Source organism: Phalangium opilio, unplaced genomic scaffold, assembly GCF_054372755.1.
Source record: "Phalangium opilio isolate 3A_F unplaced genomic scaffold, DU_Popi_V2 ptg000009l_1, whole genome shotgun sequence".
Classification (NCBI taxonomy): Eukaryota; Metazoa; Arthropoda; class Arachnida; order Opiliones; family Phalangiidae; genus Phalangium; species Phalangium opilio.
The window spans coordinates 8,847,152-8,991,330 of NW_028324146.1; the positions used below are offsets into that span (position 1 = coordinate 8,847,152).

Genomic DNA, 144,179 nt, shown 5'->3' on the forward strand with positions numbered 1-144,179 from the left:
AAGACCAGAAAGTTCTCGACATCCGAGAAATGTGTCATGGAACTGGACCATTATATGGGACGTTATTCCCCAGTAAATCAGGTTTAACCTTAGCAAAGTCTTCATGGAATAAACTTATGGAAGTGTACGATGAGCTTTCTGTCTACCTAAATGAGGTTAAACGCGTTCATAGTCTTATTAGTGAAAATGTGTTGGATCAAATTCATGCCTATATAAAGAAACAATGTTACGGATGTGAAATAGATCATCCATCCCAGGTGAAGCATGATTGTTTAATGTTAGAATGGGATCAGAGGGTTCAGTTACACCTGTTGGAAGCCATAAATAATTTGAACTACCCTGTAATTAAGGTTATATATTCAGGTAAATCGTTTTTAGAGGAAAGGTTCTGTGAACTTATTTTAAGTAAATTTTAAGTAAAAGTGTTTGTACCGTAAAGAAAATGTTATTAAAAATGTATTTCAAATAAAAATTAGTCAATCTTTCTTCAATATCTGTTTATTTATTTTGAATTGCCAATCTTTATTCAATTTCATCTATCCGACAATTTCCATATGACAGGGTAGTAATACCATCGGACAGAATGTATCTTTTACTATCACAAGGGTTAAGAGATATCTTATTTTGTGATATTGTAAACAGTTCATGTTTATCACTCATGATACGTTTCATTGAATTTGTTGAAACTGTCATGTCAAATAAACATGTGCGGTAATCAGAATGTTGTATATGTTTTTTTACTACACGTTTAGATATTCCTTTCAAGGTTTTCTTTTCACCCTTTTTACCTCTCCGAGTGACGTATGTCACGGAGAGGTTCTAATTTCGACGTGTGTGTGTGTGTGTGTGTGTGTCTGTCTGTGTGTCTGTGTGTCTGTTGTTACACCCACGTGACCGCGTTCGCAGTTTCCAAATCGGAGCAAACGTGTTCGCCATTTCCGAACTGCTTTCACAGTCACGGAAATGGCTCCTCTACTTGAGTTCTCACACCACCATCTTCTGGTTTTTGTCCATCCCACACGGAGACCAATCTGTACTTACTGGCTTCTAATCACCACCATCTTTTGGTCTTCGTCCATCCCGCATGGAGACCAATCTGTACTTACTGGCTTCTAATCACCACCATCTTTTGGTCTTCGTCCATCCCACATGGACACCAGTCTGTACATACTGGCTTCTAATCACCACCATCTTTTGGTCTTCGTCCATCCCACACGGACACCAGTCTGTACATTCTGGCTTCTAATCACCACCATCTTCTGGTCTTCGTCCATTCCACTTGGACACCAGTCTGTACACCTGGCTTCTACTCCATCGTCATCGTTGGGTTTAAGACATTCGCGGCGATCAGCTAGGGTTACGAGAAACGTCTAGCCTCCCTAAGGTGGGATCGCCACCAAAGGTTTTCGCAATTGCGGTTGTTCTTGCTATTAGCTGTAGTTCGACACCCTTATATACTACCTATTTGAGTAAGGTAATGCAACCGGCGTATGCTTCATTTCAAACGCCAATATTAGTCAAGTCTCTCAAGAATGTCTAATTGTTCTTTATAAACGCGATGTAACGCTCAATAAGGCGAACAACTAACGAAGAAAATATTTAATATTAATTATATTTATTTTAATATTTAAGATAATCTTGTTTCTAAACTCAAAATTAAAACGGAAAGAGTTAAAAAGCAGTCTATTTTTTTGTCTGTGTGTGTCTGTCCGTTGTCACACTAGTGCGCCGAGTTAGCAGTTCGCTTTGTTTTGATGTGTTAAGAAATCCTACAGAACCTTAATATTCACTTTTTCATAATATAAAGTGAATATGTGGAAATCGTTTTCGTAATTACGATGCATTTAGTACTTTTGTAGCTTTAAAGCTCTGTTTCATTTTGATATTCCAAGAATGTTTTTTAATATTGTTATTTGAAATGGATGTTTATATATTACTTAAGCTATACTACATCTGTTTATAGCATAATCCTTTCTATAGTGATTTCAAAACGAACGCAACGATATTGGTCAAATGTACTTTTATTTGTCAATAGGCCTAGTGAACCAAAAAGTAAACGCTTGGGTTTGGTTTTCGTTTCTGTAATGCAGAGACATTAACGGTTCAGAGTGAACCGAAAGTTAAATACACTGTTAAATAATTAGGCCTAGATTTTATAATCATGGTGGATATCTGGGCCGCGTTCAGCAGAGCTCAGCGCTGTTAGCAGTGTCGTACAGGACGGGATTTTGCTTTTGAATTTGACGTCACGGTGCTCAGCGCTGAGCCAGCGCGGTCTTCAAAGAAAATAGTCGGGTTTTGGGAAAACGTGACGTAAAACGCGTAGTTCTCAGCTTGGCGAAAAAACATGGAGGAATTAATACAAATAGCTCTTGCTGATTCTGATGGGACTATAGCTATTTAATTGGCGTGAAACCATTTGATGACGCGAGAATTTTAAGAGACATGTTACTTTCTAATTTTAATTATAAAAGACGTTGTTATCAATCTCTTTAAATATGTTATCTTACAATTTTTGTTAAGCCTTGGTACCTTGCACGCTTTATTGCGCTAGCGTCATTTTTAAAACACCGATGACCGGAAAAAAGCTATGACGACAGATCTCACCGGTAACCGTTTTCCAAAATCCGCTGTCATTTTGGGGAGCTCTGCTGGACGCAGCCCAGACCAGTGAAAGGTCTGATCGTAATCGGATTATAGCTTCGTGTTTTCATGCTATTTATGGTGCGCATTTACTTCCAGTGTGTGTAGCCACAAATAAGCTTTGGTGTTATGTAACGTTAACAGTCATGTTGACAAACTAAGAAAATCGTTGAGGTGAAACGAGAGGATAGTGTTTACATGGCAACCCTGTTGTGAATATGGCTTTGAACATAGAGGGTATACAGTTGAGGAGTAGAAAATTCGGCCTTTACAAAAACGTAAAGGTAATATCCCTCCAAAGGTTTAGCTCTTCATTTCCCGTTTTTCCCCCATCGGATGATTTTAATGTGTACAAGTATATCCTTATTGGATGTAAAATGTCGTCTGATTTACAGTATATTTGCTATGCTTTGTATACTGCTTTAATATTTAAATAAATTTTAACTTTAGTATTTGTTCTTAAAAAAAGAAACATTTCCATATCTGGGTAAGTAAGTTTGTAAGTAGTCCTCCTCGGAGAGGTAATATTTTGGTTTTCCCAACTTGTTAGATAGTATACTATAAACCTTTGGTCTTAAACCTACAAACTCACTGATTGGTGTTCCATCTAACTCGTCTTTCATTTTTCCTAACACCTTTTTATTCCTCTCACTGTATAGAAAATGATTTGATGGATATCCCGAAAAATCGAAAAGCTCCAAATCTCTCTCAAAATCTTTATAAATATCAACTGTTTCAATATCATACGTGAGTGAATCCGTGTCGGTAAAAAGGAGACGTGCACGGTCCCCATATTTTTTCCTAATGTAATCATAGTGAAACTCATACATTGTTAATTTGGAGTGTTCTAGAATTGTAAAACCCGTGTATATGGGTCAATTCAAAAGTAGAGATTTTTTCAACTGTTCAACTCCTACAAGTTCGTTATGGAAAATGGTGAATTTTTTAAACGTAGGGGAGGACGCCTTCTTCACTACCATTTCCGGAGTGTTAACTAAATGAAAATTTATTTGATTGCTGATATTTTCAAGGGTTTTCCCGAAAACAGAATTGTTGAATAGCTTATATAGAGATTTAGAAAATTCGTCGGTGGCTGCTTTACGTTTTTCTGTATTAAAGTCGATGTAAGATTTGAGCCATGCTTTTTGTTTAAACGTTAATATACGATTTACGGAAACGAGTTTCATACCTTGTGAAATATGAAATTTCAGGTTTCTATAATGAACTACATAATTCTCTCTATCGTATAAATTAGGGGTTAGTTTTGGTAGGGTATCTTTAATCGGAATATCCAGTTTTTCCATCATTTGGTTGTAATATTCGGAAAACATATGTTCCCCAATTTTAATAGATTCGGGGGCTAGAGGGTAATCATTATGTGAATCGTGGAGCTCTTCTGGATATTCCAAATCAACTTATAAAATAAAACCGTTTAGATAATCGTCTGGACAATTCAAAATAAATTGTTTGGTGTACTCTAAAAGGTTAGGATGTGAAACCCAATTGAATTCGGAAACTGGTAAGGGTAATGACATGGCTAAACCATAAAGATTATTCACATCTAAATACATTATGTAATTATTTGGTTTTGATGAATCATATGATTCCGATATGTACGGGTTATTCGCGAGAGCGTATCTATGTGTTATCATACTAACACCACCACGAACACCCTTCTCGATAAACAGACACATATCAGGGTCTAAAAATAAATCCATTTTAACTTTCGATATGTATAAAGCTGCTTGCCACGAAAATCCCGGGCTCGTAAACGCGTGGGCCGGGTCTAAACCGTAGTCAGTGATACAAGTCTCCCTAAAGTTTTCGAAAACATCGGCTAGTTGGAGGGAATCAATTGTCACGTAAAGATCGTGGAATTCTCCTATTGGAGATAAGATTGATCAAATAAATTTAGTTTCTCATAACACTTTTAGTTTTTGTTTTGTTATTTAACATACCGAGTGATTTAATATTGCAGCTCCTCCAAACGTCTACTGCGTTGGTATATCTTTCATCGGAAATGTCTTCCTCGGTTAGCGAACTGTAGAAAGCTTCTTTCGGGGGTAGTTGCGTTTCATCAAACCTCTCGAAACTGTCCATGTACTCGTAAGGGTATGCTTGCTTACGTAGTAAAAGTGAGACTTTTTCTGGCGGGTAAAATTTGTTTAAAACCCTGAAATTTTCAGAACCCTTTTTAGCGACATTGGATACTAATGTTTCAAGGCTGTCCGGTAGAAACCTGCATATAAACCACAGAAAAATTAAGCTTTATTAGAGATACGAAGTACTTCAACCCATAGACCATTACCTGAATGAATCCTAAAATCTCAATGCCCCAAAAGAGAAGCTAATGTAGTTTTCTGTGTTTGAAGGTATACACACTGTAAAAAATTGTGGTGTCTAAATAGTGCCATAATGGTTTTAAAACAATGTGCACTATTTGCGCACCTGGACAAGGTGCGGAAATAGTACGAAAATGGTTCGATATTTTAAAAACACCATTAGCTTAAACGAATGGTGTAGAAATGGGTTTATAAAGCATAATTCTTTAAAAGGTGTGCAAATGATACCTTAATTATATAAAATAACCCCATTGAATACCCCATTAAATGGTGCTCAAATGGCATAGAATTAGTGCGATATTTTTTAAACACCATTCGCTTAAATAAACGGTGTGAATAAGGGTTGAAAAAGCCTCATTCATTAAAAGGCGCACAAATGATACCCAAACGATATAAAATAACACCTTCGCAAGGCCCATATAAAAGGTGTTCAAATAATGTGAAAATAGAGTTATGTTTTGAACACCATTGGCTTAATAAGGGCGGAAAAAACCTCATCCTCGGAAAGGTGCGCAATTGATATAAAATAACACCTTCGCAGACCCTTAAAAAGATGTTGAAATAATGTGAAAATGGAGTTCTCTTTTAAACACCTTTCGCTTAAATAGAAGGCGTAAGAAACGACTGAAGAAACCTCATCCTCGAAAAGGTGAGCAAGACTCATATGAAAGATGGTGAAATAACGTGAAAATGGAGTTATGCAATCTAAATTAAGATACCTAAAAAGTGTTGTAGTGGTGTAAAATTTATTCCGCAGTATTTGTACACCTTGACAATGTGTTGAAATTGTATGAAAATAGTGCGATATTTTACAAACACCATTAGCGAAAATGAATGGTGCAAAAATCGGACTCATAAAACATCTTTCGATAAAAGTTGTTCAAATTATACATAAATGGATTAAAATAACACCTTCGATTATACCATTAAATGGTGTTAAAATAATACGAAAATACACCTTTGCAAACCCCTATTTACCCCATTTTAAGTCCTTAATTAGCCCATTCCAAGTCTATATTTACCCCATTTACACCATTGCAAACCCCTATTCACCTCATTTCAAGTCCATATTTACACCATTTCAAGTCTATATTTACCCCCATTTCAAGTCCATATTTACACCATTTCAAGTCTATATTAACCCCCATTTCAAGCCCTATTTACACCATTGCAAAATCCCTATTTACACCATTGCAAAACCCTTATTTACCCCATTTAAAGTCCCTATTTACCCCTTTTCCAGCCTTATTTACACCATTGCGAAACTCCTATTTACCCAATTTCAAATCTATATTTATCCCATTTAAAGTCCCTATTCACCCCATTTCAACTCCATATCTACCCCATTTCAAGCCTATATTTACCACATTTCAAGTCTATATTTACCCCATTTCTTCACTTTTGCAAAACCCCTATTTACCTCATTTCAATTCCTTATATTTACCCCATTTTAAATCTATTTACGACATTGAAAACTCCTATTTACCTCATTTCAAGTCCTTATTTATCCCATTTCAAATCTATATTTACCCCATTTCAAGTCTAAATGTAACCCATTTCAAGTCTAAATTTAGCCCATTTCAAGTGTATATTTACCTTATTTCAAGCCCTATTTACACCATTGCAAAACCCCTATTCACCTCTTTTCAAGTCTTTATTTACCCCATTTCTAGTCACTATTTGCCCATTTCAAACCCCTATTCACCCCATTTACTGGGATCATTATTGTCGTGTTCGGTCACAGTATTAGAGTTGGCAGTGGTTCGGTGGGACTTCACTACCTTTCCTATTGTGTATATACACGTTGAAGGCTTTTCTATTATATCATGAGTGAATAATATGTTAGCTCCCTAACATAATATTAACTCATGATTATATTATATCAAGCTCGAATTAACACGACTATAAGTTAATGCCGTTAAAATTATCCAAATGATCTCTCTTGGGTAACAACTAATGGAGTTAGATCGGTATTCTATGAGAGCGGTAGCTCTCTTAGATAAGACTTCATACTGACTTTAATGTATAAGGATGGTTATTTGATTGGATATAACTTTTTTTTGTATTGTATTAACTGTTTTGAAAAAATTCCACAGAACTACAATTCGGACCCTGAATATGTGGTTAAATTTTCAAAAAGATTCATTTAATAGTTTATTTTATAAAAAATAAAGTTTCTAAGGGTGGTTTTCAATTCCTTAAAAATTTTACGACATTTTGATGAAAACCTCGAAATTTTTCCATAGAAATAACATGGGAAAATATTTTGCAAATAACCATTTTGTGGCAGCCGTAATGCAATAACTATTCGTTTGTTTGACTTGAAATCGGTTTTAAACGAAAGCCTGGTATATAGATTTTCCGCTTTCCAATTTTCATTAAATAGATTTAAGTTTAAGTATGTTTAATTTCATATTTTCAAAACCATTCCAATCTGCGATATTTTAGCATGGATAATAGTCAGTTTATGATGTTAGCACGGTTAAGGCTATTTGGTCCAATTTTGGTAGTGGTAAAAAACAAGAGAACCTTAGCTTGTGTTAGCTAACAAGTTAAGTTGGAAAAGGACCCCACACATATATATTAAGTTAACAAGATTACCTAAGACTGGTAATTAAGCTAGAATACCTACGACTGGTAATTAAGCTAGAATACCTACGACTGGTAATTAAGCTAGATTACCGACGACTGGTAATTAAGCTAGATTACCGACGACTGGAAATTAAGCTAGATTACCGAGGACTGGTAATTAAGCTAGATTACCGATGACTGGTAATTAAGCTAGATTAGCGACGACAGGTAATTAAGCTAGATTAGCGACGACAGGTAATTAAGCTAGATTAGCGACGACAGGTAATTAAGCTAGATCAGCGACGACTGGTAATTAAGCTAGATTACCGACGACTGGCAATTAAGCTAGATTACCGACGACTGGTAATTAAGCTAGATTAACGACGACTGGTAATTAAGCTAGATTACCGACGACTGGAAATTAAGCTAGATTACCGAGGACTGGTAATTAAGCTAGATTACCGATGACTGGTAATTAAGCTAGAATACCTACGACTGGTAATTAAGCTAGAATACCTACGACTGGTAATTAAGCTAGATTACCGACGACTGGTAATTAAGCTAGATTACCGACGACTGGAAATTAAGCTAGATTACCGAGGACTGGTAATTAAGCTAGATTACCGATGACTGGTAATTAAGCTAGATTAGCGACGACAGGTAATTAAGCTAGATTAGCGACGACAGGTAATTAAGCTAGATTAGCGACGACAGGTAATTAAGCTAGATCAGCGACGACTGGTAATTAAGCTAGATTACCGACGACTGGCAATTAAGCTAGATTACCGACGACTGGTAATTAAGCTAGATTAACGACGACTGGTAATTAAGCTAGATTACCGACGACTGGTAATTAAGCTAGATTACCGACGACTGGTAATTAAGCTAGAATACCGACGACTGGTAATTAAGCTAGAATACCGACGACTGGTAATTAAGCTAGATTACCGACGACTGGTAATTAAGCTAGATTACCGACGACTGGTAATTAAGCTAGATTACCAACGACTGGTAATTAAGCTAGATTACCGAGGACTGGTAATTAAGCTAGATTACCGACGACTGGTAATTAAGCTAGATTAGCGACGACTGGTAATTAAGCTAGATTAGCGACGACAGGTAATTAAGCTAGATTACCGAGGACTGGTAATTAAGCTAGATTACCGAGGACTGGTAATTAAGCTAGATTACCGAGGACTGGTAATTAAGCTAGATTACCGAGGACTGGTAATTAAGCTAGATTAGCGACGTCAGGTAATTAAACTAGATTACCGACGACTGGTAATTAAGCTAGATTACCGACGACTGGTAATTAAGCTAGATTAGCGACGACTGGTAATTAAGCTAGATTAACGACGACTGGTAATTAAGCTAGATTACCGACGACTGGTAATTAAGCTAGAATACCTACGACTGGTAATTAAGCTAGAATACCTACGACTGGTAATTAAGCTAGATTACCGACGACTGGAAATTAAGCTAGATTACCGAGGACTGGTAATTAAGCTAGATTACCGATGACTGGTAATTAAGCTAGATTAGCGACGACAGGTAATTAAGCTAGATTAGCGACGACAGGTAATTAAGCTAGATTAGCGACGACAGGTAATTAAGCTAGATCAGCGACGACTGGTAATTAAGCTAGATTACCGACGACTGGCAATTAACCTAGATTACCGACGACTGGTAATTAAGCTAGATTAACGACGACTGGTAACTACGACTGAATTTCCAGTTTGGCGGTAGATATTTTTGGGTCACGTGACAGATTTGAGTTGTTTCCTCAACATCTATTTCACACTCTTTGTCCCCTTGTCGCTTGGATCGTACTAGAAGGGATATTTTCTAGCTTCCTCAGTATAATTTTCCTTATTAACATCTTATCTCTTTTTACTTCCGTTAATTTTATTGTTCTTTCTTGGTGGTATGCTTCCGATAAGCCTTGGTCAACCACAAAAAATGGCGGCTATCAATCGATCTCGCGTGTGCGTGCGCTCTTGAAATTTATGACGTTGTCAGTGGGATAATTTCATTGGCTGAGACACCGGCGTAACGCCGAACACGACCGAAAAAATAGAACACAACTTACGCCAGACCGAACGGAAATTCCGTCGGTCGAACCCCTTTCTGCCGGGTTTCCGTCGTCTTTTCCGTGGAGTGGGAATCTAGCTTCATAAAAGCGGGCCTATTCGAAAAAATGCTCCATTTCTTTAGGTCCTTGAACAATAACGCTATATTTATTAAGGATTTTGAAGAATAAGCATCTTCCTTTTCCAAAATATTGCTTGTTTTATAGATCAGATTAGGGTTAGGAAAGGCATAGGTTAGTTTTGCTTAGGCGTCTTTGAGACCTACGGTTCCTAAATTAAGCATTTGACCTCGTGATAATAAGCGTATGCATATATTCATATCCTATAAATGCTAAAAATTGAAAAACCATTTCAATGATAATAAACATTTTATCGGTGACAGCGTTTAAAAATGAAATGTTTTTTTAGAGGAACTATGTTACGTTAGATAATAGATTTTGGGTACTCATTCTATGTTCAAACTTCATTACAGTGTTACATAATGCATATGACTTAAATATAACAATTTGCTAATCCCTTTATCAAGGTACATTTCGTCGATTTGAAAATATTTCGTTCTTCTAAACTCTAAATTTTGCTTAATATTTAAAAAAATACATTGAATTATTGCTCATTTTACCTAACCACTCAATCTTCATTAGATAATCAGATTATCTCGAGTATAGAGTCTTCGTGTTCCCGAGAATTACTGTATTTCCATCGGGAACTTTTAATCATAATATACCGAATCCAAAATCCGCCAAATTGCGGGGTTTTTCAGCCGAATGGAAGACAATCTGTTAATTGCCGTAGTAAAATCAACTTGGAATGGGGTGAACAGGGGCTTGAAATTGTTAAAAGGGGACTTGAAATGGAGTAAATAGGGGTTTGAAACGGTGAAAATAGGGGTTTGAAACGGTGTAAATAGGGGTTTGAAACGGTGAAAATAGGGGTTTGAAACGGTGTAAATATGGGTTTGAAATGGTGTAAATAGGGGTTTGAAACGGTGAAAATAGGGGTTTGAAACGGTGAAAATTAGGGTTTGAAACGTTGTAAATATGGGTTTGAAATGGTGTAAATATGGATTTGAAAGGGAGTAAATTGGGGTTTGCAATGGAGTAAATTGAGGTGTGAAATGGATTAAATATGGCTTTTAAATGGAGTAAATAGGACATTGAAAAGGAGTAAATAGGGCATTGAAATGGAGTAAATAGGGCATTGAAATGGAGTAAATAGGGGTTTGAAATGGAGTAAATAGGGGTTTGAAATGGAGTAAATAGGGGTTTGAAATGGAGTAAATAGGGGTTTGAAATGGAGTAAATAGGGCTTTGAAATGGAGTAAATAGGGCTTTTAAATGGAGTAAATAGGGCTTTGAAATGGAGTAAATAGGGCTTTGAAATGGAGTAAATAGGGCTTTGAAATGGAGTAAATAGTCGCTTTGAAATGGAGTAAATAGGGCTCTGAAATGGAGTAAATAGGGCTTTGAAATGGAGTGAACAGAGACTTGAAATGGTGTATTAATGGCTTTGTTTTACACCTTAAACGTGGTGCTAAATATAGAAAAAATATTTAACACCTTCACTTCATTTGGTATAGTAATGTGATATACGTGGCGTAACTTTGCCTACATTTAACACCATTAAACTAAGTAGTAATATTAGAGTTCAAAAGATTTCCTGAAAAAGATGTTAAAAAGCACTATAAATGGTGCATAAATGCCTAATATTTCGTTCATACTTGCAAATAATATTTGTAAAAGGCGTGAATTTATCATAAAAATGGTGTAGAAGTACACCTTAAATGGTGTCAATTTTGGCACCGAAAAAAACAGCATATATGGTGTAAGAATGCACCATTATTTTTTACAGTGCAGGAAAGCTTTCTTTCTTTTTGGAGACCGATGCGTTGCATTATCAAATGCGCGTCGTATCTATAAAATAAAAGTTAAATTTAGATCATTTCTGATGTATGGTTTTAAATAGAAACAAACTAACCTTGACAGGTTATGCATTATTACGGGGATAAATTTCACAACTTTGAGTTTTAAGTTACAATCGTTGTGCGCCATACCACGAAATTGGCCTAAAATTTATATCAAAATTAATGTACATTTATAATCAAACCTAATCTATTACACACCGGAATTCTACAGGGCCGGTAGGCCCTTGTAGATATGATAGCCCTTGTAGATATGACTTGATACCGTTTTATAACGTTAAAGTAATATTCACCCGCTTTTGCTAATTTCCTATGGAGATTAACATGGGTTTTTCGTGATTTTTCCCCACCGATAACTTAAAAACTACAGCGAAGATACTTTTCGGAATTATCTTAAATTAACAATTAAGTATTCGGGGTGTGCTATCAGCCAGTTTGATCAAAACAATTAAGTCTAAGTATGTTAATTTTAGTTAATTACAGAAGTACGGCTTTGACCATCGTGATTGAACGTAATAATTAGCTAGATCTCTTGGAAAAGTTGATGTTATTACGTATCTGTAGTGTGGTGGTTATCACGTCCGCTTCACACGCGGCAGGTCCCAGGTTCGAGCCCTGGTAGATACATGTATTGACCATCGTGATTGGGCGCTTGAATTAGCTAGATCTCTTGGAAAACTCAGTATTACCACGTATCTATGGTGTAGTGGTTATCACGTCCGCTTCACACACGGAAAGTCCCAGGTTCGAGCCCAGGTAGATACATGTTTTAACCATCGTGATTGGACATAATAATTAGTCAGATCTCTTGGAAAACTTAGACTTACCACGTGTCTGTGGTGTAGTGGTTATAATAAATATTTAACAATTATTTCACTTCACTTGGTTTAATAATGTGACATAGGTAGCATACTTTTTCCCTACTTTTAAAACCATTAAACTAAGTAATATTAGAAGTTCAACAGATTGTCAAAAAAAAAGATGTTAAAAGCCACTGTAAATGGTGCTTAAATGCCTAATATTTCCTTAATACTTCCAAATAATATTACTAAATGGCGTGAATTGATCATAGAAATGGGGTTAAAGTACACCCTAAATGATGTCTTTTTTGGCACTGGAAAATACAGCATATATGGTGTTTGAATGCACCATTATATTTCAGAGTGCAAATGTATGACGGTAAAGCAAACATAATTATTCAAAATTTAATTACATTAAGACTGAAGTGACAGATATTATATAAAAACGTCTTGGTTTGAACCAAGGCCGAAAAAACAAACGATATGTGTGAGGTTTATCAATTGACTGAAGCTTCAGATATTGAAATTTTTTTCTAGTTATTTTTATCCACTCAATCCTTAATCAATATTTAATTCAATCAACTGATTTTACTGTTAATCGATCTAGTCCCTCTAAATTAAATGAAAAAATTACATATCTACGCTTTTTCAAGAACAATTAATTTCATGATAAAATGTTTTCGGAAAATGTAATTGTTCTTGAAAAAGCGTAGATATGTAATTTTTTTATTTAATTTAGAGGGACTAGATCGATTAACAGTAAAATCAGTTGATTGAATTAAATATTGATTAAGGATTGAGTGGATAAAAATAACTAGAAAAAAATTTCAATATCTGAAGCTTCAGTCGATTGATAAACTTCACACATATCGTTTGTTTTTTCGGCCTTGGTCCAAACCAAGACGTTTTTATATAATACAGGGTGTTTCTGAAAAGTCCATCACAAATTAAGGGGCGTGTTTATGGGACCAAACTGAGCGGAAAGTACCAAAGAACATGGGGTGTACAACATTTTGTTACGGAGATATGGCCTTCCAAACATTCGCCCCTAAAACAAGGAAATATCCAAAAATGAGGAGTAACACTTAAGACCGACTAACCAGCTTGTTTAAAATTACTAGACAATTTCAATAGCCTTTAATCGAACAATTGATTTCTACCTTTACTAATCAGAAGCGTATAAATGAGTAGAAGTATGCCTACGGTGGTAATGTAAAATTAATCCCAAGTGACATGATGTTTCAAGATCTTCCCAGCACCAAGTAAAATGGTTCTGATTGAAGGGACTTTTATTAGCACAGCGTAAACAACGTTATTTTCAGGAATTAGTCCAAATGTCCACGGGCGGCATTACAAAAACGAGGCAGTCTTTCGAATGATACTTGGACATGTTGGAAGATCCCTGGCTTGTTCCTGTTATCTCAAACCGTAAAAAGCTACGCAAATCTTCATCATCACGGACAACACTCTTGTACGTTAGGTATGACCTTGAGAAAACCTAAAAGGACATCTCGAATGTATTTGAAAAACCCATCTCCAATTAAGGGGCGTGTTGTTTGTTTCCAACAGAGTAAACTCGCCCAGAGAACAATTACAATGCAGAGCCACGTTTCGGCGTTAATGGCCCACAAAGGTGGTCCCAAACAAAAGAACAAACTTTAATTTGTTTCGTTCAGTAAGTGTTTCATGTGTCAGGCATTTTTCAACGTGTAAGGGAATCATTTGTAAGACGTGCTAATGTGTGCCTTAACGCGGGTGGTGAACACTTTGAACAATTTTTGTAACTAGTTGCAATTAAATGTTAAAACTTGTCAATAAATTCATTTTCTTCGTGCATTAATCATGGCGTTTTATCTATGACACATGAAACACTTACTGAACGAAACAAATTAAAGTTTGTTCTTGTTTTTGGGACCACCTTTGTGGGCCATTAACGCCGAAACGTGGCTCTGCATTGTAATTGTTCTCTGGGCGAGTTTACTCTGTTGGAAACAAACAACACGCCCCTTAATTGGAGATGGGTTTTTCAAATACATTCGAGATGTCCTTTTAGGTTTTCTCAAGGTCATACCTAACGTACAAGAGTGTTGTCCGTGATGATGAAGATTTGCGTAGCTTTTTACGGTTTGAGATAACAGGAACAAGCCAGGGATCTTCCAACATGTCCAAGTATCATTCGAAAGACTGCCTCGTTTTTGTAATGCCGCCCGTGGACATTTGGACTAATTCCTGAAAATAACGTTGTTTACGCTGTGCTAATAAAAGTCCCTTCAATCAGAACCATTTTACTTGGTGCTGGGAAGATCTTGAAACATCATGTCACTTGGGATTAATTTTACATTACCACCGTAGGCATACTTCTACTCATTTATACGCTTCTGATTAGTAAAGGTAGAAATCAATTGTTCGATTAAAGGCTATTGAAATTGTCTAGTAATTTTAAACAAGCTGGTTAGTCGGTCTTAAGTGTTACTCCTCATTTTTGGATATTTCCTTGTTTTAGGGGCGAATGTTTGGAAGGCCATATCTCCGTAACAAAATGTTTTACACCCCATGTTCTTTGGTACTTTCCGCTCAGTTTGGTCCCATAAACACGCCCCTTAATTTGTGATGGACTTTTCAGAAACACCCTGTATAATGGCAATGATCTCGAACAGGAACGTCTTCGTCTTTAAAATCTTCGTCACAAATATGACATTTCACACAAGTTCGAGTTTCTTCTAAGTCCTCCGGAGAAAGATTCATAGGGGTATTTCGTTTTAACTCAGTTTTAATATACTCTTCATCCAATTTCAAACTTTCTAGGAAAACGTCGACTGCATCTGAACCTCGATAACAAACGGGAGCGTTTGGTCCTATAAATAAATAAACAAATAAATACATATAGATAAATATAAAAAATAATAATAAAAGTAAACGAAAGACTACAATCAAAATTAAGATATTTACCGTTAGGTCTGACAACAACATAGCTAAACCCACAGGCGACGTGTTCCTGTAATTTAGTTGTAGATGACAGTTTTGAATCTGGTAAACTAGTCTCTATTCTATTCAGAATAGATTCAAAATCGGCGTAGATGACGAATGGAACCCTTTGTTTCCATTCGATTTTCTTGAATTTAAGAACTGGTTCTTTAAATGGTAATTTTATCCTTTGGGGATCATGTACACTACACTCGGTTTCATGGTTTTCATGGTTAAACTTTGCGTTAACACCGGAAAATCGATGTAAACAATAATGGCAGTAGAACGATTGACTATGATGATTAACAAAATTTGATAACAGTCTACTCAAACCTTTAATCAGACAAAAATGTTGGTTCTTCTCGTTCATGATAAATAAAAGATTAATCCTACGTTCTTCTGGTACTTTAAAGTCACTTATGTGACGTGGGAAAACACCATCTTCATACGCGAAAATATTTATGGATAAAGTGTTTTTCTTTTCAAACGCCTTCAATTTAGATGGGTTGAAAACAAATGGAAATGTGATGTCGGAACAGTCTATAATGTTTTCATACCGTTTATAATTAGTTACACGTGTCGGATTGTCTTTAGCCGTATATAGGTGTGCTAAAACGCACCATAAAAAACATTTACCGTCGGTGGACTTTATATTAAGTGCTCCTTGAGTTTTTCTCATTTCATCCGGGAGTTCGATGTAAGTACCACCAGATAACGGGTGATATTTAGTAATATCGACTTGAAAAATTCAATATTCTGGATTTTAAATCCGATCCCCATACCTTCAAATTCTTCCATTGCTTTCGCGATCTGCTTCTCACCCTCATCAATTTGATTAGTTAACTCCTCAGGTGATATTGATGTAACAACTCTACTACGAAAATATGGATGTACTTCAACGGTTTGTCCGTCTCCCATATCACGTGTAAAGCGGGCGCGGATGACCAAGTACCATTTAATCCCATATTTTAACCGTAAACGACGCTCCAAATATTCAATAAGACAATCCTTGATGTTATGGATGAGCTTGTGTGGATCTATAATCGTTTCGGGTGGGGTGTATCGGGAACTGACGACGGCACCACCCAAAGCTTCTGCCACTTCATCATCTAAAGATACACTCTCAATTTCATTGAAATCGAGTTCCTCAAAATTTATGAAATCGTCACCACGGTTCGTTGGAGGGGTGGATAAGGGTGGGGGAGAAGTTGGGAGTATGGTGGGTTTAGGTGTTACACATGAGGGATGGATGCAAGGTGGTGTAGGTTGGATGGGGGTAGTGTGACAAATTTCAGTGGATGTTGAAGGGTGTGACAGATCATTAACTCTAGAAGATTGTGACGTGTTGGGATTAATTGACACATTTTCGTTTGTCTTTCGGTGAGTAATTGAATGACGTTTAAGACTATCTCTCCTTGTGTATGATTTGGAACAAATCTCACAACTTATGGATGTTGAAGGGTTTGATAGACTCACAGTTGCAGAACTTGATGACGTGTTGAGACTACTTGACACATTTTCGTTAGTCTTTCGATGAATAAGTGAATGACGTTTAAGATTCTCTCTCCTTGTGAATGATTTCCCACAAATTTCACAACATCAATTCATTTACATGTTTTTCCCTCACATGACGTTTTAACACATCTAACTGACTAAACTCTTTAAAACATATGGTGCAAGAAACCATTTCCCAGCGAGAGCTATGGTAATGTGGAGCTTAATAAAACTGAATGGGTTAGTGAATTTTGTGTTGGCATTTATATACAACCATTGCCTCAAGTACTTTGATAAAGATAAGAAAAATAAATACTTCATTTTCTTTTTTTATTTTTATTAATTTTTTTTTTGGCTTTGTTTTTACAAATTTTTGGCAATCACCGAATTTTCCAATTCATTATTTGTATATTGGTTTCTAGGTTTTTTAGGGTTTTTTTGGTGGTCATCCGGACGTCTTTTTTCCCGTCGCGGTGCCGTTGCACTTGATGAGGGTGACAGGTTTAGCGCGGATATTGTTGGCAATGTGGGTTCTGGGGTGGGATCCTCCATGGTGATGTTGGGATCGACTGCCACATCAACGTCTCCCTTGAAAAGGGTGAAAATGGCTTCCACCTGTTCCTCTTCCTCCTCACTCACACCAGGTGTTTGTGCATCAATCTATAAAATAATGTAGAATGGAATTTCTTAGGAAAATAAAAAAAATGTGAGGTGTAGTATAAAAGGACCTACCTTAATATAATTTCGAGACTCCGATCCCATTCGTTCAAAAATTCGGTTGATTGCGACGTGGGTGGCTAAATGGACGTCAATATACTCTTTACCATGGTTGACATCAATTTTCCGTAGAAACCAATTTTTATATTTTAAAATAATTATTTCTAACATGCGGAAAGAGATTTTCTCGTCCCGAACGCAGAATCTCAACACTTGCTTAGTCTCACTCATGTCAACTTTTTCCATGACTACGCTATTTTTTTCTTTAACTTAATCAATCAAAGAGAGAGCGGGAATGGATAACTATAGTGGAGATTCGGAGCTTTTTATATGTAAAACTCAAAACACTTGAGAAAATTGGTAAAATTTTATTTGGAGATTTATTAATTTAATAATGTTGAAAAGTGTTGACATTGTGGAGGTTGTGGATTTTTGATAAAAATGAGATTATTGGCAAAATTTTATTTGGAGATTTATTAATTTAATAATGCCGAAAGTGGTGAAATTGTGGAGGTTGTGGATTTGTGATAAAAATGAGATTATTGGCAAAATTTTATTTGGAGATTTATTAATTTAATAATGCCGAAAGTGGTGAAATTGTGGAGGTTGTGGATTTGTGATAAACTTGAGATTATTGGGAAACTTTTATTTGGAGAGTTATTGAACTTAGAGGAATTAAACCAATTTATTTATTTTATTAAAAAAGTTGATAATTGTTTTGTCTTATACAGGGCACAACAATTACTGTTTTTAGAATGATATTTACAAATAAATTCTTCGTTGTATTTATTGAGAGCACTGTACTTGGGACAGTTTTTGTCCTCCAAATTTACAACATTTCGTTCTAACAGTTTGGAGAAAATAAGACTTTTCTCCAAACCTTTTGTGTAAAAACTCGTTGACTTGGTTGAAATGAGTGACATTATATTTGATAAGTCATCAAATTCAAGTTCTCCCTCATCCCAATGTACGTTACAAATATTGCGACTGATCCACGCATTGGTTCGCTTATCCCGAATATTCAGGTTCTGGTACGGGAACGGTGCTTTGAAAAGAAAAACTTCGTTTTCCCCCGTTTCAGCTATGAGATACGCTAACTCTTTTATTATGTATTGTCCGTTTGCGCGGAGGAAATTTCCCTCAATTATACAGGACATCTTCTAAAGTAAAATTATTTTGGTATGAATAAACTCATTAAAGGGGGGATGAAGATGGAACTAAAGTAATTTTTTATCGATTTCTTTACAAAAATAGGATCAGTTTACGTAGTAAATTTGGGAAACGTATCTGAATCATTTTAAAAATCACTTCATTTTCTTCTTCACCCTCCCTTTAACCCTATCGAAGACGTTTACTTACGATATACTTACGATAATTTTAACAAGTTGATGGATGGTGTTTTTCTTCCCAGAAGTGCGTGTGTGTGTGTGTGTGTGTGTGTGATGTGGGTGCTTTTATATACTTATAATTTTCTTATCTCTTATCTTTCATTAAACTAACATTACCACTTCTCTGTATTTGTACCACTTCTCTGCATTTGTACCACTTCTCTGCATTTGTACCACTTCTCTGCATTTGTACCACTTCTCTGTATTTGTACCACTTCTCTGTATTTGTACCACTTCTCTGTATTTGTACCACTTCTCTGTATTTGTACCACTTCTCTGTATTTATCAATGCTTTTCAACGCCATTTTGTCCCAACCTCCACAAAACCTACACAACCTCCACAACCTCCACAACCTCCCAACCTCCACAACCTCCACAACCTCCGCGCAATGATCTCGGACGCCCATTGTACCTCTACTCCCCTGTGTGATCCGATTGGGTCAAGATGGCCCCGAGCCCCGTAGGACTGGCATCCACATAAATGGTGGTGGTTTTGGAATGATCGTAATAGGACAAGATCATGTAATTTTCCAAGTGACCCCTTAAGATGCTTAACGCGTGTGTATGTGCATCGGTCCAGTTCCACTCCACCCCCTTTTTGGTGAGCTGACGCAGAGGTAGCGTGACTTCAGAAAAGCGGGGAACAAAACGGGAGCAATAAGTAGCCAGACCTAACAGACTGCGTATCTCGTCCGGAGAGGAGGGAGTCGCAAGGGCGCGAACCGAGCGAACCTTCGTCGGGTGGAGGGAGATACCAGCCCTGCCGAAAACGTGGCCATAAAACGCGAGTGCGGGCTGGCGAAATTCACATTTGGCCGAATTAAGAGTGATATTATGGGCGGTGAGGCGATAAGACTTTGGCTAGCGCAATATCATGATCTTCATATCCGAATCCATAGACGAGCAGGTCGTCCGAAACGTTGAGAGATTGCGCAATGTCTTGGATAATGAAGTAGATAGCATGATGGAATATCTCCGTGGCGGAACAGATTCCGAAACTCAATCGTTTGTATCTGTAGAGCACGCGATGCGTGCTGAACGTGGTAATGTCACGCGAAGACTCATGCAATACGAGCTGATGATAGCCCTTATTAAGGTCTAATTTTGAGAAGACGGTGGCTCCGTTTAGCTTCTGTAGGACATTTTCGATGGTGGGCATGACGTGTCTGACGCGATCGATCGCAGTATTGGGAATCCGCATGTCGACGCAAAGGCGAATGCGTTTAATGGTGTCTTTCTTGTGTGTGGGTACCTGTGATGGTGTGGTGTGCTTAACGACAAGTACAGCCGGTGAAACCCACGTACTCTGTCCAGTGACAGGTTCAATGATGTCATCCTTTAGGAGCTGTGATAGTTCGTCTTCAAGGGCTGCTCGAAGGTGAAAAGGTATTCTGCGATGTGGTTGAGCGACTGGTTTCATAGATTCATCTATGGCAAGCTTAATCTCGACATCCTTAATCTTGCCTAGGCCGCTAAAGAGACTCGGGTACTTATTCGTAATGTCCTGTGTACTAAGGAAGTGAACAGTGTGTTGACGTTGCTCAGGTGGGTTGACTAACTTTAGTTCCTTCAGACTTGGATAACCCAATATGAACGGCGAAGTAGGACTATAGTCGGTGGTTACGTGAAAATAGCCATGGGTTAGTGCGTTTGTAGTCTTGATGGTGGTGCCGAATTTTCCTAGCAGTCGTAGAGGCGTGTCCGACCCATATGGGTATATTTTTACCGCTGATGGTTGCAGTGGCGGTGGATCGTGAAGTGTTTCATAGGTTTGTTGTGTCATCAGGTTGACACTAGCACCAGTATCCATGAGGAAAGTGACAACTGTCTCGCCAGTGGTGACAACGACAAGTGGTAACGAGGCGGTTACCTCGTCTCTTCCATGTATAGTGAACAAAAATTCATCTTCATCGTCATCCTGTGGTGAAACGGCGTAATCGCCATTTGTGGCGCCAGCCAGTGCATTTACCCTAGAAGGCTGATTACGTGTTGGGGCGTGTGACTGGCTGTGGTTTCTCGGCGGAGCCGATCGCGAGCGTGGTATGTTGGATGCAGAACGACACACCCTACTGAAGTGATTCAGACGGCCGCATATGTTACACGTTTTACCCGTTGCCGGACAAGGTGACTTGGTATGGGGATAACCACCTCCACATAACCCACATGTTCTGGGTGACGATGGTTGATTGTGTAGCGTTAAAATTAAAAATAAACCATATAGCTAGTTGAAAATAGTACAATATATATAAAATAATTAAAAAGGTAAAGCAAATAATAAAATTCTATACAATCAAAGTGGTTCTGCGTCGGCTTAAGACGGCGACGGACTTCTTGGGGCCTCCGGCTGGGTGTTCTTTGGCCAGGGAATTCTCAGCACTGGACCTCCTTTTATTTATCAACCCTTTTACCAAACCTATACAATAGCACGACGCACATCTTAGTCCTACCTTAAATTCTATCTTTAAAATATAACACTCCTATGCTAAAACCGTTTACCTGGGTGCCAATACTATAGTAATGTATAAAAGTAAAAGGGGGTCAAAGGGTAAAAATAATTGAACTATGGCGACAGTGAGTCGGATTTAAAGAAAAGAGAAGAAAGGTGCGCGATGTTGGCGACAGTGAGTCGGACCAAAATATAAAAGAGTAAGAAGAAAGGTGCGCGACTTTATGGCGCGAGGAAACAAGGCATTGGCAGTGGTCGAAGGGTTCAAGAAGATCGGTGGACTGATAAGAAAATCAGTAGATGACCATGACCGTGGGATACACTAGTGGTACCCTGGTTATAGTAAAACTGGGGGGAACGTAAAATTTTGAAAGAAGAAGAAAAAGGTAAAGAGAAAAGGAGAGTTGGTCCTGAGACTTCAAAAGAAGCAGTCACCTTCTAGCTGACTCCAAAAACGAAATAGAAGAAATGAAGACTGAAGTCGAAAAGGCCCACGAGGACAAAATCTAGAAGTTCTCCTAGTGAACGATAACCGACCGTCGGAGAACAAGATAGTGTGAAAGAACTATTCCGACCAGGAAAAACGTTAAGTACTTTTAACATTAGTAATAATGAATGGAAGTCGCACTGTAAATAATTTGACCCTAAAATGTAAATAATTACCCTTCAATAATTAAACTTAAAAAGGTCTGGCAACCAAAACGCGTAAAATGAGAAGCAATATTGATAAATATCAATAAATAAATTAAATTTAATAATAATCTAATTAAAATCCCCTAGACAATAAACGAGCCATTAATAGTAAATAAATAAATACATTAACCCTAAAAGATATAGATGTGTGTCTCGCTACCCCCACCCATTTCACAGGTACGCGAGGAGTCCCGGGCCAAACAGGCGTTTTATAGGGCTGGAGGCACTAAAGGTAGGTCGCCCGTCGCTATAAAAATGGGGGTCCGTCCTGGATCACTTTGATTGACAATTTAAGAACGCGAATTATGTACTAAATTTGGTACTTTAAACTGTTAGGAAGACAAATGAGATAGGAGTAGTAGTAACGAATATCCGAACCAATTACGTGAATGAAACAAATACAAACGTTCATATTGTGCGTTGCTAAAAATGATTTACAGGTTGCTTTCATGTGATTGATTTATCACCCTCATTTGAAAACAAATACTAGGCGCAAGTTTACTAATAGGAGGGCAGAGTTCTTGAGTTCAATTGCCTTATAGTCGATTGAAATACAAAAAAAAAGTACTTTATGAACCCCTATAGTAGGTTTGATTCTGCGCTATTAATTGCTCAAAAGGTGTTAAGACAGGACCGGTATATAAACCGTTCCCAAAAAAACGCAAAACCCAACTCAACGTCTTCCGCAGGTTTAAAAATTTCCAACAATATGGCACAAAATACCAGTAACCCAAATTCCACCCCAAATTCGAGAAGTACTTCCCCAATTAGAATTGGTAATAGTGGAATAGGTTCGACTGGTGTGGCCCAAGGCGGCATCACTCAAAGTAATATATCACAGCCTAATCAAAATACTCAAAATGTTCAAAGTGGGCAGAATAGCCAAAGCGGTAATACCACACTTAGTAATGTACCCGCGACTAACACAGCTGTTAACATGACCCAAATCCCCACTGATGTTTTAACGAATCTCATGAAACGCCTAGATGACACGGCGAAAACACAACAACAACAACAATTACTAATTCAAACCTTATTAGCTAATCAAGCTTCGAACGTAAATCCGAACAGTGCTAATGCACCTCCACCTCAAATGAATGCGGCCCCGATAGTTAATAGTAACGCGGTAGCTCCAAATTTTAATTCAAACTTAAATCAAACTAGTGGTGTTCAAAATCAAATAAATAATGTACCCCAATCGGGTTACAATCCTCAGAATTCTTTGAATACCCCAATATCTGCTGCCGCCCAACCTCCTTCGATAGGGCCAATTCAAACTAATCAAATACCTCCCATGACCTCAGGATCTAGTGTGAGTAATTTACCTGCATCAAATCAAACCTTTGTGAATGGTCCCTCATTCTTGTGGCAAACCCCCTTACCAACACCAACTTATCTAGGGAAACCATCAGACCCTGGCCCAAAACAATTTCTGCGTAGAGCAAAACAAATGCTCATGACTAATAATGTACAAGAGCGAGAATTTATTCATAGTTGGATACCTTCTATGCTCCAAGGGCCAGCTCAAGATTGGTTTTATTTAGAACAACCCTTCAGGGACTGGGATCATTTTGAGTTAAAGATTAGCGAAGCCTTTGACAGACCGTCTAATGACGATTTCATACAAGACAAAATCGCGGAAAGAATGCAAAAACCACGCGAAACTGTGTGCGAATTTTTAGACGTAATGCAAAAATTATTCGGCCAATTAAATACTCCTCCAACTCTTAGCGAACAAATTCGTAAAATAAGACGGAACATGAGGCCTGAGATTAGAATGCATTTAGAAAGGCACAGTTATACTTCGCTACGCGATTTTACAGACCATGCCGAAACCACTGAAAGAATTGAAAGGGCTAAGCAAAAGCAAGAGAGTATTGAACCCCCTGTGGCGGTCAACCCAGCCCCTCAAAAATCAAACGTCAATAAACCTGTCACTAACGCGCCAGGTAGACCAAAAGATCGGCCAAGTAACCCTCCTCGACCGTCGTGTTCGCACTGCAGATGACAAGGTCATGTTCGGAATGATTGCTGGTTTAGAAATAGCGAACCTCCGAGAAACAGGCGAAATTTTGCTAATGCGGAACCATACAATCCCCGTCTAACGGTAATTGTAACCAAATCGGGCATAGATCGGACTCTTGCCCCGAAAAAGACGAACAAAGAACGTCGGGAAACGGAGGAGCGGGCAACTCGCAAGGGGTCGGGATGCCGCCCGCATCTCAGCACTAAAACATAAAAGCCCCGCGAACACGGATAAAACATTAAAAAAAGAGAGTCCCAATTTTACTAATATTTTAAAGGGTGGCCAAGATTTTCTTGACATTTACTTAGATAAAATTCCGTGTGTCGCGTTTGTGGACTCAGGTTCAACACATACAATAATAAATAGTCAATTAAAACCCCTACTACAAAAATTAGGATATAAAACTAATAAAAACATAATAGCATTAAAACAAACCGACGGTAGTCTATTAGCCACCGAAGGTTCAGTAAAATTACCCTTTTGTTTACCACGGAAACAAATAGAATTCGAAGCAATTTATTCTTCTGATACAGTGTATCCATGCATCCTTGGAAAGGATTTATTAAAAGCAACTGGCATGATCATAAACCATGGTCTTGGCCATTTAAAGTGGCATGATGACTTCAATGAATCGGAAAACATCCCGGTCATTAAGTTTAAATCTAGTCACGAAACAGAGCCCACAACGGGAGTTAGTAATTCATTAGCCTATTCAAAACAATATACAGATTATGACGGCATTAAAACTGCATTGGATGCCGTGGATGCACTGGATAACGAACAAAAACAAGGTTTAGAAACTTTAGTAAACCAATATAAATCTATATTCTCAACTATCCCCGGTAGAACTTCTCGCGTAGAACATTATATCGATGTGGGCGATCATCTGCCCATATCTTGTCCACCGTACCGGTATTCACCGGCAAAAAGGGAAATAATAGACGAACTTATTGATGACAGGATCAGCAAAGGTATCGTAGAGCCCTGCAAAAGCCCGTGGGCAAGCCCCGTGCTTCTAGTTAGGCAGAAAGAAAACAAAAACCGGTTATGCATCGATTATAGAAAAATTAACTCAATCACGCGAAAAGACGCCTATCCCCTACCGAGAATAGACGACATTTTAGATTCAATTCATAAACCAAAATTTATAACTACCCTGGACATGCGCTCAGCGTATCATCAAGTTCCATTACATAGACATCACCGGGATGTGGCTGCTTTCGTATCCCACCGCGGATTATTTAGACCCACGGTAATGATGTTTGGGTTAACCGGAGCACCAGCCACATTCCAAAGGATGGTAAATAATATATTTTTAGACTTATCAGAACATGGGGTATGCGCGTACTTAGATGATCTTATCATAGCATCGAGTGACTTTAAAACACACCTTATACCCTCTTCACACGAGGCATAAAAAGCAGGTTTAATAAGCTAAAGTTTGTTTCATAAACTATGGTTAGTGTTTCACACGGAAAAGATTTTTAAACCGAGTTTAGCTAAACTGAAGTTAGGCTTGTTTAATAAACCAGCGAAGTCTAGCGGTTAACCTTTTCTTTCCGGGTTTGGGTCAATTTTTTTCGCGTAGTCTGCTTACCTTTCTCCAAACATTAGGCCTAACGACGGCCAATTTGAAAAGTCAAGGCGTACTACTACTCGCGTTGTTTTTAAGAACTAAATATGAGTGAAAAGACATTATCAACTAGACAATCGTGGACCGAACCGGAAACTCGGTGTGTATTAGATATCTGGCAGGATTATTTGCCAAAGCTGAGAGCTGCAAGAAGAAAAGCCAAATGTTTTGACATAATGGCGAAAGAGCTACAGAAGCGCAGAGTAATACGAACTGGGGCTCAAATAAAGACTAAAATAGACAATCTTACCAAGAAATACAGGTAATTTCGTCCACCTTGATTACATAATGTTTTTGTAAAAAAATCATATATATTAAATGATAAAGGGAAATTAAACAAACTCTCAAAACTGGATCAAGTCCCCCACGTTGGCAGTATTACTCTTCAGTTCACAAAATTCTTGGTCGCCTCCCAGCAAATAATCCAGATTTGATTGACGAGTCGCTTGAGGAACCAATGGATGTGGAAAAAGTCCCTAAAACAACTGATAACCCATCCCATTACAATGCTCATGACGTCATGGTTGATAATAACGGAAATGAATTTTTAATTGAGGAATCAAATCTGGACAGTAACATTCCATCACTTTTGTCGCAAGACATTCAAATACATGAATTTCCAAAGGATTTGGTAGACGAAGGAGTCTCTTCTTCCGCACTCTCTGAGGCTGGCCCAAGCCAAACCCAAGAAGTTGAACCTCAGAGTGATAAAAGTTCAATGGCCTCAAAGAATAAGAAACGAGGACCCAAAAAATCAAGAAGTAACTCATTCCAAGAAATGATCGCCATTCAAAAGGATCTATTTTCTAAATTTGAAGAAAGTCGACGAGACGAAAATGAATTTTCAAAACAGCAACTGTCCCTTCAAGAAAGGTCTTTGGAACTCCAACAAAGAATGGTTGCGGCAATGGAAAAAATGTTTACCAAGACTAGCACAGAGCCGTAGCGTTCGGTTTTTTTTTAATTCTTCACACGTTTCTAGATTTATTGAAATATATTTCATCTCATCACTAAATGCTGCCTTTCGAATGAACAGTTTTAAGCAAACATATCCGAAAAAGTAAAAAAAAATTCGAGTTTTTGAACAATTGCCAAAATCAAATTCTATGAAAATGAGGGCGTGTGGCTGTTCGTAGATATACCATGATAATTTTTTGGTTTTGATTCTGCTGATGTCTGACATAATGCAGCCCGCTCTTTCTTCAATCCAAAAAAACACGGAAGATTGATTTTCCTATTAATTATATTTATTTAATATTTCCTATTAAAAGGATTGACGATTCATAACCCGGGGGTCGTAGCCTAAATTTGGCTTCTCTGATTAGGCTTCGCCCCGGGTAATGAATCCCTTAAATATTTTTTAACCATTTCTTGTGTTGCAAATGAAGTGTTTTGGATTGAAGTATATTATACAAAGCGGCAAAGCTAAAGTTTAAACATACCTATTCTGTATGAATGGCAAATATTGAGAAATTTTCCCTTTTTTTTTTGTATTTATCGCAAAATTCATTCAGACTTCTCAAAGATAGTTTTCAGACATCGAGGACTCGCACTAAACATACCAGGAGGCCTGGCCTCCTTTTGTAAATCATATGAATCCTCCACATCTGAAGACACTCGCTGCCATTTCGTACATGAATATTTCTCAAACGTGTTTGTTAGTTTTTAAAATAGTTTTCTATATTTATTAAATACTTTGAATAATTCATAAGTTACAAAGGAATATTTGTACTGAGACTAGACAGTAATATTCAAAATATATTTATATTTGTTTGACTTTTTGCGCAGTCACTATAATAAAACTCTACGAGGAACATTAGCCCAAAAATATTTTTTTAAAACTTCTCTTACGTCGTCACCATTTTCAGTAGACCACAGGTTTTCATCACCAGGTTGATCTTCCATCTCTCTATCATCTAAAATGTCAACCATCCAATTCTGATTGAATGAATCGTGTAGATCTTCACATAAGTTTTTCAAGATGCAGCATGTTATAATTATGCTATTTACGTTCGCAATATCCAAATCTATTCGTTTGTTAACAATACGGAATCTTGCTTTTAGGCGGCCAAAACTATTTTCCACAATTCTTCTAGCACTGCTGAGACAATAGTTGAAGTGTGATTCTTGAGGTGGTAGATCAGCACCATCGGGATAAGGTTTTATTAGATGTTTTGTTAAAGGGAAAGCGGAATCTGCTAGAATGAACGTTGAGAGTTCTGTGCCTCCAACATTTCTCTTGTATTCATCCATCTTTCCATTTGCTATTAGTTTTCCAAGAGATGAACTTCTATATATATAGCCATCGTTACATTTCCCGGGTGATCCAACATTTATGTATAAAAACTTGTAGTTATGATCCGCAACAGCAAACAAAACCACGCTGTTCCAGCCTTTATAATTATGATAATCTATCGCGTGTTCAACAGGAGCAGATACTGGTATATGACAACCATCGATTGCGCCAATAGCCATTGGGACGTGCAAAGCTGCTTCAAATTTGGTAGCCGCATCTTTTAGCTCTTCGTAATTTTGAGGAAAATGAATGTGTTTTTTCCATAATATATCCACAACAGCGTCGCAAAATTCCGTGACCAATCGGCACACTGTAGAAATCCCAATGCCAAACAGTTCGGAAACAATTCGGTATTCGCAACATGATGCTAACTTAAAAATTGCCGCTGCTACCCGCATTGGAACGGGAATTGATTTTCTCATCGTCGTGTCTTCCTTGATTAATCTAAACACAAATCATGTTTAGAAACTTTTGTGGTGTGAACATTAAAATTCTATTACCTGTCATTGAGAGATTCGCAAATATAGTCAAATGTGCTTCTTTTTATATGAAAGTGGAGCTTGAAATGATTGTCTGGAAGATTTGGCAACACATCCTCCCACCAAGAGGGCAAATTTAACCTGAGTGACCAAGGCCTACTTTCCCGTTTCAGCTGCATTCTCATAGCGAAAGTGGAGCTATTAGTCATTACGAGTTGCTGAATTTGACATTTCCTTTTTCGCACTCGTCGTAAATTAGACCTACACTGTTCTAATTTTAAATTCACACTTTCAAATTCGATGCTTAAAGCTATAAAGCACACCCATTCGTTTAATCCTCGCCGATCAGCCATTTATTCGAGAAGAAAAGTCGTAGGTACCTAGGTGGAGGCACACTCTGCGAATTTTCATCACTTTGGCGGGAAATTTAAATTTCGTGTGAAATCGTTCGTTTTAAGCCTTTTAAACCGACTAAAAACTTTGGCTTAATTTAAACCAATGATGGCTTAAAATAAACAAACTATGGCTTATTTTGAGTACGTGTGAAGAGGGTATTACAACCTTGGAAGAAGTTTTCAATAGACTAATGAAAGAAGGATTAACCGTAAGCGCGGCTAAAACTCAATTTTGTAAGAAACAGTGCCAAATATTGGGGCATATTGTTTCTGAAGACGGTGTTTAAGTAGATCCGGACAAAACGTCATCAATGTCAGAGTTCCCCGCCCCTGAAAATCTCCGACAGTTGCGGCGGTTTTTAGGAATGGCGAGTTACTATCGAAGGTTCATCGAGAACTTTTCAAAGATAGCCAGCCCGTTAAATAGCCTATTGAAAAACGATACACCTTGGAGATGACAGACGAACAGGAGACAGCTTTTAATCTCCTTAAAGAAAAGCTCTCGACCGCTCCTATTCTGAGTTCGCCCGATTATTGTTACCCCTTCCAAATTCATTCGGACGCGTCCCGATGTGGACTAGGCGCGGTCCTTTCACAAAAGATTGACGGTAAGAAGCGTGTAATCCAATACGCGAGTCGATCTCTAAGTGCTGCTGAACAAAAATACTCAACAACTGTGAGGGAATGTCTAGCTGTAGTTTGGGCGGTCGAAAAGTTTAGACCATACATTGAGGGTACAACTTTCGAAGTTTTCACCGATCATAGCGCCATCAGATGGTTACATTCAGCGCCCGATCCAACCGGCAAGTTTGCCCGTTGGAACGCGCGACTACAAGCTTTCGATTTTAATATCACCCATGTTCCCGGTAAAGACAACATAGTGGCAGACGCCCTATCCCGCATTCCAGAAACCGAGGGTGCAGTAGCAGTGCTTAGAGGTGACCCGGTGATATCTGAACCCGTGATTGTTAAATTCGATCACGAAGAAATAATTACCGCTCAAAGAAACGACAATCTTTTAGGTCCATTAATTTGCTATTTAGAGGAAGATAACCTTCCCGATGAAAAATCAACAAGGGACTTTGTGCAACGCAATGCCCCGCTATGTGAAATTAGAGATGAAATACTCTTTAAAGACGTGGGAAAAGTTATAGCAAACGATAACATGAAAATTTTAGTTCCTAAATCGTTAAAGGCTCGTGTCTTGTACCTCTGTCACGATATACCTTCAGCCGGGCATTTAGGAATAAAGAAAACACTAAAACGAGTTCAATCCCAATTCACCTGGGCTGGACTCACCCACGATGTAACAAAATATGTCAAATCATGTGACAAGTGCCAAGCGCACAAAATCCCACCAATAGCCCCAGCTGGACTGATGAAGCCCAGCGATATCAAAGATCCCTGGGAAGTTATTTCCATAGATTTAAAAGGTCCCTTCCCAAGGAGTAAGAGAGGCTATAAATATATTCTAGTTATCACCGATTATCTTACTAAATGGGTGGAAATATTCCCTTTAAGAACGGCGTCAGCCAAACCTATTGTTAATCACCTTGTCGATGACGTGTTTTCACGCTTTGGCCTACCTTCCTGCGTTGTAAGCGATAATGGCTCATCCTTTTGCAACAAACTGTTTAAAAAGGTTTTCGAGAAGCTTCAGGTGAAACAAAGATTCACCTCATTATACGCGCCGCAGAGTAATGGGTTAGTGGAAAGGTACAACCGTACAATAGGTACAATGATAGCCACATTCATAAATGAGGATGACCATAGAGACTGGGATAGATATCTACAACAGTTTGCTATGGCCATTCGCACTTGTCCACAAGAATCGACGGGACACACCCCAGCCGATCTTATGTTTGGGAGAAATATTAGGACCGCGACAAGTTTAATAACTGAGAAAAATCCGGATCACTACGCGGACCCAGAAGTTGAAAACATTTATAGTTTGAGGGTTATCTCCCGACTGAAAGAAGCCTTGGAGAGCGCGCGAAACGCGATTAGAAAATCCCAAACTAGGCAAAAATCGTACTACGATAAACGCCATCGCGATTTTGAATTTAATGAAGGTGACTTAGTGGTTAGAAACACCCATCACCAATCTAAGCCGTAGATTCCTACGCGACTAAGCTAACTGAAAAGTTTGACGGTCCATTCCGTATAGAGGAGAAACTATCGCCACACACGTATAGGCTAAAAACGCTCCAAAACAAACCCCTAAAGGGAATGTACAAGGTGTCGAATCTAAAGCCATACATTGAGCGAAATGACTTAAACCTGCGAGATGACGATCTTGACAGTTCCGCAAATGAAGTTAGCATAGATGATAACCCACCCGAGGCCGAAGACGACCCCGTACAAAAGGTTAAAAGAAAATTAAGACCTCGAGACCCTGCCACGGGCCGAGTTTAGCGCAATTGAGCTCAAGAAATAAATGTTAAATAAAATAAAATAAAATAAAATAATAATAATAATACAAATGATAATAGTAAAAAGAAAACTAATAATAAATAAACCACACGCATATTTTATTTTTATTTTTTTGTTTCTAGCTAGGCCTACTTCAACTTAATCGATAATAAATCGTAATTTGGTGCACCTGTAAATAGTTTGATGTTGCGTAACATGTTTGATGAACGTTTTGATTTCATTCACTTTTTGGTATTGAAAGATTTTTAAATTTGTCTCTTTTTTTTGGAATTGTTTTTGTTTGTGGGTATCAATTGGGTTAATTCGTAAGGGTCTCACGGGACGTATCGACTTAAAACGGGGGAGAGATAAAGCGTTAAAATTAAAAATAAACCATATAGCTAGTTGAAAATAGTACAATATATATAAAATAGTTAAAAAGGTAAAGCAAATAATAAAATTCTATACAATCAAAGTGGTTCTGCGTCGGCTTAAGACGGCGACGGACTTCTTGGGGCCTCCGGCTGGGTGTTCTTTGGCCAGGGAATTCTCAGTACTGGACCTCCTTTTATTTATCAACCCTTTTACCAAACCTATACAATAGCACGACGCACATCTTAGTCCTACCTTAAATTCTATCTTTAAAATATAACACTCCTATGCTAAAACCGTTTACCTGGTTGCCAATACTGTAGTAATGTATAAAAGTAAAAGGGGGTCAAAGGGTAAAAATAATTGAACTATGGCGACAGTGAGTCGGATTTAAAGAAAAGAGAAGAAAGGTGCGCGATGTTGGCGACAGTGAGTCGGACCAAAATATAAAAGAGTAAGAAGAAAGGTGCGCGACTTTATGGCGCGAGGAAACAAGGCATTGGCAGTGGTCGAAGGGTTCAAGAAGATCGGTGGACTGATAAGAAAATCAGTAGAGGAGAAGGCTGACCACGACCGTGGGATACACTAGTGGTACCCTGGTTATAGTAAAACTGGGGGGAACGTAAAATTTTGAAAGAAGAAGAAAAAGGTAAAGAGAAAAGGAGAGTTGGTCCTGAGACTTCAAAAGAAGCAGTCACCTTCTAGCTGACTCCAAAAACGAAATAGAAGAAATGAAGACTGAAGTCGAAAAGGCCCACGAGGACAAAATCTAGAAGTTCTCCTAGTGAACGATAACCGACCGTCGGAGAACAAGATAGTGTGAAAGAACTATTCCGACCAGGAAAAACGTTAAGTACTTTTAACATTAGTAATAATGAATGGAAGTCGCACTGTAAATAATTTGACCCTAAAATGTAAATAATTACCCTTCAATAATTAAACCTAAAAAGGTCTGGCAACCAAAACGCGTAAAATGAGAAACAATATTGATAAATATCATTAAATAAATTAAACTTAACAATAATCTAATTAAAATCCCCTAGACAATAAACGAGCCATTAATAGTAAATAAATAAATACATTAACCCTAAAAGATATAGATGTGTGTCTCGCTACCCCCACCCATTTCACAGGTACGCGAGGAGTCCCGGGCCAAACAGGCGTTTTATAGGGCTGGAGGCACTAAAGGTAGGTCGCCCGTCGCTATAAAAATGGGGGTCCGTCCTGGATCACTTTGATTGACAATTTAAGAACGCGAATTATGTACTAAATTTGGTACTTTAAACTGTTAGGAAGACAAATGAGATAGGAGTAGTAGTAACGAATATCCGAACCAATTACGTGAATGAAACAAATACAAACGTTCATATTGTGCGTTGCTAAAAATGATTTACAGGTTGCTTTCATGTGATTGATTTATCACCTTAATTTGAAAACAAATACTAGGCGCAAGTTTACTAATAGGAGGGCAGAGTTCTTGAGTTCAATTGCCTTATAGTCGATTGAAATACAAAAAAAAAGTACTTTATGAACCCCTATAGTAGGTTTGATTCTGCGCTATTAATTGCTCAAAAGGTGTTAAGACAGGACCGGTATATAAACCGTTCCCAAAAAAACGCAATACCCAACTCAACGTCTTCCGCAGGTTTAATAATTTCCAACAATATGGCACAAAATACCAGTAACCCAAATTCCACCCCAAATTCGAAAAGTACTTCCCCAATTAGAATTGGTAATAGTGGAATAGGTTCGACTGGTGTGGCCCAAGGCGGCATCACTCAAAGTAATATATCACAGCCTAATCAAAATACTCAAAATGTTCAAAGTGGGCAGAATAGCCAAAGCGGTAATACCACACTTAGTAATGTACCCGCGACTAACACAGCTGTTAACATGACCCAAATCCCCACTGATGTTTTAACGAATCTCATGAAACGCCTAGATGACACGGCGAAAACACAACAACAACAACAATTACTAATTCAAACCTTATTAGCTAATCAAGCTTCGAACGTAAATCCGAACAGTGCTAATGCACCTCCACCTCAAATGAATGCGGCCCCGATAGTTAATAGTAACGCGGTAGCTCCAAATTTTAATTGATATGTCGCTTTAATTCTACTTCAATGTCAGTAAAGGCGCAGTAGATAGAGAGTGATCTTAACCGAACGTGATAATCATCTATGGATTCATCCTCACGTTGACGTGACTCTCGAAACTTGAAAATCTCAAAGTCCACATTTTGTTTTGGTGCAAAATGAGTGGTCAATAGTGCTTTGGCTTCTTCATAGGTTGTGGCAGATTTGTTGCCTGGTAGAGCATAATAGATGTCTTGCACTGGGTCGCCAATACAGTGTAGCAAGAGAGCTCTTTGTCGGTGGTCATCTCGAATACCGGATTCTACAAGATAATTGTCAAATTGTGATGTCATCAATCCATTGGGCATTGCCCGCGTGGGTTCGAATCCCATCTCCGTCGCCAATGTAATGTTCGTATTAAATCGCAATCATTCAAATAACAGTGCTTTACTGTTTACTAATAGAACATTATGAATCTCTGGTTTTATCACCCTACTCTGACTGATCTTTTCTTAACTGTACATTTCTTATCCGCCTTAGATGGCGTTACTATACACTAATAAATCCTTACAAATCAATACTTGGTTTGGCGAATAATTTGAATTGGGGATTCGGTGGACATGACAGCTACCACTACTTATTGGGGGGGAAAGCGAGAAAACGAGACAGCTGTTATGCGAGGTATCGAAATAAACAAGACTTCTCAACAAATTATTGAACATTTTGACTCTGGTATTGTTTTAACTATATTATCCTATTATCACTTATCACATTTGCGTAAACTTTAATCTAGGTACATGAATTTAGGCCCTACGTAATGGTAGCTCCTTTCCTAGTTCCTATTTTATTCCTCCCATTTGGTTATCATTGTTGTGCACATTTGGGTCCAGTGTTCAGTCACTACCTCCTTCAGTACTTAGGGTCAGGGTGTTTACATTTACCAGCGATTGTTCACATTTAGGGTCCTCTAAGGGAATTGGGAAATAGGATATTGTGCAAAATTTATGAGAGTTAAAAAGCTAAAAACAGCGAATTGTGTCTAAAGAATCATATTTCATATCCTGAAAGTTTCTGGTGTCTAACGTTAGCTCCACGGAAGTTATTCAAAGATTTGCTAAAAGTGTTCTTAATTACCAGTACCAAGCTTATAGTAAGTTCCTCAATCGGTTAGTTTTAAACTTATCTTGGTTTAAGTTTTTAATAGGAAAGGATTGAGTATAGTCTAGTTCATATGAAGGCAATTTTAGTTTTGATTTTAATTTAAATAAACAACAAATTGAGAAACCAAAATAAATCTCATTGGGTCGAGACGAAGGTTTTAGCCAGATAATTCATTAAGAAGGTTAGAGTGTCTACTCCTCTACTGTTTATCCGCTTTTCATATTAAGGAGGTATTGTTCAAATGTATATTTAACTTTTGGCTCACTCTAAACCGTTTAGGAATAAGAAAAAGCGCAATTGCGTGAACTTTTGGTGGAAGCCCTGCCATTGGGAGGCTAAACGTATCTCGTGACCTTAGCCTATCTTAACACTAAAGATGATGATGCAGTAGAAGCCAATGTTGCAGATCTATGAAAGAACGTTTTCATCATTCTGGGTAAAATCAAAATGTTATGTTCTGTGGGTAGAGGAATGGCTCAGGTATATTTTTGTATATAAAAACCTTTGATATAACGTCACAGGTTTCGGTGTTGTTACGTTTCTATAGTAATTAAAACAAAACTTCACAATGTGTTAATTACCTTTTTTAATGTCAATTTGCGAGTAAGATTATAATGTTCATGTTTACATTTGCTAATGTATGACGTTTATGATGCAATCTTAACGAATTATTTTCACGAAAACAACTTAATGTGCACAATAAATTTGATTTGTATTTCGAGTTATATTTCGAAGTAAACAAAAATTCTAAAACTAAATATTTATGTTTTAAAACCAATGCTATTACAAATTCAGTCGTTCTTATAAAATTTAAGGAAGTTCTGTTTTGTATAACATTGTTATCTAACAAGCTGCAGATCAGATGGGAGCGGTTTGTATCATTAGGTTTATTACTATTATATAAGTCAGTTGCTTTTTGGCCTATATACATTTTAATTAGGGGTGAGCGAATACTACGTTTTGGGTATCGAATACTAAAACATTTTCCTTATCAAATAACTTATCGAATAGTTAGCCCTAATACTTCGCAATTAATCGGGTGGTAACCCTAACACTTCCGAATAGTTAATACAAAGCAAGGAGAAAAATATTTATTTCAAAATACCTCTCCTCATTGGTGGCTTAGTATTTCTTAAAATTTTCCTTGGCGCTTGCTGGTAGTTTTTGATGGGAGAAAAATAAAATCGGGATGATATTTTTAAAATAAGATGGGTCTCTCTAAATGCCAAGGACCTAAATTTATGGTAGTCGAACTTTAACCGAAGAGTCAGTTCGGTATTCTATATTCGTATCGAATAGTGAAAATGGCCTTATCGAATACCGATTCGATTGAAACGGTTTACCGCACACCTCTAATTTTGATCCAAATATAATCGAAATATATGAAACTCAACGTCTACTGTTTTTGACACTATTAATAGAATATTAAAAACACCATTTAAAAGTGAGTAGGTGATTATGTTTAACGGCGCTGTAGTTAAGAACCATTGTTTCATTGTCGAGATGTTGTGCCCATTTCTATCGATTCCTATTGTATCCAAATGGAGCCATTAGCGTCGTTATAAATGGCGTTTAAATTACTATTGTAAATCCTAATGTTCGAAAGCAAATCTAACTCTCGTGATAAAACGCTATTATTGCGAAGAAACACCTCCATTTCGAAAGGTGAATTATATTAATATTGTAAGGACTCCAGTTCCCGGTATCTAGATTTTGTTCTATTTCGTTTAGTTGTTGTTTATTTTGTTTATTAAAAAAACACGAAGAACGGACTTCGCTACGACTCAAATATGTCCATGAAAATTGTCATCGATAGAGTGAGTATTATTACCAGGGTTCCAATTAAAGAACCGAGCCCAACAAACCCATGGGTTTTATTGCCACATAAAACCCGCTTAATAAACCCCATCACTAAGAACTTCAATTTTGATGAATTTGAATACTATTTTCATTTTAAAGATAGTTTTAGAACGTTTTCCGACTTTTGTATTAAGCAGTTATAGTCTGTCAAACGAAAGAAGAGCCCTGAGAAATTTGTCCAAATTGGTGTCGCCACCATCGACCCCATAGTACTTTATCAACTTGTTTTGTTTTGTCAATAGTCGTCTGTAATATAGTCTGCTATAAACAGATAGGCTTAATCGCAATAGAACCAATAAATTTTGCTATATATATTTAATATGTTTATGTTTCATGATTTTTTACGATCATCGAGTATTAAAGAATAAAAAACAAAATTAATGACAAGACACCAGTTTTATCTTTGTTGAACTAGCATTGCAATATATTTTAATGACATAACTTAAAGTACTTGTCCATAAGTAGTTCAGCATCAAAGCGTCTTCAGTCCACGTTTTCATCAGAGTCTTCGCTGTCTTCTTCCATATTAATTTTAAGAGGTTCAATTGTGGTTTCGATGATGGGATCTTTTTCCCAATACTCATGCATTATATTCTCGACGTGCTTTATTGCCTTACGCCAATTCTCTGGTGTCACACGTTCAATGGCCCTCAATGTTGCATCTTTGACCGTCGAGAGTTTGAAACCAGAATTCTGCTTCGCAACGTCGTTCTTCACTTGTGCCCATATTAGTTCAATCGGATTAAACTGGCAATGGTACGGTGGAATCCTCACTACCGTGTGACCTCTACTTTTAGCTACCTCGTCAATTTCGTACTTCAGGGTTCTGGACTTGTGACGCTTTATTATTTCATAAAATTCACGTCGAGAATATAATGCTTGAGTATTGGGAAAAAGATCCCATCATCGAAACCACAATTCAACCTCTTAAAATTAATATGCAAGAAGACAGCGAAGACTCTGATGAAGACGTGGACTGAAGACGCTTTGATGCTGAACTACTTATGGACAAGTACTTAATTTTATGTCCTTAAAATATATTGCAAGTTCAACAAAGATTATATAAAAACGTCTTGGTTTGGACCAAGGCCGAAAAAACAAACGATATGTGTGAGGTTTATCAATTGACTGAAGTTTCAGATATTGAAATTTTTTCTAGTTATTTTTATCCACTCAGTCCTTAATCAATATTTAATTCAATCAACTGATTTTACTGTTAATCGATCTAGTCCCTCTAAATTAAATGAAAAAATTACATATCTACGCTTTTTCAAGAACAATTACATTTTCCGAAAACATTTTATCATAAAATTAATTGTTCTTGAAAAAGCGTAGATATGTAATTTTTTCATTTAATTTAGAGGGACTAGATCGATTAACAGTAAAATCAGTTGATTGAATTAAATATTGATTAAGGATTGAGTGGATAAAAATAACTAGAAAAAAATTTCAATATCTGAAACTTCAGTCAATTGATAAACCTCACACATATCGTTTGTTTTTTCGGCCTTGGTCCAAACCAAGACGTTTTTATATAATATCTGTTACTTCAGTCTTAATGTAATTAAATTTTGAATAATTATGTTTGCTTTACCGTCATACATTTGCACTCTAAAATATAGTGGTGCATTCAAACACCATATATGCTGTTTTTTCCAGTGCCAAAAAAGACATCATTTAGGGTGTACTTTAACCCCATTTCTATGATCAATTCACGCCATTTACTAATATTATTTGGAAGTATTAAGGACATATTAGGCATTTAAGCACCATTTACAGTGGCTTTTAACATCTTTTTTGACAATCTGTTGAACTTCTAATATTACTTAGTTTAATGGTTTTAAAAGTAGGGAAAACGTATGCTACCTATGTCACATTATTAAACCAAGTGAAGTGAAATAATTGTTAAATATTTATTTTAACCACTACACCACAGACACGTGGTAAGTCTAGATTTTCCAAGAGATCTGACTAATTATTATGTCCAATCACGATGGTTAAAACACGTATCTACCTGGGCTCGAACCTGGGACTTTCCGTGTGTGAAGCGGACGTGATAACCACTACACCATAGATACGTGGTAATACTGAGTTTTCCAGGAGATCTATCTAATTCAAGCGCCCAATCACGATGGTCAAAACATGTATCTACCAGAGTTTGAACCTGGGACCTTTCGCGTGTGAAGCGGACGTGATAACCACTGCACTACAGATACGTAATAACACTGAGCTTTCCAAGAGATCTAGCTAATTCTTATGTCCAATCACGATGGTCAATACATGTATCTACCAGGGCTCGAACCTGGGACCTTCCGCGTGAGAAGCGGACGTGATAACCACCACACTACAGATACGTAATAACACTGAGTTTTCCAAGAGATCTAGCTGATTATTATGTCCAATCACGATGGTCAAAGCCGTACTTCTGTAATTAACTAAAATTAACATACTTGGACTTAATTGTTTTGATCAAACTGGCCGATAGCACACCCTGAATACTTAATTGTTAATTTAAGATAATTCCGAAAAGTATCTTCGCTGTAGTTTTTAAGTTACCGGTGGGGAAAAATCACGAAAAACCCATGTTAATCTCCATAGGAAATTAGCAAAAGCGGGTGAATATTACTTTAACGTTACAAAACGGTATCAAGTCATATCTACAAGGGCCTACCGGCCCTGTAGAATAAAACTGGTGTCTTGTCGTTATAATTTGGTTTTTAATTTTTAATACTCGATGATCGTAAAAAATCATGAAACATAAACATATTAAATATATAAAGCAAAATTTATTGGTTCTATTGCGATTAAGCCTATCTGTTTATAGCAGACTATATTACAGACGACTATTGACAAAACAAAACAAGTTGATAAAGTACTATGGGGTCGATGGTGGCGACACCAATTTGGACAAATTTCTCAGGGGGCTCTTCTTTCGTTTGACAGACTATAAGCTTTTCCTGAAGGCTTTGAACCGTTTAATTTAATTATTTAAACTATTAGTGATGATCAATTGGCCAATATCGTAAATTAACCGATGCCAATACCAATTTATTTAAAATCAATGAAACGAAAATATCAATATCAAACAATTATCCACTGGAAAAGATATCAAGCGATTCTTTAATTTAAATTTCTCAGGTTAAGTTTCAAAAGAAGATGAATTTTATTATTTTCTGACACCAAAATTGGCAGCTTCTTTGCATAATTCCCGAAGTTTTTCTGTTACAAAATAGAATTGTTAACGTTTTGTGATAATAAAGGAGAAATATAAATATAATTTTCGTTTCTTTTGAACTAGTTTATATAAAGGAACTTTAATCAAATGGCCATTTGTATGAGTACACTTGCCGATAATGGATTTTACTAATCTAGACAATTACTTCGTCTTTTAATTAATATTTTATAAATACTACCTGAATATTTTTTTAAATATGAAAGATTATATTTTTATTTCAGATTAATGAGTTTTGTATCCGTGCTTCAGTTAAGCTTTGATATTGACATCGGTTAATTTACGATATCGGCTAACGATCCTAGTCTGTTTATAACATTAAATCGGAACTCCAAGTGTCACTAGACAGTATATAACTTCAAAGTCGAGAGTTAGGAACTTTAAAACAATCTCAACAGGATATCCGTGGTTAAACTTATAATTATATGTGATAATGTAATAAGATAATGTGATGAAGCGGCTCAGTGAATGGCAATGGCCTCAGAGTTTTGCTTGCAATGGTCAAGCTAAAATTCCTCACTTGACGCTATCTTCTAAGGAGCTATTAGTAAAATAATATATTACGAACAAAAATAGTCTCACTTAGACCACAAAAATTATACTTAGCTTGAAAAATTAATATTTAAATCAAAGTAGAAAATTCAGTTAAGCAAAGGCTTAGAGCATTGACGTCGGCAATATTACGAACAAAAATGGTCTCACTTAGACCACAAAAATTATACTTAAATGTCCTAAAATTTTAATGAGAGGTGTGTTACAAACTATTTTATTATATTAAAAAGAATTCAAACTTTAAGAGTGGATAATTATTTTAATAAAAATTAATTTTCAATGTCATAATTGTAAAGTGCTTTTGATAGAAACACAAGGGTTCTTCTGAACTTTCCCAAAATAGGTGTGTTTTAGGCTTTAGGGACTATAATTTTGTTTAATTATAAGATTTTTAGCGTGATGATTAAGCAATACGTTTAATCTTGAAAGGGAGTGAAAGTACTAAAATATTTTTTTTATAAAACTAATAGACCATTCCATTATTGACATGGCTGAAGAGAACTTAACAGGGTCTAGAGGTGTTTTGAGAAGCACCGCTAGAGGCAGAGAGACTTGCCTAGCCTCCCGCGTTTAGTGAACTGTGGCTCCATCTGGCGTTGCCTCTTAGCGAGTCGGAAGACACCTCTCCGCCCCTGCACGTTTGTTTCTCTACAAGTACTTACAGGAATGGTCTATTAATTATGAACATTTTTAACCATTTTTGGATATAATCGATTGTAACACACTTGTCATTAAATTTTCAGGGCTTATACTTAGCTTGAAAAATTGATATTTAAATCTAAGTAGGAGATTCAGTTAGGATTTGATATTCGGCTCTAAAGCTTTAATAACAATTTTTAGTAAATAAATCATTATTAATGATTTATTTACTAATGTTACATTAATTACAATGTTTAGAGCCCTCTATTATCCAAGTTATTTTATCTTCATCCATACTCGAAAATTATCCACATAACTCACATGCTAAATCGTATTATAATCCACAACTTTGTTTATAAATAATCGGTTATCCACCAATTTGTGGATAATGGATAGATAATGCCTAGCTCTAAACATTAATCACAATGTTTAGTAAATAATACAATTAATCGTAGTGTTTACAAAAATTATATTTAGCTTGAAAAATTGATATTTAAATCTAAGTAGGAAATTCAGTTCAGATTTGATAATTTTCGTTTTATTTGAACTAATTTCTATATAGGAACTTAAATCAATTGGCCATTTGTATACACTTACCGACAATTGATTTTACTAATCGGGAATCTGTTTATAACTTCAAGTGTCACAAGACAGTAGATCACAAAAATTATACTTAGCTTGATAAATTAATATTTAAATCAAAGTAGAAAATTCAGTTAAGCAAAGGCTTAGAGCATTGTCGTCGTCAGTCCGCAAGGTTCCCGCGTACGTAATAAATGACTCCCGGTCTACCGTAAAATCTGGCGCGTTTAGACCAGAGATCTCTCCTTCGTTTATTCTCAGCATCATCTTAAGCTAAAAATACGAGGTTCCCTACGTACATAATTTACGATACCCCTGATAACGCGCGCGGTCTCTAGAGCCGCGCCAATCTCCCCTTAGTTTATTCTCAGTATCATCTTAAGCTTAAAATACGAGGTTACCTACGTACATAATATCGAATCGCCGTGATAGCGAGGCGCCTAGGCGAACATCGCGAGCCCCGAACATCGCTCGAAAAGCGAGCAACGTCTTCCGAGGGATCAGTCACTGGCGTATTCTCCCGGTATTACCTCTTTGGAGGTTTTAATGCCGTAAATTCGGGAGATATGCCTTTGATCCGTTCTAATATTGAAATAGAAACTATAAAAAGTAATCCCAGGTGTATTTCCGCGTTAAACGGCGTAATACGCTTCCCCAATATTTTGCTTCAGCACAGCCTGAAGCAAAATATTGGGGAGTCATAGACGACAGGCATCTTGTTCAAAAGAGGGCGTGATATGATTTTTTAAAAAACCGAGGTTACCTCGTGTGTGTCACGCGTTTTAGATTTTAGTATGACTGATGAAGGCTCTCGAGCCGAAAGCTCTCATCTCAAGTGTATTTTTATTAGGCAATTTACACCTAATAAAGTACTTGTATTTTATTGCCATAAGTCCTCTCTTCTTTTTAACAAAATTTAATTATAAATAACTGTCTAAAGGCTCTTTCAGACGATCCAACTTTTTGACTCAGCTCGATGGGTCAAAAGGTTGTATCAACTTGACCAACTTTTGAAGGGAAAAGTGTAGTAAATCCTTCCTTTTCACAAGACTAAACTTTTACCGCCAAATGGAACTTTTTAAGCGCCCTCTACCTTGGCACTTACGAAATAACCCGCGAAAAAGGCTTTTTTTTGTAATTCATTTTGATTGGCTGGAGAAATGAACTTAAAAAGTTGAGTCAGCAAAAAATTGGATCACTGATCCAATTTTTCCTAGCCAACTTTTTTGGTGACTCAACTCATCCAACGTCTATTCACACGATCCAACTAGTTGACCCATCAAGCTGAGTCAAAAAGTTGGATCGTCTGAAAGAGCCTTAACGGATTTTTTGAAGGCATTTACTTTATAGAAACAATTCTAGACATTTTTAAGGATTGCTCTAGAGTTTTCTGTGGTAAGAGAGGATGAGGCGAAACTTTCATTACTCTTCCGATAAAGACTTATCCCTAGAAATTTTACCCGCTAAAATCATATTCCCTCTCTCTCTCTCTGTAACCGTATTTTCGGGTTTACCCTTTTTGAATTTCCCTCTCAAAGGATCACGTGGCGTCTTACTCCTCGGCTGTGCGCGAGGTAGGTGCGCGTAAGAGCCATGGTGCCCGGCCGTTATAAAGTACCTTCCCCCTTCTATCTTTGACTCTCCTTTGGATTTGTGCTCCCTGGCTGGGGTCATCTTATAATGAATATAGTAATACTAATTCTTGTCACTAGAGGGCAGTAAAAAGTGTAATATGACTGGGTCATCTTGTTTTAATGAATACCGTAATTTCATGTCTCTATATTCAAGCCAATACTAAGAGTTGCGGAAGATTTGAGTTTGGCTTTGCATTGTGCTGGATTTAATAATTGCATGGAAAACAATGGTGGTAATCGATCTCATTAGGCCTATTTTAATTAGAGAGTTGAGATAAACAAACTATTATATAAAACGTTTTGGTATGCATGATACGCACCTAAATGACTCTAGACAATGTGTATTACCTCTCCGAGTGGCGATAATGTTACGGAGAAGTATTACACTGGACATTCGCAGTTGTCAAATTGCAGCTAACAATTTCGCAATTTCCGGACTGGAATTTGTAATTCATTAGGTTAATCATTAGCAAACACTTCATCGGCTAGGTTATAGCTCGATTCTCCCATCTATTAGATATCGTTATAAGAAAAAAATATATATTTTCTTATGATATCGTCCATCTTGCCTAGAACACCAATCTGTACTAATTCGCTTCCAATATCCCAACCATGCACTAGTCCATTACAAATAGAAGTGGTTGTTTATCAATAAATAGCAGTAGTTGCTTATGGATAAATATCATAGTTGCATATTCAAGTAATAAAGTGGGTAGATTGTACATTAGTCCTCATCTAGTCTCTGAGAAGTAAAATTTTGGTTTCCCAACTTGTTTTAATAATTATGAGGAAATCCAAGGCGGTGGTTGAAAACTCATTTGGTATATTGTAACGAGAAAGTACAGAAAACAAATTGGGATATTGAACATTTTGACATATACTACCTTAAGAAAATAATACGTAGCTCCCTATAAGTATGAAACTCTCCATTCAAGCCATGTAAACCGCATTTCCTTCCATTGAAATTTGTAAAAAGTTTCTAATGCCACCTATTAAGAATAAAAATATTCTAATTTTACATTAAAATTATATCGTTAAAGGTCATGAAGTTATTATTATGATAATTGTAAGTGATTAAGTGCATGTCAAAATTGTCATAATAAACCAATAGATGGCGCGAAAACTAGCTTTTAGTTTTTGATGACCAAGGCTAACCCTCACACCAGGAGTTCATGGGTTATAGACTTCTGCCTACACTAGTACGAGCACGGACCTTCTATTAATGGTTCATGGTACGAGGAACGAAGTTTCTAGTGTCTCTACCGGCGCGGCCATTTTTCTCCGGCCCGTCGTGCTTTTCGTGGACCCCTTATGCGACGGTTTCGTCTCCGTTTCATTTTTAGTACCAAAACTTATACAGGTAGCTATATATTATTATCTTATGATACTAGTTAATTATAGAGACCTAAAATAAAGGTGGTGGGTGAAAACTCATTTGAAATTTTGCACGCTCTACACTCGGATAAACAAAGAGTTCCGATAAACAGCATTCGAATACGGAAATAAATTTTGACCTAAAATACATTTGACATTTTTCAATCTAATGAGAACCGTCAACGAGTGAGGAAGCCAAAAGCTACAAAACGTAAATCATTATGGTTTTGCCGAATAGGCGGAAAAATGGGATAAGAGATTTTAGCCAAGTTACGGCAAAGGTTTCTTCTAAAAAGTTTAATGTTGCCAGTATTTTTAAAGGGTTGTGTGGTATCGCGCTCTTGTTCTGTTGCGCTTATCACATTTTCGAGTTCATGTCAGATTACTTTCGACATCCGACTTTGCAGAGCGTGGCTATAGATAGATCTGGAAAGGTGGAATTCCCGGCAGTTACTTTATGCAATAATAACAAGTATGTCTAATTAGCAATATGTCAATGAGCACGAGAACTATTTTAAGACTTTCCGTTTCAAAACTAAATATTAGTGTTTTATTCAACTATTGTCCCATTGCATTTTGCACCGAGTCACGAGTCCACCACATTGCCGTTCTTGTTATAAAAATGGATGTGTATGGAGAAAGATTGTGTCAAAGAGATACTCTTTAGTTCGTTAGTTCTAAAAAGAGACAGAATTGCGGTAGTAAGGTTAAGTAAGCATTGAAATGAAGTGCAGTAGCAAGGTTACGTATTGAATTGAAGTGTGGTAGTAAGGTTAAGTATTGAATTGAAGCGTGGTAGTAAGGTTAAGTATTGAATTGAAGCGTGGTAGTAAGGTTAAGTATTGAATTGAAGCCTTGTTGTAGAAGTTTTGGGGGAGAGGGGGACTCGCGTCCTAGCACTGATGCCTAGAAGAGACCCGTGGCCGCGGCGTAACGTATAATTCGTTCCACCGTTATGGAAGAGACCCGCGAGGGCTCCACAGTATGTGAATTAAAGTGTTCTAGTCAGAGTAAGGCGAAGTAATCGCACTCGCACAGAGAGAGGGAGTTTCATCTGTCTCCCGACACGACCGGCAGAGAGGGTGGTCAGCAAGGCCCATCAGATGGAGGAGTCTATTTAGCCGACAGTGCCCGGTCAAAAGAAGCTTAATATCCCATCCGCTGAGCGCAATAAGTTCCCTAGCCCCGAGACCTGCAGAGGCCATTGACAAACTGTTTCGTCAGTCTTTGGCCCTCCATATTATACCAGAGCTGATTTTGAATGTCAGTCAAACTGTCATGCAGGCTTCCTCTAGCTTACCCGTCGGGGATGGGGACGACCGGCGCTGGTCCCAAGAACTTGGCCCCCGCCCTCCTTTAAGCAAACCTATCGGCTTGCTCATTGCCATGATGTCCGCTATGCCCCGGCACCCAGTACAACTGGATCCTGTTGCGGGACGCCAGTCGCACAAGCAGATCAAGGCAGCTGCGCACCAGTTGAGAAGTTATCAGCGCTTTCAAAGCGGCCTGACTGTCAGAGCAAATTCTCACAGTCCGTCCGGTATACCCTTTCTTGATGCAGTATTGCGCGAAATAAGTGATCGCGGCAATTTCCGCCTGGAACACACTTGCGTAGCTGCCCAGACTCTCTGAGAAACCCACCCTTGTGGCTTGGCAGTAGTAGCCGAAACTAGCGCCGGAATCAGCCTTAGAACCATCGGTGAACCAAATAGTTTCACTCCCGGTACCAAGAGGCATCAGGTTAGTCCACTCGGCCCGACTGGGAAAGTGGATGCTGAATGGCTTTGTAAAATCAAAACTGGTAACGGTTTTGTCAGAGAACATCGTCAGCGATGGCTCAAGTGCAGCATACTCCCGGAAGAGCTTAGTATGGCTGTGATCCCAAAGTCAAGGTACCCAACAGCCATTATTGTAGAGCCTGAAGGCCACCATGGCAGCCTCCTCCTCAACGAAGAGATGAAGAGGAAGCGTGTCAAGGAGTATCTCCAGGGAAGCAGTCGGGGTCGATCTCATGGCCCCCGTGATACCAATGCAGGCCAACCTTTGAAGCTTGCGCAGGTCAGCCTGCACCGTTTTGAGCCGGACCCTCGTCCACGAGAGGAGTGCTCCGTAGCATATTATGGGTCTAATGATCCCAGTGTAAAGCCAGTCTACAGCCTTGGGGTTGAGGCCCCAAGTCTTGACGACAGAGCTCCTGGTTCTCCAGAAAAGCATTTTGGCCTTCTTGATGCACCGATCAAGGTGCGGCTTCCATATAAGTCTGCAATCGAAAGTCACCCCTGGGTATTTCACCTCGGAGGACTTTGTCAGGATCTGACCAAAAAAGGAGATATCATTGAACAGGTCTTTAGTATTCTTCCTCGTAAAAGGAACAAGGGCAGTTTTTCCAGGATTAACAGTGAGGTTAACCACCCGGCACCATTGTTCCACGTTAGAGAAAGCAGAGCTCATAAGCGTGGCGTTAGTAGCCGAGAAATCCCCGGTAATTATTATTGCCACATCGCCCGAATACCCGAAGCACCGGTAGCCCCCTACACCCTTGAGCACCCCCAGGAGCTCCCCCCACCAACCCCAAGAGCTCGTCTACCTCTAGGCTCCACAACAGGGGGAGAGAACTCCACCCTGAGGGCAGCCCATGCTGTTCGTCACCCCCAGAGAGTCCCCAAGGAGGGACGCCATCACCTCGCGGTCGGTAAGCATGGACTTCATCCAACGGCCAAGAGTGTCGCTGATACCAAGTCTCTTAACAGTTTCTGTAATAACCGAGCTGAACCTTATTAAAGGCCCCCTTAATATCGAGGAAGACGGCCAGTGAAATTTCCTGAAACTCGAATGCCCTATCCAGGCAATTCGTGAGGCCGTGAAGGGCCGTCTCAGTGGATTTGCCTTTTTGATAGACCGAGAGTCTATAGATCTTGCTTAACGGAGAGATGATGTAGTCTAAGCCGGCCTGCAAAAGCAGGGGGAAGACCCCATCGGGTCCCGGAGACTTGTAGGGCTCAAAGCAATTGACAGCAAAACGAAGCCTAGGAATCGTAACAACCTGCCTGGCTACAAGCCAGTCCTCCCTCTTCGCCCTGTGTGGATCAGGGAAGAAAGAGTCAGGTCTTGTTGGTTTGATTAAAGTAGAGTCAAGAAAATGGACCCCCAGCATATGCTTCAGAGTCTCAGTCCCCGACTTAGTGTACACACCCTCTTGCAACTTAATAGTATCAATTTGATGTGTATTATCATGCGCGAGAATCTTCATGGCCTTTGCAGTAGCCGGAACACTAGAGACTTGCTCGCAGAAGGTCGTTCAAGAGTCCCTCTTGGCAACTCTAATGGCCCTGTTGTAGGTATTAAGAGACTGCATATAGCTAGCCCAGTCTCCCGTATGTATGGCTTTATTACGAAACCGGCTAAGATCCGCATTCCACCAAGGAACAAGCCTCGAGCGGTTTACGGTTTTAAGTGGACAGTTTCGGTGATAGGACTCAATGATAGAGCACTGTAGGACACCAGCCGCCCTCTCAAGATCCTTAGGTGATGTTAGCTTAGGGGTATGACCATCCCCGTAGCGCAGAAGTAAGTCTTTCCTATAGCCGGCCCAATTGGTCCGTTTGGATTGCGTATCTCCTTCCCCACCGGGACAAAAGTACACTCTAAGAAATTGGAGTGTGATTTAACACCTTTATAAGTACTTTATATGGGTCCAAATTTGACACTGTTACAGGTGTACATTTACACCCCTGAAGGGATTTAATCACACTTACACTCTAAGAAAACGGGGTGTGCTTTAACACCTTTAAAAGTAGTTTATATGGGTCCAAATTTGACACCGTTACAGGGGTTCATTTACACCCCTTATAACACTTATTTGAGCAATTGGTGGCAAAGATAAGTATAAAATTGTGCATCAGAGGTGCAGTTTAACACCTTTTTATCTCTTATATCGCACGGAAAATGAATTTTTACTCTCGTATTAGTGTTGTGCAACTCCTTAAAGGGTGCGGCATAGCACCTTTCAGAGTGTCGCTTCACACCTTTAAGAGTGTCGCGTAACACCTTTAAAAGTGGGAGATTTTTTGGTAGGATAGTAGGAGAAATTCTAGTACTTTTCCTAGACTTAAGAGCAAAACCGATGACGTAAAAAAACACTATAGTAGCTACATTTTGACCACTCATGAGGCATAACTCAAATATCGAGTATGGTTTTCCTGTTTAATTAAATTTTGATTATCCGCCATTCCGCAGTATTATTAGCAATTAATGCTATATTCATAGCAGGGTTCCATCTTGAGAGAACTTCATCACCTATAGGGAGGAAAATTCTCACATGCAGAACTATACCTTTTTAAGCGAGGGTTGTTGCGTATAAAGTCATTTTTACGGGTTTATAAACTTCTGAAAAAGGCAGAAAGTTTTCAATTCGTACAAAAGCATAGAGTATTAAATTAGTTTTGGAGGCTATAATATTCAAGCAGTAGATATAGACGTTCTTGTTAAATTTAATAATCTCTTTTCACTAAGAGTTTTTCGAGCACCAGAAACGCGTTTAATCTAATTTGCACTACAGATTTTACAAAAAAAAATTCATTTAGTACTCTAATTTTTCTAAAAATATTGATAAAACATGTCACAAAAGCAAGTCACCCACTTTGGCTTCTCAAGCTGGCCCTACTGTGAGGCCAGTATCTAACCTAGTCTCGGTTTTTAAGAGTATCGCTTAACACCTGTAAGAGTGTCGCCTAACACGTTTAGCATAGTTTTATGAAGGTACAACACCGCCAGATTACCAATTTCTTTGTTAATTTTATTTAAAGGATAAAACTGTTTTCTTTCATGAATATCATCTTTAAAAAAGGTTTAACAAGTACGTTTTTCAATAATATTTTACTGTTTGTATTGACTTTAATATTAAAACATTAATGAAAAATAAATGAAAGATCTTATTTAAGAAACCAGCAGTATTATAATTTTTCATGTTTAATTTCGAACGGTGTTTTAATAGTGTTATTTTACACCGAATTTACACTTTAAATTGGCCTCTAAAAACTCAAGCTAATAAAACACTCTTTTGGGTGTTTTTACGGTGTTTACACCGTTTTAACACCTTTTTAACACTTCCATTTCTTAGAGTGTAGTCGCGGCAGTAAAGAAAATATGCCTATGATCCGACAGAGACGGCTCATTAGATACTTGCCAATTAGACACCGAAGACGCAAGGTTTTCCGTGGCTAACGTAAGGTCAATGACCTCGCTTCTGTTAGAAGTAACAAAAGTAGGTTCATTGTTTTGATTAAGAAAATAAGAGTTTAGAACCAACTGGATTTTCCAGTAGATGATCATCTCTCCTGTTGCAGTCAGAGAACTGCCCCACGTGACGTGATGAGCAGCCAATGAAAAGTTTATTCCCTCTCTTCTAACATTGATCGACCAAATTGGTCACCTCTAATGTCGGAAGAGAGTCCGCATCGTGGGCTAAGTAAGCAGAGGCAGCCGTGAACGTCATCTCGGCCCGTCCAGAGCTAGTACCAATTTCAAGGCCGCCGTATCCTGAGCACCGTATAGCGGTAGAGAGATACAGCAGAGATCTTTCCGGACCAGAATACACGCCCTAGGTCTAACAGCAGTACGGTCATAGAAGAGCCGCCCCGCTGTGTCGAGACCGAGGATTTTGCCATAGCAAATCCACGGTTCTTGTATGAGGGCTACATCAAGACAATCTATTACGAATCTCCTACAGAGTAATGCGGAGGCCGCCTTACTATGGTGCAGATTGATTTGAATCGCACGTAGCGTCCCCATGTTCCTTAAGAGAGGGGTTTAAAAGGGACCTGGCAACACCTCATCAGTCCCGAGAGAGCCAGTAGCACCTCTCTCCCTGACAGGCAAGCTCCCAGTCCCAATATCCCGTCAGAATCACTAGAACACTCATCGTCTGGACCCCGAAGGGTCGCATCCGATTCTTCCAGTAGGGTGGACTCATCCATTGAAGATAATGCTTCGGAGTGAGCCCCTCCCTCTCCCTCTGTGTCTAAAGCGACACCGTGGACTAAGCAATACTGAAGGACCGATAGCAGCCCATAGAGCCCTACACTAAGCGACTAAACAACCAACGTTAAGCGGGGGATTATAAAAAATACTGAGTCAAATACCGGAAAAAGCTAGCGCCATCTAGACAAAGTAAGACGTTAGCTGCTTTCCTCTTTAGATCGTTGATTCCCCCATATGCCCCCCACTATCTGGTTTAATACTATCTGCCGCTAGAAGGCGAATTAACAAGTATTTTTCAACTATCTCCCCCTGCCATCCGTCCTTCAGTATTGCTTAGTCCATGGCGACACCAGCGAGCTCTGCAGTATATAAGAGCCCCCAGCTCGCTGGTCCCGTCCACTGCCGCAGACTCAGCTGCAGCGGTTGGAGTGGTTTCCGTGGGCTGTAGGAGCTTGAAAGTACTCTTATCCACTCCAGTAAAGCCCACAAGCCTGGTAGTAAGGTTATGTATTGAATTGAAGCGTGGTAGTAAAGTTATGTATTGAATTGAAGCCTGGTAGTGAGGTTTAATTTTGAAGTGAAGCCTGGTAGTGAAGTTTAATTTTGAATTGATTTGTGGTAGTAAGGTTAAGTATTGAATTGAAGCGTGGTAGTAAAGTTATGTATTGAATTGAAGCCTGGTAGTAAGGATTAATATTGAATTGAAGCATGGTAGTAAAGCTTAATATTGAATTGAAGCGTGATCGTAAGGCTAAATATTCAATTGAAGCGTAGTAGTAAGGCTAATTATTGAATTGAAGCGTGGTAGTAAGGCTAAATATTGAATTGAAGCTATAATAAGGTGTATAAGCCTTTACCTGCCTTTTTCATTTGTTGTTTATGGGGGTGGGGTGAGGTGTTCGACGTCTTACTAGAGGGGTGAAGATGAAAGACAAACACCTACCTCTTTTCACTTATGATTCAACCTCGCTAACGCTAGACAAGATGTTAGAATTCAGTCAGTTGTGGAGAGTTAAGGCCTTTTAACGGGAACGAGGGGTTCATAAAATTTCGAATCGAAAGTGACCGCGTTTGATGGTATGTGTCAATTGAGAGTCAAAATAGATTCTAATCCAATTTTTAATATTCAACATAATATTCAATCTTGTTCATAAATTTTCACGAACTTTTAGAGGGGTAAAAATAAAAAATTAAACCAAAAAAATCAAACTTATAACCTCTATGGAATGTCTCCTTTAAGTTTCAAATTTAAATTTTAGGGGTGTTTAGGTTAAAATTGTGCAGTTATGCACTAAAATAATAATGTTCAAAAATAGAAATTAAGATTTTTTAAAATTGAATCAATCCGTCAACCATAATCTAAGATCTTTAACCATAGTTTCAAGCCAGTCTATCAAATAGTTTTTAATTTCTTACGACAAGTTGCTCCTCTTCCATATTCTTCTTAAGGGTTCTTTCTCCTTCTTCTCGATTCAAGGGTTAATTATTTTCTTATTTTTTTTAATATTTTGCGCACTCGTGCTCCTTCTCTTCTTCAACTTAGGGGTTAAAAAAAATGTCTCTCGAGTTTCTCCGAAAAATTAAGGATTCAAATTGATTAAAAATAAAGGTATCAAAATGAATAAAATAAAATCTCCGATTCTCTTCCGAAAAATTCAGGATTCAAATTGATGAAAAATAAAGGTATCAAAATGAATAAAATAAAATCTCCGACTATCTTCCGAAAAATTAAGGATTCAAATGAATAAAATAAAAGTATCGAATAAAAATAAAGGTTTCGATTTGAAATAAAATCTCCGTACTTCTAAGGATTTCTTAAGGATGAGCCGACAGGATTTCGTTAATAAGTTCAGGTATCGACTGAGGGTGGGACAGGAGGGACTTCTAATATATAACTTCTAGTTTCTCGCAAGGATTTCTGGGACAATTGACGTTTGTTGATTGACTTTGGTTTGGCGAATAGTGGACCATATTTATGACGTAGCCGGGCGGATACATGGTAACAGCGAATAGGCAAAACTTTTTGTTTTGGGACCAAATACGGATTGGTCAGTTTAAGGGTTAAAAAAATGTTCTAGAAGTTTCTCGGGCCAGGTACCAGGATAGTGACTCCAGGTCTTGTTGCTTGGGGTCTAAATAAGCGAGACATTTCTCTGGGTTCTTGGAAAATATTTTCGTTGCTAGGTATTTCATTTTGCACTGTGGATAAAGGGGTATAGGATAGTTCTTGAAAGTTCTGTGTCAACATTGATGGGCTAGTTCCTCATCTTTTGTACGAAAGAATTTCTTCGGTTTATTTTAAAGGGATAGGTTTAAGTTTAAAGGGCTAGAATTATCTTTATAATGTTAATTTAAGGTATTTTGTTATTAATTTAAAGATTAATCGAAACATTTTATTTGATTTTTGAGTTAAGATGGTTAAAGGTGAAGTATTGAAATGAAGCTATAATAAGGTGACGTATTTAATTGAAGCCTGGTAGTAAGGTTATGTATTTAATTGAAGCGTGGCAGTAAGATGATGTATTTAATTAAAGCGTGGTAGTAAGGCTAAATATTGAAATGAAGCTTTGTAGTAAAGTTATGCATTGAATTGAAGCGTGGTAGTAAGGCTAAATATTTAATTGAAATGTGGTAGTAAGGCTAAATATTCAATTGAAGCGTGGTAGTAAGGCTAGATATTGAATTAAAGCGTGGTATATGAGACAAACACTTTAGTTGAATTTGTACTTAGGAGGACATGTTCCAGAATTTTCCCTCTTAGATTGATCTCTGTTGTGTTGTAGCTATTTTAGAAGCCTTTTAATCTTCGGGATTATTTTTATATGACCTTTTAAAAGGAAGAGAGATATGTCTTTCATGGGAAATTGAAATTACCTTATAATTTTTCTATAGTTATATTTGTGATTGTTTTCGACTTGATCTGTATGTTATTGAAATAAGCATCACCATTTAAGTGAATATTTCAAATATCTATCCCTACGTGGACGGATCAATAAATTTCTCACACGAAGGGAATGTAACACTTTAGAGTAAAGCTTTATTGTCAAAAAACGTGTTCAAGGCGTACCTTGAAATAACTAACATTGTTGAATCAGGTACACCCATCTCTAAAATGGTAATTAAAGCCGGTTTGTTCTCAATGAACTTGAATGAGGTATTTGAAAAAATAAACTTGAAGGAGGAATGCTGGAAAAACTGAGATGTTTTTAAGTTAGTATGAGGTCTCGTATTTAACTTAAAGCACAATGCATCCGCAACGTAGCTTCAGTCGCATTGCGCCGAATCCCAATCAACCGAACCCAATCCCATTCGGCCGAAAAACCCGTACTTTGGCAGATTAAGATTCGGTCCAATGGGATAATCCCATTGCACCGAAAAACCCGCACTTTAATATACTTCCAAAGAGGAAGAGACGTCTTCTTGCCAAACCTAACCTAACAGATTTATTTTGGAAAATGCATATTATTTGAGAAGTCAATGAAGAAAAACATCAATATTTTGGAATAGGCGAAACATGCTAAGTGATTTATAAAATATAACTAACCTAACTTAACCGAAGTGTGGCGTTTCCAAGGCAGTAAAAATGTATTTAAAACGCTTTCATTGAAAAACGACATTATTAGAAATTAAACTACATAGCATTTTTGGGGTCGCTTATTTCGACAAATTGCGTCGTTTGAATTGTAAATACCAAACCCGCCGTTGACATAAATTCATTAAAACATTGACGGGATTCGGTCTAATGGAACTCTGTGCAATGGGAAGATACCCGCAACGTCTGGGAAATAGAAAGTGTTCTGGTTTTTTAAATTTCCATGGAATCTCCATCCCTTTTTCAAGGCACAGTTTATGTTTAGTTTTCGAGTCCCTAATGAGAGAATTAGCCAGTAGTAGCTGATGCGCGTAATTCAAACCAAACTTAATTACACGCCCCTGTAGGTTTAATTATTTTGCGTAAAATTCTGTATAATTCGGCAGATTATTCCTTCAAACAATAATAGGAGTGGAGTATTAACCGAATATTTGATGAAAAACTAATTTGATGTTCCTCTTGCTATCGTTATTAGTTCGCATGCCCCCGTTTAATTTAAAGCTTGAAATTGAGAATTGTTGTTAATTGGTATATCCTCATTGTCCAAAAATCCTTAAAAGATGAACTATTAAGCTGTTTAATGGTGCTGCTCATTTTATGACGAATACGGATTGGAACCGATATTACTAAATATTTTTCAAGAACTTTTACAGGTTACGAGAATTTCAAAATATGAATATCTTAAAATATTTCAGGTTAAAGTTTTCGGTGATTTGTTTCCTTAAGAAATCGAAATATTGGGAAGATCTTCTGAATATATCGTTAAAACAATGCGCTCCATTTGGCCCAGGATTTGACCTCACGGATAAAAATTACGACCACATGGACATGGCTTTCTCGGTACATAAGTAAAAAATACACATTTAGTTAAATATCTTTATTTATGCCTAAAGAAATTCCTGAAAATGAGACCCTATCAAGTTAAAAGTTTTTTTATTGCATGTACCTAAATAAAGCTCAATTCACTTTTTAAAAATCACTAAGAATTAATTATCTTATAAAAAATAAGGCGTTCCGCTTGGGGGTCTTTCGAGGTCAGAACCTTGTGATTGAGACAGAACATAGAGAATAGAAGTTTTAAACTCACCACTCAGATTTCACCTGGGCGCTTAGTTTCGCCTACTGGTGTATCGTATATTTAGTCAGCAACTTTAGTCCACGTTGGGAGTCCAAATTACGTAGTATTTACGCATATTCAATGTTGGGAGTCCAAATTACGTAGTATTTACGCATATTCAATCTATAACAAGTCGTTGAAACATTGAGTTTTCAAACTACACTTATGTAGGCCTATATTTGAGAAAACGGTTTGTTTGTATGATTGATCAAAGTCAAAATTTGTTACCGGATTTGACCAAACTGGACGGTTGATGTCAATTAAACTAGAAGAAGGTTTTGGAAATGATTTGGTTGAGCTCCTCAAAGTTATGTTCAAAAACCGCTAAACATTAAGTCTGTTGAGGACGTCAGAATCTACACCGGTATTATTTTTATGAATAACCCCTAATCAAGCATTGTTTTATTGAATTAAATTCCTGTAAAAACTTTGATCATGAAAATATTTCATACGGGTGGCAAATAAGTGTCTATTGGCTTCAAAGGCAAGAAACTGATCCCTTAATAAACCAAGGGCAACGCGGGGTAGCTGAGTTAATAAATAATAGTAGAAACTAACGAAAAGCATTTGAAACTGACGAGTTGATATAGAACTCCGCTATCTAGTAATAGCAATGCATACCTTACCACCCTGTGTTCGAAACCATTTCAAAATTTTACAACGTTAACTTTCCGCCCCCCTCTCCTCTATATCCCAATCCGTTATTGTAATTAAATTGTAATTACCCATAATCCTCTTGGAACCAATTCAAATTGTTAAGTATTCTAATATTGAAGGTCGCGTAATGTTGAGAGGTAGTAATTATACAACGGTATCCGGAAAGTAAATTTTACGTTAGATTAACATTAGACTTTTACGTTTACTCCAGATAGACATTTTATTGGTGACGTTTACGTTAAGATCAGATCAGAAGGGTTAGGTTAGATTAATTTTGTGCTGTTTCAAAAATATTGTATATTAAAATCCTTTTTCTCTTTTTTGCAAAAATATTATCCAACAGAAAAATTCAGTTGTTCTAGGGATTGATGTAATTTTAGAAGCAAGAATGAAGAACGGTTAGTATTTACTTCAGTTCGACTCACAGCCCAGTATAGAGCCCCTCCGTCCAACACGTAACAAATATTTTAAATTATCGTGTTGGCTCACTTATACGTTTTGATGACGTTTCTGACGGGGACGTGAAAAATTACGTTATTCCATTTTACCTCTGTCTCTATGACCCGCCTCTTCTTTCAGACCCCCCTCCCCAGTCCCGGGACTTTGAAGAGCGCACAGATTACTCTGTTCTCAATTTCTGCTTCTAAAATTACTTCTATCCCTCATTGTTCCCATCTATTTTGTGGGATTTGAACACGAATATCGACTTGTTTCCCATTTAGAAAAGCGCGGTATACTCAATGAGATAGATAGAGTTCCAATTCAAATCGGCTTACCGCGATACACATTGTTTTTATCAAGCAAGTTTATCAAAACATGACAGCGCCACCTGTGAGCCTCTAGCGGAACTAATTACAACTTTTACTCGCTTATTTTCAATCAGAAACATCGTTATGATTTTTATTTCATCTATTTATTAGATTGAAAAGGACTAGAGTTTTTATTATTTAACTTGCTTATTTTATTTAACACGTTTAAAAAACTATTTTGACAGCAGACGGTAATGAAAAAGTTCTTCAAGTGATTAATAGGTGGCGCCACCAGTATTTGATAAAGATTCATGCTCAACAAAAAGTGTATCGCGAATCGTAGATCTCGAGATCCCACGTTGTGACTCTACGTTTATATATATATTCTATCTCATTGGGTATACTGCTCTTCTGGTTGTGTCTAGTAATATTTTTAGTTTCAGTTTGATGCCCAAAGTACATATGCGAAAAATAGAACAATATTCAAAACTATTCGCCTAGTAAAAACTAAGTAGAAGTTAGGAATGTCACTGTACATGTTGCTCTTGACAACAACAAAATGTGGTAAAGCCGTGTTGAGTTTTAATCCAAAACGGCTCTGGGAGAGACTTAACTGTCCAGATAGGAGCGGACTGAAACACTCCTATCTCTTATTTTGTTTTATTTAAAAAACACTTGACCCGATACGTGGGGTTACGTAGTTAAAGTTAGTGTAAATGAATACGACTTATTTTAATAAACACAGAATTATCCTTTATTTACTCTTACTTGTATTCCTTTTAATTAGCTAATACCCTGGTTGCAACAGGGACTAAATTTCTCTGACTGTATTACCCTAGTTTCTATAGGGGCTAAAATTTCTAACGGGACCTTTACTGCTTGGCATCAAGTGCTCAACTGCTTATTTTCTTTGTAAAACTTTCTCTTTCTGATTTTATTTTTCTACTACATTGTTTGTCCCTTTTTGGGGTAAACATGTTTTTTACTTTTTCTGTTTGCTATTTATTTTCCATGACGTAGTATCTGTTTTTTCTAGTTTCTGGGGGATTTTCTGGACCGTCATGATATTTTTGAGCTAAGGGGCGTGGGCCACTTTCGCGTTTTCTATTTTAATCTTACCAAAACATCTTATTTTTTTCTTCAAATTTACAATAACAAAAAAAGGGAATGATAAAGTGGGAAAAAATACTCTAAAATGGTAAACATTGAAAAATAACAAAATATGCGCGCATTGAATATTATACAAAATTTACATAATTAAAATTTAAATAATTAAAAGAGTATGCTTAAATTTAATGTTCATTAATGTTCAAATGGAGTTTTAACAACCTCCCGCGCGTTGAACCTCGAGGTTCAACACTTATAGTTCGAGATGGTATAAAAATTGAATGGGGCGCCTTAAACGCGTTCCATCGGAAAGGCGTAACATGCAGGATCTTACGATACCGTCTCTGCCTTTCATTGTTTCTTCTATCACGGCAATTTTCCACATTATACGCGGTTTTCTGTTTTCTTCAATTAGCACAACATCATTAGCTTTGAGCTCCTTGGACTGAGCCCAACTGGGTCGGTGATGCGCGGAACGTAGTTCTAACAAATAGTCATTCTTCCACCGTAACCAGAATTTGTCTAGTAATGACTGTCTATACTTCAATCGCTTGGTTAACTTGACGCGTTGTGTAGAAGACATCTGTTCATTATCCGAATACACTCGCGACGGTAGTGCGGTCAAACGTTGACCCACCAAAAAATGGGCTGGAGTCAGCGGAGCTGGTTCTCCGGCTTCTTGTGACACAAAACTTAATGGTCGGGAATTAACCGTGGCTTCTACCTCTATCAAGAGGGTTTCTAATTCTTCATAAGTGAGACGGGCTTGGCCTAGGGTTTTCTTCAGAGCTGCTTTCACGGATCTAACCATCCGCTCCCAAAACCCGCCCCACCATGCTGCTCGGTCCGCGATATATTTCCACGAAATTTTTAAGGAGCAACAAAATTTCGCGACTTCTGGGTGACGCAAGTTGTTTAACAACGTATTTAAGTCTAATTCTGCTCTTTTGAAAGTTTTTGCATTGTCACTGTAGATTATTTTCACAATTCCGCGACGCGCTATGAACCGACGGAAAGATAATAAAAATTTATCAGTTGATAAATCCGAGACCAGTTCTAGGTGGACCGCTCTGGTCACGGCACACGTGTATAGCGCTATGTAACACTTTCCCCCTAGCTTCGTGTACAGGGGTCCCGCGAAATCTATTCCGCAGACAGGGAAAGGCGGGGAAGGATTTATCCTTGCATCGGGCAAGGGGGCCATCGGGGCCCATGAAGCTCGCGCACTAAAAATTTTACACCTTGGGCACCTATGGATTATTTTCTTCAATTGTGGTCGCACCTTTGTTATCCAATACTGTTCGCGAAGCTCCGTGAGCGTTTCGTTAACTCCCGCGTGTTTTAGTCTTACATGATTTGATTCTATAAAGAGCTCTGTCAATCTGTGTTTTGCTGCCAATATCCAGGGATGCCGTACCCTGTAGCTAAGGTTAGCCGCATCTATTCTTCCGCCAACACACATAAGACCATTTTCATCCAACAGGGGCTTAGTGAAATTAAGCTTGATTGCTTGGGAAATTCTTCCCTTGTTCCTAAACAATGAACTTCTTCTGGGTAGCTTTCTCTTTGGGCTATTTTAACCCAATATTTTTCGGCATTTATAATTTCTTCTGTCGATAGTGGACCTTTTAATTTGTTCTTTGATCTCAAATTGGTTACGAATCTCTGTGCCCACGCGGTGATTCTCCAAACCAAGCCCGTGGAACTATATTTTTCTAAGTTTAACAAGGGTTCTACAGGGGTTTTGCCCGTGGCCATAACCAAAATCGCATATTCATTTTTGGAGCGCAATTCCTTCTCAATTTCCCATTTATCTACTTCTAATTCTTTTAAATTAATTTGTTCTGGGATCGTGGGGGTTCTAAGCCAAGGAGGCCCGTGCCACCAAATTTCACTATTTTTTAATTCTAAAAGTGTCTTACCTCTAGTTGGCAAGTCTGCCGGGTTCTCTTTCCCAGAAATGTGTTGCCAAGAAGCTTGATTTACTAATTTTTGAATATCTCTTACTCTATTGGAAACAAAGGGTTTCCATTTTGCAGCCGATCCACGTAACCAGTGTAAAACTATGGTGGAGTCCGTCCACAAGTGGACTGATTCTATTGTATATCCAAACGTTTCTCTCAAACTCGTTATGAGTCTGGCTCCCAACAATGCACCCATTAATTCTAAGCGGGGTAGGGAAAATTCCCCCAAAGGGTCTACCTTTGTTTTTGATGCTACTAGTGTCGTGGTCACTATTCCGTTAGGGTACTCGCTTCTTAGGTAAACTACTGCTGCATACGCACGCTTACTCGCATCTGTGAAGCCATGTAATTCTATTTTAGGTTCTTGATTTTGAGGTTCATTGTCAAAATAATACCTTGGTATTTCGATTTCTTGTAAGTGAGAGAGTTCCTCGCATCATTGTTTAAACCTTGACAATAAACAGGCCTCATCATCGTCTATTAATTCCCCATCCCAGGGGAGTTTTCTTTCCTACAACTCTTGCAGTAACATTTTTGCCCTTATGGTGAATGGTGAAACTAAGCCTAACGGGTCAAATATTCTAGCTACAGACTTTAAGGCCCAACGCTTGGTATTTTTCTTGTTAACTAGAAATTGTAGGAGGTCTGTTACATCAAAGGTAAATATGTCTCTAACTTTATCCCATGTTAAACCTAGTACTTTTAGGGGTACTGCACTTGGGATCGCAACATTTTCTTTCTCAGCTGTTTTAGGTTCGCTCCACCTATCTCTTACTTCACCAGAATTACTTCTCCACTTTCTTAAATTCATGCTAGCTTGACTTAATATTTTAACAGAATCCTCGATGATCTTATTAGCTTCCTCTTCACTTTTAGCTCCTCCCAACAAATCATCTACAAAACCTATGCCTCCGCTTTCCCCCGCAGTGTATCTCAGCTCAGTAGTCTTTCCCCGGGGAGAAGGGCCGAAAGCCCGAAACCGTCGAAACGCGCCTACACTCGCATGATCATAAAGTAGAAAAGCCAGAGAGAATTTAGAGCAACAAAAATTCGGTTTGGGATAAATTCAGAAATTAGTGATGCCACGAATATTCGGTTACTATTCGGTATTCGGCCTATTCGGCCATTTTTTTCGTATTCGGTATTCGGCCGAATATTTCGTAATATTCGGCCGAATACCGAATCTCCAATCATGAAGGAAAAAACGGAAAAATTACTCAAAAATTATTTATTTCAATAACAATTTTTACTTTAATATTTATAATCTACCAGTGGTAAGTTTTGATGAATAAAAAAAAGCATATAGTGACACGATCTACTCGCAAGTGAACCTATAGACGGGTCCTATAGTGTTAAAGAGAGCGCGTTGAAAAATCGTAACTTCCCCCTTTTCATTCCCTCCTTCCCGAGTTTATCACCAACGTTGAAAGCTTCCGCGCAGGCGCGCTGTAGCAGAGGCGGTAGAGAGCGGATCTAAACCATGGAATAACCACGCGAGATGGAACAACGACGAAGATAGCGGAGCCTCTACCAGAAATGAAGCGAGTGACGTAGGAGAGCTCTCCGAGATAGTGGGAACAGAAAGTTCGGTCTGCGCAATACTCGCGCGCCTCTGACTTGTTATTGGTTACAGCTGTTTTAACGTTGAGGTTTAAAGCCGAGGCAGCGCCGAACCGTCCATCTCTCGAAACTTGGCGAGAGTAGCGTAAGCCTTGTTCACTAAAATTTGAAGTTGAACTGGCGCGCGCCAACCGACGCGCGCAGCCTTTCCACGTACCCACCTTTAGGAAGGGAGGAGGAATCTAAAGGGGGTATTCAAGTTTTTGGACGACAGGTTTTTCAACACTAGGGGGCTGTTCCATCTCGCGTTAGTTCTTCCATGTCTAAACCATGGAAGAACTCGCGTAGTTCTTCCATGTCTAAACAGTGTATCCCTCTCTCTGCTTGCGCGCCAATATTGCGCAGAGCAGTAATCGCGTTACAGCTAGTGCCGAGAGGAGAGGAGAGTTTTCCCACGTGACCCTACATCGCGTAGCCGTCTGCCTATTCACCTCACCATTCCATACCCCCACGACGAGACCTGTCCCATTGCGGTCCGTGCGGGGGATGTACGTATTTCGCGGAACGGGTTACAGCTCATAACCGGTTTCGCGCGAGTTGCACATATCTCACGCCCGAATATTCGGTGCTTCGGCCGAGAGCATGGCCGAATATTCGGTATTCGGTATTCGGCAAAATCAATATTCGCGGCATCACTAATCTACATACAAATTTTCTCCTAATTCTTTTAGTGCTTCTGGGTATTCTAATCCAAATTTCTTCACGTGGTTCTTAATTGTAGCCGCTAACAAATAGGGGCTGGTGGTGCAACCAAACGGTACCCTAGCAAATCTATAAGTCACTAAATTTTCGAGCTCGGGACTTGAACCTTTCTCTACCCATAAAAACCTGAGGGAATCACGGTCTTCATCTTTTATTCCTATTTGATGGAACGCCTTTTCTACGTCACCCGTAAATGCCACTCGATTTTTTCTAAAACGGACTAAAATCTTAAACAATTCAGGCATCAGATTTGGACCTGGCTCAAGGCAGTCATTTAAGGATGGCGTATTTGGCTCGTGTGAGGACGCATCATTAACTATTCTCAACTTTGTGGTTAAACGATCCTCTTTTAAAATCCCATGATGGGGAATGTAATACACGGTCCTATTTTTGTTGCTATCTACTGTTTCTGTTTCTACTCTCTCTATAATACCGCTCTTTAACTGTTCTTGAATAGTATCATCATAGGCCTTAAATTCTTCTGGTTTTTCTTTTAATTTTCCTAATAAGCTTTGTAATCTTCTCTTTGACTGGTTAAAATTATTGCCTAAAAATTCTCGGTTAGCCTTCCACGGAAGAGCTACCTCATACCTCCCATTGTTAAAGTTAATGCTGTTCTCAAATGACTTTAAACATTCATCCCTTTCTTGTGCTTTTGTATTTACATTGTCTTCTATACCCATTGATTCTAAATTCCAAAACTTTTTAACTTGAGCTGACAACATATCTTCTTGGGGGCATATAGCTACGTGCATTACCGCTACCATGTTTACTCTTACTGGGCTTCCTGACGTGTCTGACTTTTCACAGGTACCCATAACAGTCCAACCCAACTTTGTATTTAGGGCCATTAAACGATCTCCTAATCTTTCCATTTCCCCTGTGGCTACCATCCAAAAATAATTTGCTCCAATCAAAATATCTAGCTGGGTGGCGTTGGCGCCTTTCTGATACTCTGCTCTATCGGCTAATTCTAAATTTCTCAGGTCCATTTCCTTCCTAACTTCTTCCCCTGGTACAGAAAATCTAGCTCCGCAAATCTCAGGGGTCTCAAGCGCTATTACCTCTACCTTCTCGCCAGTCTTAACATTGTTTAAAACCAGTCTCACTTTCTTTCTTTCTACGTGAATAGGCTGCGTATGACTAAAGGGGAAAACATCAATTCCTTCGGGTCCAAGAACCTCCAGATTTAATTCTCGCGACAATTTTTCTTTAATAAAACTTCTATGGCTAGCGCCATCTAACACACATCTAACCCTTGTTTTGCTCCCTAATTCGTCTGATAGGTCCGCGGGGACCGTTTGCAAAAGAACTACGCCTCCTTCTGAATCATGCGCCACTGTGGCTACAGTCACGGCTGTCGCGTTACCCTGATTTTGGTTATTTTGGTTGGGGGTAGTATTATTACGGGGGGCTTCGCCTTGGTTTGAAGAGCTACTTTGTATGGTCTAACCCTTCTATCATTTTGAGATCTATCTGAACATAGAATTTGATGATGTCTTCCATTACAATTGCGACAATTTTGTATTCTGCCATAACAGACATTGGTTCTGTGTCCTGGCTTCAGGCACAAGAAACATAAACGCCCCTGTGTAGCTATCTCTCTTTTCTCTTCGGTCGGCAATTCACATTGATAAAATGGGTGGTTCTGGCTCTTGCAAAACTGGCAAGTTCTTGGGTTCTGATTATTAAACTGGATGCCCGTGTTTAGCGCGGCGGCCGACGGATATGTGGGTCTTTGAGATGTGGTCTTATTGTTTGGAACAGTTTTGAAGCCTGCTGTTTTATCCTGATATCTAGCGCTACTCTGATGTTTGATTTGTTGCTCTCTACCTGTTCTGTGTACGACTAACGCTCTTTCTCTACTCCGTATTTCATTGTTCAGAAATGTCATTAATTCGTCAATTTTGTAAAGCTCATCTTCTGTTTTGTTTTTACCGAACTCATGTAATTCTAACGGGATTAATCCTGCCATTACGTGAGCTAACATTTCTCCGTAATTTTCAATGGGGTATCCTAACGAGTCTAAACTTCTCATTTCCATTTGGCACGTGTCATGTAAATTTCTCAGGGCAATTATATCAGAAGCCTTTTCTACGGGGCTCATATTAAAACAATTATTTAAATGCTCGCCGATCAATAGATCTTTTCTACCAAAGCGGTTCTTGATTACTCTAATGGCTTCGTCATAATTTGCGTCGTTATTCGACAGATTTTTTATGGACTGAGCGGCTAATCCGGTTAAATAGGATTTTAAATATTGGAACTTAGCTGTTTTTTCCATGTCTTGATTGTGTATTGCTCCTTCAAACTGACCCCAGAAGTTGATCCATTCTGATATGGTGCCGTCGTATTTCTTAATTTCCAGCTTAGGTAGCCGTATCGTCCTTGCGGCGTTGACCGTTCCAACGGCCGAGTCGCTTTGTTGGATCTCCGTAGAGTTGACGCTAGCTGTGCTTCCACTTGCTGCCGACGCGTAAAGCGTGCCATTCTTCTGATTCTCTATCCATCGCGTAGCTCGAGACCTCCATTTTATTAACTTTTCGTTGTACTCTTCAATTACGATTAGTTCATCGTCCTGCTCCTGTTCGGTCGTTAGCAACTTCAGAATTTGGTTATCCAACTGTTCGAGCTTTACTTCCTTGGCGTTAAGTTGCGCGATATAATCACCAAGAGTTTCCCCGCACACTATTGTAGCTTGTGTTAATTCCGTTTCTATGTTATTAGTTAGTCGCGTTACTGCACCTCTCGCGGATGCCTGCTGTCTTTTGAGAGTTTTTAACGCGTCTGCCATGGGTTTCGGACTATTTTACCGCATTATCTCGCGTTTATTTTATTATTAAAGTTCAACTTACACTAGTTAACTACGTCCCGGGTCTTCAGCACCAAAATTATGTTGAGTTTTAATCCAAAACGGCTCTGGGAGAGACTTAACTGTCCAGATAGGAGCGGACTGAAACACTCCTATCTCTTATTTTGTTTTATTTAAAAAACACTTGACCCGATACGTGGGGTTACGTAGTTAAAGTTAGTGTAAATGAATACGACTTATTTTAATAAACACAGAATTATCCTTTATTTACTCTTTCTTGTATTCCTTTTAATTAGCTAATACCCTGGTTGCAACAGGGACTAAATTTCTCTGACTGTATTACCCTAGTTTCTATAGGGGCTAAAATTTCTAACGGGACCTTTACTGCTTGGCATCAAGTGCTCAACTGCTTATTTTCTTTGTAAAACTTTCTCTCTCTGATTTTATTTTTCTACTACCTTGTTTGTCCCTTTTTGGGGTAAACATGTTTTTTACTTTTTCTGTTTGCTATTTATTTTCCATGACGTAGTATCTGTTTTTTCTAGTTTCTGGGGGATTTTCTGGACCGTCATGATATTTTTGAGCTAAGGGGCGTGGGCCACTTTCGCCTTTTCTTTTTTAATCTTACCAAAACATATTATTTTTTTCTTCAAATTTACAATAACAAAAAAAAGGGAATGATAAAGTGGGAAAAAATACTCTAAAATGGTAAACATTGAAAAATAACAATATATGCGCGCATTGAATATTATACAAAATTTACATAATTAAAATTTAAATAATTAAAAGAGTATGCTTAAATTTAATGTTCATTAATGTTCAAATGGAGTTTTAACAAGCCGCGTAAGAAGTATATGAGAAAAGACTTCTTTAAATGCAGGTTCTTAATGTGTTCGATTGCGATCAAAATCCTCACCGGATGGAGTTAAGCGAACAGGAAAGGGAATATTCTACTTATTACCAGGCAGTTGCCAACATAAATAAAACTCAACGTATTTTCGCTGGAGAGAGCAAAAGGAGACTCATCGTTTCCTGCTCTTAAGGGGGGTTTTCAAAGGCGCGTGTTGAGGGTATTTTTTAGCGAGAAGCGGACCGCGCGATTTTTTTTTCTCGCCAAGAAATTTTCTTTTTCTCGCTATCGCTTGCGCTAGCGATACTTTTTTGCCAACCGTTTTCATGTGCGCGATAAACGTGCACAGAGAGATCGTTAAGCCTAATTTTTCAGTAAATGTTTTACATTCGTTTTCTAAATAATAAACATTTTAGCTGAAGAAAAACACCTATATCACAAAAAAAAAACGTACTATTCATCTCCATTTTCGTCGCTACATCCATCCATTTATTCTCTTTAAATCTGTGTGTCCATAAGCTCCATATAATGTCTCTTTTTTCTAACTAAATCTATCAATTTTTCTTAATTTTCATCTTAAACTCCTTTATTCTCAGCTCGAATTAGTCATATAATTAATTGCTTACCCATTTTTATATTCACTTTTAAAACTCGGAATAATTAGGCTTAAAACGTAGACTTTTAAGTCTCGCGCTGCACTTAAAACACGCGCCAAAGTTTTCGACGCTCCTATTGGCTACCAAAAAAATGAAATCACAAACATTAAGCGAGAAGGAAAAACGCTTAGCGAGAATATCTAATTGAATCTGATCGGAGCGGGTAGCGATTTTTTCCCCGCTCGCGGTTTTTACTCGCACCCGCAAAAAATATAGCTTTAATGAAAACGGTTGCTCGCGGAGCGGGTGCGAGAATTTTTAATTTTTTCTCGCACCCGCTCGATTTTTACCCTCAACACGCGCCTTTGAAAACGCACCTTTACGCTTTTCGCGAGTGCAATAAAAGGTACATAACAATCATAATTTCATGTTTTTGAACAATTAAATAACAAACGAATTGTTTCAGTTTAATTATTGAGCTGAATAGTCTAGAGCTAGGAAACTGTTTTAAATGGATCCCGAACAAGAAACAAAACCCTTCAGTCGGAATTAATTCAGGTTTTATTAAGGCTTTTATACAGGGTGTACCTGAAATGGACGTAGGAGCGGAAGTATTTGGGTTCCTGGGGCCAATATAAGGCGAAACTGTTCTATGATATTTTGTCGTACGCCAACCCATTTGGAAGTTACTAGAGAGTTAGGACGCCTGTATACCGAGCAAAGCTCGGTATACCGGCGTCAGTTGTGTGAGGGGGGTTTCATTACTTCTCCCTTTTTTGTCCCTCTCAACCTATTCCCCCTTTTTTATTGACAACAAAGGATGATTGTGTAGGCTTATAAAAGTTTTGTAGGCTTAAGACCATTATATGAAGTAGCTGTATGAGTAGGTTTATAAGTTAAGACCATGATATAAAGTGCAAAGATATTTATTTTCTTTAAAAGTATAGGTTTTAATATTAAAGATACATTTTCAATTTTCATTTTAAAATGTATTTGATTTATTCTAAAATAATTTCTTCTATCTTCGTAAGGAAGAAGATAAATTTTAATTATTTTTAAATCTTACGCAAGGCATTAAGTTGTTCTTTGATATACAAAGCGTTAAGTTGTTTTCTAACGTAGAGTTCTAGGACTAGTCTTTCGAGATCTTTAGTTTTAACTTTAAAGGTATGATAAAGTTCTTCGGTGTTTTCCATGGGTTTTTCTGGTGTTTCTTCCTCGGTTTTAATGTCGTTATTTATATTTTTAGCCATATCGTAGTATACGATAGGCTCTTAGTTTGACCCGAGCCGTCCGTAGTAGTAGTAGTAGTAGTAGTAGTAGTAGTGGCCGGGGTTGTCGCTTCGTTATCGTCAGATTTTAGCTTAAAAGGAACTTTATATTACCACAACCCACCCATTGGGGTAACTGGGCTCGGTTAGAGATTTAATTTTAATTAAAATTTTTTCAGGTCAGATCCGGGAATCGAACCCGGGACGCTGGCGCAACAGGCAGAGATTCTACCAACTGAACCATAGAGACTTGATAGAAACTCCGAGTTTTTTATTATTTATTCTTATCTCTAAAATGTCGGGGTGATGTGGGGTGGGGTACCTCTTAATCTGTGGGGTCGGAAACTTTTGAATTTTTATCTGTGGAGTCGGATACTTATGAATTTATATGTTTGGGGTTTTTATATTTATTTTCTTTTTATGTATGTGCTAATTAAATAGATAACGATTTTCCCCTTTTTTCGTTCTCGTTCGGTAGCTATCGTCATCTATGTTATGTTTGACTGGAACGTTTTGGCGGTTAATTCAAATGTGGGTTTAGATAGAGCTAACATAGTGTTAAGTGAGCGTTATGCGTTTGATCGTTTTAGCATTGCTAAAGGTAATTCGAGGGGATAATCACTAAAATGCGTAATCACTAAAACTAAACTTTCTCTTTCAAAGGTTTCTGGGCAAAAGTCCTTGTTAGAAATTTATAAGATGCGATAAGTGTGCATCGGCATAAGTCTATGTTGTAAACTCATCGAGGGGATTATCACTAAAAAACTATCTGTTCTTCGATTCGCCGGAATATTAGAATTACAGCATAAGTAAATTTATACGGTTATAATTTAATCAATGTTTAGAGTAGGGAATCGAGGGGCTATTCACTCTGATTTTATGCACGGTAATCATTTAAGCATTGAAAAAGATAGCGCTATTCACTCATTAGGGTAACGTATAGAGGGATTATCCACTCATTAGGGTAGGGTATAGAGGGGCTATTCACTCGTACGATATGGCTACTATTACGAGCCCTTGGGCCGTCTTGTTGGTGTATGTTTCTGCTTCATCAAAACTGAAGGGTATATTTTTTGTTTGCCCACCTCTAATAAAGTTGCATTTGGGGAAATGTTTTAAATGTTCTTCGTAGGGATTATCATCGGGTCTCCATGCTAATAATATTCCATCGCATTCGAAGCACTGTACTAGATCGTCGGTATGTAGGGAATAAAATCCCGCTCTGCTTAAAGTTTTTATATAGTTTCCGTCTTGAGGCCAGGAGTAAAAAGTACGATATCTCTGCAGCTCCGAGTTCATGATGAGGAATGAAAATGATTATGGGAATATCCGATTTATAAATCTGCCAAACATTCCCCCCCCTTTTTACATCCCCTCTCACATTCCTACCCCCCCCATTCCTTAATATATGAAATAAAAGAAAACAGTATTAAAAAGGTGACACATTTATATTTTAAAGATACAAAAGAAATTACAAAGAGTATTTTTTAACAAAAGGATTAAGTTTTTCATTACGGGCTCGTTTCAACATGTTTGTAACAATGATGTCATTTTTCAAATAATCTCGACCAAAACGCTTCATGAATGATTCGTGGCTCTTTCTTTTTGTTCTTTGTATTATATAGGCAATACAGTATAGTCCACATGTCGAACTTGACAAGTTTTGAAGTCTTCTATCTACGCCTAACAGTTTCGGCGGCGTATTTTGGGACCAATGGGTACTTGGACAGAATTTAGTTTTTGTTTACCCTGATGGCGTACAAAGGTTGCGGCCACTGTAAAGGCGGGGAGACGGGTTTTTACGTTCTCTCTACACTTTTTATAGATAACAAAGGATGATTTTGTAGGTTTGTACGTTTATAGCGAAGACCATAATATAAAGTAAAAAATTATAAGTGGCAAATTTTATTCTTATTGAAATAAAACTAATTATAATTAACATATTAAAAATTTTAATGGCAAAAATCTATACAAAAATATATAATTTTACACACTAAAATATATTTCATACGTACGTAATGCGCGTGATTAGGTATTTGCGGGACTAGTGGGCGCTTGTACTGAGTTTATTTCTGGTTTGCCCTGATTGTTTACACCTAACAGTTTTTTTCATGGAATTAAAATTAACCTGATTTTCGGTAGATGAATTAAGTAAAAGCCATTTGATTAAGTGTTTGATTTATTCTATAATAATTTCTTCAATCTCCGTAATGAAGATAAAAATCTGAATATTATTTTTTAAATTTTACTTACGGCATTAAGTTTTGCAAGTAATTAAATTTGCTAGTTATACTTACGGCAGGTGTGAAAGGACGGAGTTCAATACTTTTTCCTTTCGTAAAAAGGAAGGTAACCCCTTTCGTATTCTTTACAATGGTATGTAAGTTTGCTGTAATACATTCGGTGTACGTAGGATTAGAGATAAATATCATAATATAAAGTAAATAATACAAGAATGAAGACTATGTTTTGGTCTGTTCTATTGTAATAGGGTAAGTTAGCGAAGTATTTGGAAGCCAGAGGCTACTTGCATATAGTGCATTTCTGGTTCTTATTGCTTATTATAGATTTTTTTACATACAATTCAAATTTATATGATTCTCAGTTGACGAATTTAAGTAGAAAGCAAAAACTTCCGTAATATTTCCCATTCATCTGTCACTTCCTCCTTTCATATCTCTAGGGCTAGGCCCTAATTTAAAGTAAAAGAGCTTTTCATGAATAAAGATTATAATATAAAATAAATTTACTCCTCTTTTTTATTTTGCTATAAAAGCAAAAGATCTAATTTTAAAATGAAATTGATATAATTTAAACTAATTTCTCCAATCTGCGTAAATACGGTATAAATTTACATACTATTAACAAGTAACAATGCAAGTCAGTTTCACTAAAGAATATCTGAGCCTAGATTGTCACATCTATGTCATAGTGGAGGGGAGGAGGGAGAAGTTCGTATGCTCTCGTCACGACTGTATTATCTATGCAGTTAGAGTTAACTTCTTAATACAAAGGTAATTAAATTTGCGTTGTATAAAATTTATTTTGGAGTATAGGCCATAGTTTTTTCCATTCTTTATGACTCTCATAATAAGTATTACTTGATTTATTCTAAATTAACAGCTTCTATCTTCAAAAGAAAGTTGATATTAACTATCATTAAATTTAGTGTAAGGCAATAAGCTATTTTTTAATTTAAAATGACAAGTCAAATATTTTTGAGATGTTTGGTTTTGAAATTAAAAGCAATTACCAATTCAATTGATCATTTTCCTATAGCTCTTTGTTTTTTCTGCGTTGACATCGAAAGGTTTGTTTGCTGGTTCAGCGTATTTTCCATGGACATCAATGCTGAATTGTTTGTTTTTCGTTCGGCAAGCGGCTCTTATAGAGTTTCCCATGCTGGAAACCTTCCTTTATATGATAGACCTTACACATTGTCAGGTAGAGAATAAAACCTTGCATTACTTAAAGATCTTAGATCAGTGGCCTCTCTCTCGCTCGCAGTCCATGGTACTGAGAAAGGTACTGAAGCTATTATAGTATCTACCCGTTATACGAAGGTATTTACTACCCCTTCCCTCCCCCGCAAACCAATTTTTTGAGATGTTTACCCCCAATTAAACCCCCCCCATCTGTGACGTATGCAATATCTTTGAAAATATTCTTGTTTTAATTAAAGAGCACCATTATAAAAAATGTACATTATACAAACTAACAATTACGAAAACCGTTCTCCTTTATGATCTATTATTATGTATGCCATAATGTGGGTGGGGTGGCGTAGCGGTTAGCGCTTTCGCCTCGCAGCAAGAGGATCCCGGGTTCGATCCCGGACTGTGGCACCGGGTGAAAATCTGGGAACAAATCCTTCTGCGTAGAGTTTGCAAGTTCTCTCCCCGCTTGTCAAAGGAGTTTTCCTCCGCGGTCTAACCCGGTTTCTCCTTTCCATCAAAACTTGCAGAGGTTAACGGTAATAGTTAGTATAGGGCGCTGTCGGTTAGCTGTGGCATAGGGGCTAGCCACCATCCCTCTATGCATTGTAAAGGGACCCACCTGTAAACAAGCCCAAGGCTTAGTGTGGAAATCCCTTCATAGGCAAAGCTTAGATTATTATTATTATTATTATTATTATTATTAAGAAATCCATATTTAAATGCAATAAACTTAACTTTAATTTTTAAAATTTTACACTATTAACATAAAATTTATACTGTCCTCGTTCTGGTATACGAAATCAGCGTATAAAAGGCTCTTTTCCAATGCGCACGGACGATGACGGGCTAACGTGTTTCTTTGGTGGTCATAGAGAACGTTGACACGTGTCTCACCTTCTATATCCATGGCCTTTGGACAATCCACGTCATTCAAATTTATGACTTCTTTATTTAAAATATTAAAAAGAAAGAAACATTTTTGATTACCCTTGCAATATATACGGTCTGCGAACCGGGTACCTAACATGAGACAGCGACGAAGATTATGATAAGGCGTTTCTCCACGTCCAAATGAGATTCCGTGTAAATTTCTGGTGATGTAGTTATTGAGTCGTTGTGTAGACGAAGGAAGCGTAGATTGACTATAAGGCGGTAAAAATATCCATGACACTATTCCTGGAATTTTAGTAACAGTAGCACAACTTAGTTCTTTAACTATCAGATCGCCTGCGAGGTTGCATTTTTCGTCCTTCCCGTGTAGATACTCAAAGTCAACTACTACAGATTTCGTGTTACCAAGAAGATAGTTTCCTAAATGATGATTCTCCAAATGGTTGGGGTGCGGTTTATATACTTTTCAAAGCCCTTTCACTCAGTATATTAGCTATAGAATATAAATCACATGACGGAGTGTGGTGGCATGCTGAAATACGTATGATAATAGCTCTTAAGAGGTCCAATCGTTGCCCTCAAATTAACAGTCGGTATACTGTGTTTTCGACAGAAGATTAAAAATGCAGAGACAGCAATCTCCTTTTAATGTCAGGCGGTCAAACATTCTCCACAGAAGGTATATTGACAGTTGTCTTAAAAGGGGATGTAAAGGTAAATAATGAGCCCATGGCTAAACTTATTAGACAGATAATTATAGTTTTGTTGAACCTATGTGCCCTTAAAGCATTAACGTCTAAAGTACCAAGAATGCGTACGAGATCTTAGATAAATCTTCAAACTTTTCTTCGTGATATTGTGTATACTAGTTTTTAGCTAACGTTTCAAAAACTTTAACATAAGAATACGCCTACAGTCAAACCATTCAGCAATGAGAAAAAATAGGCATTTCAACGATTCTTATTGTATTGTGTATTTTATTACAATTGTGTATACTAGATTTAGCTAAGGTGTCAAAAACTGACATAAAAATACGCCTACTATCAAACCATACAATAGTGAAAAAATAGATGCTTCAAAGTATGTCGGAAAATGTGTAAAAGAGATTAAGCGGTTAGACGAGATCTTTATGATTTTTCATAATTATCCGACAAGTTTTATCTTGTTTTTAAATTTTTACAATTTGTTTCTATACTTTTTTCATTTCTCTTTGGAGTTTTTTATCCAGGTAAATTCCAATAGCTCAATTGAAACTGAAAACCACGAAAGCTATGTCTATAATTACAATGTCTATATTTGTGAGTAGACTAGCATATACTTCCACAGGAAATAACCTAATGGCTAAGTACCCCAGTAGGAACTATGTCACGGTCGCGACCCTGATACATGGAAAAACTAAAAGCGTTAAAAAATCATATGTTTTTATTTAAATTCCTCTTTATATGGGTTTTTTAGAACATTTAAATGCTGTTTGGTTTAAATAACCATGATGGCCATATAATTTTATTCTGTTCGAGTCTCCATTTGCCTGTTTAACCAATCAGAGTTTGGTTGAATTATTTAATTTCGCTTATTGTGTATCATATGGTACAGATGACAAAACTAAAAATCCAAAGACATTGTGAAGTATAACAACGCGAATGCGAAACACTATGTAGTAACAATCATAAACATGAATGTTAAAATTCAAATTTGGTTGTTTTTTTTTCACTTTATGCTAAATTTCTCAATAGTAACGAATATGTTTTTCAAAACCCCGATTAACCGTAGGTACATACGTTATTATAGCAAAATAATTAGATTGTTTATCTCATATTTAACGTAAGAAATAAAATTCTCAGTAGAAAAGGCAAAACCAACGTTCATGCTAAATAGTCTGCCAATTGAATTAACGCCCCAATTCCTACTAAGCCACAGAGAATGTTAAAAATATATTTAAGTTATAAAACTAAGCGAACTTTGCAAATTACTATACTGAAGATCAAGTACAAAAAACCCCTCTTTAACTATCTTTTCTTATTTTTAGGGAGGTACTGGTTAAAAATGTTTAGGTATCTAGGATACCCCTGACAATTTATTCATATGATAGCAAAACTATTCTTAATGCACGTGGTAAAACAAAGAATAGATAGAAAATTAATAAAAGCGATGTTAGAATTGCGCTTCCCCCCCTCTCCCACAAATAGTAGATATACTACGCCTGGTTTTATTAACCTCTGTGAGTGCTAGAGTACATCAAATTTAAAGGAAATAGTTCACTATTCCTATACATCAATGGTTATATAAAATGGATAATTTCTAGGTCTGATTAATCAGTTGGATTTAATGATAGTTTTTTAGTTTGATAGTAGGCGTATTTTTATGTCAGTTTTTGACACCTTAGCTAAATCTAGTATACACAATTGTAATAAAATACACAATACAATAAGAATCGTTGAAATGCCTATTTTTTCTCATTGCTGAATGGTTTGACTGTAGGCGTATTCTTATGTTAAAGTTTTTGAAACGTTAGCTAAAAACTAGTATACACAATATCACGAAGAAAAGTTTGAAGATTTATCTAAGATCTCGTACGCATTCTTGGTACTTTAGACGTTAATGCTTTAAGGGCACATAGGTTCAACAAAACTATAATTATCTGTCTAATAAGTTTAGCCATGGGCTCATTATTTACCTTTACATCCCCTTTTAAGACAACTGTCAATATACCTTTTGTGGAGAATGTTTGACCGCCTGACATTAAAAGGAGATTGCTGTCTCTGCATTTTTATTCTTCTGTCGAAAACACAGTATACCGACTGTTAATTTGAGGGCAACGATTGGACCTCTTAAGAGCTATTATCATACGTATTTCAGCATGCCACCACACTCCGTCATGTGATTTATATTCTATAGCTAATATACTGAGTGAAAGGGCTTTGAAAAGTATATAAACCGCACCCCAACCATTTGGAGAATCATCATTTAGGAAACTATCTTCTTGGTAACACGAAATCTGTAGTAGTTGACTTTGAGTATCTACACGGGAAGGACGAAAAATGCAACCTCGCAGGCGATCTGATAGTTAAAGAACTAAGTTGTGCTACTGTTACTAAAATTCCAGGAATAGTGTCATGGATATTTTTACCGCCTTATAGTCAATCTACGCTTCCTTCGTCTACACAACGACTCAATAACTACATCACCAGAAATTTACACGGAATCTCATTTGGACGAGGAGAAACGCCTTATCATAATCTTCGTCGCTGTCTCATGTTAGGTACCCGGTTCGCAGACCGTATATATTGCAAGGGTAATCAAAAATGTTTCTTTCTTTTTAATATTTTAAATAAAGAAGTCATAAATTTGAATGACGTGGATTGTCCAAAGGCCATGGATATAGAAGGTGAGACACGTGTCAACGTTCTCTATGACCACCAAAGAAACACGTTGGCCCGTCATCGTCCGTGCGCATTGGAAAAGAGCCTTTTATACGCTGATTTCGTATACCAGAACGAGGACAGTATAAATTTTATGTTAATAGTGTAAAATTTTAAAAATTAAAGTTAAGTTTATTGCATTTAAATATGGATTTCTTATTGGCATACATAATAATAGATCATAAAGGAGAACGGTTTTCGTAATTGTTAGTTTGTATAATGTACATTTTTTATAATGGTGCTCTTTAATTAAAACAAGAATATTTTCAAAGATATTGCATACGTCACAGATGGTGGGGGGGGGGTTTAATTGGGGGTAAACATCTCAAAAAATTGGTTTGCGGGGGAGGGAAGGGGTAGTAAATACCTTCGTATAACGGGTAGATACTATAATAGCTTCAGTACCTTTCTCAGTACCATGGACTGCGAGCGAGAGAGAGGCCACTGATCTAAGATCTTTAAGTAATGCAAGGTTTTATTCTCTACCTGACAATGTGTAAGGTCTATCATATAAAGGAAGGTTTCCAGCATGGGAAACTCTATAAGAGCCGCTTGCCGAACGAAAAACATACAATTCAGCATTGATGTCCATGGAAAATACGCTGAACCAGCAAACAAACCTTTCGATGTCAACGCAGAAAAAACAAAGAGCTATAGGAAAATGATCAATTGAATTGGTAATTGCTTTTAATTTCAAAACCAAACATCTCAAAAATATTTGACTTGTCATTTTAAATTAAAAAATAGCTTATTGCCTTACACTAAATTTAATGATAGTTAATATCAACTTTCTTTTGAAGATTGAAGCTGTTAATTTAGAATAAATCAAGTAATACTTATTATGAGAGTCATAAAGAATGGAAAAAACTATGGCCTATACTCCAAAATAAATTTTATACAACGCAAATTTAATTACCTTTGTATTAAGAAGTTAACTCTAACTGCATAGATAATACAGTCGTGACGAGAGCATACGAACTTCTCCCTCCTCCCCTCCACTATGACATAGATGTGACAATCTAGGCTCAGATATTCTTTAGTGAAACTGACTTGCATTGTTACTTGTTAATAGTATATAAATTTATACCGTATTTACGCAGATTGGAGAAATTAGTTTAAATTATATCAATTTCATTTTAAAATTAGATCTTTTGCTTTTATAGCAAAATAAAAAAGAGGAGTAAATTTATTTTATATTATAATCTTTATTCATGAAAAGCTCTTTTACTTTAAATTAGGGCCTAGCCCTAGAGATATGAAAGGAGGAAGTGACAGATGAATGGGAAATATTACGGAAGTTTTTGCTTTCTACTTAAATTCGTCAACTGAGAATCATATAAATTTGAATTGTATGTAAAAAAATCTATAATAAGCAATAAGAACCAGAAATGCACTATATGCAAGTAGCCTCTGGCTTCCAAATACTTCGCTAACTTACCCTATTACAATAGAACAGACCAAAACATAGTCTTCATTCTTGTATTATTTACTTTATATTATGATATTTATCTCTAATCCTACGTACACCGAATGTATTACAGCAAACTTACATACCATTGTAAAGAATACGAAAGGGGTTACCTTCCTTTTTACGAAAGGAAAAAGTATTGAACTCCGTCCTTTCACACCTGCCGTAAGTATAACTAGCAAATTTAATTACTTGCAAAACTTAATGCCGTAAGTAAAATTTAAAAAATAATATTCAGATTTTTATCTTCATTACGGAGATTGAAGAAATTATTATAGAATAAATCAAACACTTAATCAAATGGCTTTTACTTAATTCATCTACCGAAAATCAGGTTAATTTTAATTCCATGAAAAAAACTGTTAGGTGTAAACAATCAGGGCAAACCAGAAATAAACTCAGTACAAGCGCCCACTAGTCCCGCAAATACCTAATCACGCGCATTACGTACGTATGAAATATATTTTAGTGTGTAAAATTATATATTTTTGTATAGATTTTTGCCATTAAAATTTTTAATATGTTAATTATAATTAGTTTTATTTCAATAAGAATAAAATTTGCCACTTATAATTTTTTACTTTATATTATGGTCTTCGCTATAAACGTACAAACCTACAAAATCATCCTTTGTTATCTATAAAAAGTGTAGAGAGAACGTAAAAACCCGTCTCCCCGCCTTTACAGTGGCCGCAACCTTTGTACGCCATAAGGGTAAACAAAAACTAAATTCTGTCCAAGTACCCATTGGTCCCAAAATACGCCGCCGAAACTGTTAGGCGTAGATAGAAGACTTCAAAACTTGTCAAGTTCGACATGTGGACTATACTGTATTGCCTATATAATACAAAGAACAAAAAGAAAGAGCCACGAATCATTCATGAAGCGTTTTGGTCGAGATTATTTGAAAAATGACATCATTGTTACAAACATGTTGAAACGAGCCCGTAATGAAAAACTTAATCCTTTTGTTAAAAAATACTCTTTGTAATTTCTTTTGAATCTTTAAAATATAAATGTGTCACCTTTTTAATACTGTTTTCTTTTATTTCATATATTAAGGAATGGGGGGGGGTAGGAATGTGAGAGGGGATGTAAAAAGGGGGGGAATGTTTGGCAGATGTATAAATCGGATATTCCCATAATCATTTTCATTCCTCATCATGAACTCGGAGCTGCAGAGATATCGTACTTTTTACTCCTGGCCTCAAGACGGAAACTATATAAAAACTTTAAGCAGAGCGGGATTTTATTCCCTACATACCGACGATCTAGTACAGTGCTTCGAATGCGATGGAATATTATTAACATGGAGACCCGATGATAATCCCTACGAAGAACATTTAAAACATTTCCCCAAATGCAACTTTATTAGAGGTGGGCAAACAAAAAATATACCCTTCAGTTTTGATGAAGCAGAAACATACACCAAAAATATAAATAACGACATTAAAACCGAGGAAGAAACACCAGAAAAACCCATGGAAAACACCGAAGAACTTTATCATACCTTTAAAGTTAAAACTAAAGATCTCGAAAGACTAGTCCTAGAACTCTACGTTAGAAAACAACTTAACGCTTTGTATATCAAAGAACAACTTAATGCCTTGCGTAAGATTTAAAAATAATTAAAATTTATCTTCTTCCTTACGAAGATAGAAGAAATTATTTTAGAATAAATCAAATACATTTTAAAATGAAAATTGAAAATGTATCTTTAATATTAAAACCTATACTTTTAAAGAAAATAAATAACTTTGCACTTCATATCATGGTCTTAACTTATAAACCTACTCATACAGCTACTTCATATAATGGTCTTAAGCCTACAAAACTATTATAAGACTACACAATCATCCTTTGTTGTCAATAAAAAAGGGGGAATAGGTTGAGAGGGACAAAAAAGGGGGAAGTAATGAAACCCCCCTCACACAACTGACGCCGGTATACCGAGCTTTGCTCGGTATACAGGCGTCCTAACTCTCTGTTACTTGAACCTAACACTTGCTAGTTTGCATAAATCACAGCATGTTGACTTCGTCTAAAACAGTAGGAATTAAGATCAAGATAGGAAGATTATTGCAAATTAGTGGTTGCTAGCTAAAAGAAAAAAAGCCTCATAGCCATAGAGTTTATAGTAAATTTTTAAGGAGTAGAAAATTGTACAGTTGGTGACTCATAAAGAACATCAATGTAAAACAGCATGTTACGATTTAGTGTGTTGAAACAACTGACCGATACTAACGGTAAACTGACAGCGATAAGTAGCGCAAACTAATAAGGAACACCGACATTTTGCTTCATTCTTCAAACAATCGAAAGCTGGCATTTAGTTTAAAGATTAGGTTAATGTTGCAACTTATCGAAATCGGTATTCGTGAATAAATGTTAGTGGGTGAATGTTTGGGATGGGATGTTGGGCAACGCCTGTTAAAACTGAGCAGTAAAATGCATAATTTGTAAAATTTAATCCTTATAAAAATCAACAAATAATGATGAAACCTAAATGTTGAAAATGAATTAAAATTTTTTATGGTTCAAAGTGACCAAAAAAGGGAACATTCCTTTCTCCAAAAAATTACAGTGAGGGAGTAATGGCGTTTTTCTTGGGGCCTCACCCGAAATTTCACCCGTAACAAATTCGGTACGCTATGTTGAATAGCGTACTTAGGAGTGGGCTTCATGAAACCTCGCATTCCTTCTCAAGGTCACACACTACTTACTTGTTCAAGAAAGGGTTGAAAGGCTCGTGATTGGCCTACACTGATTACGAGGTACCACCAAAAGAAATAGCTGAGAAAAATTTTAAGAAGAAATTTTCGTTCTTAACCTCGGAACCGAACGGATGACCGCTAATAAAACTAAAGAAAATTTGAGAAAAAACCAAAAGTGGAGGGTTAACTTAAAACTAAGAAAAAACTTCGCAAATAAATTAATAAACGATTAAACCTTAGTAAATTTGCAGACCACCCTAAAACTTTAGACTAATGACATTTACTAACTGGTAGAAATCAGCCAGCGATGAGAACGACAGGAGACATACGTGCAATGCGAGATGCAATGTAATGTACCCATAAGAAAATGTACATTCTTACTCCTTAGAATTATTCTATGAAAATTGCCATTAAAAACGGTAAAAAAGGTACTTTTTTTTAAAGGTTCAAAGTGTTTTAAAGCATGTTATAAATAATTTGCTAATTTAATGGAAACAAGACGTCGCCGGATATGTAGTTTCGTACACAAACCAAAATGAACGCTTTTGCAACCTTTCATGTTTGAAGAATGAAGCAAAATGTCTGTGTTCCTTATTAGTTTCCGCTAGTTATCGCTGTCAGTTTCCCGTTAGTATCGGTCAGTTGTTTCAACAAACTAATCGTAACATGTTGTTTTACAATGATGTTCGTTATGAGTCACCAACTGTACAACTTTCTACTCCTTAAAAATTGACTCTATGGCTATGAGGCTTTTTTCTTTTAGCTGGCAACCACTAATTAGCAATAATCATCCTATCTTGATCTTAATTCCTACTGTTTTAGACGAAGTCAACATGCTGTGATTTATGCAAACTAGCAAGTGTTAGGTTGGCGTACGACAAAATGTCATAGAACAGTTTCGCCTTATATTGGCCCCAGGAACCCAAATACTTCCGCTCCTACGTCCATTTCAGATACACCCTGTATTTATTTTTCGTTGAAGCGCCCTTATTTAAGTGTCGTCTTTGATAGACGTTGATTCCTATTATTATATTTTGGTACAGCGTTAACAATTGATTTCAATATCGATCGAAGGGAATATCATTTGACCAAATACATTACAAAGGAGTTTTGCATGCGAATTTCCGTCGGACCTTCTCATCGTTATCTTGATTTAGAGAAAGAGAACAATGTGTTTCTAAGGGACCAAACTACTACCGTTATATCCATGAAACAAGTTCGCTTCATCGGCATGATTTTAAACTATGTAATTTGATACTTGTTCATTTATTTTAGACTACTATTCGCCGTTTGAAATCGCCTTTTAGAGATGACTGCATGGACTACAAAGATCAAACGCAAACGGTAAGCTAATACGTCGATTACAATTTCCAAGTTAAAAATGGTCTTACACGGTGAATCTCCATTACAATATGAATATGTTTAAGGTTCCTGAATAATTTATAAGACCCAACGAAGGGATCGTAAACTTAATTTAATTAATTCCATTTGTTAGAACTTAGGGTTATAGTAGAAGCCGTACACATGAAGTGCGTAACACGTACCTGGGGGAGCTACACGATATTCTCTAACCTCCTAGGAAAGAACCTCCCCTTTCGCGGAGAAAAATAGTTCGGTAACACGGCTCCTTCGGATCCTTGCGATCCTTCCGCGTTAAGAACCGATTTACCAGGTACATAAATTAGGGAACTACTATAAAGACTGAGTAGGGTGTCAAAAATATTCTTTAGTTAAAACTATTCACAATACAAAAGATGATTTGGGAGTAAGGCACGAAAATGTTATCAATCTGGGTAGCTTTTGCTTGAACTATTTAAGACGCCGTGTATCTGTTGGTACGAAGCATAATCCGCTTTTGGTTATAGGTCAACGAAATAAATTAGTCTAGTATATGGATTCAAATATCCAACTTTCATATACAGTAATTTCTAGAGATGGATGTAACACGCTTATATACTGCATATATAGAAATGCTCCTTAATATAAATACCGGCCAATAAGTTTTGGCAATTTACTTACAGGGTGTTTCTGATAAGCATGTTATAAATTAAAGGATGTGTTCTTTGGGTCAAACTGAGTCAAAAGTGTGTAAGAACATGGGGTCTACAACTTTTTGTTTCGGAGGTACGGGTCCCCAAAAGTTGGACACCAAAACGTGAAAAATGTCTCAAATGTGGAGTAAGACATCAACTTGCTCATCTTATTTAGACAATTCCAATACCCTCCCAGCTTAGAGTTCTAATGAGCCATTTTCTAGCAGAAGTGTATTATTAAAGGTAGAAATGTGCAAAGACTGGTCAATGAAAGGTATAGTTCAAAGTGACAAACAGAGAAGAGTTTCCAGTTATTGTATCTCTTATTCGTACATGTACCAAGTTGGCAGCAGTTTTAGAGGTGTTGTTCAAAATGCTCACCACCAACGCTTAGCATTAATACAAATATGTGCCCGTCTTACGAACGATTCTTGAACATGTTGAAAGATGCCAGGCGTGTTTCGGATTGTTTCACACCCTTCAAGTATTCGTTGTCGTAAGTCGTCCACATCACGGACTCTACTCTTGTACACCAAGTCCTCGCAAAAGTAGAAATCACATGCATTCAAATCGGCAGATCTCGCCGGCCACGCAACTGGTCCTCATCGTCCAATCCACTTTAAAGGAAATGTAGTATCGAGATGTTCTCGAACCATATGGGCGAAGTGTGGTGGCGCGCCGTCGTGCATAAACCACATGTCAAATAAAAATGCTAACGGTATGTCCTCAAGTAGTTGCGGTAAAGTCTCTCTTAAAAACTCGAGACATGCGTCGCCATTTAGTCTGGTTGACACAAAATGTGGCCCTAATAAATGTGCGCTGACAATTCCGCACCGCATATGTAAAGTAAATTGAGCTTGGTTACTCCTAGCAGTTGTTGCATGTGGGTTTATTTGACGCCATTCATGGTCGTTGTGATAGTTTAAAATACATCACGGGAGAAAAAATCCTCATTGGTTACTAAAAGAGCGCGTGGGAATAGATAGTCTTCAACTGTAACCACCGGCAAAAGTCTAGCCGTCTAGGATAATCTGCAGGGTTAAGCGCTTGCTTCTTCTGAATTCTCCTCCTCGTGCAAACCACCTCCAAGAAAATGTAGCATAGACCAGATAAGATTTTTACGCGAACGTAAATCAATCAAACACAAAAAGGTTTTACTCGGATCGTAAAAATTACGGTGGGTAATGCTGTTCTTCACAAAGTCACAGAGTGGCTTAAACCTCCGGTGGTGACATAATGGCGTATACTAATGCAGAATATGTGGATATGCATCTTATGTATGGACTTGCGAGGGGTAATTCTATGGAGGCACGGAGACAATACCAGGAACAATTTCATTAACGAAGCGTACCTGATAAATGAATATTCGAGGCTGTTGACCGGCGCTTGAGGGACACGGGTCAGCTACATCCACGAAATTATCGGGAACGAGATCCTCTAGAAGGCATCGAGGATATCGAACAAGACGTTCTTACCATCCACGCGCTCTTTTAGTAACCGATGAGGCATCTTTCTCCCGTGATGTGTTTTGAAATATCACAACGACCATAAATGGCGTCAAATAAACCCACATGCGACAACTGCAAGGAGTCACCAAGTTCAATTTAGTTTAAGTGTGTGGTGCGGAATTGACGGCTCGGGCCTCATTTTCTACCACGCAGACTAAATGGCGAGGTATACCTCGAGTTTTTAAGAGAGACTTTACCGCAACTACTCGAGGACATACCGTTAGCATTTCTACATGACATGTGGTTTATACACGACTGGGCACCACGACACTTTTACCGTATGTTTCGAGAACATCTCGATGCTACATTTTCTTTGAGGTGGATTGGACGAGGAGGACCAGTTGCGTGGCCGGCGAAATCATGTGATTTCTACGTTTGGGGTTATCTCAAGAACTGGGTGTACAAGAGTGAAGTCAGTGATGTGGACGACGTGCGATAACGAATACTTGAAGGGTGTGAAACAATTCGAAGCACGCCAGGCATCTTTCAACATGTACAAGAATCATTCGTAAGACGGCACATGTTTGTATTAATGCTAATGTTGGGCATTTTGAAGAACACCTCTAAAACTGTTGCTAACTTGGTATATGTACGACTAAAAGATACGTGGCCGGGAACTCTTCTTTGTTTGTCACTTTGAATTACCATTTATTGACCAGTCCTTGCACACTTCTACCTTTCAAAATACACTTCTGCTAGCAAATGGCTCATTAGAATTCTTATATGGGAGGATATTGGAATTGTCTAAACAATATGAGGAAGCTGATATGTCTTACTACACTTTTGTGCCATTTTTCATGTTTTGGGGCCCGTACCTCCGAAACTAAACGTTGTAGACCCCATGCTCTTTGACACTTTTCACTCAGTTTGACCCAAAAACACCCTCTAATTTATGACATGCTTTTAAGAAACACCCTGTATACAAGACTTACTTAGATATTCATTATCGTTTTTCAATCGAAAATATCGGTATCAGAATTCAAAACTGCCGTCTCTAGCAATTTGCAAAATGTAAAAACTCAAACGTAAATTTCTTTCTTTTGATTTTCTGTTTGTTTCAAATTTTCAACCTCTCCTTTACGCTCGTTCTGGCCTAGGAGTGCATTAATGCGTGTATTCAGAGAGTCAACTTGAAGAGATGCGGTTGCTTTGATCCAATCATCAAAGAAATGGGAAATTTTCCACCTTGTAATATATCTAATTTGAGCACTGGTAAGCGAAATAAGCTTTTACAATTATTTATTTCTCATTAATGTATTTATTGGAAATTTGTATGAAATTTTTTTTTTCAGTATGTTGTCTCCAAAAGTCTAGTCAGTTAATAATCGAAAGAGTAGAGGATTGTCGTTGCAACGGACCATGTGTGTAAGTACCTTATTTTATGACCAAGAGTCGATTGAAATTTCCGGTTTGCAAAAATAATAATCCAGTTAAAACATTATTGAAATATTTGCCCGAAGCGATACGAAATATGAAACTTCGCTATCCTATCTCGAACCTGTTGATGAGGATGGAATGGTGAGTGCTCATTATTCGATTCAGCATGAAGTGAAAAGTCAAATGACGAAATATATTACTTTATTAAGTTTAAAAATTATAAAAATACTTTCTTAATTGAATAGTAATATTTCACTTATTTTCTTTAGAGTGCTGACATTGGGAGGTAAAGAAATTTTGGTTACTCCATTTAGGCTTAGGAAGGTAAATTTTAAAATTCCAGGTTCAAGATGTATTTTTCGACACTTGATCAAGTTGTATACTCGACTCACCCAAAGTACACGGTGAGACATTTCTGTTAATTTAAATGAAATAACAATCTATACAGGGTGGCTTCGTTATTGTTGAATATAGCTTCTATGGTATAGTATTATCGTACTCAAAATACTACTTTTCCCACTATTTCTTGTATGATAGGTTAAAAATAGCTATAATCGACATAATTTGTAACGTACAAATGTAGAATGTTTCTTCCATGATGTCGTAATGAAATCAATTATAGAATTTTTTCAACGAATATTCGAAGCAATTTTGGAATTTCCAATAATTTAGAGGAAAACATTAGGTCTAATAACGAAATTTCAAATATTTTACAGATGAATGACGTTTTAGGAGCAGTTGGTGGACACTTGGGACTTTGGCTTGGAGCTTCCATCCTAGCCTCAGTTTCAAGCATAGTCAGTTACGCGCAAAGAAAATTTTAAATTTTAAATTCCATGTTTCGTTAACACCCACAACCAACACGTTATTCGAAAAAAAATACTTCATAGTCTTTCGTAATGACGTAAATTACTGGCTGAATAAAAGGTTCAATACAAAAACTTCAATTGCGCATTCAAAATAAAAAATAAAAGCTGTTATTATTAAAAGTATATATATGTAAACTAGGGATGCACCGATATGGGTAGAGCCGATATATCGGCCGATATTATCGGCCCATAAAAAAATAATATTTCTCCATGAATATCGTTTCCAAGAGTAGAATCAGCATTATTTAGGACCATTTACGTTTTTACTTTGTTTTATTAGAGACATGTGTCACGTCTCTTTCGTTCAATGTGGTACCGATACATATTTTTGCCCTAACCCCTTTCCATAAAAATGGTATGGTCTAAGTTAAATGCTTGCTTGGTTTTTAGTAAAAATGCAGCTCCTTTCCTTGTTCAACATGAAGTAGCGTTATAGGCAAACTTATGGACCACAAGTGAAAAGTTCAAAGTGTAAATTAGTGACACCAAACACATTAGAGAGCGTCAGTGTCGACTTCGATTGTTGCGGAAGGTATACGGCACTATAGGAAATTACTTTCTCATATAGTCGTGAACAAGGGCATAATACTGAGATTGTGGAAAACCTTGCATTTTAAATGGGAAATGTTAAATTGTGGGAATAATTTTGTGTCATGTTTTTCATTTAGTATTAAGTACTTTATATCTTGTCAAATTTTTCCCGGAAATATAGGTTTACATAATAATAATAATAAGGGGGGTTTATTGTGCTATAGAACAGTACAGCAGTTCCAACAAGTTATAACACATTTGTAAGATTAAATTTAAATTAAGTTAAGTTAAAATATGGATTAAAGCTAGTAAATAGACAATTCAAAATTAAATTTCTTATTTCATTCGTTGTAATAAATTTTTTTTGCATTGCAGTTGTTTTGTGCTGAAGATGTCTTTACCATGATGATTATAATTGCGGCCCAATCTTGTGATTGGGGACATGTCATGAAGCCGATATTGGCCTATACCGATAACAAAAAGATAGGCCGATAAATCGGCCGATATATTGGTGCATCCCTAATGTAAACATAGCCATTTCCCCAATTTCCTGACCCATTTTAAACATTGCTACTTTGAGTGGCGAGAAGTGGCCAAAATCACAAGAGCAACGTCTAGGCAGATTTATTGTGCACACCGCTTCTTGCAAATTTCTTTGTAATATATGCGGTACGCGACAATTTGGTCTCGCCGTTTTGGTGTCGCCGTTTTGGTCTCACCGATTTGGTCTTGGGACAAATTGGTCTAGGGACAAATTGGTCCCGGAAAAATTGGGTCTCGGGAAAAATTGGTATCTGGACACGAAAGTCTCCTTTTAAAAAAAACTTTCACCCCTTCAGAATTTTTTAAAACACCCAAATTTAACCGAACCAAACCTTACCTAACCTAACCAAACCTTACCGAACCGAACCTAACCTAAACTAACTAAACCTAACCTAACCCAACCCAACCGTGTTTGGAGGTAAGAAGATTATTTATATGAGTATTAAAAGCCCGCCTCTTACCACGGTCAATTTATTAGCAATAATAGGAATATTTTGGAAAAGGTGTCAGATAATTAATAGAAGAATATTTTGGAAAAGTGGCAGCTAATTATTGGAACCATTGTTTTGGAAAAGGTGACAACTAATTAGGTAACCAAATAATCACGAGACCAAACCATCCCGAGACCAAATAATCACGATACCAAACCATCCCGAGACCAAATAATAACGATACCAAATAGTCCCGAGACCAAATAATCACGATACCAAAGAGTCCCGACAAGGGCGTGCCAACTACGGGGCAGCGGGGGCGAAAGCCCCCGCTCAAATTTTCAAGTCTATGGGACTTTAACATTAGGCAGCCATTTTGCCCCCGCTCCAGTAGAAAGTTGTGGCTCATGTTGGCACGCCCCTGAGTCCCGAGACCAAATAATCACGATACAAAATAGTCCAGAGACCAAATCGGTGAGACCAATTAGTCCCGCGACCAAATCGGCGAGACCAAAATGGCGAGACCCATTCGGCGAGACCATATTTTCCTGTTCCGTAATATATGCATAGATACTATTGCTATAACAGAACTGCGAAACGAATAAGCGAATTTAACATACAAACGTATAAATTAAAGTACCAATCTTAAAACACATATGAAAAAGCACTTTATTCATCACGGGTTTCTCTTAATATTTGGATAAATATTTCAAAAGAATGAAAAATTATCTAAGCTTAAAAAAAGCAAAGAAACGTTTTAACTATTAAATTTTTATTGTTAAAATATTCTTACAGATCGTAAATATTTCGGAAATATTTATGCGGTTCAAGTAAATTATATTTTTACTTGATTATCAATTTTGACAAAGAACTCATGATTCTACCAAAATTTCAAAAATTGCACCCCAAAGTTTAGAGTAGTCACTTTGATAAAATTGTGTCAACATGGGTTCAAGCTTTGACCCAGACAGATGTTAAAAGCTAAAAAAAAATGTGACAAAGAGAGATAAGATATTCAAGTCAATTTAAAATATCTATTTTTGACACGTTTCCAATAAATTGACCATGCATGTTTTATTCTAAAAAATGATATTTTTCATGATTATGGAAATATCCTCGTTCCGACTAATATTTTTCGTGTCCAATTCTAAAATAATTATTTCTTGAACTTGGTGTAAATTTACATAATAAAACGTCACATATCGAAATTGTCAAAATGTCGCCTATTAATAACAATAAATTATAAAAAAAAATGCTTTTTATTCAGGATATCCTTTTAAGATCATATCTTATTTACAAAAGGGTCCAAGTTAAATTAAAATTTTGAAGTTTAAAATTTCTCAATGGATTTTCTCGTTTACAAATAAGGTCAATTCTCTTTTGATTAGTCCAATAGTGTTCAATTTTTTAAAAGCCGTTGGCAAAGCATCCATTGTTTATTTGAAACACTTGTTTCTAAATTTAGATGAAAATCCTCTTTCACAAAGACAGTTTTATGACTTCTAGTGTTTTTAAAAGAATTTTGAGCAACGAATCTTTCACCAATGTTTTTTTTTAACATCAAAATTAGTACATTATTAATATTGATATGATCAAAAACGGATTTATGTACTAAGAACGCCGGATCGTAGCTTTAGCCTCTAGTACCATCCTCGCATACTTTATTGGGAAACTTCGTCTGTTGACTCCACCCACAAATTCTGTATATAGCCGCTCTATTTTCGTGGTTAAATATTTTGTTCCGAAATTGCGCCAGTGGTAAAAAAGCAAAGTGGACAACAATGCGATATAACTCCCGATTTAGTGGAATTAACTTTTAAAGTTAAAAATATAAATAATTGATGTTTCTTTTTTTAAGTATCTAGTTTTTCTTCAACATCAATTATTTATATTCTTAACTTTAAAACTTAATTCCACTAAATCGGGAGCTATATCGCATTGTTGTCCACTTTGCTTTTTCACCACTGTAGCAATTTCGGAAAAAAAAATTTAACCACGAAAATAGAGATAATAATGACATTTTCGATCTCTAGAAGTCCCTATATACAGAATTTGTGGTTGGAGTCAAAATATAAGCAGACGAAGTTCCTCAATAAAGTATGCGAGGATGGGTAGTGAATTTGCTACATTCAACGTTCTTCTTACATAAATCCGTTTTTGAAATGATATAGTTCATTGAATTGCTAATGAGGCTGAAGATCTGTTTGGCATTTTCGTTATTAATCTAGCACAATGGTTTTCCAATATCTATATTCCTTTTAAGTTAGTACTACAAGCCGTATTATAAAAGATATCACCGTATTCAAAGATAGGTCTAAGAATCGCATTATAGACTAATTTCATCGCATAAAAATTTAGGCGTGACTGGAGCATGGTTTTAAGAGCCATATACGTGTCTTAATGACAAAGTGAATGTGATAATTCCATGTTAACATTTCATCCAGCCATATTCCTAAGTATTTAAAAGTTACAACTCTGTCAATTTTATCATTGTACAAAGTTTGGGTGTAGGCTGCTTCTTTTTTCATATTGTTATTTGGACTGAAGAGCTAAAACTTAGTTTTTGATTCATTTAAAATTAGGCCCTTTGTATGTAATATGTTCAAGATTTCGAATATCGGTCTCCATATGATCAATTATCTTGGCTAAATTTTTATTTGCAGAGTCATCAGAATACTCATTACAAATCAATTATTTTAGAGAAGCGTGTAGTTTTGAGGATTAAACATTAAAAAGTAAGGGCCTTAGGACTATACCCTGTGGGCACCCGCTTTCACCCTCTTCGATGACGAGTATTGACCATTACGGTAGACTGTTTGTTGGCGATTTGCAATAAATATGATCGAAATCAGTTTAGTGCTGTAGAGGTTACTCAAGAAACTTCAAGGTCTTGTAAGAAGAGCTCATGCCGGACTGTATCAAATGCTTTTGATAGGTCGATAAAAGTAACCTTCACATATAAACCCTTATTGAATCCATTAAGGATATCCTCGTGTAGATTGAGGAAGCAAGTAATCGTTGAGTAACTAGTTCGAAATCCCGATTGTAGTCTATAGAGGTAATCTACGTCATTTAAAAATGTATGCGTAGACTTACACATATGGTTGCTTGGATAGGGGTAACTAATATTGGTCTTTAATTAATTTGCACTTGTGAATCTCCTACTTTATGTACTGCTGAAACGTTAGCGAGTTTCCATTGATTAGGGAATATTGAGAGTTTTAGGGACGGATTTATTAGTAGTCCGACTGGTTTCGATATTGCTGCCAACAGTGAACGAATTTAAAAAGGGGAAAGATTATCAATACATGCTGCCATACTGATTTGTGATTTCTTAAGTAAACCAAATACTTCATTTTCAATTACATAGTAAATTGTTTCCAGTTTGGCGAAAATTTTATCATTTAAGGTAGTTAAATTGCCATTAGTGATCTTATCAGCGACCCCATTGTCATTGAGTATTTCAGCAATAACTCTTGGGTCATCAATCATATTATTATTAATATTTAGCGTATTTAAGGCATTCTTATTACTTTTTAATTTTATATAAGGTTCAAGAGTGCTCCAGACATTAACAGAGGTAGCATTATTTAATTTAAAGTGAAAATAATTTACCGATAATAATAATTTTTACCGATCTGTGTAAATACAGTTTCTTACTTTAGTCTTTAATTGTCTCTGATATAAATTTGTTTTTTAATATAAGGGGTTAGCCATGGGGAATTTCTCGAAGCGACATATTTTTGTTTATAGGAGCGTGAATATCAAGTTGAGTTTTAATTATAGTGGTTAGTATATCGATTCCAGTATCGGGACTAGTAATCTTACAGTGTGCATCGGATAAGCTGTCTTGTCGGAATCTAATTTAGAGTAAGTTCTAGTGTTTACAAGATGTTTCCAATTTTTGGGTACTGTAATTAGTATTAGGTCATGATCAGATATACCTACCGAGACTACTTCCACTTTAGTAATTCTATTTGGGTAATTTGCAAAAACGTGATAAATTGGTGTCCTTGAGTTAAATGTAACTCTAGTAGGGACAGATCAGTTTTAGGTCTGCAAAGTACTTAGTAACAGTTTAGTTATCGATAATCTCGGTTTTACGAAGATTCGTGTCACCAAAAGTGGATGAGTGGAAAAGTATGAAAATGGCCAAAAGTCGCGAGTCATCAGAGTTTCGCCGTAGTTGACCGTTTTATTGGCGTAGCTATACTGGGACTGTTCACTCCCTTAAAATAGGTCTTGTGTTAATTCGCGGTTACGCGGTTACCGTCGTCTGCTATTGTGTAATCTCGGTAATTTAGCTATAGCGCGAGCAGCTTGCGTCGTGATGCGCGTCATCGCGTGGGCTATGGTTAAACCAAGGAGCATAAATGCCTGAACTACTTTCAGTCGCGAGTTTGCAAGTCCATCAGTCACTAGTAAACTAAATAGTTATTGGCGAAACTTTGATGTCCGCGTTTTTTAACACAGGCTCTATGGCCATCGTCATACTTTCCCTCTCATCCACATTTGGTGTCACCCATCAGTTATTTTTCAATATTGGGCTTTCCTTTTTTATCTGATCGTTGATCATTTGTTCAAATTCACCATGTGGGGGTAGTTAAATTTTGCCATCCAATATTTCACTTGAATTTCGATAATTAATTATAAACAGATGTTCTCCAGCTGTTCTATCGCCGTCGTCTTCTATTAATTTTATTAGCTTATTTATAATTACAAACTTATAAGTGACCAGTTATGAAGCCTTTCTTTTCTACAATATTTATCTATTTTTGGCGGTACACACGTATCAAGTCAGAATTCGTCAACACTTTGTATATTAATAAAAACTGTCTTTGCAGACAAAGGCGAGAAGGAATTTTTACAAATATTTAATGTTTTATAATCATGTCCTCAAAAGTCAAAATTTGAATATCTGTCACTCCAGGCAATTAATTCATAAACTTGTCTCTTACTTTTTCTCGCTTTGTCTGCAAAGACAGTTTTTATTAATGTCTGGACTTCAGTCTTAATATTAATTAAAGTTGTTTAGAAACTAGCGTTTTAAACCTTAGGAGAGAAAATTAGGCGCTTCTTTTAAGTCTAAGGGCTTTGCAAGTCCATTATTTTATGTCTCAATCCTGACTGGTTGACATTACAATCAACGCCTAGTCCAATTCAAATTGCTTTCCCTTCGTTTTCACAGTGGAAACTTACCCCTGATCGCTAACCTATTTCAATTACCTTTGATCGCTAACCTAATTCAATTACCCTTGATCGCTAACCAATTTCAATTACCCCTGATCGCTAACCTTATTCAATTACTGTTGATCGCTAACATAGTACAATTACCCTTGATCGCTAACCTATTTCAATTACCCTTGATCGCTAACCTATTTCAATTACCCTTGATGGCTATCCTAGTTCAATTACCCTTTATCGCTAACCTAGTTCAATTACCCTTGTTCGCTAACTTAGTTCAATTACCCTTGATCGCTAACCTAATTCAATTACACTTGATCGCTAACCTAGTTCAATTACACTTGATCGCTAACCTAGTTCAATTACCCTTGATCGCTAACCTAGTTCAATTACCCTTGATCGCTAACCTAGTTCAATTATCCTTGATCGCTAACATAGTTCAATTACCCTTGATCGCTAACTTAGTTCAATTTGTCCTTGATGCCTACCCTAGTTCAATTTGTCCTTGATGCCTACCCTAGTTCAATTACCCTTGATTGCTTACCTGTTCAATTACCCTTGTTCGCTAACCTAGTTCAATTACCCTTTATCGCTAACCTAGTTCAATTACCCTTTATCGCTAACCTAGTTCAATTACCCTTGATCACTAACTTACTTCAATTACCCTTGATGCCTACCCTAGTTCAATTACCCTTGATCGCTAACTTAGTTTAATTACATTTGATCGCTAACATATAGTTTATCTTTGATCGCTACCTAGCTTAATTATCTTTGATCGCTACCTAGCTTAACCTTTGATCGCTTACCTAGTATAATTGGCTATAATTCGCTATAATCGCGGTGAAACGACTGCCTAACCCATACGTATGTTCCACAGTTTCAGGGTATTCAACGCAATTGAGTATTAAATTAAAACTATGAAAAACAATACTTAAACTTAATTGTTTTTAATGAAACTACAGGAGGCATAGTTTAATGTTCAACCTTTCATTTAAAACCCTTTTCAGACCTATCGAACAAATAGTCTTCAACAAGACGACCCAATTGCTCGTAATACTAGCCACATAGTACCGTACTTAACAGTCGTACATAAAATTTATGTTAATAGCCCCTCGATGCGGTACTTTTAACTGTGCTAAAATTATTACCCGTAATCGTTACTTCAATAAATTTATTTATGTTATAATTATAATAGTGCGACATAAAGAGAAATTTTGAGTGAGTAGCCCCCAAAATGCGCTACCCCTAACATTGCTAAAATGATTCCCCGTAAGACCAGTCTAAAAACGAAGCGTTATCTTTAACAACGCTAAAATGATCACACACAAGTAACCCTTAATGAAGAATAGAATGTTTTAGTGATTACCCCCTCGATGATCGAGTAACCTTTAACAGTGCCAAAATGATTACGTACTTAACGCTCGATTAATAAACATACAGAAAGTTTTAGTTTACAACAGAGACTAGTGCCGACGCATAATTTTCGCATTTTATAAATTTCTAACATGAACTTATGGCCAGAAGCGTTTGAATGAGAAAGAATTCGGTAATACACCAAATAATTGAAATATCACATTCTAAAAATAACGTCAGTAAATACTAGCTTCTGCTTTTAATATTTCCCTCGATTTCTTTGAATGTTGAAATAGGGGACAGGGGAACGTGACTGAAAGCGTAAAATCATGTTGACGACGGGTGAGGGGAATTTTAAAGGGAGAGTATATAGCTTAACCTTACTCTCATAATTCCCTTCCTTTTAGGTAGACGAACGAAAAATATCACCTTCACCACAATTCTCTCCCTTCAATGACGAACAAAAATTTTTATACTGCCTAAGGCGCTTCTGTGACACCCCTACTACTACTACAACAACAACAGGGCAGGTCAAACTAAGAGCCTCATGTACATCATACGATGTGGCTAAAAATGGTCGAGAAACTTTGGCTGTCACTGTAAATTTTTCCCATGCTATTCCTATGGAAAAATTTCCAGTTATTCGTCAAAATCTGTGATTAATTTCATGGAAATGAAAACCACCCTTAGCCACTTTTTTTCTCTATAAGAAAAACTATTAGAAGGATCTCTTTGAAACTTTAACCACATATTCAGGGCCCGTATTTTAGTTTAGTGGATTTTTTCAAAACAGTATCCATAATACGAAAAAAGCTACATACAATCAATAAACCTTCCTTATACATTTATGGTAGTATGAAGTCTTATCTAAGAGAGCTACCGCTCTCTCAGAATAGCAGTAGTTGTTTATCCACAAATATTAGTTGTTGTTTATCAACAAATAGCAGTAGTTGCTTATCGATAAATAGCAGTAGGTGCTTATCGATAAATATCATAGTTGCATATTCAGGTAATAAAGTGCGTAGAGAGTACATTAAAGTGCGTAGAGAGTACATTAGTCCTCATCTAGACTCTGAGAAGGAAACATTTTGGTTTCCCAACATGTTTTAATAATTACGAGGAAATCCAAGGCGGTGGTTGAAAACTCATTTGGTATATTGCAATGAGAGAGTACAGAAAAACAAATTGGGATATAACATTTTGACATATACTAGCTTAAGAAAATAATACATAGCTCCCTATAAGTATGAAACTCTCCATTTAAGCCACGTAAACCGCATTTCCTTCCAATGAAATTTGTTAAAAGTTTCTACTGCCACCTATTAAGAAGTTCTAGCGTTAAAAACATAAAATATTGGATTAGAAAATATTAAAATTATATCGTTAAAGGTCTTGAAATTAGTATTATTACTATAATTATAAGTGATTAAGTGCATGTCAAAATTGTCATAATAAATCAATAGACGGCGCGAACACCAGCTTAGAGGTTTTGATGACCAAGGCTAAAAAGGAGTTCATGGGCTATGGACTTTTGCCTACAATACTACGAGTACGAACCTAATATTGATGGTTCATGGTCTTGGTACGAGGAATGAAGTTTCTAGTGTCTCTTCCGGCGCGGCCTTATTTCCCCGCCCCGCGTGTTTTTCGCGGACCCCTTATGCGACGGTTTTGTCTCCGTTTTATTTGTAGTACCAAAACTTATACAGGGAGCTATATATTATTTTCTTTTGATATAGTTAATTATTGAGACCTAAAATAAAGGTGGTGGATGAAAACTCATTTGTAATTTTGCACGCTCTACACTCGCGGATAAACAAAGAGTTCCGATAAACAGAACTCGAATACTGAAATGAATTTTGATATGTATTTAACCGCGAAGACCTAAAATACATTTGACATTTTTAAAACTAATGAGAACCGTCAACGAGTGAGTAAGCCAAAAGCTACAGAACGTAAATCATTATGGTTTTGCTGAATAGGCGGAAAAATGGGATAAGAGATTTTAGCCAAGTTACGGCAAAAGTTTCTTCTAAAAAGTTTAATGTTTCCAGTATTTTTAAAGGGTTGTGTGGTATCGCGCTCTTGTTCTGTTGCGCTTATCACATTTTCGAGTTCATGTCAGATTACTTTCGACATCCGACTTTGCAGAGCGTGGCTATCGATAGATCTGGAAAAGTGACATTCCCGGCAGTTACTTTATGCAATAATAACAAGTATGTCTAAATAGCAATACGTCAATGAACCCAAGGACTAGTTTAAGGCTTTCTGTTTCTATATTATTGAATTTAATGTTGGTGAAATTTTCAAGTATAGTCCCATTACACCAATTTTGCCCGAGTCTCGCATACACCACATTGCCTTTCTTGTTCTGTTGAATGAAGTTTAACGTTTCTGAATTTCTTTATACTTTTTTATTTAAGTTTAATGTCAATATTTGTAAATGTATGAATATCCCCTTAAACGTATCTCACTTTTTATAAAATTCCTTGAACCCTTTAGTTTAAATTACAAGGTCTCTTCATACCTATGTGCCGTACCGCTACACCTTTGTCTAAATTCTCGTCTAGTTCTTAAAATCACGGAGAAACTTATTTTTGACCCCTCCTAAAATATGTATTATTCGGTACATCTTCTAGAAAATTTATCCCAAGAGACAAAATAATAAATTCCGATTTTCTATCGGCACTTCAAGACGCTCTAAAACTTCATTCCTGAGTGACCGCACCCAAAAACTTGGAAATCTTGATCTCGGATTTACGCATCGCCAATTAAATTTAACTTTAAAAATTTGTTATGATAAATATAGATTTGGTAATGGAACGAAAAGTGCTTTATACACCTTATACACCCCTCTTTCGAACCTGGGACACTCAACTAACGCTCTCCCACGTAAACACAACAACCTAAAGTTACGTAACTAAATTTTTCTAACTTTAACTTCCGGAACCTTTCGCCACGACATGTTCTGAAAGTGACTGTGTATTCAATAGCTAGTGTTTAACACCGCTTACCTTACGCGTACTAATTTTGTTAACACAAACGTACACTATATAATTAATTATTAAATAAAAACTTGTTTATAAAAAGAACTGCTACTACACGGATTTTATATTTTACTTTATTTTAAAGTAAATTTAAAATTTCAAGAGCATTCGGACAGTGGTCCTTCCTCAACCTACTATATCTAATTTAATTACATTTTTGCACCCTATGTGTTTTATATCTTCGTCCCATTATTTTTACTGAGCTGGAAACCCCACCCCCAACCGTATATATTTATTGCCCCGTTTTCTGAATTTAAATTCCCCCTATCTCTATTGAACATTGCTTCTTTTAAAGCATCTGGTTTCTTGACATAAAAGAAAGTTAAAAGTAGCAATATTCATTAGAGATAGGGGGAAGTTAAATTCAGACAACGGGGCAATAAATATAAATGGTTAGCGTAAAATAACGAAATAGTTCGTTCGTCTTCGAAGCGAAAGTGTGAGGGAGAAGGAAAGTGGAATGGAAGAATTCGGGAAAAACTGAGATATTTTTAAGAGAGTATGAGATCTCGTATTTAACTTATAGCAAAATGCATGCAAAACGTATTGGTAATTGAAAGTAATCTGGGTTTCTAAATGCTCATGGAACATTCGCCACGTACACGATGTGGCTTGCAACCGGTGAAAGAGAGAAAGAAGACGCGAGATATTTCAACACATTGAAAAACCTCCTCCAGCCCTTTTTCCAAGACAAGATTTTTTACCTCTCCGTGTGACGTAGTCCAGGAGAGGTTCTGTAACGGCCGTGTCTGTCTGTCTGTCTGTGTGTCTGTCTGTCCGTTGTTACACCCACGTGACCGCGTTCGCAGTTTGCGTATCGGAGCAAACGTTTTCGCCATTTCCGAACTGCTTTCACAGTCACGGAAATGGCTCCTCTACTTGAGTTCTCACACCACCATCTTCTGGTCTTTGTCCATCCCACACGGACACCAGTCTGTTCTTACTGGCTTCTAATCACCACCATCTTCTGGTCTTAGTCCATTCGATCTGGACACCAGTCTGTACATAATGGCTTCCAATCACCACCATCTTCTGTTCTTTGTCAATCCCACATTGACACCAGTCTGCACTTACACTGGCTTCTAACACCACCATCCACTGGTCTTCCGTCTATTCCACATAGACACCAATCTGTATCATTGGCTTCTACTCCATTATCATCGTTTGGTTTTAGGATATACGCGGCGATCAGCTAGGGTTACGAGAAACGTCTAGCCTCCCTAAGGTGGGATCGCCACCAAAGGTTTTCGCAATTGCGCTTTTTCCTTACTATTATAATGGAAACGAATCGTATATATACCCCAAAATTTGAAGAAAGCGGGCAAGAGGGGTACCCTTCACTTTAAACGTCAATATTAGCAAAGTTTGAGATGATAATAGGCATAACTTTATTTTAAACGATTTAACTATTATTAATGTTAATTATTGAAGATTAAAATAATTAAAAATAATTATATTTATTTAAATATTAAAGATAAACCTCTCGTGCAAAGAGAGAGATTATCATTGCCTCCTATATCTACCAAGGCCTGTGCATGCGATATATTTCCTTCATTGCCTCCTATATCTATCAAGGCCCGTGCATTGTGATATATTTCATTCATTGCCTCCTATATCTATCAAGGCGCGTGCATTGTGATATATTTCATTCATTGCCTCCTATATCTATCAAGGCCCGTGCATTGCGATATATTTTTCAAAACAACAACAAAAATGGGAAGCTCCTCTCAGAAACATAATAATTTCTTTTCTCTGTATATGAAATGAAAATATGGATAATATTGCGCTCCTTCTTTAATGGTATGCATCATTGCCTGTCTATTAATATTTTACGTAGGAGTAATACGTTTTTAGCGAAGTCTAGAGAGGATAAACATAAGCGAGATTGTTTCTGAAAAAAATTACTGCTTCCACTAATGGGTTGATACTCCTTGTTGCTGTTGTATAGAGTAATCATGATAAAAGCTTAAACAATTACGAGAGGACAGACCTTTTTCATCCTCTTGTTTTATTCTTAATAAGAATATAAAACATTTATTTTGTATCAAAAAATATTTTTTGGTGCTAAGATTGCTTTAAAAAAATCCAAACGGCTAGGCATTGGTTAAAAAGACAAATGATATTTTTCAAATCTAATGAGATAACGCCCACCTAGTTGAAAATTGCCCTTTTTTATCCGCGGGAGCCATTCTTAATGAGAATTTCGATGCTAGTAGGTTGTCAATTAAACTAACGGTATATTATTGTTGTTGGAAATTGGATATTAAGTCAAATTAAGTGGTTGTAAAGAGCCAGCAGGTTTTTGCCGCTTCTTTTTGTGAGTATTTGATTTTTGTATGTAAAATGGAGGAAGATAATGTTGAGAGTAAGGATGAAATGCGGAAGCGCAAAGCGCGGGAAAGGATGAGGGCAAAAAGGTCGACGTTTTCATTGGATACTTAAGGTTATATAATCTTCTCGACACGGAGAGGTAATATTTTGGTTTTCCCAACTTGTCTTTTGTTTGGGAGTCACTAATGAAAGAATTAGCCAATAGTCGCTGATGGGCATAATTGAAACCATACTTACACGCCCCCCTGCAGGTCTTACTAGCTTTTGTGAAGAAATATGTATTAAAATAAAAATTGAATAGCACCTTGCGCATCACTCCTGATGAAGGTCCAATAACGTGGCCGAAACTAGTCGAGTTTTTAAAAATAAAATTTTCTTGTGCACTTGAAAAAATTGTTGTTTTTAAATTTTTTTAAGAAAAATATATATTAATTCGGCAGATTATTCCTTCAAACAATAATAAAAGTGGCATATTAATTGAATATCTGATATATATATGATGATATTAAAACTCGAAAGTGTCATCGTATAATACCTTGTCAAAAGTTACTTTAATTTTCCCTTACTATCGCTATTTGCTCGCACTCCCCGTTTTAAATAAAGCTAGACTTTATTCATTTTTGTTAAAATTCTGATTGTCCCAATATCATCAAAAGATTAAATGTTGCTGCTCAGTTTATGACGAATACAGATTAGAACCGATATTTCGAAAACATTTTTTAAAGAACTTTTACAGGTTACGAGAAAGTCTAAATTTGAATATCGTAAAATATTCCAGGATAAAATTTTCGGCGATTTGTGCGTTTAAGAGATCTAAATATTGGGATGATCTTTTTAATATGTCTTTGAAACAATGCAATCCATTTGGTCCAGGATATAACCACAAGGATAAAAATTACGAAAAAATGCACATTGCTTTCTCGGTAAGTAAATAAAAATGCTTAATTAATTCTGGGCACATTTAGTTAAATCTTTATTTTTGCCAAAAGAAATACCGTAACGCGAGACTGTATAAAAAAAAGTATTTTTTATTGCATGTAGCTAAATGGTTCCCAGTTCACCTTTTAAAAACACTGAGAGTTAATCTTCTTATAACAAACATAATGGGTATAATTTTCGATTCTTATAATTCAAAATATATTTTACATTAAAATAATATTTATTTATTATTTTTTTTTTGCAAATATATTAACCAACAGATGAATTAAGTTGGTCAAAGGAATTTAGTTGTTCAGAGGAATTTAGTTGCTCAGAGGAATTTATCGACTTAAGGCTGATTTACATGGTTTCTAAAATTCTGCTTGTGCCTGAACTTTTCGCTAGTGACGGAGCTCGAGGTTTTTTTATTTACGTTTTTACAGGCTCAAGCGCAAGCTTCAAGCATTTTGATTTACATGCTTTAAAGAACATATTCTTAGCCGCGCACATAGTTCCGCGCACATCGTCATCGGCCTCGACTGTTCGTTTGTTTTAATTTTTGTTAAAGGCTTAATGCGTCGCGCAGCATTATTTTAGTGCTTTAACGGAACATTTATCATTATTTTATTTTTTATTAACAGTAAATTATGGTTCTTAGATAAAACTGAAGTAAAGGTTACGGTTTTTACTCTTTCCCTACACCAAAAACTCTAAAAGATAAGTGTTTAAGATGGATTAAAGCCTGTGGGAGGGTGGAATTAACGCCCGATCAAATTAAAAAATATCTCTACATGTGCAGTGAACACGTAATATAGGCGGCGTTGTATGAAAAGCCAAAGCTAGCATGAAAAACCCGCTATATTTTGAATTGGATTTGCGTGGTCACGTGATGCGCGTAACCAATGGAACTAGGTGCGCGTGCACGAATCTCCCATCGGTGAGGCCGAAATCTGAGCTCTAAGAACGGGCGGTCGAAGACTCCCTCATCCTATATCCTCCTAGCGTTAACTGTGCAACGGCTCAGGTTGGGTGGAACGCCAAAAACGGGGGAGGAATAGTCGGACGCATTGGTGATTGTTCAAAAAGGGCTACAGGTGAACCAATTACAATGGAGTCCGTCTATTCCTCCCCCATTTTTCGCGTCCCACCCAACCTGAGTCGTTCCACAGTAAACGCGCCTATTTCTCTTAGATTTCGCATCCTCCCCCATCATCCTTGGTATTATTTACTCTTAAGACTAATAGCAGAAGGGAATAAGAGAGAAGGGAGACATTAGAGCCTGCTTTGGTAACGAGAGTTCGACCAACCTCAAGAAAACCGCGAAAACTTTGCGCAAGTACACAGCTTTTAACCAATTTACTGCAAAAATAGTTCTTTAAGTTCTCCGCGGTATTCGCGGCCTATTTGTCTGCTAGATTTTCATTCTCCAAAGGCTTAGGGCTGTCGATGTTTTGTTCTTGTATAATTATAACAAGTATAAAAAGTATGTATTTTATTGAAACTAATTTTTATTTTTTAATATTAATTCCGAATAATTAGTTTTCATCTATTTATTACCATCAAATTATCTGATTTTGGTATGTTCTCAATTCCCGTGTATCTAAATTAATTGCACAGCTTGATTTCGTTTATCAACATGAAATTCGGCCATTTTTATCTCTTTCAATGTAAAGTTGTAAACAAAACTACTTTTTATTCGTCAACCGAGACGTCACCTTATGTGACGTCACAGCTACGACAGAAGTTAGATAGCCAATCAGTGAAGGGTAGTTGATTTGAGGTTAGTAAGACTGTTGTTACGAGTGTAAAGCATTATGGAGATATAAATTGTGTTCCTTCTCTCTTATTCCCTTCTGCTAATAGCTAGTTACATTACTGACGTTAAACAGGCAAGAAAGCAAATTTCTATTGAACGTTTTTAATGTTTGAAAAGGGTATTTTTAGTATAAAAAACTTAAGTAGAAATTAGGTTAGGAACACATTGCTCTTCTTAACAACAACAAAATGTGGTAATATCCTGTAACAAGTATACGAGAAAAGACTCCTTAAATTGCAGGTTCTTAATGTGTTTGACTGCGAACAAAATCCTAACCGGGTGGAGTTAAGCGAACAGGAAAGGGAATATTCTACTTATTATCAGGCAGTTGCCAACATGAACAAAACTCTACGTATTTCCGCTGGAATGGAAAAAAGCCTAGTTATCAGTTCCTGTTCTTACGCTTTTCGCGAGTGCAACTGGAGGTAATAACAATCAGAACTTAATGTTATGGAACAATTAAATAAGAAATTAATTGTTACAGTTCAATTATTGAGCTGAATAGTCTAGAGCTAGGAACCTGTCTGAAATGGATCCCGAACGAAAAAAATAATCCGTCAGTCGGAATTAATTCAGGTTTTAATAACTATTTTATATTTATTGGCGTTCCATCGCCATTATTTAACTGCCACCTTTGTTATTATATTTTGGTACAGCGCTAACAATCAATTTCAATCTCCATCGAATTGAATATCATTTGACCAAATACATTACAAAGGAGTTTGGCATGCGAATTTCAGTCGGGCCCCCTCATCCTTATCTCGATTTAGAGAAAGAGAACAATGTGTTTTTAAGGGACAAAACTACTACCATTATATCCATGAAACAAGTTCGCTTTGTCGCCACGGTTTGGAAGGGTGTAATTTAATACTTGGTTATTTATTTTAGATTACTATTCGCCGTTTGAAATCGCCTTACAGAGATGATTGTATGGACTACAAAGATCAAACGCAAACGGTAAGCTAATACATGGACGAACCAATATTGAAGGACGGGTGTCAGAGGGAGAAAGTTGAAAAATACTTGTTAATTCGCCTTCTAGCGGCAGAAAGTAGCAAACCGGATAGTGGGGGGGCTTATGGGAGACTCAACGTTCTAAAGACAGAACCCTTACAAAAATCTTCTTTAGAACTCTTTAGAAAATTCCTTGGTAAATTTCTGTAGAAATCCTTAAGAGGTTCTTTGGGAAATTGGGGAATATTGGCCTCATTTTCGTTGGAAAATGCTTTGGAAATAACTTTGGAATTTTCTTGGGAAATAACTTTGGAATTTTCTTGGGAAATAACTTTGGAATTTTCTTGGGAAATAACTTTGGAATTTTCTTGGGAAATAACTTTGGAATTTTCTAGGGAAATAACTTTGGAATTTTCTTGGGAAATAACTTTGGAATTTTCTTGGGAAATAACTTTGGAATTTTCTTGGGAAATAACTTTGGAATTTTCTTGGGAAATAACTTTGGAATTTTTTTGGGAAATATCTTTGGAATTTTCTTTGGAAATATGTTAAGAATTTTCCTGGGAAATATCTTCGGAATTTTCTTGGGAATAACTTGGGAAATATACTGAAGATTATGGGGTAAATTATTTTAGCCCTCTAGAAACGAGGATAGTTCTCACATGCAGAACCATATTCCATTGCAGGGAGTGCAGTTAATTATAGCGCGGGCACTTCTCGCGAAACTGCTTGTAAAGTCAGACATCTAATCGACTTAAAACTAACTGAAAACGGCAGAAAGTTTTAACCTTAAGCAAATGTATGGGTACTAAGTGGGTTTTGGAGGCTTCAATGACCAAGCAGTAGAGTAGATACAGATATTGTTGTTAAGTTTAATAATGTATTTTCACTGAGAGTTTTTTGAGTACCAGAAACGCGTTTAACCTAATTTTATCTACAATATGTTTTAAAAAAATATTTATTTGGGACTCTAATTACGCTCGAAATAAAGATAAAACATGTCACCAAAGATTTAATTTTAGGTTAGTTTTACTTTTTAAAGCGCAAGTTTCGACTGCCAGCTCATACTCCCTGTAAATCTAAACATAACGATTTTAATTACGCGTATTTTACTTTTAATTTAATTTACCCTTTGCATAAACACCTCACGGATTATTAAAGGCAAAAAACAAAAATAGGTAAATATGATAAACCATTTCAGCACTTGCTGAGCCTTAGCTACGGGACGTTTTTAATTTTTTAGCCATCAAGGCAATGTTTATGCAGGAAATTTCAGCTAAACAATTTGGGTAAAAATATTTTGAGATAATTATATGTAAAGCATAATTGCAAATATATCTGAACCTTTGAAATTCATTTCTAGAATTCTTAAGTTTTCTTAACGTATTTCATTGGAAAATAAGCCCCAGACCTTCTTTGGAAATTTATCTCAAGATTTTCTTAAGAATTTTGTTGGAAAATATTCCTTAGACGTTCTTTGGAAATTTATCTCAATAATTCCTATCGAATTTCTTTGGGAAATTAACCCTAGACTTTCTTTGGAAATTTATTATTGGTTTATGCTTGCTAACCACATGCACCATCAATCCGGCTAACCACACGCACCATGTTAGTAGTCCTGTACTAGAAAGTAGAATTAGATAGTCAGTTGAATGTTTAGTCAATAGAATTGTATAACGAAAAAACGAGCGGATAGTAGCACGGAGCTTCTATTACAGGGAGAGGAAACTCGGTCTCTTCCCCCTCGCTCTTAGCGTACCTCGGTTCTGCGCACCGTTTTCATTCCTCGCGCGCACCCCGAGTCTATGTAAACAAAGTCTGACGTCATTTTCTTGTCGTAAGGAAGTTGGAGGAACCACGGAGCTTCTATTAACAGGGAGAGGAAACTTCCTTCCCCTCAAGTACTGTAAAGGCCCTTAGGAAACGTAGACACTATTTGTCCATAAAAAGGGGCACATTTTCAATCCCCCCCTCGGTTTTCACTGGTAAAAAATTGGAGCCTATGTAAACAACAAAGATGGCCGCCTTCACTCGTTCGTAGAAAGACATAAGCCTCGGACTTTTTAATGTTTAATTGCTATAATAATTGGTACAATTTTAAAAATTAAAATGGATTGCGATTACAATCAGTTAGTTTGTAAAAAGGGGAAGAAGAAGAAATGTGTTTGCGGAAGCTGTAGAAGCGATTCACGATATAAATCGTCCTTTTATGGCCAGGAATTAAAGTTTATAGTCCGTACCTTTTTAGTCTTAGCAGGGAGAGAGGCTTTTGTCTCCATTTGTATAGTCACAAAACCTTTATTTTCAACATAATCACGGAGCTTAATATAATCTGGATTTGTTCAGAGCACAACGGAGCTACACGACCACGTTCAACGTCTTCAAACTTTCAACGGCGGTCGCGTAAGCCTTGTCTATAAGCAGGCGTCGCGTTCCTCCATCTTCCTTACGACAAGAAAATGACGTCAGACTTTGTTTACATAGACTCGGGGTGCGCGCGAGGAATGAAAACGGTGCGCAGAACCGAGGTACGCTAAGAGCGAGGGGGAAGAGACCGAGTTTCCACTCCCTGTAATAGAAGCTCCGTGGAGGAACGCGACGCCTGCTTGTAGACAAGGCTTACGCGACCGCCGTTGAAAGTTTGAAGACCTAGAACGTGGTCGTGTAGCTCCGTTGTGCTCTCAACAAATCCAGATTATATTAAGCTCCGTGATTATGTTGAAAATAAAGGTTTTGTGACTATACAAATGGAGACAAAAGCCTCTCTCCCTGCTAAGACTAAAAAGGTACGGACTATAAACTTTAATTCCTGGCCATAAAAGGACGATTTATATCGTGAATCGCTTCTACAGCTTCCGCAAACACATTTCTTCTTCTTCCCCTTTTTACAAACTAACTGATTGTAATCGCAATCCATTTTAATTTTTAAAATTGTACCAATTATTATAGCAATTAAACATTAAAAAGTCCGAGGCTTATGTCTTTCTACGAACGAGTGAAGGCGGCCATCTTTGTTGTTTACATAGGCTCCAATTTTTTACCAGTGAAAACCGAGGGGGGGATTGAAAATGTGCCCCTTTTTATGGACAAATAGTGTCTACGTTTCCTAAGGGCCTTTACAGTACTTGAGGGGAAGGAAGTTTCTACTCCCTGTTAATAGAAGCTCCGTGATAGTAGCCCGACAGGGTCCTGTATGACGTCACTCACTTAGACCAATGGGAGTTATACTTCGATAGAGGCGGGACCTATGGTTTGTTTACCTTTTTCTGTTACCACGTGTTTTTTTCCCTTGTTTAATTTATTCCCGCGGAAGACATCAGTTGGGTATCTGACTCAGCCTCTAAGGCAGTAACAGTATTGTTTATTTATGGCTGTATTTAAGAGTTAATTTTAATTTTCGATACAAATGGCTGAAAGCTCACGAAAGAAAGAGTTCTACAAAGTTTGTGGCTGTAAAAAAGAATTTCGAACCAAGTCTTGGTTTTACACTCACAGAAAATCTTGTTCACTTCCTCTTCCAAATGAAAAAGATATAAAGCCTGGTAACTTCATATGTAAAGAAGGTGACTGTACTTTTACAGGAAAATATAGTGAAGATTTTAAAGAACATTTGCGAATTTCCCACAAAATTGACATTAAAAGTGAAGAAAAGAAATTCAAGAGCTATTCTGGTAAATACATGTTATTTCTAAAACCTTTGCGAGACAGATTTAAAAATTTAAAACTACTTTCACAGATTTGATATATTTAAGTAATTATTAATTAGAATGTATTAGGTTAGGTTCATATGAGTAATATGTATGTGAGTTCAAAACTTTAAATATGATTGTTAAGAGTTGTAAAACCAACCCTAATTTCATTTAGGCAATGCAGTTTATCAAAATTTCTAAACATGCCCTAAATTCATTTATTTCACATCTTATTATATATTTATTACTTGTGTAAACCTAACCTAACAGAGTCTAATTTCCATGTTTGATCAAGCTGAAATTTGAAACAAGTTGAAAGATTAAATTAACCAATCTTATTATATTATCTTAAATTTTTTTAAATAGATTTTCAAGACTGGAAAAATGAATATGAAAGGTCAACAAAAGCTTTCTATGTTGAAGATAAAGTGAATTCTACCTCGAGTGGGAAAACCACCTACTTCTATTGCAGCAGAACAGGAGAATTTCAAAGTTTAGCAACTGGCAAAAGATCATTAAAGTCTCAAGGATCTGGGAAAATTGGATTTAACTGCACCTCGAGTTTGATAGTGCGCCGTTTCAATGACTTTGAATCAGTCTCGGTTACAGTGTGTCATCAACACTATGGCCACGAAAATGAGCTCTCTCATCTTCGAATTCCTTTACCAGATAAAATCGCTAATGCAGGCCAACTGTCCCAAGGATAGAGCCACAGCGTGTAAGAAGAAATATTTTTTCTGGGAAACAAAATACCTTGGAGCGAAAACACTTATGTACTCAAAGTGATATTTTGAATATCACAAACAGTTTCGGAATAGAAAAGGTCTCGAAACATGCCAATGATAAGCTTAGCGTTGATGCTTATGTTTTGGAAAATTTAAAAGAAGCAAGAAGCATCTTTTTGTATAAAAGACAGGAAGAAGAAACAATCGCGTTCCCTGAAGATGAGCCATGCACTTTAGAAAAAAATGATTTTGCTCTCGCTATTATGACGGATTTCCAAAAGCATATGGTGGAAAAATTTGGGAACAATGTTATTTGATTGGATGCTACCCACGGGACCAACAGTTACGATTTTAACTTGATAACGGTTTTGGTTGTTGACGATTTTCTTGAAGGTATCCCAGTGGCTTGGTTAATCTGCAATCGAGAAACTATCACGGCTTTAACTTTATTTTTTAAGTTTTTGAAGAAAGAAGCTGGCATTATTCAACCAAAAGTAATTATGAGTGACAAAGCATCGCAGTATTTCAATGCCTGGAACGAGGTTTTTGGCGGGGATTCGCAAAAACTTCTATGCCATTGGCACGTCCACCATGATTGGCAAAAAAACTTACATAAAATTAGAGACAAGGATGTGGCTTCTGCACTATATAAAGGTCTTTGCCTTATTTTGGAAGAGCCAGAAGAAGAAAAATTTGTACATCTGCTTCAAAAAGCTATGGAGAAAATGGAGGAAAATGAATATACCACTGATTTTGGGCATTATTTTGCAAAGGAATGGGTTCCAGTGAAAAAAGAATGGGCGAAATGTTTTCGAGCTGGAAGTGGAATAAATACCAATATGTACGTAGAATCCTTCCACAAATCATTAAAATATGGAGATGGATACTTGAAGGGGGAACAAGGGAAAAGGCTAGACAAATGTATGGTGATTCTTTTTCAATTTGTTCGAGATTTGGCCAAATAAAAAGGCTTATAAAGCTGGAAAAGGGAAAACAGACATGGAAAAGCACCCACATAGTCAAGCGCCACAAAACAGCAATGCAACTGCCCAATGATCTAGTCACCGCCTCATCACACTCCACATGGAAGGTTGTCAGTGAAAAGTCTTTAAAGGATGACACCACTGCATCAGAAGGAATAATGTACAAAGTAAAAAAACAAACACCATGCCAAAATCAATGTCAAGTTAGATGCCATACATGTGATATTTGTCTTCATGACTATACGTGCAAATATCAGAGCTGTGCTAATTAGCTGACAACTAATTGAATTAGAATTAGCAATTAGGGAAATATTTATGAACTAATTAATTAGCCAATTAGCAATTAGGGAAATATTTATGAACTAATTAATTAGCCAATTAGCAATTGGACATAGAAACTAATTCAATTCAATTAGAAATTAGACATTTATTTATCAAACTAATTAATTAGAATTACTATTTTCTAATTAAGGTAAAAATTAAACCATAAGTAAACATAAAAGTTTAAAAGTGCCCATGGATTTAGTACTTTGGTAATGCAAAGTTTAATGTTTTCATGCCATTGAAAAACAGGTACGGAAGCCATGAATTATTCTCGAAAAATGAGACAAGCCTCGAGCCTTCCGTCAGGTTAAAATTTGTCTCATTTCTTCGTTTTCATGCCACAGTTCCTATAATGGACTCCTGAGTAGTAAATACATGCGCACTGCTATTAATTCGAGTAGGTAAAACAGTCCAAATTTCGAAGTGGGGCAGTTGCGAACTACGAAATTTTCAACTAGTACTAGTATTCTCTCATATTTGAGGAGCTGAAAAATTTAGAGTAGCACTAAGGTTTCCTCATTGATATAATAAGGCTTTTCCATATTCAAATAGATGAATCAAGAGCTAATTCCTCGATTTTTTTACAACAAATTGGCGTAAAAGATTAATTGAAAATCCAATTGGCTAATTAGTTAATCCTAAATCTAATTAAATTTTAATTAGATAATTACCTTTCCGATTCATACTAATTAATTAGAATTACTTCTCAATTAGCACTAAGGTAATTAAAATTCAATTACCATTTTCAATTAGTAAATGTTGCTAATTAATTAGAAATTCAATTAGCTAACTAATTAATTAGCACAGCTCTGCGTGCAATTGCCCAGACGCGCTTGTCGGAACTAACATTTGCAAACACATACACTTAACAATCAGATTCCAAAAATACGCAGACTATTCAAAAAATAACAACGGAAGAAATTGTAACTCCTGGTTTAGAAAGATATTCAACTAAAGGTATCGCAGCTTCTGAAACACTAAGAATAGAGTTGGAACGTAATGAAGATTCTGAAAACAAGGTCACTGATTCTGAAAAGCCTGAAAAAGAGTACATCCTAAAACTTTTAACTGCCAAAAACGAAGACAATATTGATTCAGTGAAAGACAGCCTCATCTCTAAAACAATGGCGCTATGTGAGCAAATAAGAAAATGCAAGAACCTGGATTCGTTAATGACTGCGAAACAGCACATTAATAATGCTGCTAACATCCTTGAGCTCAAAGGATATACGGAAACATCTAGTCATTTTCAAATGAAAAATAACGGTCCAAGCAATAAAAACATTGAAACACAAAAAAGATTTTTCTCAACAAAGAATAAAAAACCCAATCAACGAGTAAAATATGCAAAACCAACGTGGTTTGAAAAAATCGATCTAGAAAACTCCTTGACAAGCGATTGTACCAAAGATGAAGATCACCTTTATGCCGTGAAAACTATACGAAACTGTGATAAAAAACCCCCAGCCTTTCAAATGATCCTATAACCTCCGTCCAAGAAACCAATCCTGTACCTGAAGCTGATGTTCCTGTTTGTGATTCACTAAAAATGAAATCGAGAAAGCCAACTAGCCGGATAACTCTATTGGCTCGCCGATTCATTCAGGGATTTATTTCAAAAGAATTATTTCGGTCTCTAGTCAAAAAAGAAGTCATTCTTGAGGAAAAAGATATTGAAACCAAGCCTGAAAATGTTCCGGATGCTATAATTGGTATAACCCTAACCAATGAGATAATAAAAGAAATAAGGACTTTTTTGGACGACGATGCTTGGCGGGTTATAAATCAAGTATTAGAAATAAAGAAGAAATTATGGTCCTGCAATACATGTAAAATAATTACAACAAAATTAAACATGATTTCATGCGACACATGCCAAAAATGGTTTCATTGGAAATGCCAAAAGGTTTTAACTGAACCAAACGAAGAAACCTGGGAGTGTAAAAAATGCTTAGTTCCTTAATTTTCAATTACAATGTCTTTCAAAGTTGTTACATAATTAGTTCCTCTTGAAGAGAACAGGAATAAAAATTCTAAAATGCACGCACTTTGTTCCATCATTTATAAATAAACTCAATTATTTCTTAGCACTTTTAAAATTGATGTTAACCTTTATGATTACTTATTTACTTGAAATAATTAACAGTCTTACCTGACTAATTAGAGCACAGGGAATTGAAAAACTTAGTTAAAAAAATATCTGTCCGCGTCAATTTGGTAAAAAACTAATTTGAAATCTCAAAAATCCCAATCTTTAATCTCCAATTAGGGTCGGTTTAGGCACAGGTTAGGATAGGTTCGGTTCAAGTAAGGTTGGGTTAGGTGATTTCAAAATGGTTTTTAACTAACTTGCCACAGACGAATACCTTTTAGGGAGTGACTATTACCACACAGTGTGTGGGAATAGCCAATGAACAATTCCCACACAGTTCCCTTGTACAAGATAATTAAATTTTTACATTAAAATAGAAGGTCAAATTTTGTGTGTGTCAATAGTGATGGGCCTATCAGTACAGTGGCCCGCCTGTCAAGGTTAATTGGATCAGGGACGAAAATAAGCAAACAATTTTATTGGACATTTCCAAATCAGCCTTGAAATTAGTGACCCCAGACATTTGAAATAATTATACATGATCGTAGAACCTGTGAACTTTTATCTAAATGGAAAAATTTAATTAACTAATTGTCATAGGTACAAATGTGTGTGTCAATAGTCCCCGCGCTTGTATTTTGTGTTCCAATAGTATAGCACTGTTAGGATTGACACACTCTCTTACACATTTTGTGTGAGTGTGGCACACATTGTATGGCAATAGCCTGACCCTATTTTTTAACTAATTTTTTTGTACTCCCCGTATAATTAGTCAGGTAAGACTGTTATATCATGTGAATAGATATAATGCAATCCTAGGAACGTTTTTTTATTAGAGAAATGATTACTCAACTTTATTTGTGACTTCCTTTGGGACCGAACATTTACAAAACAGGTAGGTCTCCATTTCCAAACAAAACAAAGCCTTTAATAATGGTTTCATTAAGCCTAGGTCTGTCAAACGATTCAAATCTTGAAGCATACATGCAGACGACGTGTTTCGTCCAATTCCCGAGTATTTTTGTCACATGACTTACATATGGCCCCTAATTGGTCTAAGTGAGTGACGTCATACAGGACCCTGTCGGGCTACTATCCGCTCGTACGAAAAATTTCTCTCTTGCCGTCCACCACGATGTATAGTTAGTAAATGTTTCACGATAAGTGCGGGTCGTGTGGGGTGTAATATTATGTAACCGAGATGTTATTTTAACAGAAGTTATAAGTTTTAATATGTTAATAAATTGTTGAGTTATTTTAGAGACGTGGTGATTATTTATCAGTTAGAGCCAACGTAAGCCTCGGCCAACCTAATGACAGATACGCCCCCTCTTCCCGTTACATTTATCTCAAGAATTCCTTAAGAATTTCGTTGAAAAATATTCCATAGACGTTCTTTGGAAATTGATCTCAAGAATTCTTTAGGAAATTCCAAGGAAGTCTTTGGAAATCGTTTCATTAGAAAATGATCCCAAGGGCTCCGTAGGCTTCCAAAGAAATTCCTTTAGAACTCTTAAGAAGATTGTTTTAAGGGTTTGGAAATTTACCTCTAGAATTCCTAAAGAATTCCTTTGGAAAATATTCGTTATACCTTCTTTGGAAAATAATTCGTTATACCTTCTTTGTGGTACAAACCCCCTTACTAATAGATGGCGCTAGAGTTCTGCCAAAAACTCGATCAATAACCCTATTCCCTCGCCTCGGCCTCGCACACGCTTAGGTAGGAAAGAGGAGGAATACGGTCTCTTAACGCACGCGCGGCTCTCGTAGAGAGAGGACGGTAGTATTAACGCTATGTAACGTACCTGATTTACTTTGTTTTATTTCATTGATTAAACTCTTTTATTACACTAATGATTCTGACTAATCAATACACGACTCTTACATTTGGAAATTAATTTCTAGAATTCCTAAAGAATTTCTTTGGAAAATATTCGTTATACCTTCTTTGGAAATTAATTTCTAGAATTCCTAAAGAGTTTCTTTGGAAAATAAACCTTATACAATCTTTAGAAATTTACCTCTAGAATTCCTAAAGAATTTCTTGGGAAAATATTCGTTGTACCTTCTTTGGAAATTAATCTCTAGAATTCCAAAAGAGTTTCTGTGGAAAATAAAATACATTCTTTGGAAACTTACCTCTAGAATTCTTAAAGAATTTCTTTGGAAAATATTCTTTATACCTTCTTTGGAAATGAATCTCTAGAATTTCTAAAGAGTTTCTTTGGAAAATAAACCTTATACCTTCTTTGGAAATTTATCTCTAGAATTCCTAAAGAATTTCTTTCGAAAATAATCTCAAGACATTCTTTGGACATCTGTCTCAAGACTTCTTTAGGAAATTCCAAAGAAAGTCTTTGGGAATTGTTCCTTTAGAAAATGATCCCAAGGACTCCATAGGGTTCCAAGGAATGGCCTTTGGAATTCTTAAGAACATTTTTGTAAGGGAAGCATCTAACGTCTTATTTTGTCTAGATGGAGCTAGCTTTTTCCGGGATTTGACTCGGTATTTTTCATAACCCCTCTCTATTTGGGGGCTGAAAAGGGGGAACTAAGTTTAACATGGGTTGTTTCGTCGCTTAGTATGAGGCTCTATGGGCTGCCATCGGTCCTTCAGTATTGGTTTGTCCATGGCTAATACGTCGATTACAATCTCCAGGCAAAATGTGGATCAGCCAATGGTATTAAACGGTGAATCTCCATTAAATTAAGTTTAGGGAATCTGACCCATTTATAAGACACAACGAAGCCATCGTATACTTGATATAATTAATTGTATTTTTTAGAACTAAGGGTTAGGTCAACGAAATAAATTAGTCTAATATATGGAATCAAATTGCCAACTTCCATAAATGGTAATTTCTAGAGATGGAGGTAATAAGTTATCAATACCGGGCAATTAATTATTGACCATGCACAAAACTTAGCGGTAGATATTCAATTTCGCTTTTTAATGGAAGCTTCCGGTAGAATATCTGTATCAGAATTCACAATTGCTATAGGCTATGTCTAGCAATTTCAAAAATATAAAAACTCAAACGTAACTTTCTTGCTCTTAATTATCTGTCGGTTACAAATGTTCAACCTCTCCTTCACGCTTGGCCTGCTAAACTTCGAATGGGCCAAGGAATGCATTAATGCGTGCATTCAGAGAGTCAACCTGAAGAGATGCGGTTGCTTTGACCCAATAATCAAAGAAATGGGAAATTTTCCACCTTGTAATATATCTAATTTGAAAACTGGTATGCGAAATACTCTTTCACTTACTTCTCATCGACGTATTTATTGGACTTTTATATGAAATAATTATTTTCAGTATGTTGTCTCCAAAGGTCGAGTCAGTTAATTATCGAAAGAATAGAGGATTGTCGTTGCAACGGTCCATGTGTGTAAGTACCTTATTTTATGAGCAAGAGTTGACTGAAATTTCCTGCTTCCAAAAATAATAATGCAGTTAAAACATTATTGAAACATTTGCCCGAAGCGATACCAAATATGAAATTTCGCTATCCTATCTCGAACCTGCTGATGACGATGGATTGGTGAGTGCTCATTATTCGATTCAGCATGAAGTGAAAAGTCAAATGACGAAATATATTACTTTATTAATTTTAACAATTATAAAAATACTTTCTTACATTTCATTTTTTTTCCTTAGAGTGCTGACTTTGGAAGGTAAAGAAATTTTGGTTACACAATTTATGCTTATTTTTTTAACGTAAATTTTAAAATTCGAGGTTCAAGATGTATTTTTCGACACTTGATCAAGTTGTATACTCGACTCACCCAAAGTACACGGTGAGACATTTATGAAATAACAATCTATACAGGGTGGCTTCGTTATTGTTTACTATAGCTTCTATGGTATAGTATTATCGTACTCAAAATACTATTTTTCCTACTATTTCTTGTATGATAGGTTAAAAATAGGTATAAAATGCATTAGATGGCTATAATCGACATAATTTGTAACGTACATATGTTGAATGTTTCTTCCACGATATCGTAATGAAATCAATTATAGAATTTTTTTAACGAATATTCGAAGCAATTTTTGATTTTCCAATAATATATTCGTAGAACTGTAGAGGAAAACATTAGGATTAATAACGAAATTTTAAATATTTTACAGATGCATGACGTTTTAGGAGCAGTTGGTGGACACTTGGGACTTTGGCTTGGAGCTTCTATCTTAGCCACAGTTTCCAACATGGTCGGTTACGCGCAAAGGGCATTTTAAAAAAGTTGCTAATATTAATAAGTATACTATGTTTCGTTAACACCCACAAACAACACGTTATTCGAAAGAAATGCGTGTTAGTCTGTGGGAAATGACGTAAACTACTGGTTGTAAAAAAGGTTGAAGCTAAAAACTGTTTTTGCGCAATTTAAAAATATAACAAAAAAGCTGGTATTATTGAAATTATATATATGTAAACAAAATACTCAATCAGGCAGTAAAAAGAATTTCCCCAATTTCCTGCCCCCTTTTAAACATTGCTACTTCGAGTGGCGAGAAGTGGCCAAAATCACAACAGCTACGTCCTCGCATATTTACTGTGCACACAACTTCTTGTAAAATTCTTTGTAATATATACATTCATACTACTGCTATAACAGAACTGCGAAACGAATACGCGACTTTAATATACAAACGTATAAATTAAGGTACCAAACTTAAACCACATATGAAAAAGCACTTCATTCATCACGGGTTTTTCTTAATATTTTGATAAATATTTGAAAAGAATGAAAAATTATCAAAGCTTAGAAATAAAGCAAAGAAACGTTCTAACAATTAAATTTTACTTGTTAAAATATTCTTATAGATCGTAAATATTTCGGAAATATTTATGCGGTTCAATTTTTAATCCTATAAGGTGAAATTATATTTTAATTATGAATTTTGACAGAGAACTCATGATTCTACGTAAATTTGAAAAATTGCATCCCAACGTTTAGAGAAATCACTTCGATAACATTGTGTCAACATGGGTTCAAGCTTTGACCCAGACAGACAGAGGTTAAAAGCTAAAAAAAGTGTAAATGAAAGATAAAACAAGTTGGGAAAACCAAAATAAACCTCTCCGAGCCGAGACTAATTTACTTTCTAATCTAAACACAGGTCCACCAGCCAGTGAGAATAACCGGAAACACGCAGTTCAAATTGTCGGGATATTGCGAAGGTCATTTGTAAAGGTTTATTCGTTTAGCATTTCCCTGTGTATCCTCATAATTCTAATGAGGACCTAATATCTATCACTTAAAGTAACAGGCGGCTCCATGATCCCCTAGTATGCTGGCTAATCTTCTGGACACGAATTTTACCTTACCAAAGACAGGAACCAATCAGACCTAATGCACTAGGTCCCATTGGTTCCTGCCTTTGGTTTAACTAGCCTTTGCCAAGCTCAGCCAACGTATAGCAGAAAAGGCATCTTTCAGGGGCATCAACGGAGCCGTCCTTTGCTTTAAGTGTGTATTTAACACCTCTTGTAAGAGGACACGAAACAAGGTCAATTCTGACTTAAATCTAGGGTATCTAACCCAATCGCTTCAACACTTATAGAGAGAGACGAAGTATTAAACTATTAAAAGCCATATTATGTAGTGATTAGTGAAGTTACAAGTTGCGTTTACTCTATATATAAATGTAGTAAAGCTGAATTAAAAGGTAAACACCAAATTTGAAATGTTAATATAAAAGATTTTCTTGGAATATTGAGATGAAACAGAGCTTTATAGCTACACAACTACTAAAAGAATCGTAATGCCGAAAAATATTTAAAATATTTCCATTTAATATACTGCAAAAAGGAAATGTTATCGTTTTGTAAGAGATCTTATCATCCTACTCGCTTTATATTAACTTTGATATGCGTGTAGTGTTTCGATTCGGATGCAATCTTCATTACTCGTTCTATATAAACTCTCACTTGTGTCATTACATAGAAATAAGTTTATCTTAAATAATTAATTAAATATAACTGATATTAATTATTTTAATCGTCAGCATTTTACGTTAATTATAGTTAAGTCGGTTTAAGAAACTTAATTCCTAAAATAATTTTAAACATAGCTATATTTAACGTTATACCTCTAGGGTACACCTATATCAGAACTTTCGTAAATTTAGGGCATATAAGGCGATTGATTCACATTAAATTATAAGAAAATGCGCAATTGCGTAAACCTTTGGTGGAAGCCCTGCCTTAGGGAGGCTAGACGTTTCTCGTAACCCTAGCCGCTCGCCGCGTACATCTTAAGCCTAACGACGATGATGGAGTAGAAGCCAATGTTACAGATTGGTGTCTATGTGGTATAGACGAAAGACCAGTAGATGGTGGTGTTAGAAGCCAATGTTGCGGATTGGCGTCTATGTGGTATAGACGGAAGACCAGGAGATGGTGGTGGCTAGAAGCCAGTAAGGATAGATTGGTGTGTATGTGTATGTGGGATACACGAAAGACCAGCGCGTGGTGTTGTTGTTGGAAGCCAATAAATATTGAGGGTGTTGAGTGAAAGAATTGGCGGTTAGTCAGCAGATGAAGGCGTAACGACTAGTCAATGATTGGCGTTAAATAAGATAGATAAAGCTTTTCGGAATTTCTGTGTACTGCGAACGCCGTCCGGAAATTGCGAACACGTTTGCTCCGATTTGCCAACTGCGAACGCGGTGACAGACAGACAGACAGACACACACACACACACACACCCATACGGGCACACGATTGACACTTGGGGACCGGTAAGGAGTGATTGACATCTGAGGACCCAATTAACTATAGTTCATTAAAAAGAGGATTTCATAATTAGTTGAGCGCCGTAAAGCATATAATTAAACACTCGCTGTGGAAAAAGAACCCAAGACATTTATATGTAGGGACCTGAAAACACACGATATTTTCACCGCATAAATGGGGACCTTAATTCCAGATTACTTTCAAATTTCAGATATAGATGTCGCTAGGTGAAAGTCCCCACTTGTCAATGAAGTCACTGCGTGGATCTTGAAAGTGTATAATCAAAAAATGTCCCCAGATATAAGGTTGGAAGACTGTTTAGGTCCCCACTTGTAAACCTGAAATCAGCTCAAAACTTAAGTGTTAAGCCTTTAATAGGTCCGATTACCTAAATTTCATTATAATAATCAATATTTAAAATATAAAATTAAAATATACATGAAATTAGAAAATGTGTGTTTAAAAGACCCCACTTGTCTGTTGAAATGACTGTGAAGGTCCCCACTTGTAAATTTATATCGAGTGTGAAAAATGAAATTGAAATACTTGATTGAACCATATAGGCTTTGACACTAATTTATAACCTAATAATTTATACACAAATGTCCCCAGATATAAGGTTGGAAGATTGTTTAGGTCCCCACTTGTAAACCTGAAATCAGCTCAAAACTCAAGTGTTAAGCCATTAAAAGGTCCGATTACCTAAATTTCATTATAATAATCAATATTTAAAATATAAAATTAAAATATACATGAAATAAGAAAATGTGTGTTTAAAATACCCCACTTGTCTGTTGAAATGACTGTGAAGGTCCCCACTTGTAAATTTATCGAGAGTGAAAAATGAAATTGAAATACCTGATGGAACCATATAGGCTTCGACACTAGTGCAAAATCTAATAATTTATACACAAATGTCCCCAGATATAAGGTTGGAAGACTGTTTAGGTCCCCACTTGTAAACCTGAAATTAGCTCAAAACTTAAGTGTTCAGCTAGAAATAGGACTGATTACTTAAATTTCATTCTGATAATCAATATTTACACTATAAAATTAAAATATACATGAAATTAGAAAATGTGTGTTTAAAAGACCCCACTTGTCTGTTGAAATGACTGTGAAGGTCCCCACTTGTAAATTTATCGAGTGTGAAAAATGAAATTGAAATAACTGATGGAACCATATAGGCTTTGACACTAATTTAAAACCTAATAATTTATACACAAATGTCCCCAGATATAACGTTGGAAGACTGTTTAGGTCCCCACTTGTAAACCTGAAATTAGCTCAAAACCTAAGTGTTAAGCTAGAAATAGGACTGATTACTTAAATTTCAATATAATAATCAATATTTAAAATATAAAATTAAAATATACATGAAATTAGAAAATGTGTGTTTCAAAGACCCCACTTGTCTGTTGAAATGACGGTGAAGGTCCCCACTTGTAAATTTATCGAGTGTGAAAAATGAAATTGAAATACTTGATTGAACCATATAGGCTTTGACACTAATTTAAAACCTAATAATTTATACACAAATGTCCCCAGATATAAGGTTGGAAGACTGTTTAGGTCCCCACTTGTAAACCTGAAATCAGCTCAAAACTTAAGTGTTAAGCCATTAAAAGGTCCGATTACCTAAATTTCATTATAATAATCAATATTTAAAATATAAAATTAAAATATACATGAAATAAGAAAATGTGTGTTTAAAAGACCCCAATTGTCTGTTGAAATGACGGTGAAGGTCCCCACTTGTAAATTTATCGAGTGTGAAAAATGAAATTGAAATACCTGATGGAACCATATAGGCTTCGACACTAGTACAAAATCTAATAATTTATACACAAATGTCCCCAGATATAAGGTTGGAAGACTGTTTAGGTCCCCACTTGTAAACCTGAAATTAGCTCAAAACTTAAGTGTTAAGCTAGAAATAGGACTGATTACTTAAATTTCATTCTGATAATCAATATTTAAACTATAAAATTAAAATATACATGAAATTAGAAAATGTGTGTTTAAAAGACCCCACTTGTCTGTTGAAATGACGGTGAAAGTCCCCACTTGTAAATTTATCGAGAGTGAAAAATGAAATTGAAATACCTAATGGAACCATATAGGCTTCGACACTAGTGCAAAATCTAATAATTTATACACAAATGTCCCCAGATATAAGGTTGGAAGACTGTTTAGGTCCCCACTTGTAAACCTGAAATTAGCTCAAAACTTAAGTGTTAAACTAGAAATAGGACTGATTACTTAAATTTCATTCTAATAATCAATATTTAAACTATAAAATTAAAATATACATGAAATTAGAAAATGTGTGTTTAAAAGACCCCACTTGTCTGATGAAATGACTGTGAAGGTCCCCACTTGTAAATTTATCGAGTGTGAAAAATGAAATTGAAATACCTGATGGAACCATATAGGCTTCGACACTAGTACAAAATCTAATAATTTATACACAAATGTCCCCAGATATAAGGTTGGAAGACTGTTTAGGTCCCCACTTGTAAACCTGAAATTAGCTCAAAACTTAAGTGTTAAGCTAGAAATAGGACTGATTACTTAAATTTCATTCTAATAATCAATATTTAAACTATAAAATTAAAATATACATGAAATTAGAAAATGTGTGTTTAAAAGACCCCACTTGTCTGTTGAAATGACTGTGAAGGTCCCCACTTGTAAATTTATCGAGTGTGAAAAATGAAATTGAAATACCTGATGGAACCATATAGGCTTCGACACTAGTACAAAATCTAATAATTTATACACAAATGTCCCCAGATATAAGGTTGGAAGACTGTTTAGGTCCCCACTTGTAAACCTGAAATTAGCTCAAAACTTAAGTGTTAAGCTTGAAATAGGACTGATTACTTAAATTTCAATATAATAATCAATATTTAAAATATAAAATTAAAATATACATGAAATTAGAAAATGTGTGTTTAAAAGACCCCACTTGTCTGTTGAAATGACGGTGAAGGTCCCCACTTGTAAATTTATCGAGTGTGAAAAATGAAATTGAAATACTTGATTGAACCATATAGGCTTTGACACTAATTTAAAACCTAATAATTTATACACAAATGTCCCCAGATATAAGGTTGGAAGACTGTTTAGGTCCCCACTTGTAAACCTGAAATCAGCTCAAAACTTAAGTGTTAAGCCATTAAAAGGTCCGATTACCTAAATTTCATTATAATAATCAATATTTAAAATATAAAATTAAAATATACATGAAATAAGAAAATGTGTGTTTAAAAGACCCCAATTGTCTGTTGAAATGACGGTGAAGGTCCCCACTTGTAAATTTATCGAGTGTGAAAAATGAAATTGAAATACCTGATGGAACCATATAGGCTTCGACACTAGTACAAAATCTAATAATTTATACACAAATGTCCCCAGATATAAGGTTGGAAGACTGTTTAGGTCCCCACTTGTAAACCTGAAATTAGCTCAAAACTTAAGTGTTAAGCTAGAAATAGGACTGATTACTTAAATTTCATTCTAATAATCAATATTTAAACTATAAAATTAAAATATACATGAAATTAGAAAATGTGTGTTTAAAAGACCCCACTTGTCCGTTGAAATGACTGTGAAGGTCCCCACTTGTAAATTTATCGAGTGTGAAAAATGAAATTGAAATACCTGATGGAACCATATAGGCTTCGACACTAGTACAAAATCTAATAATTTATACACAAATGTCCCCAGATACAAGGTTGGAAGACTGTTTAGGTCCCCACTTGTAAACCTGAAATTAGCTCAAAACTTAAGTGTTAAGCTTGAAATAGGACTGATTACTTAAATTTCAATATAATAATCAATATTTAAAATATAAAATTAAAATATACATGAAATTAGAAAATGTGTGTTTAAAAGACCCCACTTGTCTGTTGAAATGACGGTGAAAGTCCCCACTTGTAAATTTATCGAGAGTGAAAAATGAAATTGAAATACCTGATGGAACCATATAGGCTTCGACACTAGTGCAAAATCTAATAATTTATACACAAATGTCCCCAGATATAAGGTTGGAAGACTGTTTAGGTCCCCACTTGTAAACCTGAAATCTGCTCAAAACTTAAGTGTTCAGCTAGAAATAGGACTGATTACTTAAATTTCATTCTGATAATCAATATTTAAACTATAAAATTAAAATATACATGAAATTAGAAAATGTGTGTTTAAAAGACCCCACTTGTCTGTTGAAATGACTGTGAAGGTCCCCACTTGTAAATTTATCGAGTGTGAAAAATGAAATTGAAATACCTGATGGAACCATATAGGCTTCGACACTAGTACAAAATCTAATAATTTATACACAAATGTCCCCAGATACAAGGTTGGAAGACTGTTTAGGTCCCCACTTGTAAACCTGAAATTAGCTCAAAACTTAAGTGTTAAGCTTGAAATAGGACTGATTACTTAAATTTCAATATAATAATCAATATTTAAAATATAAAATTAAAATATACATGAAATTAGAAAATGTGTGTTTAAAAGACCCCACTTGTCTGTTGAAATGACGGTGAAAGTCCCCACTTGTAAATTTATCGAGAGTGAAAAATGAAATTGAAATACCTGATGGAACCATATAGGCTTCGACACTAGTGCAAAATCTAATAATTTATACACAAATGTCCCCAGATATAAGGTTGGAAGACTGTTTAGGTCCCCACTTGTAAACCTGAAATCTGCTCAAAACTTAAGTGTTCAGCTAGAAATAGGACTGATTACTTAAATTTCATTCTGATAATCAATATTTAAACTATAAAATTAAAATATACATGAAATTAGAAAATGTGTGTTTAAAAGACCCCACTTGTCTGTTGAAATGACTGTGAAGGTCCCCACTTGTAAATTTATCGAGTGTGAAAAATGAAATTGAAATACCTGATGGAACCATATAGGCTTTGACACTAATTTAAAACCTAATAATTTATACACAAATGTCCCCAGATATAAGGTTGGAAGACTGTTTAGGTCCCCACTTGTAAACCTGAAATTAGCTCAAAACTTAAGTGTTAAGCTTGAAATAGGACTGATTACTTAAATTTCAATATAATAATCAATATTTAAAATATAAAATTAAAATATACATGAAATAAGAAAATGTGTGTTTAAAAGACCCCACTTGTCTGTTGAAATGACTGTGAAGGTCCCCACTTGTAAATTTATCGAGTGTGAAAAATGAAATTGAAATACCTGATGGAACCATATAGGCTTCGACACTAGTACAAAATCTAATAATTTATACACAAATGTCCCCAGATATAAGGTTGGAAGACTGTTTAGGTCCCCACTTGTAAACCTGAAATTAGCTCAAAACTTAAGTGTTAAGCTTGAAATAGGACTGATTACTTAAATTTCAATATAATAATCAATATTTAAAATATAAAATTAAAATATACATGAAATTAGAAAATGTGTGTTTAAAAGACCCCACTTGTCTGTTGAAATGACGGTGAAAGTCCCCACTTGTAAATTTATCGAGAGTGAAAAATGAAATTGAAATACCTGATGGAACCATATAGGCTTCGACACTAGTGCAAAATCTAATAATTTATACACAAATGTCCCCAGATATAAGGTTGGAAGACTGTTTAGGTCCCCACTTGTAAACCTGAAATCTGCTCAAAACTTAAGTGTTCAGCTAGAAATAGGACTGATTACTTAAATTTCATTCTGATAATCAATATTTAAACTATAAAATTAAAATATACATGAAATTAGAAAATGTGTGTTTCAAAGACCCCACTTGTCTGTTGAAATGACTGTGAAGGTCCCCACTTGTAAATTTATCGAGTGTGAAAAATGAAATTGAAATACGTGATGGAACCATATAGGCTTTGACAATAATTTAAAACCTAATAATTTATACACAAATGTCCCCAGATATAAGGTTGGAAGACTGTTTAGGTCCCCACTTGTAAACCTGAAATTAGCTCAAAACTTAAGTGTTAAGCTTGAAATAGGACTGATTACTTAAATTTCAATATAATAATCAATATTTAAAATATAAAATTAAAATATACATGAAATTAGAAAATGTGTGTTTAAAAGACCCCACTTGTCTGTTGAAATGACGGTGAAGGTCCCCACTTGTAAATTTATCGAGTGTGAAAAATGAAATTGAAATACTTGATTGAACCATATAGGCTTTGACACTAATTTAAAACCTAATAATTTATACGTAAATGTCCCCAGATATAAGGTTGGAAGACTGTTTAGGTCCCCACTTGTAAACCTGAAATCAGCTCAAAACTTAAGTGTTAAGCCATTAAAAGGTCCGATTACCTAAATTTCATTATAATAATCAATATTTAAAATATAAAATTAAAATATACATGAAATAAGAAAATGTGTGTTTAAAAGACCCCAATTGTCTTTTGAAATGACGGTGAAGGTCCCCACTTGTAAATTTATCGAGTGTGAAAAATGAAATTGAAATACCTGATGGAACCATATAGGCTTCGACACTAGTACAAAATCTAATAATTTATACACAAATGTCCCCAGATATAAGGTTGGAAGACTGTTTAGGTCCCCACTTGTAAACCTGAAATCAGCTCAAAACTTAAGTGTTAAGCCATTAAAAGGTCTGATTACTTAAATTTCATTCTAATAATCAATATTTAAACTATAAAATTAAAATATACATGAAATTAGAAAATGTGTGTTTAAAAGACCCCACTTGTCTGTTGAAATGACTGTGAAGGTCCCCACTTGTAAATTTATCGAGTGTGAAAAATGAAATTGAAATACCTGATGGAACCATATAGGCTTCGACACTAGTACAAAATCTAATAATTTATACACAAATGTCCCCAGATATAAGGTTGGAAGACTGTTTAGGTCCCCACTTGTAAACCTGAAATTAGCTCAAAACTTAAGTGTTAAGCTTGAAATAGGACTGATTACTTAAATTTCAATATAATAATCAATATTTAAAATATAAAATTAAAATATACATGAAATTAGAAAATGTGTGTTTAAAAGACCCCACTTGTCTGTTGAAATGACGGTGAAAGTCCCCACTTGTAAATTTATCGAGAGTGAAAAATGAAATTGAAATACCTGATGGAACCATATAGGCTTCGACACTAGTGCAAAATCTAATAATTTATACACAAATGTCCCCAGATATAAGGTTGGAAGACTGTTTAGGTCCCCACTTTTAAACCTGAAATCTGCTCAAAACTTAAGTGTTCAGCTAGAAATAGGACTGATTACTTAAATTTCATTCTGATAATCAATATTTAAACTATAAAATTAAAATATACATGAAATTAGAAAATGTGTGTTTCAAAGACCCCACTTGTCTGTTGAAATGACTGTGAAGGTCCCCACTTGTAAATTTATCGAGTGTGAAAAATGAAATTGAAATACCTGATGGAACCATATAGGCTTTGACACTAATTTAAAACCTAATAATTTATACACAAATGTCCCCTGATATAAGGTTGGAAGACTGTTTAGGTCCCCACTTGTAAACCTGAAATTAGCTCAAAACTTAAGTGTTAAGCTTGAAATAGGACTGATTACTTAAATTTCAATATAATAATCAATATTTAAAATATAAAATTAAAATATACATGAAATTAGAAAATGTGTGTTTAAAAGACCCCACTTGTCTGTTGAAATGACGGTGAAGGTCCCCACTTGTAAATTTATCGAGTGTGAAAAATGAAATTGAAATACTTGATTGAACCATATAGGCTTTGACACTAATTTAAAACCTAATAATTTATACGCAAATGTCCCCAGATATAAGGTTGGAAGACTGTTTAGGTCCCCACTTGTAAACCTGAAATCAGCTCAAAACTTAAGTGTTAAGCCATTAAAAGGTCCGATTACCTAAATTTCATTATAATAATCAATATTTAAAATATAAAATTAAAATATACATGAAATAAGAAAATGTGTGTTTAAAAGACCCCAATTGTCTTTTGAAATAACGGTGAAGGTCCCCACTTGTAAATTTATCGAGTGTGAAAAATGAAATTGAAATACCTGATGGAACCATATAGGCTTCGACACTAGTACAAAATCTAATAATTTATACACAAATGTCCCCAGATATAAGGTTGGAAGACTGTTTAGGTCCCCACTTGTAAACCTGAAATTAGCTCTAAACTTAAGTGTTAAGCTAGAAATAGGACTGATTACTTAAATTTCATTCTTATAATCAATATTTAAACTATAAAATTAAAATATACATGAAATTAGAAAATGTGTGTTTAAAAGACCCCACTTGTCTGTTGAAATGACTGTGAAGGTCCCCACTTGTAAATTTATCGAGTGTGAAAAATGAAATTGAAATACCTGATGGAACCATATAGGCTTCGACACTAGTACAAAATCTAATAATTTATACACAAATGTCCCCAGATATAAGGTTGGAAGACTGTTTAGGTCCCCACTTGTAAACCTGAAATTAGCTCAAAACTTAAGTGTTAAGCTTGAAATAGGACTGATTACTTAAATTTCAATATAATAATCAATATTTAAAATATAAAATTAAAATATACATGAAATTAGAAAATGTGTGTTTAAAAGACCCCACTTGTCTGTTGAAATGACGGTGAAAGTCCCCACTTGTAAATTTATCGAGAGTGAAAAATGAAATTGAAATACCTGATGGAACCATATAGGCTTCGACACTAGTGCAAAATCTAATAATTTATACACAAATGTCCCCAGATATAAGGTTGGAAGACTGTTTAGGTCCCCACTTGTAAACCTGAAATCTGCTCAAAACTTAAGTGTTCAGCTAGAAATAGGACTGATTACTTAAATTTCATTCTGATAATCAATATTTAAACTATAAAATTAAAATATACATGAAATTAGAAAATGTGTGTTTAAAAGACCCCACTTGTCTGTTGAAATGACTGTGAAGGTCCCCACTTGTAAATTTATCGAGTGTGAAAAATGAAATTGAAATACCTGATGGAACCATATAGGCTTTGACACTAATTTAAAACCTAATAATTTATACACAAATGTCCCCAGATATAAGGTTGGAAGACTGTTTAGGTCCCCACTTGTAAACCTGAAATTAGCTCAAAACTTAAGTGTTAAGCTTGAAATAGGACTGATTACTTAAATTTCAATATAATAATCAATATTTAAAATATAAAATTAAAATATACATGAAATAAGAAAATGTGTGTTTAAAAGACCCCACTTGTCTGTTGAAATGACTGTGAAGGTCCCCACTTGTAAATTTATCGAGTGTGAAAAATGAAATTGAAATACCTGATGGAACCATATAGGCTTCGACACTAGTACAAAATCTAATAATTTATACACAAATGTCCCCAGATATAAGGTTGGAAGACTGTTTAGGTCCCCACTTGTAAACCTGAAATTAGCTCAAAACTTAAGTGTTAAGCTAGAAATAGGACTGATTACTTAAATTTCATTCTAATAATCAATATTTAAACTATAAAATTAAAATATACATGAAATTAGAAAATGTGTGTTTAAAAGACCCCACTTGTCTGTTGAAATGACTGTGAAGGTCCCCACTTGTAAATTTATCGAGTGTGAAAAATGAAATTGAAATACCTGATGGAACCATATAGGCTTCGACACTAGTACAAAATCTAATAATTTATACACAAATGTCCCCAGATATAAGGTTGGAAGACTGTTTAGGTCCCCACTTGTAAACCTGAAATTAGCTCAAAACTTAAGTGTTAAGCTTGAAATAGGACTGATTACTTAAATTTCAATATAATAATCAATATTTAAAATATAAAATTAAAATATACATGAAATTAGAAAATGTGTGTTTAAAAGACCCCACTTGTCTGTTGAAATGACGGTGAAAGTCCCCACTTGTAAATTTATCGAGAGTGAAAAATGAAATTGAAATACCTGATGGAACCATATAGGCTTCGACACTAGTGCAAAATCTAATAATTTATACACAAATGTCCCCAGATATAAGGTTGGAAGACTGTTTAGGTCCCCACTTGTAAACCTGAAATCTGCTCAAAACTTAAGTGTTCAGCTAGAAATAGGACTGATTACTTAAATTTCATTCTGATAATCAATATTTAAACTATAAAATTAAAATATACATGAAATTAGAAAATGTGTGTTTCAAAGACCCCACTTGTCTGTTGAAATGACTGTGAAGGTCCCCACTTGTAAATTTATCGAGTGTGAAAAATGAAATTGAAATACCTGATGGAATCATATAGGCTTTGACACTAATTTAAAACCTAATAATTTATACACAAATGTCCCCAGATATAAGGTTGGAAGACTGTTTAGGTCCCCACTTGTAAACCTGAAATTAGCTCAAAACTTAAGTGTTAAGCTTGAAATAGGACTGATTACTTAAATTTCAATATAATAATCAATATTTAAAATATAAAATTAAAATATACATGAAATAAGAAAATGTGTGTTTAAAAGACCCCACTTGTCTGTTGAAATGACGGTGAAAGTCCCCACTTGTAAATTTATCGAGAGTGAAAAATGAAATTGAAATACCTGATGGAACCATATAGGCTTCGACACTAGTGCAAAATCTAATAATTTATACACAAATGTCCCCAGATATAAGGTTGGAAGACTGTTTAGGTCCCCACTTGTAAACCTGAAATCTGCTCAAAACTTAAGTGTTCAGCTAGAAATAGGACTGATTACTTAAATTTCATTCTGATAATCAATATTTAAACTATAAAATTAAAATATACATGAAATTAGAAAATGTGTGTTTCAAAGACCCCACTTGTCTGTTGAAATGACTGTGAAGGTCCCCACTTGTAAATTTATCGAGTGTGAAAAATGAAATTGAAATACCTGATGGAACCATATAGGCTTTGACACTAATTTAAAACCTAATAATTTATACACAAATGTCCCCAGATATAAGGTTGGAAGACTGTTTAGGTCCCCACTTGTAAACCTGAAATTAGCTCAAAACTTAAGTGTTAAGCTTGAAATAGGACTGATTACTTAAATTTCAATATAATAATCAATATTTAAAATATAAAATTAAAATATACATGAAATTAGAAAATGTGTGTTTAAAAGACCCCACTTGTCTGTTGAAATGACGGTGAAAGTCCCCACTTGTAAATTTATCGAGAGTGAAAAATGAAATTGAAATACCTGATGGAACCATATAGGCTTCGACACTAGTGCAAAATCTAATAATTTATACACAAATGTCCCCAGATATAAGGTTGGAAGACTGTTTAGGTCCCCACTTGTAAACCTGAAATCTGCTCAAAACTTAAGTGTTCAGCTAGAAATAGGACTGATTACTTAAATTTCATTCTGATAATCAATATTTAAACTACAAAATTAAAATATACATGAAATTAGAAAATGTGTGTTTAAAAGACCCCACTTGTCTGTTGAAATGACTGTGAAGGTCCCCACTTGTAAATTTATCGAGTGTGAAAAATGAAATTGAAATACCTGATGGAACCATATAGGCTTTGACACTAATTTAAAACCTAATAATTTATACACAAATGTCCCCAGATATAAGGTTGGAAGACTGTTTAGGTCCCCACTTGTAAACCTGAAATTAGCTCAAAACTTAAGTGTTAAGCTTGAAATAGGACTGATTACTTAAATTTCAATATAATTATCAATATTTAAAATATAAAATTAAAATATACATGAAATAAGAAAATGTGTGTTTAAAAGACCCCACTTGTCTGTTGAAATGACTGTGAAGGTCCCCACTTGTAAATTTATCGAGTGTGAAAAATGAAATTGAAATACCTGATGGAACCATATAGGCTTCGACACTAGTACAAAATCTAATAATTTATACACAAATGTCCCCAGATATAAGGTTGGAAGACTGTTTAGGTCCCCACTTGTAAACCTGAAATTAGCTCAAAACTTAAGTGTTAAGCTAGAAATAGGACTGATTACTTAAATTTCATTCTAATAATCAATATTTAAACTATAAAATTAAAATATACATGAAATTAGAAAATGTGTGTTTAAAAGACCCCACTTGCCTGTTGAAATGACTGTGAAGGTCCCCACTTGTAAATTTATCGAGTGTGAAAAATGAAATTGAAATACCTGATGGAACCATATAGGCTTCGACACTAGTACAAAATCTAATAATTTATACACAAATGTCCCCAGATATAAGGTTGGAAGACTGTTTAGGTCCCCACTTGTAAACCTGAAATTAGCTCAAAACTTAAGTGTTAAGCTTGAAATAGGACTGATTACTTAAATTTCAATATAATAATCAATATTTAAAATATAAAATTAAAATATACATGAAACTAGAAAATGTGTGTTTAAAAGACCCCACTTGTCTGTTGAAATGACGGTGAAAGTCCCCACTTGTAAATTTATCGAGAGTGAAAAATGAAATTGAAATACCTGATGGAACCATATAGGCTTCGACACTAGTGCAAAATCTAATAATTTATACACAAATGTCCCCAGATATAAGGTTGGAAGACTGTTTAGGTCCCCACTTGTAAACCTGAAATCTGCTCAAAACTTAAGTGTTAAGCTTGAAATAGGACTGATTACTTAAATTTCAATATAATAATCAATATTTAAAATATAAAATTAAAATATACATGAAATTAGAAAATGTGTGTTTAAAAGACCCCACTTGTCTGTTGAAATGACGGTGAAGGTCCCCACTTGTAAATTTATCGAGTGTGAAAAATGAAATTGAAATACTTGATTGAACCATATAGGCTTTGACACTAATTTAAAACCTAATAATTTATACGCAAATGTCCCCAGATATAAGGTTGGAAGACTGTTTAGGTCCCCACTTGTAAACCTGAAATCAGCTCAAAACTTAAGTGTTAAGCCATTAAAAGGTCCGATTACCTAAATTTCATTATAATAATCAATATTTAAAATATAAAATTAAAATATACATGAAATAAGAAAATGTGTGTTTAAAAGACCCCAATTGTCTGTTGAAATGACGGTGAAGGTCCCCACTTGTAAATTTATCGAGTGTGAAAAATGAAATTGAAATACCTGATGGAACCATATAGGCTTCGACACTAGTACAAAATCTAATAATTTATACACAAATGTCCCCAGATATAAGGTTGGAAGACTGTTTAGGTCCCCACTTGTAAACCTGAAATTAGCTCAAAACTTAAGTGTTAAGCTAGAAATAGGACTGATTACTTAAATTTCATTCTAATAATCAATATTTAAACTATAAAATTAAAATATACATGAAATTAGAAAATGTGTGTTTAAAAGACCCCACTTGTCTGTTGAAATGACTGTGAAGGTCCCCACTTGTAAATTTATCGAGTGTGAAAAATGAAATTGAAATACCTGATGGAACCATATAGGCTTCGACACTAGTACAAAATCTAATAATTTATACACAAATGTCCCCAGATATAAGGTTGGAAGACTGTTTAGGTCCCCACTTGTAAACCTGAAATTAGCTCAAAACTTAAGTGTTAAGCTTGAAATAGGACTGATTACTTAAATTTCAATATAATAATCAATATTTAAAATATAAAATTAAAATATACATGAAATTAGAAAATGTGTGTTTAAAAGACCCCACTTGTCTGTTGAAATGACGGTGAAAGTCCCCACTTGTAAATTTATCGAGAGTGAAAAATGAAATTGAAATACCTGATGGAACCATATAGGCTTCGACACTAGTGCAAAATCTAATAATTTATACACAAATGTCCCCAGATATAAGGTTGGAAGACTGTTTAGGTCCCCACTTGTAAACCTGAAATCTGCTCAAAACTTAAGTGTTAAGCTTGAAATAGGACTGATTACTTAAATTTCAATATAATAATCAATATTTAAAATATAAAATTAAAATATACATGAAATTAGAAAATGTGTGTTTAAAAGACCCCACTTGTCTGTTGAAATGACGGTGAAGGTCCCCACTTGTAAATTTATCGAGTGTGAAAAATGAAATTGAAATACTTGATTGAACCATATAGGCTTTGACACTAATTTAAAACCTAATAATTTATACGCAAATGTCCCCAGATATAAGGTTGGAAGACTGTTTAGGTCCCCACTTGTAAACCTGAAATCAGCTCAAAACTTAAGTGTTAAGCCATTAAAAGGTCCGATTACCTAAATTTCATTATAATAATCAATATTTAAAATATAAAATTAAAATATACATGAAATAAGAAAATGTGTGTTTAAAAGACCCCAATTGTCTGTTGAAATGACGGTGAAGGTCCCCACTTGTAAATTTATCGAGTGTGAAAAATGAAATTGAAATACCTGATGGAACCATATAGGCTTCGACACTAGTACAAAATCTAATAATTTATACACAAATGTCCCCAGATATAAGGTTGGAAGACTGTTTAGGTCCCCACTTGTAAACCTGAAATTAGCTCAAAACTTAAGTGTTAAGCTAGAAATAGGACTGATTACTTAAATTTCATTCTAATAATCAATATTTAAACTATAAAATTAAAATATACATGAAATTAGAAAATGTGTGTTTAAAAGACCCCACTTGTCTGTTGAAATGACTGTGAAGGTCCCCACTTGTAAATTTATCGAGTGTGAAAAATGAAATTGAAATACCTGATGGAACCATATAGGCTTCGACACTAGTACAAAATCTAATAATTTATACACAAATGTCCCCAGATATAAGGTTGGAAGACTGTTTAGGTCCCCACTTGTAAACCTGAAATTAGCTCAAAACTTAAGTGTTAAGCTTGAAATAGGACTGATTACTTAAATTTCAATATAATAATCAATATTTAAAATATAAAATTAAAATATACATGAAATTAGAAAATGTGTGTTTAAAAGACCCCACTTGTCTGTTGAAATGACGGTGAAAGTCCCCACTTGTAAATTTATCGAGAGTGAAAAATGAAATTGAAATACCTGATGGAACCATATAGGCTTCGACACTAGTGCAAAATCTAATAATTTATACACAAATGTCCCCAGATATAAGGTTGGAAGACTGTTTAGGTCCCCACTTGTAAACCTGAAATCTGCTCAAAACTTAAGTGTTCAGCTAGAAATAGGACTGATTACTTAAATTTCATTCTGATAATCAATATTTAAACTATAAAATTAAAATATACATGAAATTAGAAAATGTGTGTTTAAAAGACCCCACTTGTCTGTTGAAATGACTGTGAAGGTCCCCACTTGTAAATTTATCGAGTGTGAAAAATGAAATTGAAATACCTGATGGAACCATATAGGCTTTGACACTAATTTAAAACCTAATAATTTATACACAAATGTCCCCAGATATAAGGTTGGAAGACTGTTTAGGTCCCCACTTGTAAACCTGAAATTAGCTCAAAACTTAAGTGTTAAGCTTGAAATAGGACTGATTACTTAAATTTCAATATAATAATCAATATTTAAAATATAAAATTAAAATATACATGAAATAAGAAAATGTGTGTTTAAAAGACCCCACTTGTCTGTTGAAATGACTGTGAAGGTCCCCACTTGTAAATTTATCGAGTGTGAAAAATGAAATTGAAATACCTGATGGAACCATATAGGCTTCGACACTAGTACAAAATCTAATAATTTATACACAAATGTCCCCAGATATAAGGTTGGAAGACTGTTTAGGTCCCCACTTGTAAACCTGAAATTAGCTCAAAACTTAAGTGTTAAGCTAGAAATAGGACTGATTACTTAAATTTCATTCTAATAATCAATATTTAAACTATAAAATTAAAATATACATGAAATTAGAAAATGTGTGTTTAAAAGACCCCACTTGTCTGTTGAAATGACTGTGAAGGTCCCCACTTGTAAATTTATCGAGCGTGAAAAATGAAATTGAAATACCTGATGGAACCATATAGGCTTCGACACTAGTACAAAATCTAATAATTTATACACAAATGTCCCCAGATATAAGGTTGGAAGACTGTTTAGGTCCCCACTTGTAAACCTGAAATTAGCTCAAAACTTAAGTGTTAAGCTTGAAATAGGACTGATTACTTAAATTTCAATATAATAATCAATATTTAAAATATAAAATTAAAATATACATGAAATTAGAAAATGTGTGTTTAAAAGACCCCACTTGTCTGTTGAAATGACGGTGAAAGTCCCCACTTGTAAATTTATCGAGAGTGAAAAATGAAATTGAAATACCTGATGGAACCATATAGGCTTCGACACTAGTACAAAATCTAATAATTTATACACAAATGTCCCCAGATATAAGGTTGGAAGACTGTTTAGGTCCCCACTTGTAAACCTGAAATTAGCTCAAAACTTAAGTGTTAAGCTAGAAATAGGACTGATTACTTAAATTTCATTCTAATAATCAATATTTAAACTATAAAATTAAAATATACATGAAATTAGAAAATGTGTGTTTAAAAGACCCCACTTGTCTGTTGAAATGACTGTGAAGGTCCCCACTTGTAAATTTATCGAGCGTGAAAAATGAAATTGAAATACCTGATGGAACCATATAGGCTTCGACACTAGTACAAAATCTAATAATTTATACACAAATGTCCCCAGATATAAGGTTGGAAGACTGTTTAGGTCCCCACTTGTAAACCTGAAATTAGCTCAAAACTTAAGTGTTAAGCTAGAAATAGGACTGATTACTTAAATTTCATTCTAATAATCAATATTTAAACTATAAAATTAAAATATACATGAAATTAGAAAATGTGTGTTTAAAAGACCCCACTTGTCTGTTGAAATGACTGTGAAGGTCCCCACTTGTAAATTTATCGAGCGTGAAAAATGAAATTGAAATACCTGATGGAACCATATAGGCTTCGACACTAGTACAAAATCTAATAATTTATACACAAATGTCCCCAGATATAAGGTTGGAAGACTGTTTAGGTCCCCACTTGTAAACCTGAAATTAGCTCAAAACTTAAGTGTTAAGCTTGAAATAGGACTGATTACTTAAATTTCAATATAATAATCAATATTTAAAATATAAAATTAAAATATACATGAAATTAGAAAATGTGTGTTTAAAAGACCCCACTTGTCTGTTGAAATGACGGTGAAAGTCCCCACTTGTAAATTTATCGAGAGTGAAAAATGAAATTGAAATACCTGATGGAACCATATAGGCTTCGACACTAGTGCAAAATCTAATAATTTATACACAAATGTCCCCAGATATAAGGTTGGAAGACTGTTTAGGTCCCCACTTGTAAACCTGAAATCTGCTCAAAACTTAAGTGTTCAGCTAGAAATAGGACTGATTACTTAAATTTCATTCTGATAATCAATATTTAAACTATAAAATTAAAATATACATGAAATTAGAAAATGTGTGTTTCAAAGACCCCACTTTTTTGTTGAAATGACTGTGAAGGTCCCCACTTGTAAATTTATCGAGTGTGAAAAATGAAATTGAAATACTTGATTGAACCATATAGGCTTTGACACTAATTTAAAACCTAATAATTTATACACAAATGTCCCCAGATATAAGGTTGGAAGACTGTTTAGGTCCCCACTTGTAAACCTGAAATCAGCTCAAAACTTAAGTGTTAAGCCATTAAAAGGTCCGATTACCTAAATTTCATTATAATAATCAATATTTAAAATATAAAATTAAAATATACATGAAATAAGAAAATGTGTGTTTAAAAGACCCCAATTGTCTGTTGAAATGACGGTGAAGGTCCCCACTTGTAAATTTATCGAGTGTGAAAAATGAAATTGAAATACCTGATGGAACCATATAGGCTTCGACACTAGTACAAAATCTAATAATTTATACACAAATGTCCCCAGATATAAGGTTGGAAGACTGTTTAGGTCCCCACTTGTAAACCTGAAATTAGCTCAAAACTTAAGTGTTAAGCTAGAAATAGGACTGATTACTTAAATTTCATTCTAATAATCAATATTTAAACTATAAAATTAAAATATACATGAAATTAGAAAATGTGTGTTTAAAAGACCCCACTTGTCTGTTGAAATGACTGTGAAGGTCCCCACTTGTAAATTTATCGAGTGTGAAAAATGAAATTGAAATACCTGATGGAACCATATAGGCTTCGACACTAGTACAAAATCTAATAATTTATACACAAATGTCCCCAGATATAAGGTTGGAAGACTGTTTAGGTCCCCACTTGTAAACCTGAAATTAGCTCAAAACTTAAGTGTTAAGCTTGAAATAGGACTGATTACTTAAATTTCAATATAATTATCAATATTTAAAATATAAAATTAAAATATACATGAAACTAGAAAATGTGTGTTTAAAAGACCCCACTTGTCTGTTGAAATGACGGTGAAAGTCCCCACTTGTAAATTTATCGAGAGTGAAAAATGAAATTGAAATACCTGATGGAACCATATAGGCTTCGACACTAGTGCAAAATCTAATAATTTATACACAAATGTCCCCAGATATAAGGTTGGAAGACTGTTTAGGTCCCCACTTGTAAACCTGAAATCTGCTCAAAACTTAAGTGTTCAGCTAGAAATAGGACTGATTACTTAAATTTCATTCTGATAATCAATATTTAAACTATAAAATTAAAATATACATGAAATTAGAAAATGTGTGTTTCAAAGACCCCACTTGTCTGTTGAAATGACTGTGAAGGTCCCCACTTGTAAATTTATCGAGTGTGAAAAATGAAATTGAAATACCTGATGGAACCATATAGGCTTTGACACTAATTTAAAACCTAATAATTTATACACAAATGTCCCCAGATATAAGGTTGGAAGACTGTTTAGGTCCCCACTTGTAAACCTGAAATTAGCTCAAAACTTAAGTGTTAAGCTTGAAATAGGACTGATTACTTAAATTTCAATATAATAATCAATATTTAAAATATAAAATTAAAATATACATGAAATTAGAAAATGTGTGTTTAAAAGACCCCACTTGTCTGTTGAAATGACGGTGAAGGTCCCCACTTGTAAATTTATCGAGTGTGAAAAATGAAATTGAAATACCTGATGGAACCATATAGGCTTCGACACTAGTACAAAATCTAATAATTTATACACAAATGTCCCCAGATATAAGGTTGGAAGACTGTTTAGGTCCCCACTTGTAAACCTGAAATTAGCTCAAAACTTAAGTGTTAAGCTTGAAATAGGACTGATTACTTAAATTTCAATATAATAATCAATATTTAAAATATAAAATTAAAATATACATGAAATTAGAAAATGTGTGTTTAATAGACCCCACTTGTCTGTTGAAATGACGGTGAAAGTCCCCACTTGTAAATTTATCGAGAGTGAAAAATGAAATTGAAATACCTGATGGAACCATATAGGCTTCGACACTAGTGCAAAATCTAATAATTTATACACAAATGTCCCCAGATATAAGGTTGGAAGACTGTTTAGGTCCCCACTTGTAAACCTGAAATCTGCTCAAAACTTAAGTGTTCAGCTAGAAATAGGACTGATTACTTAAATTTCATTCTGATAATCAATATTTAAACTATAAAATTAAAATATACATGAAATTAGAAAATGTGTGTTTCAAAGACCCCACTTGTCTGTTGAAATGACTGTGAAGGTCCCCACTTGTAAATTTATCGAGTGTGAAAAATGAAATTGAAATACTTGATTGAACCATATAGGCTTTGACACTAATTTAAAACCTAATAATTTATACACAAATGTCCCCAGATATAAGGTTGGAAGACTGTTTAGGTCCCCACTTGTAAACCTGAAATCAGCTCAAAACTTAAGTGTTAAGCCATTAAAAGGTCCGATTACCTAAATTTCATTATAATAATCAATATTTAAAATATAAAATTAAAATATACATGAAATAAGAAAATGTGTGTTTAAAAGACCCCAATTGTCTGTTGAAATGACGGTGAAGGTCCCCACTTGTAAATTTATCGAGTGTGAAAAATGAAATTGAAATACCTGATGGAACCATATAGGCTTCGACACTAGTACAAAATCTAATAATTTATACACAAATGTCCCCAGATATAAGGTTGGAAGACTGTTTAGGTCCCCACTTGTAAACCTGAAATTAGCTCAAAACTTAAGTGTTAAGCTAGAAATAGGACTGATTACTTAAATTTCATTCTAATAATCAATATTTAAACTATAAAATTAAAATATACATGAAATTAGAAAATGTGTGTTTAAAAGACCCCACTTGTCTGTTGAAATGACTGTGAAGGTCCCCACTTGTAAATTTATCGAGTGTGAAAAATGAAATTGAAATACCTGATGGAACCATATAGGCTTCGACACTAGTACAAAATCTAATAATTTATACACAAATGTCCCCAGATATAAGGTTGGAAGACTGTTTAGGTCCCCACTTGTAAACCTGAAATTAGCTCAAAACTTAAGTGTTAAGCTTGAAATAGGACTGATTACTTAAATTTCAATATAATAATCAATATTTAAAATATAAAATTAAAATATACATGAAATTAGAAAATGTGTGTTTAAAAGACCCCACTTGTCTGTTGAAATGACTGTGAAGGTCCCCACTTGTAAATTTATCGAGTGTGAAAAATGAAATTGAAATACTTGATGGAACCATATAGGCTTTGACACTAATTCAAAATCTAATAATTTATACACAAATGTCCCCAGATATAAGGTTGGGAGACTGTTTAGGTCCCCACTTGTAAACTAGAAATCAGCTCAAAACTTAAGTGTTAAGCTTTTAAAAGGTCCGATTACCTAAAATTCATTATAATAATCAATATTTAAACTATAAAATTAAAATATACATGAAATTAGAAAATGTGTGTATAAATGACCCCACTTGTCTGTTGAAATGACGGTGAAGGTCCCCACTTGTAAATTTATCGAGTGTGAATAATGAAATTGAAATACTTGATGGAACCATATAGGCTTTGACACTAATTCAAAATCTAATAATTTATACACAAATGTCCCCAGATATAAGGTTGGGAGACTGTTTAGGTCCCCACTTGTAAACCAGAAATTACGTCAAAACTTAAGTGTTAAGCTATAAGTAGGAATGATTACTTAAATTTCATTCTGATAATCAATATTTTAGCTATAAAATTATAATATACATGAAATTTGAAAATTTTGTTTAAAAGACCCCACGTATCTGTTGAAATGACAGTGAAGGCCCCACTTGTAAGTTTTTTGAGTGTTAAAAATACTTAAGAAAATTTTCCATTTATTCTATTAGTTGACTCTCACAACTTTCCTGAAGCACCGAAATATCGGTATGTTATCGATTAGGCGTGTTATCAAAACAGCATTGTCCAAAACGGCTTTTTCATAAACGCGTTTGCCATTATAGCCATTTCTCGTTTCAGCGCATTTTGATTACAGCGTTTACATCTTGAGCGTTGTTTCGTATTGTTGAAGGTATAAGTATTAGAGCTCGGCAATATCTATCCATCATCCACGTTATTTTATCCATAATCCATAATTATCAACAGAAGTTGTATATTAAATCGAATTATGTCTACAACATTTACCTATAAATAATCGATTATTCACTAATTTACGGATAACGGATGGATAATGCCGAGCTCTAATTAGTATTGATTTCAGCTTTATTTTTGAATTTTAATGGTTGTCAAACAAACAATTTCGTGGTCTAGTTTGTTAATGCGTTTTAATGTTTGGTTGGGATGGATTATTTGAACTCCTATAAATTACCTTCCACCTTATCCAAAATATCCTCCTATTAATTAGCTGCCACCTTTTCCAAAATATCCTCCTAATAGTTAGCTGCCACCTTTTCCAAAATATTTTCCTATTAATTTGCTGCCACCTTTTCGAAAATATACTCATATTAATTTGCTGCCACCTTTTCCAGAATATATTCCGCGAACCAGTCCATAACCTGAGGATCACAAACGGTTATGAAACGCTGTAGCGCTAAACCGCTGGTTGGGAAAATAGCGCTATGTTGAGAAACGCGGAAATAGCAGCCGCTGTTTTGGGAAATAGCACTGTATTGAGAAACGCGGAAACAGAAACTGCGGTTTTGCTTCAACGCGGTTTTGCAAACCGCTGTTTTGGGCATTGCTTTATTCCAAAACGCTCTTTTGAAAACCGGTCAACTACCCGTGAACCCGAAATATCAAGGTAATTACGTGAGAAATGTATGTCAGTTTTTACCCTTAATCAGAAAATGATGAATCGTTGGTTACGTTAATTTCAAAAATATATTGATAATTTCCAAACCGAGATTTCTTGAGATTTCGCTCAAACTCTGAGTATAGTTGCTAAACAAAGATTTTACTCGGGGGAAAGAGATACAAGAAATCCGAGCCGTGCTAATTAGTTAGTTAGCTATTTAAAAATCTAATTAATTGGCATTTTTCACTAATTGAAAATGGTAATTGAATTTTAATTAATTTACAGCTAATTGGGAAATAATTATAATAACTAAGTGTGCATCGGAAAGGCATTTATCTATTTTAAAATTAATTAGATTTAGTTTTGGCTTATTAGCCAATTGGATTTTCAATTAATCTCTTTCGCCGATTTGTAGTAAAAAATCGAGTTTCATCTAAACGGGAGAGAATGCGTCCCACTACCAGTAGTGAGGGGGGAACAAAATTGTTAACCCACCCACTGTTTCCTCTCTCTCCGTTTCACAGTGAAAACTGACTCTTTCGTAAATCGTAACTCCCGTATTTCGATCATGATTTTTCCCTCTTGAATTAATAGCAGTGCGCATGGATTTAAAACTCCGGAGTCCGTTTTAGGAACAGTGGCAAGAAAAATGATGAAATGAAACTAAATTTAGCATGATGGAAGTTTCGAGGCTTTTCTCATTTCTCGAGAATAATACATGTTAGGCTTTCATACCCCTTTATTGAAAACAATAAATGCATAACCAAAGGCGGAGTAGGAAGTCCATGGGCACTTTCATGGTGTTATTTTTTACTTACGGTTAATTTTTTGACCTTAATTATACAGGTAATTAATTAGAAATTTGTAATTGAAATTAATTAATTCAAAAATAAATGACTAATTTCTTATTGAATTGAATTAGTTTATATGTCAAATTACTAATTGGCTAATTAATTAGTTTAAAACATTTTTCTAACTGCTAATTGTAATTATTTAGTTGCCAGCTTAATAGCATAGCTAGGCAAGAAATTAACATATTAGAAGTATTCGGATTTTTTTGTGATTTTGAAAGATGCAAACAGTTTTCACAAGAGCGATTGCGCTGAAATTTGTCTACTATTGAAGCGTTTTGTTATTACAGCCCAATAAAAGAAATCTTTATTAATTCTGTGATGCTAGAACAGATCAAATTAAGACTAGAGATTTTAAAGAAGCTAAATACGAATGATATTGCCAAGAAATTCGAGAAGAATTGGTTCGGCATTGTATTTTAATAACGTTGTGTTACTTATTTATAACAAATTTCTTTATAACGGTGTTTTCATTCCCAAATTTATCGACATTTCAAAATAAAAAATGGCTTGAAAAGAAAATTATTTGTAACCACTAAATATTTTGCTTTAAAATTGCCTTAGTTCTTTTAATTTACCTCCCTTGTAATTTGAACAATTACTTAAAAAGAAGCCTATTAAATATTTAACCCACAGTTTCTAAATACGATTGAAACAAAGTGTTTCTACCCTTTTTGTCTATTCATACATCTAGATTTTCCAGAGTGAAAATATAGTAGAAAATAAAGGTAGGATCCTCAATTATTCATAATAGATAAATCGCGCCGGCATTTATTACAATACTTTTAAATCCTACGACTCATACCGTTCGAAGCTCTCTGTTTGAACTTTCCATCTGTAGGCACTGATTGCGATTGAGTCTCAAGTAATTAATTATGGCTTTAAAAACTATTTAAACGCTTCAATTTTCCTAATTTATTATGAATACGAATTATTACTAATTAATATTTTCAATCCACCATAAGGTCATAAGATATGTTCCATAAGTTTGTCACTGGTTACTGAGAGCTTGTGTTGAAGTGACGTTGACAAAGGCTTAACACAGACTAAATAGAAAGATGGACTGGAAAACCGAGTGTACTCAATTCTAGCGTCCATCTCGATAGCTCTCAGTAAGTCTCTAGCATAAGTTTCATACTTACGGAAAATAACTTATTAACTTATGATCCACCTTATTCCCTATCGCCAGAAAATAGGCTTATCTTGTGATTCGTGGAGGAGAGGCACGGGAAGAAATTCGTCTGTCGGCTGCTACTGTAACATACCACAGACGAATTTCTTAATTTTCTTCCAGTTAATCCCCTCCAAGAATCCCGAGATAGCCCCAACTTAAGACGATTGGGATTAAGGTGGATTAGCTGTCATAACCGAGACAAAATAACTTCCCCACTGTTTTCATCTAAAAGTAATTAATCTAACCTTGATATCTCACAAATGTCTGCGGTAATTCAAATTACGCTTGGAACCAGTTTCCATTTAAACGACACTTTAATTAGGATTATTTTAAATTTGTGTAATTAGTCCAAAATTAACATGTTGTGAAGGAATTGCAAAATAAATGCGAACAAACCAGAAGCCTTCCAGAAGCTATATCAAACCCATAATAGGGACTTGGCAGTACTACATCATGCAACGTCAGTCTACCTTCAGTAGTGCTAAAAAACCTACCAGGAGGAGGGGCTTATATAGCTTTCATTCTGTTAAAAAACATACCATAATGGCGCTGGGGGCGGAGTTAAGCCCGAATTGCCAAGTTCCTATTCTTCCAATTAGTTGCAACAATTAATTCTCCTTTTCAACAGAGATTAACGCCGATAACGATGAAGACACTTGTACGCGACTCTTAAGTCACATAACACAAGCCTGCAGTGTACCACATGACCACGTCCACGTTTTTAGTTATTCGTAAACCTTCGGTATAGTAACCCATAATGTACCCAAAGAGAAACGAAGAGTGAAATTTTCTTGTCCACTTTTAAAAATATATTTAGCCCAAGTCCCAAAGGCCCCACGTCAAGTGATGCTATCTGTCTCTGTTATCCGATCTATTTTATCCCTTTCATGCATTATCATTATATATAAATCCGCCTACAATTCGTCACGTAGATTTTCTTGTCAGAAGTAAATGAACTTAAAGCTACAACTCTATGTTAAATTTTATTTTCAACAAGCCGTTAATATAATTTTAAACATATTTAGCCTTATCAAACACAATCAGAAACTCTCCCAGATAATAATAAATACATTTCAACCATAAGATTTCTGGAAATCAGAGGCAAAATTCAAAAATAAACTTTTCGCGCCACGGTAATCTACTTCTGTCTCCTTTTTACCAGTCTTTGAACAACACTCCTACCCCGAACCCGATTTTCATCTGTTTCTTTCATGTACATGTAAAGAACCAACACTAGTTGGCAGAACAAAACAGAAGGTGTATAATTCTCCCCTACATTCTCTGCACTGTCATAATGGATGGCAACCAGACGAGATTCTCCTCTCCTCTCGTTTTGTTGTGAAATCATAAACGCGCGAGGAAATTTTTTTCTCGCTATAGGATAGGCGACTCCGAGGGGTCGGTCATTCACGAAATCCAACTTAAGAAATAAGAAATCAATAACAAAATCAGAAATCCGGAATGAAATCAAACTTATTTCGCTGATTTCGAAATTTTACAAAAATCCGAAATCAGTAACGAAATAACGAAATCAGAAAATCAGTAAAGAAAAAACAAAATAAAAAAATCTTTAAAAAAATCACAAAATCAGTAAAGACATCGCGAAATTCATTAAAACAATCACAAAATCCAAGAAAAAATCTCAGAATCCAACGAAATCAACAGAAAAATCTGAAAATACGAGGAAATCACAGGAAATACCTCAAAATCCGTGGAAATATAATCCGACGAAATCCGTGGGAATTTATCGAATCTTGAAATGAATCAAAATCCGACGAAATCAAACGATACACGAAGAAATCAAATTGGATTTCGAAATCCCCTACATTTTATCCAAAATATCCAACCCCTCGCTCTACTCCTTACCTCCGACGGCAGCTGACGCGATATATACACTGTTCCAGCTTCGGTGGTCAGTTCGAGCAATGCTAGGTCTCTATGGGAGGTAGGTTTTTGCGTACTGCCATCAGAAGAAAGCAATACTGATATTTAGGATTTTAAAACGCGATATTCTGTATAATGAAACAAAATATTTGTTCGTCGTTACATAGAGACCTATTTTTGCTTGTGCTGAAAGCCACTGCTGATAACCAATACTGGAACAAAGTATATAAGTCTATAAATCCACAGGTAAAAACAACAAAATAAATCCTCCTCTCACAAAGACTTTAATAACTCACTCTAATACAAGAAACTTTTTCTGTTATAGTTAAAATATTGATTATTAGAATGAAATTTAAGTAATCAGTCCTATTTCTAGCTTAACACTTAAGTTTTGAGCTAATTTCAGGTTTACAAGTGGGGACCTAAACCGTCTTCCTACCGTATATATCTGGGGACATTTGTGTATAAACTATTAGATTTTGAATTAGTTTCAAAGCCTATATGATTCCATCAAGTATTTCATTTTTCACACTCGATAAATTTACAAGTGGGGACCTTCACTGTCATTTAAACTGACAAGTGGGGTCTTTTAAACACACATTTTCAAATTTCATGTATATTATAACTTTATAGTTAAAATATTGATTATCAGAATGAAATTTAAGTAATCAGTCCTATTTCTAGCTTAACACTCAAGTTTTGAGCTAATTTCAGGATTACAAGTGGGGACCTAAACCGTCTTTCAACCTTATATCTGGGGACATTTGTGTATAAATTGTTAGATTTTGAATTAGGGTCAAAGCCTATATGGTTCCATCAGGTATTTCAATTTCATTTTTCACACTCGATAAATTTACGAGTGGGGACCATCACCGTCATTTCAACAGACAAGTGGGGTCTTTTAAACACACATTTTCTAATTTCATGTATATTTTAATTTTATAGTTTAAATATTGATTATCAGAATGAAATTTAAGTAATCAGTCCTATTTCTAACTTAACACTCAAGTTTTGAGCTAATTTC

General features: G+C 35.8%; 10 protein-coding genes, 1 long non-coding RNA gene and 3 other non-coding genes across 14 annotated transcripts; 8 read left to right on the plus strand and 6 right to left on the minus strand.

Annotated features, from left to right (window-relative positions):
* Positions 1 to 3,800: 3,800 nt before the first annotated feature.
* On the minus strand, positions 3,801 to 5,419 carry LOC149713684 (uncharacterized). The gene is made up of 3 exons (XM_089843919.1): positions 4,952 to 5,419; positions 4,602 to 4,882; positions 3,801 to 4,525 (listed from the first exon to the last, which is right to left on the minus strand). Exons 2-3 carry the CDS (start codon positions 4,741 to 4,743, stop codon positions 4,059 to 4,061), a joined length of 609 nt encoding a protein of 202 aa, XP_089700045.1. The 5' UTR covers positions 4,744 to 4,882; positions 4,952 to 5,419; the 3' UTR covers positions 3,801 to 4,058.
* A 6,699-nt stretch (positions 5,420 to 12,118) lies between these two features.
* TRNAV-CAC (transfer RNA valine (anticodon CAC)) lies at positions 12,119 to 12,191 on the plus strand. Its single transcript has one exon. It is a non-coding gene; the product is annotated as a tRNA-Val (tRNA).
* A 65-nt stretch (positions 12,192 to 12,256) lies between these two features.
* On the plus strand, positions 12,257 to 12,329 carry TRNAV-CAC (transfer RNA valine (anticodon CAC)). Its single transcript has one exon. It is a non-coding gene; the product is annotated as a tRNA-Val (tRNA).
* A 2,654-nt stretch (positions 12,330 to 14,983) lies between these two features.
* On the minus strand, positions 14,984 to 16,916 carry LOC149713687 (uncharacterized). Its single transcript, XM_089844261.1, has 2 exons — positions 15,314 to 16,916; positions 14,984 to 15,219 (listed from the first exon to the last, which is right to left on the minus strand). Exons 1-2 carry the CDS (start codon positions 16,005 to 16,007, stop codon positions 14,984 to 14,986), a joined length of 930 nt encoding a protein of 309 aa, XP_089700387.1. The 5' UTR covers positions 16,008 to 16,916.
* Positions 16,917 to 17,149: 233 nt separating this feature from the next.
* On the minus strand, positions 17,150 to 17,940 carry LOC149713688 (uncharacterized). The gene is made up of 2 exons (XM_089843920.1): positions 17,555 to 17,940; positions 17,150 to 17,482 (listed from the first exon to the last, which is right to left on the minus strand). The coding sequence occupies exons 1-2, from the start codon at positions 17,783 to 17,785 to the stop codon at positions 17,186 to 17,188; spliced, it is 528 nt and encodes a 175-aa protein (XP_089700046.1). The 5' UTR covers positions 17,786 to 17,940; the 3' UTR covers positions 17,150 to 17,185.
* Positions 17,941 to 25,706: 7,766 nt separating this feature from the next.
* LOC149713689 (uncharacterized) lies at positions 25,707 to 26,953 on the plus strand. The gene is made up of 2 exons (XM_089843921.1): positions 25,707 to 25,987; positions 26,053 to 26,953. Exons 1-2 carry the CDS (start codon positions 25,773 to 25,775, stop codon positions 26,669 to 26,671), a joined length of 834 nt encoding a protein of 277 aa, XP_089700047.1. The 5' UTR covers positions 25,707 to 25,772; the 3' UTR covers positions 26,672 to 26,953.
* A 12,106-nt stretch (positions 26,954 to 39,059) lies between these two features.
* On the minus strand, positions 39,060 to 39,132 carry TRNAE-CUC (transfer RNA glutamic acid (anticodon CUC)). The gene has a single exon. It is a non-coding gene; the product is annotated as a tRNA-Glu (tRNA).
* A 7,546-nt stretch (positions 39,133 to 46,678) lies between these two features.
* On the minus strand, positions 46,679 to 60,430 carry LOC149713691 (uncharacterized). Its single transcript, XM_089844295.1, has 4 exons — positions 60,352 to 60,430; positions 59,453 to 60,157; positions 58,327 to 59,384; positions 46,679 to 46,948 (listed from the first exon to the last, which is right to left on the minus strand). The coding sequence occupies exons 1-4, from the start codon at positions 60,428 to 60,430 to the stop codon at positions 46,679 to 46,681; spliced, it is 2,112 nt and encodes a 703-aa protein (XP_089700421.1).
* A 37-nt stretch (positions 60,431 to 60,467) lies between these two features.
* On the minus strand, positions 60,468 to 65,072 carry LOC149713692 (uncharacterized). Its single transcript, XM_089844309.1, has 4 exons — positions 63,732 to 65,072; positions 62,221 to 63,648; positions 61,447 to 61,758; positions 60,468 to 60,902 (listed from the first exon to the last, which is right to left on the minus strand). Exons 1-4 carry the CDS (start codon positions 65,070 to 65,072, stop codon positions 60,468 to 60,470), a joined length of 3,516 nt encoding a protein of 1,171 aa, XP_089700435.1.
* A 1,849-nt stretch (positions 65,073 to 66,921) lies between these two features.
* LOC149713693 (degenerin mec-10-like) lies at positions 66,922 to 88,245 on the plus strand. The gene is made up of 9 exons (XM_089849066.1): positions 66,922 to 67,094; positions 80,780 to 80,952; positions 81,012 to 81,080; positions 84,375 to 84,489; positions 84,570 to 84,642; positions 84,738 to 84,795; positions 84,924 to 84,940; positions 84,998 to 85,058; positions 85,371 to 88,245. The coding sequence occupies exons 2-9, from the start codon at positions 80,851 to 80,853 to the stop codon at positions 85,476 to 85,478; spliced, it is 603 nt and encodes a 200-aa protein (XP_089705192.1). The 5' UTR covers positions 66,922 to 67,094; positions 80,780 to 80,850; the 3' UTR covers positions 85,479 to 88,245.
* LOC149713694 (uncharacterized) lies at positions 75,910 to 77,368 on the plus strand. The gene is made up of 3 exons (XR_016369335.1): positions 75,910 to 76,231; positions 77,096 to 77,187; positions 77,261 to 77,368. It is a non-coding gene; the product is annotated as an uncharacterized LOC149713694 (long non-coding RNA).
* Positions 88,246 to 99,743: 11,498 nt separating the features above from the next.
* LOC149713695 (uncharacterized) lies at positions 99,744 to 102,681 on the plus strand. The gene is made up of 5 exons (XM_089843922.1): positions 99,744 to 99,866; positions 101,918 to 102,102; positions 102,162 to 102,253; positions 102,334 to 102,506; positions 102,566 to 102,681. The coding sequence occupies exons 1-5, from the start codon at positions 99,783 to 99,785 to the stop codon at positions 102,641 to 102,643; spliced, it is 612 nt and encodes a 203-aa protein (XP_089700048.1). The 5' UTR covers positions 99,744 to 99,782; the 3' UTR covers positions 102,644 to 102,681.
* A 3,356-nt stretch (positions 102,682 to 106,037) lies between these two features.
* On the plus strand, positions 106,038 to 109,839 carry LOC149713696 (uncharacterized). Its single transcript, XM_089844319.1, has 6 exons — positions 106,038 to 106,302; positions 106,687 to 107,014; positions 107,128 to 107,325; positions 107,389 to 107,989; positions 108,136 to 108,274; positions 109,229 to 109,839. The coding sequence occupies exons 1-6, from the start codon at positions 106,038 to 106,040 to the stop codon at positions 109,837 to 109,839; spliced, it is 2,142 nt and encodes a 713-aa protein (XP_089700445.1).
* Positions 109,840 to 112,990: 3,151 nt separating this feature from the next.
* LOC149713697 (degenerin-like protein unc-105) lies at positions 112,991 to 115,247 on the plus strand. Its single transcript, XM_089843923.1, has 6 exons — positions 112,991 to 113,686; positions 113,761 to 113,833; positions 113,929 to 113,986; positions 114,103 to 114,119; positions 114,182 to 114,242; positions 114,577 to 115,247. Exons 1-6 carry the CDS (start codon positions 113,521 to 113,523, stop codon positions 114,682 to 114,684), a joined length of 483 nt encoding a protein of 160 aa, XP_089700049.1. The 5' UTR covers positions 112,991 to 113,520; the 3' UTR covers positions 114,685 to 115,247.
* The last annotated feature ends 28,932 nt before the right edge of the window (positions 115,248 to 144,179 follow it).

What these genes read in the sequence shown, in the direction of transcription:
- LOC149713684 (XM_089843919.1), bottom strand. Translation starts at nt 4,743, where the DNA reads ATGGACAGTTTCGAGAGGTTTGATGAAACGCAACTACCCCCGAAAGAA. An exon ending in CTGCAATATTAAATCACTCG is followed by an intron (nt 4,526 to 4,601) that starts GTATGTTAAATA and finishes TATCTCCAATAG; the next exon opens with GAGAATTCCACGATCTTTAC.
- LOC149713687 (XM_089844261.1), bottom strand. Translation starts at nt 16,007, where the DNA reads ATGAGAAAAACTCAAGGAGCACTTAATATAAAGTCCACCGACGGTAAA. An exon ending in TGTTGTTGTCAGACCTAACG is followed by an intron (nt 15,220 to 15,313) that starts GTAAATATCTTA and finishes ATTTATTTATAG; the next exon opens with GACCAAACGCTCCCGTTTGT.
- LOC149713688 (XM_089843920.1), bottom strand. Translation starts at nt 17,785, where the DNA reads ATGGAAAAAGTTGACATGAGTGAGACTAAGCAAGTGTTGAGATTCTGC. An exon ending in AGTCTCGAAATTATATTAAG is followed by an intron (nt 17,483 to 17,554) that starts GTAGGTCCTTTT and finishes ATTATTTTATAG; the next exon opens with ATTGATGCACAAACACCTGG.
- LOC149713689 (XM_089843921.1), top strand. Translation starts at nt 25,773, where the DNA reads ATGAGTGAAAAGACATTATCAACTAGACAATCGTGGACCGAACCGGAA. An exon ending in AATCTTACCAAGAAATACAG is followed by an intron (nt 25,988 to 26,052) that starts GTAATTTCGTCC and finishes TAAATGATAAAG; the next exon opens with GGAAATTAAACAAACTCTCA.
- LOC149713691 (XM_089844295.1), bottom strand. Translation starts at nt 60,430, where the DNA reads ATGATGAGGCCTGTTTATTGTCAAGGTTTAAACAATGATGCGAGGAAC. An exon ending in TTGGATGAAAATGGTCTTAT is followed by an intron (nt 59,385 to 59,452) that starts GTGTGTTGGCGG and finishes GGATATTGGCAG; the next exon opens with CAAAACACAGATTGACAGAG. An exon ending in TGAAAGGCAGAGACGGTATC is followed by an intron (nt 46,949 to 58,326) that starts GTAAGATCCTGC and finishes CTCAACCCCAAG; the next exon opens with GCTGTAGACTGGCTTTACAC.
- LOC149713692 (XM_089844309.1), bottom strand. Translation starts at nt 65,072, where the DNA reads ATGGCAGACGCGTTAAAAACTCTCAAAAGACAGCAGGCATCCGCGAGA. An exon ending in GATCTCAAAATGATAGAAGG is followed by an intron (nt 63,649 to 63,731) that starts GTTAGACCATAC and finishes AACCAAAATCAG; the next exon opens with GGTAACGCGACAGCCGTGAC. An exon ending in AATTAGGAGAAAATTTGTAT is followed by an intron (nt 61,759 to 62,220) that starts GTAGATTAGTGA and finishes TACCCCCTTTAG; the next exon opens with ATTCCTCCTCCCTTCCTAAA.
- LOC149713693 (XM_089849066.1), top strand. Translation starts at nt 80,851, where the DNA reads ATGCGAATTTCCGTCGGACCTTCTCATCGTTATCTTGATTTAGAGAAA. An exon ending in ACAAAGATCAAACGCAAACG is followed by an intron (nt 81,081 to 84,374) that starts GTAAGCTAATAC and finishes GTTCTGGCCTAG; the next exon opens with GAGTGCATTAATGCGTGTAT. An exon ending in CGTTGCAACGGACCATGTGT is followed by an intron (nt 84,643 to 84,737) that starts GTAAGTACCTTA and finishes ATTTGCCCGAAG; the next exon opens with CGATACGAAATATGAAACTT.
- LOC149713695 (XM_089843922.1), top strand. Translation starts at nt 99,783, where the DNA reads ATGTCTTTGAAACAATGCAATCCATTTGGTCCAGGATATAACCACAAG. An exon ending in TTTCGCGAGTGCAACTGGAG is followed by an intron (nt 102,103 to 102,161) that starts GTAATAACAATC and finishes TAATTGTTACAG; the next exon opens with TTCAATTATTGAGCTGAATA. An exon ending in GTCAGTCGGAATTAATTCAG is followed by an intron (nt 102,254 to 102,333) that starts GTTTTAATAACT and finishes ATTTTGGTACAG; the next exon opens with CGCTAACAATCAATTTCAAT.
- LOC149713696 (XM_089844319.1), top strand. Translation starts at nt 106,038, where the DNA reads ATGGCTGAAAGCTCACGAAAGAAAGAGTTCTACAAAGTTTGTGGCTGT. An exon ending in GAAATTCAAGAGCTATTCTG is followed by an intron (nt 106,303 to 106,686) that starts GTAAATACATGT and finishes TTTTTTAAATAG; the next exon opens with ATTTTCAAGACTGGAAAAAT. An exon ending in TGGTGATTCTTTTTCAATTT is followed by an intron (nt 107,990 to 108,135) that starts GTTCGAGATTTG and finishes TCCACATGGAAG; the next exon opens with GTTGTCAGTGAAAAGTCTTT.
- LOC149713697 (XM_089843923.1), top strand. Translation starts at nt 113,521, where the DNA reads ATGTTCAACCTCTCCTTCACGCTTGGCCTGCTAAACTTCGAATGGGCC. An exon ending in CGTTGCAACGGTCCATGTGT is followed by an intron (nt 113,834 to 113,928) that starts GTAAGTACCTTA and finishes ATTTGCCCGAAG; the next exon opens with CGATACCAAATATGAAATTT. An exon ending in CGACTCACCCAAAGTACACG is followed by an intron (nt 114,243 to 114,576) that starts GTGAGACATTTA and finishes AATATTTTACAG; the next exon opens with ATGCATGACGTTTTAGGAGC.